This window comes from Liolophura sinensis, chromosome 6 (assembly GCF_032854445.1).
Source record: "Liolophura sinensis isolate JHLJ2023 chromosome 6, CUHK_Ljap_v2, whole genome shotgun sequence".
NCBI classification, from domain to species: domain Eukaryota; kingdom Metazoa; phylum Mollusca; class Polyplacophora; order Chitonida; family Chitonidae; genus Liolophura; species Liolophura sinensis.
Window position 1 is genome coordinate 15,242,267 of NC_088300.1, and position 144,179 is coordinate 15,386,445.

At 38.7% G+C, this 144,179-nt stretch overlaps 6 protein-coding genes across 11 annotated transcripts; 2 read left to right on the plus strand and 4 right to left on the minus strand.

Moving 5' to 3' along the window:
- Positions 1-890: 890 nt before the first annotated feature.
- LOC135468422 (serologically defined colon cancer antigen 8 homolog) lies at positions 891-20,096 on the minus strand. The gene is made up of 16 exons (XM_064746679.1): positions 20,001-20,096; positions 17,765-17,931; positions 17,338-17,466; positions 17,016-17,129; positions 16,328-16,414; positions 15,961-16,025; positions 15,286-15,453; positions 14,746-14,884; positions 11,567-11,719; positions 11,024-11,158; positions 10,426-10,542; positions 7,484-7,612; positions 6,318-6,450; positions 6,034-6,151; positions 4,340-4,514; positions 891-3,361 (listed from the first exon to the last, which is right to left on the minus strand). The coding sequence occupies exons 1-16, from the start codon at positions 20,062-20,064 to the stop codon at positions 3,104-3,106; spliced, it is 2,151 nt and encodes a 716-aa protein (XP_064602749.1). The 5' UTR covers positions 20,065-20,096; the 3' UTR covers positions 891-3,103.
- Positions 20,097-20,230: 134 nt separating this feature from the next.
- On the plus strand, positions 20,231-68,892 carry LOC135469229 (centrosomal protein of 170 kDa protein B-like). Of its 6 annotated transcripts, none has more exons than XM_064747816.1 (16): positions 20,231-20,321; positions 35,924-36,040; positions 40,920-41,009; positions 43,719-43,797; positions 44,970-45,094; positions 52,337-52,916; positions 53,353-53,475; positions 54,072-54,529; positions 55,561-55,759; positions 56,315-57,084; positions 57,499-57,631; positions 58,067-59,775; positions 62,515-62,706; positions 64,608-64,693; positions 65,695-65,843; positions 66,102-68,892. In XM_064747816.1, the coding sequence occupies exons 1-16, from the start codon at positions 20,313-20,315 to the stop codon at positions 66,341-66,343; spliced, it is 5,061 nt and encodes a 1,686-aa protein (XP_064603886.1). In that variant the 5' UTR covers positions 20,231-20,312; the 3' UTR covers positions 66,344-68,892. The 6 variants fall into 6 exon arrangements, with proteins under 6 accessions (XP_064603886.1, XP_064603882.1, XP_064603885.1 ...); XM_064747812.1 differs by lacking the exon at positions 20,231-20,321 and adding an exon at positions 26,034-26,405; XM_064747814.1 differs by lacking the exon at positions 20,231-20,321 and adding an exon at positions 31,608-31,746.
- A 3,409-nt stretch (positions 68,893-72,301) lies between these two features.
- LOC135468156 (apoptosis regulatory protein Siva-like) lies at positions 72,302-79,296 on the minus strand. The gene is made up of 4 exons (XM_064746244.1): positions 79,116-79,296; positions 77,120-77,383; positions 75,911-76,055; positions 72,302-72,961 (listed from the first exon to the last, which is right to left on the minus strand). Exons 1-4 carry the CDS (start codon positions 79,231-79,233, stop codon positions 72,913-72,915), a joined length of 576 nt encoding a protein of 191 aa, XP_064602314.1. The 5' UTR covers positions 79,234-79,296; the 3' UTR covers positions 72,302-72,912.
- A 157-nt stretch (positions 79,297-79,453) lies between these two features.
- LOC135467671 (codanin-1-like) lies at positions 79,454-94,796 on the plus strand. Its single transcript, XM_064745470.1, has 23 exons — positions 79,454-79,542; positions 80,910-81,616; positions 82,280-82,492; positions 82,814-83,013; positions 83,705-83,800; positions 84,357-84,435; positions 84,626-84,746; positions 85,201-85,313; positions 85,486-85,651; positions 86,011-86,108; positions 86,510-86,669; positions 87,068-87,139; positions 87,458-87,601; positions 88,282-88,448; positions 89,475-89,556; positions 90,168-90,257; positions 90,816-90,870; positions 91,758-91,885; positions 92,631-92,831; positions 93,192-93,274; positions 93,580-93,725; positions 93,990-94,172; positions 94,705-94,796. The coding sequence occupies exons 1-22, from the start codon at positions 79,459-79,461 to the stop codon at positions 94,127-94,129; spliced, it is 3,345 nt and encodes a 1,114-aa protein (XP_064601540.1). The 5' UTR covers positions 79,454-79,458; the 3' UTR covers positions 94,130-94,172; positions 94,705-94,796.
- Positions 94,797-101,073: 6,277 nt separating this feature from the next.
- On the minus strand, positions 101,074-116,556 carry LOC135469246 (circularly permutated Ras protein 1-like). The gene is given in 16 exon segments (XM_064747843.1): positions 101,074-103,063; positions 104,765-104,888; positions 105,550-105,641; positions 106,009-106,050; positions 106,053-106,103; positions 106,830-106,946; positions 107,223-107,468; positions 107,974-108,157; positions 109,119-109,322; positions 109,504-109,597; positions 110,160-110,359; positions 112,563-112,857; positions 113,109-113,301; positions 113,777-113,959; positions 114,580-114,765; positions 115,843-116,556. Coding segments are annotated over 16 exon segments (2,496 nt in total). The 5' UTR covers positions 115,963-116,556; the 3' UTR covers positions 101,074-102,898.
- Positions 116,557-129,170: 12,614 nt separating this feature from the next.
- Positions 129,171-134,900, minus strand: LOC135469245 (cdc42 homolog). Its single transcript, XM_064747842.1, has 3 exons — positions 134,621-134,900; positions 130,728-130,786; positions 129,171-130,462 (listed from the first exon to the last, which is right to left on the minus strand). Exons 1-3 carry the CDS (start codon positions 134,844-134,846, stop codon positions 130,070-130,072), a joined length of 678 nt encoding a protein of 225 aa, XP_064603912.1. The 5' UTR covers positions 134,847-134,900; the 3' UTR covers positions 129,171-130,069.
- Positions 134,901-144,179: the final 9,279 nt, after the last annotated feature.

Consider the following 144,179-nt stretch of genomic DNA (forward strand, 5'->3'; position numbering starts at 1 on the left):
ACGATGGTGGTCAGTGGGCCCGTAGGAAGCCGAAGTTGCCAGGGTACAAAAACGGACGTCCAGAAACAGGATCGTAATATTCCAGAGCCGATTGGACGACAGAGAGTTAAGGACTGTGGCGTAACTCAGGTCTGAAGTATTTGTACATGCGAGTAAGCTGGCGCCTTTTATTGTAACATTTATTATATATATATATATCCTGTGCATTGCTATTTTTAGTTTAAAGTATTATTTTCCTTTTTGATATATTAAATTGTTAAACCAGCCATTTGAGTGTTTGAGAGTGTTACTCTGTTTGACCCAGTTTAGGCTCGTTATCGGGAATTGAAATTGGCGTATTATACCGATACCCTAACATTGATGGATTACAAGTGGTTTTCAACATTCCAAAGCATAACTGAGCCCGCACTTCGTGCATATGCCTCTAGCAGTTAGAAGTCGCGCAACTGATTTCACCATTTCTGCCTATAGCTACTCAGCTACTGAGAGGTTAGGGCGTCCATTTTATACATGTGAAAAAAATCTCTACGTCAATCTGAAAGGGTGTCTTGTCACAATATGCCAAGGTATGATATACTTACACCGTCTCAACCAACTCTTCATTTTACAGACTAAAATTGGGTTCATCTGGAGTTATTATACAATAACTGAAGGAGGCGTTAAGTGTCCTACGATACTTTTCGCAGCACAATAATTCTGTACAATTAAAATCGGTAAACCAAAAACTGGGTTCATTTGGGGTAACCATTTTTGCAAACTAACAACAATATAAAAACAAATCTGGTTTTATACTAGTCAAATCAAGAATGGTAAGTATTTTTCATGAGTCAGATTTTCCTGTTTACAACATACCTTTCACTAAGAGAAAAAAGAGGGTCTTTTTACAGTTTTATTAGTTACTTTCATTATAGTGATTTGTAGAAAAAAGAATTTAAAATTATATAATAAATAATTTACATTCTTGTACATACAAATAATGATGACATTTCTGTACAAATCTACAAACATCATACAAAGGACATTTCTGCACTTCACTAAAGCCCCTACATGTTATGCTTTGTGTAGTAATGACAATATCAATACTTGGTACGTTACTAAGTAACCCTTTCTCATTTCCATAACATTCAGACTTACTTCACTACCTATATCTAGACTGGATTTTAGCCATGTCATCATAAGAAAAAATCAACCAATGAAATATAAAACACATGATGTATCTCATCTACTTCTTGAATCTGATGACCTTACCAAGCTACATAGATCATTTAACATATAGCTCACTTCAAACAGCAACAATATGGCCAATGGACTAAATACATGTAGCTAATGTGATTTAATCTCTCTGTACTCTTAATGTACACTACTTTTGGTCAATAACTAAAAGTACTGTCTGCCTTCAGGACATCATTCCAAACTTCCTTCCATAGTTTCTAAATATAATTCTTTTTGGGTATATGTATTATTTTGGAAATTTATGTTTCATCAGACATTGTCTTTTGAGGAGTGGTTTGAAAATTTAACCCACCAGCTAACACATTTCCCAGAAGTAGATCAGAAAAAGAAATAGATCCACTCTCACGGTAAATGAGGTCATAAACCAGCACATAGATCAACAAGGTACACAATTCTATGTTTGCCAATACACATGTATACAAAGAATATACACTGTATGTATATATATTAACTTGTGCAAATGAAGTTAAAAGTCTGTGGCAGGACTGTCAACGGCTATTCCAATATTGACAAGTGCCACTGTGTGGCTTACAAAAGTACATCTAGAATTCACCATGTAAACTTGTGTCACTAACGATGAAACAGCACTATATGGCTGCCAAATACCCATCACAGATTCGAAAAGACATTTACTAGGTAACTGTATTATCACAGACAGAATTAATGAGTTGAACACTTGCTGATGCCCATTCAACTGGTCAATACATATGCACAAAATGTTGATAGTGCTGAATTATACTGCCCATGCTATGTAAATAAACAATTTCAGCTTCACATAATTCAGATACAAGGGCTGAGTGATGTAAAATCTAGCCACAGAACTTTAGAAAAATTAATCAGTTGGGGAAGAACACACTGTGGTATGGAAGGGAAGACACTGAACACATGCATGACATCGGAGAGAGCATACATGTGTAGGGCTGTCTGGGGCAGGGAAAACCACTCGACTTGGGAAGCACAAGATAGTGTGGAACAGAAGAAACTGAGCACTACGGAGAGAACAATGGGTAGTCTGAAGAGTAGACACTGGAGATACAAGATAAACACAGGGTAGTTTAATGTGTCTGACAGAGGTGAAACCAATTGGGACAGAGGAAAGGGCTGTATGGAAGAAGAAAAACAGCTTGGGAGAAAGGATGCTTTGGTGTGGAAAAAATTGGTTGGGACAGAACACAAGGTAGGAAAAACTGTTTGGGACAGAAAAGGGTAATGTGTGGAGAAATTGCTTGGAACAAAACATACAAGAGTGTGCTGGGGCACAGACAGCTAGAGAAAAGAGCTGCCATTAAAAAAAGTACAAGTAGAAAAAATCAACAAAACAAAACCAGAAAAACAAAGAATGCATTTGTATGAGTAGATGTTAAGATCACTGTTATAAAAAGGCACCATGGCTAATGAAGCACCTGTCTTTAACAACCACTCTCTCAACGCTGTCAAACCATTCTATTGTTAACAATCTTTGACTCTAACATCAGTCCAGTGTCCCTGTGACGTATTTATTTCAATGAGATGGTAACACAACTACTGACTTTATAGAGGGTATGGAGAATCACAGATCTTGCCAGGTAAGGGTCAGGTTTTGTTACACCGATATTCATATCTGTGCTTTGGATTTGCTACCTGTAATTAATGCTCCTTTCCTAACGTCAACAGTAGGCCTATTACTGAAATGCTGATTTCATATATCTCCTCTGCTGTTTCTTCTAAGCATGTAGCTCAGTCTATAGATCCACAGTTCCCAAATCTAGCTGTTATCAGCCCACATGTAATTCTGTACATGTACCTTGGCAGTCTGTATTCAGCTCTGTTCAATTTTCTGTGTCTAAGTCAGCTGTTGTGATGTCCGTCAGTACTAGTTGCCTGTCAATGGTCAAGATATTAACAGATCCTCTTCTTCTCCTAGAGGTTTTGGGGGATTGATTAGCTGTGACCACACCCCCTCCCCATCAGCCTTCTCCTGAGAGATAGCTGACAAAACCTCATCCACTGCACCCTTTCCTGATGTGAACAGTTTCTCCAGGTCAGACTCGTTACCTGGGATCAGTTTTGACCGCAGGAATTCAAGTTCTCTGGCCAGTAGCTGTCGATCCTTCATCAAACTGCTCTGTCGGGACAACAGGTCCAACACCTGGCAAAAAAAAAAAAAAATACAAGCATGTCAACCAATCCTTCATCAGACTGCTCTACCAAGACAGCAGATCCAACGCCTGAGAAAACAAAACTACAATTATGGTAAGTGATCCTTTCGTAAGACTGCTCTGCCAAGACAGCAGATCCAACACCTGGCAAAGTAGAAACTACAATCATGGTAAGCTATCTTTCATCTCACTGCCCTGCAAGGACAGCAGGTCCGACACCTGACAAAATAGAACTACAGTCATGGTAAGCGATCCTTCATCAGACTGCTCTGCAAAGACAGCAGGTCCAACACCTGGAAAAATAAAACTACAATCATGATATAAACTGACATAGGTTTGAGAAAGAGACAGAAAGTAACAGATCGGAATGAATGCCTTCAATAAACTACAAACGACTCAGCAGCCATTCGCACTGAAACTAATCAATAAAACAAATTATTACACCTCAGGGTATTTCTTGGTTTCCATTTGTCGAGAGACGGTCACATAATACTTCACAAAACATGATGTACAATGTTCAAGTGCTCCAAGGAATGCGAGGTCACATTCACAAAGTATTATCCCATGTTCATGAGGCAATATCCAACAATCTCTTAATAATGTCAAATAATCATGTGCGTTTATTCCACAGCAGTTATCTCCCTTTGAGAGCTCTCTGGCATTTGCTTGTTTTTTTTACAACTGCATGGTGGTTATAGCTCCCTTATCGACATACAAATGGAACAACTGGAAAAGGTACTATTTTTTTCAGTATAATGAAACATGGTACACATATCTTTACAAGTTATATTCAATGAGCACCACTTCTCTCAAGCTGACAATTCATGATGTCCCACCCTACTGCATGCACTATCTGTATAATCTATTATTCCTTTATACTGTTCAGGAGACTGGAAACTGTCTCATACAAACTGAACTGTGATTTTCTATCTTTATGTTTGGATTATAAAGTTTGAAGACTGACTGACCTGTTGAGACTGATGCTGAGCATGGTCATCCATCATCTTCAGTCTCTGTCTCATCTTGTTATGTAAGCGAGCATGCTGATCAACCTGCTCCTCTAGACTGCTCACTCTAGACACTGACCGCTCCAGCCGCAGCCTCAAGTTGGCATTATCCTTCCTTAGCTGACCACTCTCTGCTCTGATGATCAACAACAACAAGGAATTTATTCATTTATTCACAGCAACAGTATAATTCACTGACTGACTGGTATTTAATCTGACGCCCAGGAATTGTTTGCTGGACGGCAGACAGGTGTATGGAAGGAGGAATGTCTGGTGTAACCCAATTACCTTCTCCAGGTACCTGACACGCTTATCGACTTGAAGCTGTAGCTAAGACAGCCACAGCTGGATTCTGATTGTGACAGCTAGCCTGCACTTTTGAATATATGAGCAAACCAGGCCACATCACCCGCTCCTCCTCCACAAAAAATATGAAACTTAAAGTGAAGACAGCGCCTGAATAATGTTTACGTCCACTGAAGGAGAGTACTATTCAAAGTATCTTAAACCAGCATTAACTGGTTTAATGAAACTTCATCTCAACACAGCTTCAGGACGTCTCCATTATCGAGTGCAAGATAACGTAACATTTACTCTAGCTCTCCATCATCGAGGGCATATTTGGTATAATAGTCTAAACAGTATCCTATGACAGATAAAAGATTTCGACTTCGGCGATTAAGATCCAAGTAAAAAATATAGTGTTCCTGGAAATTGGAAATACTGGTGGAATATTTCTTCCACTGCCTGAATTGTTGATACTACTATATCATTAACAAGGAACTCCAGCAACCCTGTTTCAATAGCCTAGCTGCAGATGGATGGATGGGGGCATTCCTGGTGCAGGTCATAGCCTGACCCTATTTTACTGTATTTTACAAAAGAAAACAGTTAAAAAATATCCACTGTATGTGAGAAAGACGAAGGAGCAAAATTTATTCTACAGTTGTAATAAATTTAGAGAAAAAAAATTACATCACAAGATTCAATTAATTTTAAGCCTTGTGCAGTAAGACGTAGCCTTCTCATTCCCTAGACGTGGCATCACTAATGAATTTTCCGAGCACTGACTCGGATATTTGTTATTTAGAAACAGCTGACAAAGCGCTAAAATGAACGACAAAAAATGTATTTGGGGATATCAATGCGGTTTGGGCCGAGAAAGTATGCTACTGCCTGACATAATTTGTGATACCATCACTGAATATTACACGGCTTGTAAATCAACTGATCAAATGATACAGACCTGCCCCCACAACACTTTGTGAAATGCTTTAGCCATATATGTAACTAAATCATATGCCAGTTTATGGAGTTAATGGATAAAGCCTGCGTCACGGCTTTGGCCACGTAATCTGATAGCAATGTGTTTGATCAGATAACATTCCCAAGAAGACTGCCTCGGCTCACATCAGCCATTTGTGCAGTACTGTCATTTTGTTTTAGATATTATTTGGTGAAATCTCATTAAAATAGTAAAGTATGACACATTTTAGAAAGCTTGAGTATACTGTCTTGTCCTTTAGACCTGAACCCATATTCAAATTTTAGGGACACTGTATAAAAATGCATCTATTTTTTCTTCCATTAAAAAGGATATGATTGTTTTGAAAGAATTCAACAACAATCCAAATAAAAATTTGTTCAAAACTCACCTGTGTTTCTTCACAAGTTTTGCCAGCTGACCAGCTTGATGCCGACACTCTCCTCTCAATCGACCAATCAGATTATTCTGTGTTTTCATCATCTCATTCATTTCAGACTCTGCATTAGCTGATGAACAGACAAATATAAAACTATATAGATATATACTAGTTGATGTTAATGCTCTATGTCAAATATATGAGCACTGAGCTTATATTTCACAGGTTCACTCACAGTGTTTATGCTCCATGTCATCTATATAGGTGCTGAGCTGACATTCTACAGGTTCACTCACAGTGTTTATGCTCCATGTCATCTATATAGGTGCTGAGTTCCTGTTCCCGTTGTTGAGCTCTCCTGGTCAGAGCCTTCAGATCTTCAGTACGGCCTCTCTCCACACTGTCACGGGCCATCTTCGCAAGATGGAGCTGTCAATCACAAATACATTTGAGGTTCGAAAAGCCCTTACATACAGATATTCGATAAGGAGAGAATCTAATGTTTTCCAGGAATACAATACCCACCGTGCGAATCATTGTGTGATTCATTTACAATGAATTTCTACACTGGGCACACCTTTCATACATATAAATAAATTAATGAAATATTTTATTTGTTTCAGTATTAAAATGGGATGCTTGCATTCATTAAAACATGTTGTAATGTTCTAATTCTTCTGATGCAACTTTGATTTCGTACAATTGTTTGGTTTGTTTATTTATTTATTTGATTGGTGCTTTATACCATATAAAAGAATATTTCACTTATATGACGGCAGCCAGGATTGTGGTGGGAGGAAACCCATGATCATCTGCAGGCTGCTGGCAAACCTTCCCATTTATGATCAGAGAGGAAGCCAGTATGAGCTGGACTTGAACTCACAGTGACCACACCTGTTTGGAATGGTCAAGACTAGAATATGCCTCTAAAGCTAAAATTTTCTTTACAGATATTGAAAAAAAAAGGAGGAAGATCTTGGATATGACATTTTTACATGCTATTCTATTGAATCGTTTTAATACGACTAATCTTTTGTCCAGAATTAATTTTTACGCACCTTCATCATCAATGGCTGTTTGCACCATCTCAGTCACGTTCTAATAGCTGTCAATATTCATTTTTACCCGAACTCCTGCCTCATGTAATGCCTTTTTTAAATATACTGGTACAGATATTTTTACCTCTATTTTTAAAGGTTCTACTTGGATTAAATTTGTTAATATTTATATTTTAATGGTTTTAGCGTTTTCGTTGTTATTTTAGTAATGTTATAACATGTCTCATTTTTTGCATCTAACATTAATCAGATCTATTACTGGACTTCACTGCTGACCTTTAAAGAAAGAAACAAATAAATAAAATAAAATAAATAAATAAATTTACTGAAGAAAGCAGCCCTTCAATCATACAAAGGTGTTCTAAAATGAGACCAAGAAAAGAGTTTCAGTTGTGATGGTTTACCTGTCCCTCTAACTCCTGAATATTTGAGGTATAGTGAATACACTCTTCCTTAGCATTGACCAGCTCTTTCTCAGCTCGACTCAGTCGCCTCTGTAACTCTTCCAACTCTGCCCTGTATTTACTACGTTCCTGAATTAAAGAAATCATACCATAATATTACTAGCTTTGCACAGCCATGATAAAATACTCCAAGTATAGATAGATAGTGCAGTTCAATTCTTATTGAACAGATATCCCTGATAATAACATAAAAATAGCAGCTGACATATACATTGATAACTAAGCTTCCATGCTCTTAATTACTTTCCATCAATTTTATGCAAAACTGATCTGTGGAGCCACAGGGCAAGAATTCTACATTTTGTTATATGATGATCAATTTATTCATTTCTATCACTGGTCTTTAAAGCTGTACTCAAGAATGTTTCATTATAAATGACAGAAGTGTAATGGCTGGAGTTAACTACAGGTCTTTGAAAGGAAACTGACGAACTCCCTCACATGTGACAAACAGATGTGCGCCATAAGGAAACTGACAAACTCCCTCACATGTGACCAAAGCATGTATGCCTTAAAGAAACTGACAAACTCCCTCACATGTGACAAACAGATGTACGCCACAAGGAAACTGACAAACTCCCTCACATGTGACAAACAGATGTATGCCATAAGGAAACTGACAAACTCCCTCACATGTGACGAACAGATGTATGCCATAAGGAAACTGACAAACTCCCCCACATGTGACAAACAGATGTACGCCATAAGGAAAATGACAAACTCCCCCACGTGTGACGAACAGATGTACGCCATAAGGAAACTGACAAACTCCCCGACATGTGACAAACAGATGTACGCCGTAAGGAAACTGACAAACTCCCTCACATGTGACAAACAGATGTACGCCGTAAGGAAACTGACAAACTCCCCCACGTGTGACGAACAGATGTATGCCATAAGGAAAATGACAAACTCCCCGACATGTGACAAACAGGTGTACGCCATAAGGAAAATGACAAACTCGCCGACATGTGACAAACAGATGTACGCCATAAGGAAACTGACAAACTCCCCCACGTGTGACGAACAGATGTACGCCATAAGGAAACTGACAAACTCCCCCACGTGTGACGAACAGATGTACGCCATAAGGAAACTGACAAACTCCCCGACATGTGACAAACGGATGTACGCCATAAGGAAAATGACAAACTCCCTCACATGTGACGAACAGATGTATGCCATAAGGAAACTGACAAACTCCCCCACATGTGACGAACAGATGTACGCCATAAGGAAAATGACAAACTCCCCCACGTGTGACGAACAGATGTATGCCATAAGGAAACTGACAAACTCCCTAACATGTGACAAACAGATGTACGCCGTAAGGAAACTGACAAACTCCCTCACATGTGACAAACAGATGTACGCCGTAAGGAAACTGACAAACTCCCCCACGTGTGACGAACAGATGTACGCCGTAAGTAAAATGACAAACTCCCCGACATGTGACAAACAGGTGTACGCCATAAGGAAACTGACAAACTCGCCGACATGTGACAAACAGATGTACGCCAAAAGGAAACTGACAAACTCCCCCACGTGTGACGAACAGATGTACGCCATAAGGAAACTGACAAACTCCCCCACGTGTGACGAACAGATGTAGGCCATAAGGAAACTGACAAACTCCCCGACATGTGACAAACGGATGTACGCCGTAAGGAAACTGACAAACTCCCCCACGTGTGACGAACAGATGTATGCCATAAGGAAACTGACAAACTCCCTCACATGTGACAAACAGATGTACGCCGTAAGGAAACTGACAAACTCCCTCACATGTGACAAACAGATGTACGCCATAAGGAAACTGACAAACTCCCTCACATGTGACGAACAGATGTACGCCATAAGGAAACTGACAACTCCCCCACATGTGAGGAACAGATGTACGCCATAAGGAAACTGACAAACTCCCTCACATGTGACAAACAGATGTACGCCATAAGGAAACTGACAAACTCCCCCACGTGTGACGAACAGATGTACGCCATAAGGAAAATGACAAACTCCCCCACGTGTGACGAACAGATGTACGCCATAAGGAAACTGACAAACTCCCTCACGTGTGACAAACAGATGTACGCCATAAGGAAAATGACAAACTCCCCCACGTGTGACGAACAGATGTACGCCATAAGGAAACTGACAAACTCCCCCACGTGTGACGAACAGATGTACGCCATAAGGAAACTGACAAACTCCCTCACATGTGACGAACAGATGTACACCATAAGGAAAATGACAAACTCCCCCACGTGTGACGAACAGATGTACGCCATAAGGAAACTGACAAACTCCCCCACGTGTGACGAACAGATGTACGCCATAAGGAAACTGACAAACTCCCTCACGTGTGACAAACAGATGTACGCCATAAGGAAAATGACAAACTCCCCCACGTGTGACGAACAGATGTACGCCATAAGGAAACTGACAAACTCCCTCACGTGTGACAAACAGATGTACGCCATAAGGAAAATGACAAACTCCCCCACGTGTGACGAACAGATGTACGCCATAAGGAAACTGACAAACTCCCCCACGTGTGACGAACAGATGTACGCCATAAGGAAACTGACAAACTCCCTCACATGTGACGAACAGATGTACACCATGCTGTTGAAGACTAGTGACCTACTTGGAATGAGGTTGGGATTGAACCAAATACTGGTATGTCTTCGCTAAATAACTAGTATCAAATACTGCATCATTCCAAAATTAACTATTCACATCTTTAAGACCAATATTACATGCAAAAAACTATCTCTCATACAAGAAGAGAAAGCTGCCTAAAACAAGCCTGTCAAGAAGAACAATAACTCATAAATACTAAGAAGTAAAAGAAATCTTTAGGAACTGGGTATTTTTCTCACTTGATCTCGTTCCTTCTCACATTGCTGAAGCTCTGTCCGTAACCGGGTCACTTCATGCAGAGCCTGTTGTCTCTGTATGGTGGCATTAGTGCTCTCTGATCTGTAGGAATCAGCAGCCTGACAAATACACACATGTATAGCCAATACATACACATATGGAGTGTAACTTTATATGGACTTATACAGCACCATTATGGGAGAACTGTTTAATACGTGAATGCAATCGTTAACAAAGTCACATCCCTTCAAACTTAAATATCCTTTGGCTTTATTATTTAGGATCACAAAATTTTTCTTAATGAGAAAGCCAAAATGGTTCTCTCGCACTCAAAGTCAACTCATGGATTTTTTTCATTGGTTTTTAATTTGGACATCAATGCCTGAGCAGGTATCAAAGAGACTGTCCAAGCACATGTCAAATGACTGAGAAACCTTGGTTGTACTGTGCAGAGGGAGAGCTCAATGAAACAACACCAGCTACACGCTTCAACAATGGAAATTGTGAACGGCAACTTGCTCTGATGACAAAACATGAATTGGATCAGGAAGACTTGAGCATGATTATTTTACTCAATGCAAATTCTCATCGTGTAGTTACCATGGTGACTTCCTTGTCATACTTGCGCAGCTGTAGTTTTATATCGTCTAGTTCATTCATCAGACCCGTCTTTTCCCTGGTGACTTTGTCTAGCAGGTTTCGAGCAGACATCTCAGATTCTACAAGCTCCTTCAGCTGCCAACAAATAATACAGGCATGTTAAATCCGGAGTATCTCCAAATAGGGATGAATTCATCACCAACCATCTCAGAATGTATTACACATATCATGTGACACACCAACAAATTTGTGATACATGTTTTTAAAGGTCTAAGGTTGGGCCACCCAGAAAACAGCTTAAGTCATTTTCCTGCAAATGAATAATTCCTCAGTAACTTTTCTCCTGACAAAACAGTGCATGTGAAAATCTACAAAAATCCTGTTGACTTCCATGTCTTCTCTTACTTGAGTGACTAATAAAATATTTAGACAGAAACCAAACTATTTAAATCATAAGAGATTTGTCATGAAGTAAACTATGAAATGAGTTCATCTAACTTTGTGAATTCATCATCGCAGATGGATTGAGTATTTATGTCTTACTTTGGTGGTGAGTTCCTTGACAATGACTTCATTCTCTTTGCGGACAATGCCTCTCTCCTCATCCATCTTTGACTGACTGTCGGCTAACAGCTGAGAAAAGCGCTCCTTCATTTTGTCTAGCTCTTCTGCTAACTGCTCCTTCTGAACAATGGCCTGCTCAGGGAAATTGCAAGTACAAGATTTTACAAAATTGTAGATTGATTGAGAATCATCATGTACACCATAAAAACTAAATGGAACACAGAAAATCGAATCGGAACAGCGTCAGATTGATGTGGATTGTGTCTCATTCACTAATTACCCACTTTTATATGTTACAGTGAGTCAAGTGATTAATAAAAGTTTAATTCTCATGACTGACTAAATTTCAATGTGTTCTATTCCAAAGAAAAAAAATTGATAGTTTTACCTTGAAAAATCAGTTAAAGCAGGAAATCACTGTAAAGTACTTACTTATTCACTGGAATTTATTTTGCGGTTTTTGTTCAAAAACTGATTCGTGAGAATTTATTTTCGCGTAATTAATCCATTGAATTAAAAAATTTCTTAAAACTTCTAACTTGACCAAGCTATTCTGTGGCAAAAATAACTAAGTCTCATCAGACAAGTACTGACAAGCAAGGGCTTTAATCCTCTTTGGTTTCTTACAAGTGTTACTAATCCTTATAATTTGGATCAGAGATTAAAACAATGGCTGGTGGATTATCACCACGACTTTCACACCTGCCGTTTTGAAACGTATAAATACACTGTTATGAGAGCAATCCATCAATACCTGATTATCATAATCAGATAACCCTAAGTCTCTTATGGATAACCACAACTCTGTGAGAGCCCTAGAGGGAGCTGAAACGACGGAAGCCATAAACGAAGTTGTGCAAACGGCCATGAAGAGAAAACGAGGGAAATGCAACTCCTTTGATGATGAAATCAGAGCCAAAATTGCAAGAACTGCTGCAGAAATTGAAGAAGCATGCACTGCTTGCAAATTTTCTACAAAGCTTGGTAGATCTGTCAATGAGAGGACTGTGCGTGCAATGAAGAAATTGTATCTTCAACAAGTGAAGTCCAGCCCCACAGCAGTTTCAGTATTCCCCACAGAACCACTTGGTCCTCCCCTTCTCCTAGGTAAGAGGTACAATAGGATGGTCAGAAGTTGGGTGGAAAAAATCCGGATCAGCAGAGGTGTCATTAACCATAGGATTGTGATGGCTGTTGCTGAAGGAGTTTTGTTATGTAACAATTACTGACTCCTGGGTGAAGTCATTCCTGCATCGATTAGGATACGTCAAGCGGAAGGGTACAAAAGATGTTAAGAGGCTTCCCGAAGATTTCAACAGTCTGCAGAAGGCTTTTGTGGAGAGAGTGGAATCTGCAGTCTGAGAGCATGATTTCCCTGACGAACTAGTCGCTAACTGGGACCAGACTGGCCTGAGCATGGTTAACCAGGGGAGAATGGACGATGGAGAAGTGTGGGACCCGGCAAAGTGACCATGAACGGCATTGACAAAAAAGCAGCAAATCAATGCTCTTTTGGCAGTCAGTAGGGCAGGTGATTTCCTTCCACCCCGGCTGATCTATGGCAGGAAGTCAGATAGTTGCTACCTCCATTTTATTTTTCCTGAGGGCTGAGATGCAACACATACCAATTCACACTGGAGTACTGAAGAATCCATGTTAAGATATGTCAATGAGGTTCCATACATCTGCCGGACCGGTAAAGCTTACTGTCCGACAGAAATCGGTCACCATTTTTGATGTTTTCAAGGCGCATCAGGGGAGTGACTTATTGGCAAAACTAAAGAGGAACAATGTTAATGTTGTCTTTGTTCCTGCCTGTTGCACGCACAAACTGCAGTCCCTTGACCTGTCTGTCAATAAAGACCTCAAAGATGAACTAAAAAGTGCTTTCCAGTCCTGGTACACCAAGGCTATTCTGTTCCAGTTGGGCTCCAGCAGGAAATCAACTCTACTCGGACTTCCATTATTAAGCCCATTCACGTCAGGTGGTTGGTGAAAGCCCACAAGTAAATCAGCAAAAGACTGTTTACAGGATTTCAGTTGCTTTTTTACATGTCGCATATTAAAGGAGAAGAAAATTTAAATATGAGTCAATTACCATTGAAAAGAGTATGCATTTCCTCGCAGGTGCATACCATAAAAAATTTCTAATATGTACCTCAAGTTGATAAATTATAAATAAAGTCAGTGCCGAAATCCGCTGTGGGCGACTCCATTTTGCCTAAGAACTAGTCCTGAAATCTTCTGTGTTAGGAGGTGAATTGCCGGTGGAAACCACTGAGAGCAGTTCGTACATTTCCAGTAGATCTTTTCTTTCCAGAAGGTAGGGAACAGTACAGTTCGTTTTCTGTTTGACGATCGGGAAACCGGAATGATGGACGTCGGTTCTGAGTTTACACCAACAAGCCAGCAGTTTTAACGACCCTCACTGGCTGAGAGGCAACACATCCCCAGCATAAATTACTGGGCGTTAAAGAAGGAAGACGCGATGGACTCGGTGATTTATGCCAGCTTCGCGGTTTTCAGGCTTTACGTGTATGGCAAGGACAAATCACAAAATTATGCAACAGGCACCACCAAATATATAAAAATGTGCTCTTTTCAGCCTATAGTGTCATGTTTTTTACGGTTTCTTCTCCTTTAAATATCCAGTGTGCTATGTCCATCATCAAGAAAAAAATCTGTGCTTATTTCATGAATAAAAGTGCTATGACTGTACCTAATCTTAGTGCAGTAATGCTACTACCATTATACATTATATTTAATTATAGTATTGGAACATTTTTATGCTGGAATTAATTTTCACGGCAAACTGGTCCCCATAAAAACAGCGAAAATTAGTACCCTGTGAAAATTAAGTACTTCATGGTATTATAGTGTATAATGGGTGTGACAATCGTTTAAACAACACTCCATGGACATGGTTGTGTTACTACTTTTTATGTTAATGTTCATGGAGCAAAAAGCAGTACCTAAATAACACTTCTTTTGGCCTACTATCTACAATATGATGTCAGTGGACAATACTGATACTACAGGAAACATGAGCACAAGACACAACACTGCTAACAAAAAACTTAATCAATTTAGAAATTTCTGAACATAGGGTTGTCTCCCTTCAATGCTGCTGACAAAGGGTAGATAACTCTGTACAGTACCTCGGTCTGTTCCAGCTGAGCCTGCTCCACTAGCTCTATGCCTTTCTTGATTTGCTGATAAGCTTCCTCCTCTCTCTGCTCCAGCTCACGGATCTTGTTCTTACACTGTCTCACAAACTCAAGCTGTTCATCTCTCTCCCTTAAAACACACAGGTAGACAACAAGGAATCAGTGAATGTTTACATAATTTCTACGGTAAATAACAGCCTAATCTTCAACAACAGATTTCTTGCAAATCAAGATACCACAAATCACTCAGGCTTCATGGCAGAACAGGGAATTTTCTTTTCCATTTAATTTCCTGTATTCATTGCCATGCTAGGCAATGACCATTTGTCTGCAAATGAGGGTAAATCTGTCCACCAACAAACATCCGTAACAATCAGAACTAGATTTATGAAGAGTGGACAATCAGATGAACCAACAACAACAACAACAAAAAAATGTTAGAAACCAAAAAAATTTGATGATTTCACCAAGACGTGAACATGACATGTCTATCTTTCAATATATCCCTGGTTTACAAAGTTTGGAGCTCACTTGGTAAGAGTGTTGATGGTACGTAGATGTATATTGGTCTGAGTGTCAGAGAAGACAAAGTTTCCAGAAGTGCCGTCCTCTCTTGTGGCCACTTGCACCTCTGTCATCTGCATCCTTAGCTGTGCCCTCAGATCCTCTACTGTCTTCTCATAGTGTGTAATCTCCGATCTGAAATGTCAACAATTCTCTTATAAAAAGTCTGATAAAACCCATCAATCCACTATAATGTCTATGTGGTTACACAGATACATGTTCTCTATACATGGATAGTGTATTTCTCTATATTCTGATCAACCTCTCAAATAATATTTACTTCACTTAGGGACATTCATTACTTTAACACTTCAATACTGTGTAATGCTTGTCACATACATGTGTATTAAAAAAATAAATCATAACAGATTGGAACACAAATATGGTGTACTCGTTTTTATTTATCACATAGCTATATTTCGGGAGCCACTGGGTACATATCACTCATCAAACACTCATTATGCAGGGGAATGTCACATGTTTATTGTAGTGGGTGTGACTGGATAGTTACTGGCTACTTGTCAGTATATTTATATATAAAAAGATATATGTTCATACACCATTCTCTATGGAAAGTACATATTTAAAACCCTTTGCAGATTAACCACCGATTTAAACACTTGATATCAAATACAAACTCACTTGGCTGATGACAGTTGTGACTCTAATCTCTTGGTTTTCCCTTCATAAAGAGAGTGAAGACGTTGCTACAATGACAACAATACAACTCTAATGAAACAGGCTATATCATGACAGTGTGACTATTCACTTTCTTCAAAATGGTGGAACTTATGGGCTCCCAAATCTTAATATGCTCTCTTTGATTCTGGGTCTTCTTCTTTTTTTTCAGGCGATCCATAACATAAGTGAAGAAATGCATGCATACCGATAATTGGCAGATATTTGAAAAAATAAAGATTTGTAAAACTGTTGATGTGCGACTGTTTATAGCACATATAAAACATTTAAAAAGCAAGGAAAACTACAAAAGCCATTGTCAAAAGCTCACCAGCTCAGCCTGCCATCTCTGTAGATGTCCACGGTTTGTTGCAGCCTCAAACACCTCACTTGACAAATCTGGTGCTATCTTCAATGGCTACAAGCATAAAACTCACACACTTAAAGATTTAAACAACACTTCCAAGGATGTTGTTGTGATGCACTCAACATGAGTCTGGCTCCAACTCAATGTGTCAACATAACTTGCTGTGTTTAAACCTGAGTACCTAGTGCTGTAGATTACAACACTAAAATCTCAAATCTATCACGTCTAAAGTGAACGAATTTAACACCTTTCAATCTAACACTAAACAGACACCTGCTTCAGTGTATTCCTTTCGCCTGACTCTTGTTTTCAAATACGAGTTAGTCAATAAATTAAGTAAGGCTAAAATTTAGAACTGCTTGTATGAAATATGTTAATGAAAATAAGGAAACAATACTGAAAGTGTGCCTAACAAAAACAGTAGAATTCCACCACTGTTGACCATAAAAATACTAATACAATAACTTCAACTTGTCTGATATGTACCCCAGTATGCCTTTGGTTTTAAGGGAAACAATATTTTTCTGTCACCTTAGTCTGGGATTTTGTTTTTGCTTGTGATTTGGAGTCCTCCTAGGGACCTTTCAATCTGGTAAACCATAAAGGGTATAAAATCAACTCTTTCTGTGACCATATAAAGACATCAACTCACACTGCTTCCTTCTTGTATGATCTCTTGCAGCACACTGGACTTGAGCTCATCATGGAGTTGCCTGTTCTCTACTATCAGCTCACTCATCTTCTGTCTGATAGCTGACAACTCTTCCTGACATACAGACACAGTCATACACTTATCTAAAAGTCATGTACCCAGTTAACATTAAGCATGCTTTAATAGTTTCACTTTCCAGAGAGATATTACAATATTTTGTGATGAAATTAAACAAACGTATAGTTTTATATGTTTAATATAATACACAATTTTGAAAATCAACTGGATATGTTTATGTGTATTCACATCAGAATAAACAAACCTTGATGTATCTGTTCTCAGCCTCCAGTTGCTGCATGTAGCCAGCCTGGGACTGTAGTATGGAGACAGTCTCCTCCAGGGTGGGGACATCTGTCTCTACTTTCTGAGAGGATTCAGGTTCTCTAGGGGTCTAGACAACAACATAGGCATATAATGAATATAACAATGGTGAGAAGATATCAATAATGATCACATCTATCTGTATTTTTTTATATAAATTTTAACTACACTTCACATACTAACTAAAAGATACATGTCAATGTATATTTGTCAGATTATTCATCATATATTGTTTATTTATCTCTGTGCTTCTGACATCAAACCTGGCTGTGAATTAAATACAGCTATATGTGAGTGGGAATGCAGCAATCACTCAGCAAGATTATGCTCTCAACTTTCCCTCAGGAGATGACATCATTAAATCTCACTTTCTGCTTCTCTAGGTGTTGTTTGAGGTTGTAGGCAGCTTCGGCATATGCCAAATGTCGGGGATTCACCACATCTGACAGTTGAGACTTGGTCTCAGGGGAAGCTCCAGATAACTTATGACCACTCAGAGACTGACGAAGTTCCTCCAAACTCTCACTGGCTCGGGCTGTCAATAAAATAAAACTAACCACATTTATAAACACAAATTTAGATATAAAACTAACACTTAAGATTGTGTATCATGGGTGTTGCATGAATAAAACTTACATTGACCAATTGTAATACTGGAGGGGCCTCCGTGGCTCAGTTGGTTAGCTTGCTAGTACAGTGTAATGACCCAGGAGCCTCTCACCAATGCGGTCACTGTGAGTTCAAGTCCAGCTCATCCTGGCTTCCTCTCTGGCTGTACGTGGGAAGGTCTGTCAGCAACTTGCGGATGGTCTTGGGTTTCCACAAGGCTCTGCCCAGTTTCCTCCCACCATAATGCTGGCTGCCGTTGTAAAAGTGAAATATTCTTGAATACGGCGTAAAACACCAATCAAATAAATAAATAAATGTAATATTGGGCAGTACACAAAAATTATAAGGAGTTTCTCATGACAGCTTTTGAACTTCAATTTAATTTATTAAACCAAATATGGCTTTTATAATCAATATATATATATGTTTCTTAATTAAACACTCCCTGCAGCCAAATATTTCTATATAACAATAAATGGTTAAAAGTAGGTGATGATTTCTTTCCCTAGTGGAATGATACCCATTAGCAGCCCTAAGAATTTTTAACTTACACATATGTAGTGTAACAACAGATTGCATGACGTATGAATAAAACTGTGCAAAACTCTGGGGAAGCAACTGTCCTTTTGTCAGTATGACATTACTGCTGAGCTAAAGACAAAGTTGACTGGTCGGATCTAAATTGAACAAGTAACCTTATGGGCAACAAGCGACATTCGCATTTCCAACAGCAAGCTTTCAAATTAACACTTTTTACTTGGCGTTTTCAGTTTCTCCATTGTTTTCACTTTAAGTTACTGCGAATGGGGACATAATTTCCAATGCAGAATTTCAATGAAACAGATATTTAATGTAGCAAGCATGCTGTCGCTAGGTTAAAACATACGGTGTTAAGTGAAATTAGCACCCAGCTCCCATGTAATGTGAGATTCCATGATATTTCTGTTGAAAAAATTGCAGCATTCTGAAATGCAAAAGTGACTCAATGAAGAGGCATTAGTCCTTTTGGCCGGGTTGGACCCTAACATTTAATTTAATAAAGCTAATCTAGTCAAAATTTACATCATTCTGAATGTAGAGACATCAGTCTGACAGGTTATAATCAGCTAATGGATGAGGTAACTTAAGAGAAGCAGATCAGACATGTACCTATATGCAATTACATGTATTTCAAGATATCTTCTCAGAAGCCGAGTTAAAGACTAGACACTGGAAAGCTGCTGAATCAACTTTTCAAAAACTTTGTGTTCGAAATACATGTATGTAATACCATTGATTACATCAACATTTGTTACTATTGCTCTTATGTCAAATAGCGCTCTAGTCTATTCTGCTGGAGTTAGCCCTGGAAGACTCCAATTCCTTTTCTTATATTAGCCTAGCGTCACTGGAGTCTTGAAGTTGACAATATTAATTTCGGACACCAACCTAAAGACATGCATTCCACACCCACTGGACCACTAATATATGTCCCTACTCACTTTACAATGGATTTATTATAGCCATGAAGGCTTCCACAGCATATGCTCCTCGGCTGAGGCGACCATGTTGGGAAGCTGCAGAAAGCAAGTCTTTAAGTTGGTGTCTTTTATTTGCACGAGACTTGTTTGATAACAAAGAGGATCGCCCTTCACTGAGTACGAAATTAATATTGTTAGCGTCGATGCTGGACCAATATAAGAAAAGGAGTCGCAGTCTTTCAGGGCTAAGAGCGTGACGGCTGCTGTGATGGAGCAAACGGGAAAGACTCGGAAATGGGGCATGGTTTGGGTACAAGAGTATGACACTTAAGGAAAGGAATACCCATCGTCTATGCATTTTTTTAATGCAAATCGTTTGCAATCTGAAATGACAATGGTACTGTACAGTAGTCTGCAGTGTCGGTCATGTAGAACAAGTTCACACATGACAACCGGTTCAGCTGTCAGCCTCACTCACAGTATTGCACATAAATAACAAAATCACAAGATTCAATTTATCATCACAATCCCTCACCCCGAACAGACTTCTGGTAGCCCACAAATGACTCGTCCACACCATCTTCTTCCCAGTAATACATCCTCGTCTTGAATTCTCAGCAAGTTTCGGATTTTTTCCGCTGCAAATTAAATACCGGAAGTTTACATCGATGATGTCTACGCGCGTGTGCTGGAATGGCTGTCGGTATTTTGACCAATCACCGTTAACCGCAGACGTGAATTCTTCGCTGACATCTTCAGTGGCTGGGAAAAGCAGACGAGTTGGGAACCTAAAGGGTTGACAGTTATTTCAATCTGTGGGGCATAATCCGCCTTCCTGTCGCTACCAATGGCGCAGGTATGTATTTTTTCACCCTGTCATCGTCTAATGGTGACTCAGTGCTGTACGTCTGTATGGTTGCCGAGAATCAGTTGTATTTTCAGGACACCCCCCTCCCTCTCGCATCCTGGTAGCTTCATCTCATTTGACACCATCATCTGATCCCGTAAAATGGTGTTACAAACTTCGCCATAGTCTGGCAACAGTTCAACTAGCTTTGCGTCATGATAGGTTATCACCGCAGATGCGAAGTACTAATTCAAACTAATGCAGTTATTTGCTGCAACAAAACATTATCTTGTGCAAAAATAGACCTAATTTTCAACTCGATTTGTTCAGTGTATGTTGTCACTCAGTCACTCTCAAGAAAGCATACTATCCATATGCCAGCAACATGGATGAATTGAATGTACAGAGTTCAGAGATTTGTTGCTTATCATGTCTCAACACACTGGTTATGAGCAATCATCAGAGTGTAATATATATAATTATGATCTGAGTAGTGTAACTTATTTTTTTTTTTTTTTGGTGCTTGCCATCAGAGCAACCTTCACCTCAAGTCAGCCTGCCTTCACTGGAAAGGGCCTGCCATCAGGGCAGGTAATACTAGCCTTAATCTAGCTGCCCACAGCCAATGTTCGACAGAGCCAAATATGACCAACTAAAATGCCTTCGATGGAATGGATGACACAATGAAGCACAAGCATAACATATATTAAATAAATTGATCATTCTCCTGTCTTGGCCATACTAGTTCATTTAAATTAATTAAATTAATTTTCAACAGTTTCTAATATTTAACTGCCTCAACGTTTAATGTTTGAGTTAAAAAGCCCTTTAGGTCCATTCCGCAAGGCACGTTGCGGAACAAAGTGGTCATTTAAATCCACTTTGAAATGGCTGAACACGCCAATTTCTGGTGTGCATTAAAGAGAATAGGACCTTTATAACCACCCCTGCTTCATCTGCTTCATTATCCATGTTTTCTGCTTGTGGCCTCAAATACAAGCCGGATTTTGGATGCACTCAATGTGTCGCGCATGTACACCACGATATTTAAAAGAAAAAAGTCAATACTGCTTTTCTGCATATAACTAGTCTTAAATTGATTGAAACTTACAGGAGTGATTGAAAAGACCCATTTCTTCTCAGTCCACACCAGATATCGGTGTATGCTGGTGTTTTGGAGTGGATTTAATGGCCAACAAAGTGCCTATATCACGAATTGAGTATCAGAAATTGTTGAAAACAGACCTCAACGTTCAATTGAATTCAACTATGGTCATACAACCTGTTGCGATCAGATGATAGAGAACTGGTACCATTGTTTGGATTTTGCTGAGCAATGTTCGTTAGAAAAGGGTGCACGCCACAAGATTGCAGCTTCTCGTTAGTATCAGATTTGACGTCAACAATGCAAACTTTCCTGTGCCCTTCTTCTTGTACTGGATGTATGCACTGTGGTTACTGTACTGCAAGGAACCGAGTCACGGAGAACACAGAAAACTTCCCCACTCATCTTGTGTGGCAGAGGCACATTTGTAGAGTTAACAACAGAACCACACAAGAGTAAAAGGGTATTGCATGACATCTATTGGACATTACGAGTTGAATTTATTAGTAAAGGAGAAAATGGGTATGGGGAAATAGTGGCTACCCTATCGGGCAGGCTACGCAAGCCTATAACATGCCCACAGGTATTTTTGCATGCATCTGGCATGAAGGCAGGTGTTAAGTTACACACCGGGATCTGTTTTTATTCACTGCTGTAAGATAATACAGGTCCTGATTTAGACACAGTGATCAAGCTGTCAACACATAACAATATTGATTATATGATCAACCACTTAGTTTCTCACCTTTTTTCTTGCAATTATATCGAATCCAATAAAAAATATGGTCGACCAACATGTAATAAAGTGATTTAATTAAATTGATTATTTAATTAAGGGCTAGGTGTCCTCCTTTAGCATTTGACCCTTCACTGAAGTTGATTAAGTTTGCTGTAAAAGTAAACAGGTGAATGCCCTAGCAGGATAATAATACCATCATTTTACCAAGTCATGCCAGTGCAGATTGTATGGATCCTCACCAGAGATTTACACATGAACCTTTGTAATGTAATTATAGTTTATCATCAAGGGAAAGCAAAGGGCTAAAAGAACCTGTTCATGTTCAATTTCATCGTATCCTGACTTCAGATTCTACAGTGAGCATTTGTAGCCAATGTTAAGTGAACTTTCCCTTTCAGATTCTATTAGAAACTTGGTTTTGCACCTGTACAGGGTTGTTATAAATCTTAATATCATGTTACTGCTGTAGTACTGTTGGATTGTCACTTTTATAACATACACGGAATGTTTTTTTCTGGTTTTTTTATTCTTTTTTTTTTTAGTTTAGGGAATTTAAGGGGAGACAACTCTTCTGAGTACATGTTAATTCTATGGTGCACTAACAGTAGTTCTGTGGCAAGTAGTTATTAAGACTGACTGCTGTAAGGATTTTGATGTGAGATATACTTCAGTAAGATGTGGTTTATTCTATAAATTTCTATGCCTTTGATCATTATGTTATAATTAAATGACCATAAAAAGTTTACCATGAAAAATATTCCCATGAAGAAATACATGTGGAATTTTTTGGGAGTTGAGGCTTTGTATCTATAAGGATTTGATCTCTTGCACTCTGACATTATGTCTGCATGCTCTGTTTGCTGAGCTCTTGTGTTTCTGTACACAAATATAATGTCACAACACAAATAACCTGGTGATGTTGGCAGGAATATACAGGGTGTTCCAGAAGTCGCGCACCATCCAGAGTGGTGTGTTGCCCCATCAAATATAAAAACCAATTCAACTCTTTCTTGTACTGTTAGTTTATTAGCCATAATTAACTCTGAAAGAGGGAAAACAAAATTTAAAATCAGAGTTAAATCTGAAACACAGAAAAAAAAGTGAAAATGTACTGGGACACCCTGTACATTATAGTATATCTATAAATCTGCACTGTATAGAGGAGATGCATTTATTCTTCCTGTCTTCCCTGTTTCAACTGGTATATTTATGCAGATGTCAGCCAAGCAAACATTAGCTTATTTACAAGGGGATGACATAAATGATAAAGTCTATTCTAGTGCTGGATAAAGCTAGCAACAAAATAGATTTTTTTTTTGCAATATTTTTGCATCACGACTCTAAAAATGTCACACTTAAGAGACTTTCCTACAACTTACGAGAGGTTGGTGGTTTATTCTGGGTACAAAAGTATCCTCCACCCATGAAAATGGCCACTGGTCATGGTAAAAGTGAAGAGTTTTAGAGTATGGTTTAAACAACAATGAAATCACGGAAGTATCATGTTGAAGACATCAGACATGACACTCCACTTGTGCATATTATACTGACATAGGGCCAACAGTCCTGTTTCCATGCTCTCACCTCTCAGTGCTGAGCACCAACGAGGCAGCAGCAAGTACCTTTTGTAGAGTCTTTAGTATGATCCGACCTGGGTTTGATCCCAGGATCTCTCGACTTCGAGGCGGCGCTGTAACCATTAGCCCACCAAAATGGTCTAAAGGGATAGATTAATTAACCTGTTTATTTAATTAAGGTGTTCATTTACATGTATTACAATTTTTAAGTAAAACACCACTGTACCCATATTATTGCTCCTTGTTCTTTTGGATTGTTACCTATTGTAGTGTTAAACGTTTTAACATTTTTTTATAGTTCAGTATAGAGCTGAAAAAAAAAAAAATCATGCTAAAAGAGTACATCACAATGATATTGGGTGTGCAAAGATATTCATCAACATGTTGTAGGTCCTGAAGTTTTGATAGTAGTCCAAGACAAATTATATTTGTACAAACTGAAAGGAACATTAGTTTTTTGTTATAGTGTCATAACATGGGACTCTTGTATTGGCTCACTTAAGTTGAAAGAACATAAGGATAGTTTTTTTTATATATGCATGTATATACAGACTATGAAACAGGATACCTCACATGAATGTCAATACCAGGTACATTCATTGGTGAATGTAAAATATTTGTGTCGATGCACAGATAGTGAGTGAAACTGTGAAAGTAATACCAGGTATTACCTGAACCAACTTCAGTTCACATGACATTGAAAGTGTATAATACTTTTTATATCTGCCTAAGCTAAATGTACAGGTGTACATGTAGCTGTATATAGGAAGCCCATAAACATACCTGTGTAACATAGCAAAAGTTCTTGAACCATTCTTACATTTGTATATGTTAATCTTTTTATACATCATGCTAAATAGGAATAATAATTCTGTTACATTGTCTGTGGTTTCATTTTGTGTATACATGTACATGTAGCATAAAACAAACATTGGAAGGAATCTTAACCATTCAGAATGAATGCCTGTGAGATCTGACCCTTTCAATGCGTGTGCTTTAATTATCATAAGAAAAGTGTTCCTTAACTCATCTGTGCTAAGAACCAGCTTGACAACTTTTAATATGTACATGTAGGTGTAATGTAGCATGTCATTCTGCTGAACACAGGACAACTTCACCTGCACATGCTGTATACATGTAGGTGCATTCTATCATGTATAACACAGTTTGAGAGATACCAAAGACGTAATATTGCATGAAGATACATGTAGTCTAGCAAGAGCCGGCAGTGTTGTATGTGTTGTTTAGAAGGGCCCTGTTCTGCTGCCTCATGCACTGGATATTGTCTTCACTTCAGACCTCAGCAATTGTTAGGTGACTGTATCATATGGGAACTGTGCCATGGGGATTACTCTACCCTTTGACCAAATATAGTGTAGTTTACATGTAGTTTTACTCGAAGTCAGACGCATGTGGAGATGAGAGATTCTGATTGGGCCTGGTCTAGACACGACCAAAACAGGTTTTTCTTGGAGAAAAAAAAGAGAAAAAAATGGAAGCTTGTTTGTGTAGATGTCAAGGAAAAGTCCTTTTCTGTCCGAGGGTTTTCGTGAGATCCTGTAGCAAGTAACTATGCTTTTGTAGCATTTATAGGCATGTTGGAGTATTGGAGGAAAACTGGCTTAGTAAACAACCTGTTGTAACTTTGCCTCAGGTGCGTGAAAAAGAAGACGCCTTGATTTGAAAGTGTCAGAGCGTTGATAGATGTATAGACTTCTGTAGCTAAGATATGTTAATTGTTGTGTTTAATTGTGATTGTTAGAGCTATAATAATGACTTCTATTAGGTGGATTTTACTCCAGTGGTAAAGACACTTGTTCCGCATGAGCTAGCATTGTTGACAAGTGAGGAGAAAACCAAAGACCCCGGTCTGTCCAAATGATCCCTGCTGTCAGCAGACTTATCTGATGTCTGAGATATTTGGTGCATGTTGAGCCAGGTCACCAGGTGGTTTACCTGGGTCTACAAACACAGGTAGCCCTTGTACCCTTCTCAGGGCCGTTTCTGCTCGCCTAACCGAGGATGCCATGGCCAGAGACGGACCCATCACTGGACTGTACCCTGGGAGCTGGGACAGGTGTAATGCCATAGGTAACTTAGCTGAGCAGTTGTGACGAGCCTTCGTTTACCCAGTTACATCAGCAGGTTCAGAGTGCACAGGTAGAGGGTGTTAGAGTCACGTCCAGTGCAGGGTCTGGCCACTGTCTTGAGGCCATGTCTCTCTCTTGTCAGCAGCAGGATCACACGTGTTGACATTTCTGTCTCCATGCTCCCCTATTGTGCCTCAGTCTTCCTCACCTGGCTTTGTTACTCCGGGAAAGAAACAAACCTATAACATGACAGGCTTTAGATTGATCAGGGAAACAGGTTCCTGGGAGCCTTAGGCTCTATGGCTCTATCTGTACACTTCCAATGGCCTCTCTGTGTATTGTGGAATATATTTCTTGGCTCTCAACATGGATTCCTCTAAAGTTTACAAGTTGATACATAAACTTCAGAAAAAGTATGGGTTGTCGTCCAAATCACCTGGTCATGTGGGTGCTTCAACGGAACCCGTGTCCAAGAAAGAGGTGTCAGATTCAAAGTTACGTGTACATGAAGGAAACAGTGAACAGATTATCTTTCCTGCATCAACAGGTGATAAGGAAACAGCTCTGTGTTGTTCTAAGAAGGTAAGATTTCGGTATCTATCGACAAAATCACCGAATATAAAAACAAATATAACATCTGGTTCATATTCTGGTTGGATTAGCTATGGTTAAGGAATTGGATATAGCACATATGAGACTAATATTTATGTAACCTGAAACACTTCTATTCCACGAAAGATGTTTATATCAGTAGCGCGTCAAAGGTGTCATGATGTGCCTATCATACACAGGTCTATTCAAGGTTTGTCTGAAGGAAGCAATATACCTGTGAACAGTTTGTCATTTCCATTGATAGGCACGCATCAAAAGAGCTGTAAGACAGCTGAGTAATGAGATACATGTACTGAAAAGATTGAAAAGAAACAGTTGTAATCTTTTATGTAGTTCTGTTCATAAATTTGTGTTTGTTTATCTGATAAGATAAAGTTTCGGTTGTTGGTGTCGTTAAGAATAGTTATAGGTTTGGTTGACAGATACAGTAGGCTGGTGTTTAAGTTTTGGGATTGGAGATGTATCTGGTCTATAGAGAGATGTGTGTGAGGAGTGTGAGCGGACAAGCACTGGGTGATTAGGGGTAGCCAAATGTTTGCCCTGGTCTATATGTCCCACTCTGGTGTGTAAACAGCAAAATATGACAAATCGTGCTTGCCTGGCATGTCTGAGATTTATACTTCAGTCAGCCTTGAGTTTTCACTTCAGGTTTTCAGTTTAATGCTAGGAACCAAATCCTGACAATATGTCATCCGTGTGTGTCATGTGCAGCAGGTTTACGGCTCTCACCTCTGTCACTGTGGAGGAAATGTGCATACATGACATGTATGTATACTTGTAGCTGTGAAGGTGTCAATCATGTATTATTGCAACTGTGTTAAATGTCAGTATAATACGTGAGCTTGTTAAACCAAGAAATTCATATGAGAGAGAACAGTGTTGGAAACAGATGTGCAAAGAATGAACACTAAGAAAGACATGCAGTAGGATAATTTTCGGACACAATTTGCATATGTGTGTCCGATCACACACTGTATATTTAAAATTTAATGATCATTTTGGGTTAAGAATTAGAAGTTTTAATTATTCCCATGGGACAGTGTAAGATGTCTTAACAGGTGTTCTAAATATTTTATATTTTAAAAAAATCTTTTGTCAAAATTTTCTCAAATTGTACATTAAGTCACTCAGTCACATGTGTAGCTTGTTGAGGAGGATAGATATTAATTGATAGACTGATACAAAAGGCAAATGTATATTGAAAGTTATAAACTCGTTCTCCTGTGATTGAAAATGTTATGAAAAGCGAAAATAATATGAAATCAGCCTTACCTAAGGCAATTGTCAATGTAGTTTAAATGTGTTTAATTTATAACATGTTTTAATAGGTACATGTGTAACGTGTCTGAGGTCACTTAAAATTACTCAAACTTTGATATCAACTATGAATATCAGTCAGATTGAGATCCAGTCACATTTCAGAGAGCTGCATCATTTGGGTGTTCTGTTGTGACATTACATATTACATGTAAGTAAGACAGAAATGGAACCAGGATTGTACATGTATGTATATGTGGTTTACATGTGTAGGATCTTCGTTATCTTGCTTGGAAACAGTAGTAGGCATTAATTCATGCTCACTTTGCAAGAAAAGACAACACAAGACCTAATGTATGTACATGAACATGCATTGATAAAGTATGCCACATGTAGTTTATATAACATAGCTTCTTATTTTTGTGATGTGGCATAACAGATATTGCAGCAAGCAATATCGCACCCTTGAGGAAATGGAAATCACCGCCATGTTATCAGTTTTAATCAAACAGGCGTAAGTTATGTAACCTGAGGATGTGCCTGTTTCGGCTGATGTCGCATGGACACAAATTTTACTTGTAGTTTAGCATGTGGTAGTAGTGATGCAACACCATGTTTCTGGTTTCCCTAACATGGCGCATCCTATGGCCTATTCAGAAATCCAGAATAAAAGTTAATTTATAGAGTTTCCAACCATGTCAGAACATAATGGCTGTGACTTTTATGTCTGTTTCCACCCCTCTTCTGAAATAACCTTAGCTACATGTATATCATTTGTTGTCTTTTCTTTTAAGGAAGTTGGATATGGCTTAATTAGTGATGTGTGCAACTCCTAACCACAAGGTATGAGGTGCGGGGTCAATCTCAGCCTGGGACAGGGAATATTTTACATGCTCCCACTGCCCATGGTAGCCTTGGGAAAAATAAGCAGTTGGCGGCTTTATATGTCTCTCAGTCCACTTATGTTTGCTGGAGAACATTTTTCCACAACTAATTTGGCATGAAAGTCTATAGCCCTACAAGTACCTGAGATGTCATTCAGTAATTTGCTAAGATGGTTTACCTGGAGCTTTGTGATTCCTTCCAGTCATAAAATTGACTGGCATCATTTAAGAAAAATTCTTAAATGTGGCGTAAACATTGATCAAATAAATAAATAAATCAGGTATAGGATATAAATTAGTGGTTTGTTTTCAGTTCAAGTAAACAATATACATTAATTATCTCAATTGTAACACTTCATCTAAGATTCATAGGCCTTTGTACATACAATGTATAAGTAAGGTTTTTGACTAAAGTCACCAAGATTCAAAGAAAAACTGTATCATACATGTTGGCTACATAATTGCTCATGTTGCGTGTAGTTCTTATATGAATTTTCCTTTAAAACTTACACAACACAAAATCACGTACACTCGTGCCTGCCCACCTTATACATTTGTGTATTGGTTCATGTACATATATTTCTAAACACTTAATAACCGAGTCAGTGACCTTAAAGAGGGAAGATAAACCTTGGGGCTCAATGTACTAGAAAATTGTCTAGCATAAGGTACATGTAAGTTGAGTGAGCACAATGTATCGTAAGTTCATAAGAGTGTTAAATTTAAGCTTTATGACTTAAACGTTCTCGTGGGTATGATAATGATGCTGATTGTCAGGCCTTGGTGAGCCCAAACACAAAATATCTAAGATAAACTTATGTTTTTTTTTATATTTTCATGCAAACTCTGTGGAGTAACGAATATAGGATCAGTCTTCACTCACCGTTCCTCTTCTGTTTATTTAACCATCTTTTAGTGGAGAAAAGCTTACTGGACTGATTTGTCTCCCTTGAATTGAAGTGTTAAAATGCTTCAAGCCACACGTCCCTCCCTTTCGTATCCACTCATGTACATACACCATATACATGCACAGATCTGTATTTTCCATTTCAGATCAGAATATCATTCATTGTTTGATCTAACAATTAATACCTATTTGTAATGTGCCCCTGTGTGACTGTTTATACCTTTATACTGAATCAGGAAAACAAGTGTTATATTTATTGGAATGTAACAAAACGTCATAAATCAGTTAGCACATGGACATGCACGTAAGGTGTCGGATTAGAGTTATATGTATGTGCAAATGCATGTGCTAATATTATTATCTTCAATATAATTGTCTTCAAGATTGTTTTACAATATGCTTGTGCAAATTAAAATATGTGTGACACCATAAGAACAAGTATCTACTATAAGGCATTAAGTGTATTTGCACATAACCTTACTATAGATTTGTGCCACTCAGCAGTGAGATCTGATTTGCAGACACCTTTTACTTCACATCGTACTGGAACCCCTGGGATGAGTTAACATCCTCAGGTAAAATGCCAATGTTATCACAAAACTACATTCAGTACACCTGAATGGTTTGTATAGTAGTATAGTTTTCTATAGCTGTTGAAGAAAACAAATGACTCTGTCAGGCTAGGTTACCTGCTCTAATCTCTCATTTGTCATCCTCTGGTCACCTGTTGAAGTGTTCACACTTGAACCTTGATGTGTTTTCTCTGCCTGACACTGGAGACGATGATGCGGTACATGCACTTAACACTGTTATTGTAGTTTGGAAAATTCCAACTGTCAACTGTTTTTCTTTTGTGGAAGGCTTTTGGACAATGGTAAAACATGGAAGTCATCATGGTAGAGAGGATTACTCTAGGGTCTTGATCATGATTCAGGAAATTTGGTCGTTACGAGAGAATGCTTGTGCCATAGGGCAATGCGCTTGAGTAACCCACAGGCACATAAGCACTAAATGAGATATCTGTGACTATTGTTAAGCTGTAATTACCTTTAGCAGCTTCCTATTGTGGTTATTTATATGTTGTTTGCAAGACATGGCTAAACTCAGTTGACTTCCCTTGTGATCTATTTTGCACCTGTCTGTTCTAATGTACACTGTTACCTGTACATGTTCATGTGAGTTGTGATTATAGTGATTTCCCAAGTTACAGGTGGACATATGCTGTATATAGTGTATTGTTTACAAGCAAGTGAAAAAAAAAATATCCCCCCCCCCCCCCAAGAAAAATAATGATAAAAAAATGGCTGTATTCAGTATTTAAAGTCAGTATTAAAGATAACTTTTATAACAAGCACATTTCTGTGTTGATGTTCATGTGTACAAAGAAAATACATATACAGTTTCAACTAATGAACTCTTAGACACTTGACAAGCATTCTGCATGATACAGATAGAGAAGACACAGAATACGTCCAATGTCAATGTCAGAAACAGATTTATACCAAATCTCTACATAAGGTTCAAGTTATCCTCTTAAATGCTTCATAGATGATCATATATAGGTGTGTCATGAATACAAATTATGCTGTAATTGCAATTACATTATAGAGTAGTTTGGCCTGTGGCCGTGGGTAACTGAAAATGATTTGAAAGACTTCATTAACAGTTATCATGCATCAGTTTAAGTAAATGTGTAATATTTCAGAAAACTGTCTGCTGATAATACTTCATAGTGACTTAAGTGGTATCATCTTCATACACCTGTACACAAGTGGATCAAGTGCACATGTATATTTTTGCAGATTATAGGACAAATCTGGGTGCACCCAAGATGTGAGGGCAAGCTGTTAACACCTGCATGTTAACATAGCTGGTACCAAACTGCACTTATGTTATCAGGGACTCGAGTTTAACTTGATCAAGTCTCTGTTACAGGTTAAGGTGCTAGAGCAGTATTTACATGTACTGTCCACGTATACTGCAGACGCCTAATCTATTTGCCAGTCTGCAGTCCGTCCAAGAAGACACGGAGGCATTGGTATGTGCTCTTACAACCATGACAACCAGCACATATATGTATGGTTGTGGTAGTTCACCTGCTGATGAAAGTCTGTACTAGCCATAGAGAAGCTGATGATGTACTGAAGTGCTTGTGATGAAGACTAGAAATAGTTCACCTTAGTCTGGTGCTGTGGAAATGTCTGCTAACCCACTGGGGAGTGTAGATTTTCACCTTATCTACCTGTATAGCTGGAACTCTGAGGTAAGGGATAGCCCCACCTGCCTAGCACAGCTACATGTACATTATCTGTGCTATTACAGTGCACTTACATGGGCAACAGATTTTTTTTACTAGGTAAACTTAAACTTAGATATCCATGCATGTAAGACGTTAAAATAAGGTTAGTGTTGATGTCAGCTTGTCCCTGGTGTGTTTATACTGGTGTAGCGATATGACCCATGTGGTATGGCTCTTTGCCTGTTTAAGACATAATCACCCATATCATACCTGCATCACAAGTTAATGGACTCATGCTTGTGATGGGTTTTTGTGACAGAACTGGTTCTCTGACTGTTCTTGTTGTTAATGTGTAGACAGCTTGTGAGCATGTAGATGTACATGTAAAAGTCTGCACGTTGTACTTCTGCTGTTCCAATTGCACCATATATCCTGTGCATAATGTTTTACTTGTCTCCATTACTTTTGTTTTCTGCCTGTCTGTGTAATGGGTTCTCGGCCACACAGACAGGATTCTGTCTCATGGCTGACTACTTAATGGGTTAAATCATCACTTCCACGCAGGCCAAACCTACACAATCATGTTCTAATGAGAGGTTTTATGTAGGCAATAAAACATACATCTGCAACTAGAAATTTCTCACAATTTCTGGACAGTGTTACATATACAAACATAAGGAAAGCACTTGTTTTAAACAGCTTAGATCTAAATATACATGTTGTATATGTACATAGATCATAATTACCACTTTGTAGTCTAACTTCAGAAATCTTTCTTATTTTCGTGGCAAAATTTTTGTGAAAGAAGCTTTGAATCCTTGCATTAAATGTTTAATAAGCTCAGGTGAGAATAAGCAGTCGATCACACTCTTGTTGTCATTGGCACAATCTAATGCTGAAGACCACTTGTTTTCCACTATTGTGGTGTGCATATCTGTATGACACACATGGGAAGGTTGCCAAAGGTCAGTGTTTTGTCCTGACTAGTGAGATTTCCTTTACCCATGAAATTGACTGTCTTCATACAAGTGAAAATTCTTTAGTATGGTGTCATTTATCTGTCACCAATGTGGAGCTCATTGTGTGTCGTGTTCAATCAAATATAGATGTATTTATAAAATGAATTTATTTCCTGTGCATGGTCGTTCATTGACTGTGTGTAGAAAATATATGGGGTAATTATCTAAACTTCAACTTGCATTTGGTTTACACCATGCCCAGTATGAAACCTACTGACACCACAGGGCCTAATATAAAGCCAGCTGATCCCGCAGGGCCCAACATGAAGCTTGCTAACCTGCCAAGTTCAGTATGAAGCCTGTAGACACAGTGAGTGACCATGCGACTAATATTGCAATGTCAGCATGCAAGCATTATGACTGGGCAATCGGCCTGTGTGATGTATTATCTGTACATGCAAATGCTAGTATGTTTTACATCACCATGCATCAGTAACTTCCATGTAACCTCACAACATGTATATATATATATATATGTATATATATATATATATATATATAGTATATACAGACCAACATACTGCTGATTTTGAAGGGGCATAGGGAGGCAGCAGTTGTCAGTATGAGTTTAAGATGTGGATGATGTCATTGTGCGCACAAACTTAAGAGAAAATGAAAAGTAATTTTTCCTCAAAATTTTAATTTTAACTTCTAACTGTGACACAGCTTCTGAAGCATAACAGATGCTTCACTGATGATTTACTGTTTGCCTTGCATTTTTACTCACTCTGTGGACAGTTATAATATACATGTAGATGTTTGCCCGTTAGTATTTTACCATCAATGATATACATATAGGCGTCAAATAGATATTATTCAGCTGGGTTTGGAAATTCCAATTAGTCAGTGAGAGATCAATAGAGATTTATCTGCTATATATAGCCATTATAAGGCAATGTATTTATATATGCCAGTATTTCTTTTAGTCTGAGCTGAGCTCTCAACATCTTAATTCTTTTATAACCTGATGATTTTGCTAGTCATCATGATTTTATTGAAAGTTGCATTCTTGAGTGAATCAGAGAATAGTACGTGTAGCAGATATCAAGTATTGTCAGAGTGTGCTCTGGCGCAGTGTGAGTCACTGCTATAGTTAACTCTGATCGCACATCTCCTCCTTTACTACAGTACAGTAGTTTGAATGCACTGTGGTGCACATACACGTACATTTACCTGTGGTAGAAGACCTTTAGAAACTGTTAAATAAGTCTCGCCTGTACATAGGCTGTGTTAAAAACAGTGATAGATGGTTTTTGGTGGATCATATAAGTGTGCTTCATGGTTAATGAAGCTGCTAGGCTGTCTGTATAACAGCTGGACGATCAATATCACCCCTCAGTTTTTTGGACCCGTTCCGAAATAGGCTTGCCTGAAGAAGCTGGAGAATGTGATGTAAATATGTGAGGTGGAATATGGCTGAGGGAATTCCACACGTGTTTAGGGCAGCAGAGCGGAGCAGCGCTGGGCAAGGCCAGGGTGCAGTTGTGTTGTAAGGTTACTGACTGAGAGATAGTGCTCAGGTGTGGTTGGGAAGCTCTCAGGAGGACTGGATGTCAGTGATGATGTCGGGACATGAAGCATCGTCTCACCTTACCTCTCCTACCTCACACTGACCCTGATGGCAGCTTCGCACAAGCAGGATTGGCCATGATATAACTCTGTCTTAGACTCTGGCCCATATGTCAGCATTAATTGTATAAGTTAACCCAGCACATGTCTGTCTGTTGGAGGGTTGATGTCATATATGTCCGTCATTGCTGGACTTAACTAATGGTTGACCCACAGGAGACAGCTGGGTGTACAGGACAGGCCAGTGAAGGGAGAGGTCATCTCACCTGTCCAACTGAGGTTAATCAACAGGTACATGTGCAATCTGTTCTCTGTTAATTGACTGAAGGTGTAAACATTATTTATGTTGTTCTTGTGGTAGGTGTGGTATCTACACTAAATGGCATGCCTTTGTTGTGGCAGGAGACTCCATGAAAAATGTTTTTTTACTTCTTTTTGTTTTTTGAATTCATGCATTGTATGTTGAAGTACATGTAGTTGTGTAATAAAAATATGCCATCTTAAAATTTTAAGGTGCTGTGCCAGTTCAGAAATTTCTGGCGTAGCTGTAGTTTATTAACTGTATGATTGACGTCTAATAGCGACATACATGTGTACTGTTAATATACATGTCGTGCGTAGTATACGAAATAATATACATTGCATGCACATATGTATAGTGTATTCTCCCAATAAGGAATCTGCAGAATAAATATTTGCTATTCAATAAACTGATACACATTTATCTACCATGCATACATGCATTTCCTGGTCTTTATTTTCTTTTTTTAAGTCACAGATAAGATTCCCAAAGGTATTACCTTGTCTCTTGTTATACAGCAGTTACAGATGTGTAGATATCATCAGAAAGACCATAGACATGATAGAGAACATGCCATGGTCATGACCATAACTTATCAGGAACACATCAGCAAAGATGGAGGACTGAACAAATTGAATGACCTTAAAACAATCAGATTAACTGATTGAGTGATATGTATGTGTGTGTGTGGTATATGCCATAGGCTACGTGTTTATTACTTTGCATGTATACATGTACCACCAAGCAATGCAAGAATGCATCAGTATATGTACATGCATAGTCAGAGTTTTGTCGTCATTGTTACTTCAGCGTAAACAAGATGCTTATGGTACCTGTATGTATTGAACAGCAGATACTTTCTCTCAAACCCATGATCACATCACATGAGACCAACAATTTTGTGTGTTCAACTCCATCTGCCACTTGTTGGATCCTGACCTGTGCTAGGAGTTTTCACAATACATGTACCTTGACACGTGTAGTGGATTTATGACGGGCTATTGAATTTGTTGATATTATATTGCCTTCCATACATGTTTCGGGATTGATGTGCCCGAACATGTTGTTTGTGATGCCAAATACAGCATCAAACATATCCTTGTCGACTATGTGGACTGTGTTTATGTTAGGCAAACGTTCTACAGGGTCAACTCCATATTTGATTTATTTGAGAGCATTGCTGCTGATGCTGTCATTAAATATTTGAGGGCCATTGGCATGTAACATTCATTCATTCATTCATTCAATCATTCATTCATTCATTCATTCATTCAATCATTCATTCGCACATGTTTCGCTGTTGTTGTTGCAGGAGGAGCCAGGCGGTCAGCCTGTGGACTGGTGTCTCACAGATCGCTATGGCCAGAGACAGAAGCTCCCCAAGACCATGATCTTTCTGGGCAGGGAGGAGTGCGATATTATCCTACAGGTCAGTCACACGCACACACACTCACCAATTTCATCAGGTTTGAAACAATGAAGTTTGAAATATATATGTAAATCCGCATCTCTGTTACGTACACGTATGTATACGTGTTGTTGATAAATTATGATAAAACAGTATTTGTTTATATTAATTTACCAGCTGTGGCACATACATTTACAGGTAACTAACGTTACCTAACTGATACACTTGTACTTGTATTACTTCTATTTGGGCCATAGAAATTTTAGACTTTCAGAAAAAAAAACAAAAAACAAAAGCATTTCACACATGTATACATGTACGTGTACATGTAATGATGTTATTTTTAATTGCACATTCACATGTAGGTTCAACTTAAGTCAGCCATGCTTGATTGTGTTCCAGTATTGTAATTATATTCTGCTTGAGTTAGAAAAAAAAAAGAGTTATAAACCTCCTGGTACCAGTAAGTGTATTCCAAATGTTGTAAGAAGTAATGATGGGCAATGTTTAACGAGGACTGGAAATAACAGCTATTAAATGTGCCAGCATTAGACATACTCATATTTCTCACATCAGTCATCTGTATATCTTATATGTGTATTAAATTCACTATGTCCAGACATAGTTCCAAGGTTAATGGAAAATAAATTATACATGTGAACTTCAGCCAAATTGACATAATCTCTGGTATACAAACATGAGCATATATATGCTGGTACCAATTTCAGAAATGTTTTTTAAGAGTGTACTGATGTATTTGAACATGTACCTCTATTATGTGCTTGTAGATTTATACGTAGTGTGCATGTACATGTGCTAGAATAGAGAAAATATATGTAATATGTTGAAATGAGAGAACTTTAACATAGTGCACAACAGTTTAAATGTACAGTTTCTGAGCTGATTTTCACACGTCTGTATTTGCCTGGATGCATACATGCATACATGTACCGTAAGGCTGATGACACTACAGTATCATATTTGCACTCATATATACGCATTTTACACTCACATTAGATTCCTTGTTCAGGTTGTAGCCTCTTGAGGGGGTTATGTTGGGGATTTTGACTCTTATGAAATGTTTACAAAATTACCGTAGAATTGTTGTACATCCAGATTTAGGCCCAGTTCTGATACAAGTGGAAATAAATATAAGCACCACTGAGGCTGATCTAGGCATTTGACTGTTGCTGGATTTTATGCTTCAGTTTTGTAGTGGAGGCTTCTAAGATGAGACCAGTGCAGACCTAGTTATGGTTGATGTCAGAGAAAGCGCTCAGCTTGAACACAGCGTTCAATAATTTTACTGTATTTTATCAAAGATATCAGAAAAAATAAGCATCGCGTGAATGTGAGAAAGACAAAGCAGCAAAATTTAAATTCCTCACGGTTCTAATAAATTTACAGAAAATAATTTATATTTATAAGATTTAATTAATTTTATCATAAGATTTAATTAATTTTAAGCGTTGTCCAGTGAGATGCCCTCTTCTCATTCCCATAAACCTTTGGCATCCATAATGAATTTTTCACTGACTGATATTTGTTATTTGAAATTGCTGACTAAATGCTAAAATGAACGACAAAAAAAGTGTATTTGTGTGATTTGAACAGATTCAGACTAAATGGGCCTGGGGTCTATTGGGAAAATGAATGCTGTTTGGGCCAAGATGGTATGCTACTGGCTACTGCCTTACATAAGTTGTGCTACCGTCGTTGAATATTACACAGCTTGTAAATCAGATGATTTTACGTCTTACTTCTATGATATCACACATACAGGAAAATAGTACGATAATAGTGACATGCAAAACATCATACGAGAAATATATGAAATGCCCTTCCAGTAACACGTAACTGAATTGTTGTCAACAAGCTCAAAACAATCTTTTAAGTGTTCCTTAGACAGGTATATTGGTGACCCCCACTTTTTATTCCATATTATTTGTTGTCACTTCAAATGCTATCACTGTCAATTTTTTAAATAAAAATTTGAGCATTACAAGTTAAATGTAGCATGCTACCTTCACTGTGTAACCGATTTCCTGGAGTGTGCTAGGCCGAGAGTTATCCCCCCTAGTGCACATGTCACACATGAATGAAAGCTGACTGTCATTGAGACCTGTTCAGGTCAGACTGTCTTAGGCTGAAGTAGGTCAGTTGAGACACATGTGTGGTGATAGGCCAAAGGGAAACAAAAAAGTCAGAAATAACTCCTATGTAGATGAAAATAAATTGAGTTTATTTCAGGTAATTAAAAGTCTGATATATACTCCCCTCATCAAAACCTCCTATAAATGTTAGTAATGCTGAGTATGATTTATCCATAGTCCTTTGTCAAGGTGTCAGAGCCTTGAGCCACCTATTTCCTGTAGTCATCCCGTAAAATACCTGGATCTGTCTTAAAAAGTAGAATATAGATGAGTGATGAGGCTGCCAGACAGGTTAATGTGAGAGGAAGTATCACCTGAGGTGAAGCGCTCTTGAAGGTAGAGTATAACAGATGACATGACGACAGTTTTACCTGACAGTGTTCCCTGTGTTATATAACCAGGTAGAAGACAAGTGCTCATTGTTAATACAACTTTTAATTGAAAATGGCTCTGTTTATTATTTAAAAGTAAAAATGTACAGAAAGTTCCAAAATTTTTGAAGTACAGGATGATTTTCACATGTTTAACATCCACATTACGAAAAAATAGAAAAAAAAAACACAGTGTATGAAAAAATATGGCTTGTTACAAGGAGATACTCAACTTTCATGAGTAATTTTTAAAGTGACGTGAAACTTTAAGCAAAGAAACACGCAAATCCAGCTGTGGCAGGACAACGATTGATCAGGCTTTATCCTCATGTTAAATGGCATGTGCCTTATACAGACTGTGCTTTGATCTTTACTCCATCAGTAGCAATGTCCTCCCACCTGGTAAAAAACTATCCATTTTGACATGACGAATGATAACATTGTTCTTATGTGTGTTTTTCCCTCCACCAGATCTAACATTAATCTGATCTCAGTTTTTTTATTCACTTGTTTTGTCTTGACAACTCAACAAGAGTATTACTTGTGTATAACTTGTATACTTTTAAAGCTAAGCTACTCGTACATGTATGTGCTTGTATTAATATGTATGGCAGTGAATTTATGTCATTTTCATATTTTACCCACATTTACACAGTTACTTTTGTAAAGTTTTATGATATAACCATGTGTAATTGTAGGAAATGCTTGGGTCTCCTGTAGGAATGACTCTGGCATTGGTTGTGCTTGTGTTATGATTCTCTTGATATCAATGTGCCGTTTTATATATAAAAGTTTTTACATGTACATGGACTTCAACTTAATATTTTACAATGATCATAAAACTTTTTTATTTATTTATTTATTTATTTATATGACTCCTTTATTTAAAAATTCAGAGCAGATGTACATGTAGATTGCATGTAAACTGAGATTCATGTTACATGTTAATATTTCATGTTCTGTCTTGAGAAGTTGTCCTTGTTCATATATTTACTCATGTTGTTGAAAGGAAGTCATAAATCGGCTTTTTACGTATGCAGACCTGAACATATCACGTGTTAATGACAACTGCAGGGATTTAATATTTATGTGTATTTAATAATATTCTTTGGTAAAACTTTTGTAGTGAGTTTTGGTGATCCTAAATTTTACCACTTGATCTGAAATTCATTTCACCAGTTAAAAGCTGATGTTAGCGAAATTAGATGTATATGCATATCATTTTTTAATATGTATGACATATGTATACCACGAGCAAAACTTTGACAAAGAAAGGATAACGACTTTATCCCAGATGCACGAGTCAGTTTGCTTCAGCGTTTGAGGTTCACAGTTTCTGAGGTTTGTACAGTTAGGAATGGCTGTCAAAAAAAAAAAAAAAAAAAAAAAAGAGATGAACTAAATGTTTTAGTAAAACTAAAATCCTGGTTTGAATGATCTCAGCACAGGGATGCTCTGATGACGTATGATCAACATTTGTGCTACTCCAGATGTCCTGAGGTAGTTTTTGAATGGTTTTTGTGGTTTTTGACAACATAACATGTGTACAATTCCTTGCATTGACTATTCACTTGTTACCAGCTTAGATGTAGTTTTCTCAAGTAGCTTCTCAATTTTGACTGTGTATGACCTGCTTGTTGAGGATTTATGAAGTAGCACTCCCCTCTCACCACTCCTGCCTCCTTCCCTCCCTCATTCCAACAGCTGTCAGTGGTATCTGATTCCACTACTGTGGGGACCAGGGAGTGATGAAGGTCACCCTGTCAACTTCCCTGTCCTGTCAAGTACCAGTTTGGTGGCCCAGGGGATGCTGGTTAACCTACCAGGCTTCAGACTGAACTAAAGCTGCAGTCATTGTCTGCTCTGACTCCTCTGAGGCTAATCTTTGGTTACATATACCCTAAATGACCTAAAATTTTGCCCACAAATGTGCATTGTAAGAGGCAAATAATTATCACATAATGTTATTTTTGCTGCTGAAACTTACAATTTTCCAGTAGAATACAATCCCATGCAAACCTCAAAACACCTTTGTAAAATCAATAGAACTCTCAGAATCAGGAAAAAAAGAGCAAGTTAGTCTTGGACGAAATTTATGGTCATTTAGGGTAAGTATAGTGTTTTATCCTTAAGACTCCCAAGCCTGCCTTCCTGCTTCTAGACCACCTTGCTGGCTGATAACACAGTGTACATTAGTATCAGTGGCTTTCCAAGGCTCTCATGAGAGCCAGTGTATGTTCTGGGATTCATCTGCAGCCTGTTTGGACAAAGTTAGACACAACAGTTCTTGTTTTGTGTTACTGTACATGATAACTTTTATACATATAGCAGACTTATAAATGTCATGAATACTGATTCTTTCCATTTTGTTTTCAGTCTGAGACAGTTGATAAGAGGCATGCTGTTGTGACCTTTGACCACTATTTGAACAAATTCAAGATAAAGGATTTAAGCACAGCAAATGGGGTAAGTCCTCTTATGCAAGTATGTGATTTTGTATACGGTGTATGTAACATTGACAATGCCTGGTGATATCATATGTCTTGAACACTATAGAGTATGTGTACCTCCATGGACATGTGGTGAAATAAATTTCATAAAATTATATGGTATCAGTAAGTCTGAATGATTTTGAACAGTTGAACATTTTGATGAGACATGCAGCCCTAAGGTGTAAAAGGTATGAGTCTTTTATGTTGAGATAATGAAGTGTTTACATGAGAAATGCAACCTGAAATCCTGCCTCCATGCTTAAGGCCCTAGACTTTCAAATTATGGTCTCCCCCCCCCCCCCCCAAAAAAAAACAGGTCTGTATGAGGTTGTTCAAGATAGGGAGGGTGATATGTTTAAAGACAGCAACCATTGAAGTGACTGGTACTATAAAAATGTATTTATAGATCTATATCTGTATATCACAAGTGTTATATTTTTGTGTTCTATAATTCATGTGTGAATCAAGGACAGGTCTAACAAATCTGATTTTATTTATATGTATTGTATATTTAAATGGGTAAGACACCCATATCACAGTCACCATCATGCATCAGTACAACTACATGTACCGTAAATCTCATTAAAATTGACCACTAAAGTATAGGCCTAACATTAGATACAGTTTGAAAACATAATGTATAGATGAAGACTAAAATGTATTATTGAGGAAGAGGCTCATACAAACTTCACAGAATTTGAATAAAAGAAAAGCCTGTTCAGACGAGCTAACATTCTTGTAATATGCCAAAACATGAGCTATGGTTGTGGTCAAATTTGAGGAGGATATAGGGTACGTGTATACAGTACGTGTGTATTTATTGATCACTCAACTTTCACGCTACAATAATTTGAGGTCATGGTTACCTTAATTTTTAAGATTAGCCTATATATACTCACCAGATAGAGGACTTCCATTGTGCAGTGATTAGGGTAGGCCTACTGTTTTGTGCAGTGTACTTTATATACTGTAATACATACATGTGTATGGTTATCTTCAAACACATCATTACATGTACAGTATAAAGCAGTTTGTGCATAAATGTGTATGTGTGAAGAAATGCACAACCAGAGGACTGGCATAAAAATCAACTTGTTACATGCATATGCTGCGACAGTTTTGGTGGCCTAATGGTTAGAGCGTCTACCTTGAATTCGGGAGACCCGGGATCAAAGCCAAGTTGGGTCATACCAAAGACTTTAAAAAGAGTACTTGTTGCTGCCTCGGTTGGCACTCAACACTGAGAGGTAAGAGCAAGAAAACATGATAGGTTGGCACGATGTCAGTATACTGGGTGAGGTGTCATGTTTGGGATCTTGACCTGATGCTTATGGGCAGCACTTCAGCAAAATGGACGCCATGCCACAAGAACACAACAGGTATATGCTCCACACATATAATGACTCGTCGTCGTCATATAACTGAAAACTTGTTAAGTATGACATTTAACCCCAAGCATTCATTGATTCATTCCATTGATTGTATATACAGGTATGTAAGATGACATGAAGTATGTTGGTTTCATACAAAAAAATAATTGTACATATATTTTTTTTTTGTTTTTTTTGTTTTTTTTTTTGTTGTTTTTTTGTTTTTTGGTAGTTATGTGAACCTCTGATTATTTTTTTAATCCAGGTTTTATGTAATAAGTTAGTATCTATCATTTACCTGGGTAATTATGTTGATGTGAGAGTGGTTGCCTTGTTGGTTAGATGAGCCCAGCACAGTGTACTCGCCTGAGACCTGTCAGCTGATTTGTACACAGGTACAGGTATTGTTCCAATCCCCCATCTTCCCCCACACTCACAACTTCTGCCCCTATCCATATCACACCTGGGCTTGGACCAGTGCCAGACACTAAACCGAGAGCAGCCTGGCTTGGCCTTTGTGGCCAGTGACTTATGAGAGCTGTAGTCAGCTAGTGCTCCAACTAAAGCATGTCAGTGGCTGTTATTTGCCGTTTGGGTCATCAACTACCTATGTGTGTGTGGAGACAGTTTGATCTCAGGTGGAATTATGAATCACAGCTAGTTGTGGAAGGTGTGCTATATTCTGATGTCAGCAGGTATTAGGCTGTCCTTCAGTCAACCCCAGTCAATTGCTTCATGTAGTATACCTCATCCAGAAAGATTAGGTTACCAGAGGTTCTGTGTACCAATACTGGACTCTGTATACACTGGTTACCTGCTAATACAGGTAAAGACAGAAACCAACAATTGCTATGGAATAAGAAGTACATTTGTTCACTGCCCAGAGTTTATTAGGTACTATACTGACATACATGTAGGCACATGTAATAAACACAAACAATGAGTACCTTTCAAAGTGTGGGTAAGTTTGTCAATCCAGTAGGTATGCATGTAGTTTTCTTTAGAGATAGTTATCTCTGTCCATTGCCACTTCTCCAGAAGACTTGTACATTTACCTGTGACTATTATTTGTGAATCAATTTTAACATATGAGAACTTACATTACAGGCTTAGTTTTTTATTCAGGTCATGCAGTTGACAAAGACTTGTTTTCCTCTATCTTATTTTGTGTAATTCATTTTTGTGTGCTAGCTAAATGAAGTTGTAGATTTGGAATGTCTACAGGTATCCTGTATACTTTGTGCCAGCATGTACGTGCTGCTCCTTGTTGCAGTGTCTGTTGTGTTATACATGTTGTTTCCTTCTGCTTGCAGACATATGTGAATGACACAAAGATAACAGAGCAGACGTATGTTACACTGGAGCACCTAGACTCATTGCGCCTCGGATTTGGTATCCTTTTCATTCTGCGAAAGTTCTGAACAATTTCGTTACCACTGGCCTCGATAGCACAGTTGGTAGAGTGTGTGCTTCGGGGGTGGTAGTTCCATGGTCAATCCTGTGTTGGGTCATGCCTAAGGCTCTAAAAAAAAAAAAACGTTCAGCATATTAAGGGGAAACAAGTGGTTGACCTGTATCAGTATAATGGCTCAGGCAGGGCGGCTTACTTGCCTTCTGTAAGTTGTCTCAGTGAATCAACACCAGATAAAAGAGCGGTGGAAATCCGTCCTGCAGCAAGGAGGCACATTATATACACTCTGAGGATTCCTTCATCGTCATATGACTGAAAAATTGTTAAACCCCAAGCAAGCACTCACTCACTTACGTGTACATGTATTTGTTAGACATCGTGATTTGTAGGTCAATGTTGCTGCTTTGGTCATGTGGAAGAGAATATCACATCAGTTTATCCAAAAAACTGTGAATAAGCTTTTCAAAAAGAAGTAGAGAGCGTTCTGTACTGTACAGATTTTTATCTTGGATGTTTAGCTCACAGTATTTCTCTAACTGTTGTTCCATGGAAAGATTAACATTAAAGGGGGGAATGTTAAGGGTAGGAGCAGAGGTTAAATCTCAGCATAATATACAAGTACATGTTAATCACTCTGATAATCATGATCTTCTTCTGGTATAAATAACTGAGCGGTAGTTGGGAACATAATGGACATTGTGTGGGACAGGTTTGAAAGTAATCCTGACACATGTTAAAAAACATAGCAGTAAAGCTAATAGACACATTCTACATTGAATTAGTTGTTCAGGACTAAACATATAATGTACAAGTCACTCAGCAGAAGTCACTGAATATATATATATATATATATATTAGATATGTTTCGAGTAGTTAGTCATAGACAAAAAACTGCTCTACAGGTAAGTGTTTTGTAACTTTATGGAACTCATTAACTTGAATGGTTATGCATATATACATTAGTTGTACCTTATTAGGAAGCTGTCATTTTTTTTTTTTTTTTTTTACAGTATATGAAAAATGCACTTTCTCAGAATATGCATGTGTCTCGTATATATGAGATATCAGAACTGCATACATGTAGTTTACTGTCAGTATCTGTGTGTACATGTAACATACAGACTTCTCATAGTTTCTTTGACAAATGTCTCAGATACAACTGTATACCATGTGGAGAGGATGGACAAGTTAGGAGGTGGCGGACTACCTGCTGTGATACCCCAGAGCAAACCCCCAGCCTGGGCATCACGGCACCTCACCCACATGGCAGAGTGTAAGGTCAGTGTCACCCACACTGTGACAAACTCTAACATAGATCTGAGGCGTTAACATCAGGGTTATTACATGTGGAATGTTTAGGAGAAAAATAGAAGTGTGCGACTGTGGATACATTATAATGTGTATAAATTGGATGATCGGAAAGGCCTTAATGCGATTGTCATTGACATGAGTCTTGGGGAAGGTGTGTCTAATCCTTAGGTCAGTCAATGCTGCCCACATACTATAGTCCCTGAGGAAGGTTTACTTATATGTCACCCCGAGGTCAGTTAGCATTACCCACGTACCAGAGTTTGGACTTGTCTCACACACCTGGTTGAGAACCAGGTGTTTTTTTTTTTTTCTGTACAATATGACTGTAACAGCCAGGATGTATATTGTTGGTACTATTGGTAATCTAGTGTGAAGGAACTTTTGGGCCAGTATATAAACGGTGCATCAAAATTAAGTTCCCCCTAGAACATTGTTTAACATTTACCAAGATATTTGTTCAGTCGCTGTGAAATTTTGCACATAGTATTTCAGTAATCAAGTCAGCACACCGATTAACCTGTAGATACAGATGTGCTCCAGTCAGCATGCGCGAATGCATTATCGGTCGGATTTTTACTTTGCTGAAGTTAAATGCTACATTTATGTGTTCTGATGGTGCTGCATACCAACGGACAGACATGTACATGTGCATGAAGACAAGGGTATTGTGCAGTATTATGCAGAGTGTTTGAAGTCTAGCTATACAAACTACTGGTATTCGGGTACAAAGAGTTGTGTGGAGGGGAAAGTTTCCATGTCTGACTGAGCTGGCCATCTGTAAAGCCTGTTTGCTGAACGTGATCAGTCTTGTTCTTCTCACATGTACATGTACACTGTAGTCTCTGTATGAGGTGTCTCCAGGCCCAACTCTCTCAGAGCTCTATGACTTGGCAGCAGAATAAACAAGGAACTGATGAACAGTTGTCAAGGCTTGGATGTCATCATTTATTCAGATTGCTGTCCTGGTCTTTCTTGTAAACATACATTGACATTTATCATTTTAATGTAGTGATGTACATGTACAGCAAATGTTAGCCTACCTGCATGTACATTGGGATACATTTTGTTTGAAGTAAAACCAAGAAAATGAAGTGTGTGTGCGATGAGTGATCTTGTATTATTTAGTGGTGTCCGTATTGAGGGAAATGGGCATTCCCAACTATGCTGTGGAAATACAGTTTTGGACCTGTAGTCAGAGAAATAACATTTGTTACTTACACTGTACACCCATGACATTTCACTCCAAGTGTAACATATTTGCATGTACATCTACATGGTATGTATAGTTTTAAATAAAATGTTGAGCAAGGACAACTAGAAAATGTTTCGGTTTGGTGAAAAATTTGAAGATAGGACAATTTGACAATGTTGGGTGAGAGATTTTTATTTTTGCTTAGATTTAAAGACTTCAAAAAGATTTCAACTGCTGGGATGATAGCAAAAAATTCAAAGTGTTCTTGAATCATTTATTGTCAATTAAAGGTCGTAGGACGTCACAGATTATCTGTTATGTATACTATGTAACTTTCGTAAGAGGCACCTCCCCTCCTGACCCTCAAACAGGCTGAAGTTTTGCTTGTTTGTTGTGGAGATGGGGAAAGAAAGTTGTCAATGAGCATAGCTCAGGTCTGACTTGTGTGTGCTGGAAGCTTGCCACACCTGGCTAGACTTCGTTAACCTGTCCACAGCCAGCATTCCAAACACCTACCAGGTACATTGTAGATCTCGTTATTACTCAGGTCGATCAGCTGATTTCCAACATTCCAAACCAGGTATTAGTAGGGCTATAGTATTACGCTGATATACAAACGGTTCCTTTCTACAACAGAGCAGTTGATGTAAAATGTTATAATCCTCTTTGTATTTTGCCAGCGGATTCAGGACAAACTATTTACTAACATTCTTCTGGACATGTGTAAACATTGGACTGTTTACTGCTACTCTGAACATGCTGATAGACACATGTAGCTAGTGCCTGCACTGGGCGTCTTACTTATTCTACACATGTAGGGGTGCCTTGAGTCCAAATGCCAGGTTAAATCTGTTCTCGTTTGGGGTGTCTGACAACTTTATTTAGCAAGTACATAAACATGGGATGCTGTGAGAAAACTGGTTGATGTGGATTTGCCCATGGACTTAAGGGGTAGCTGGAATGATTAAGTAATGAACACAGTCTAGTGAAGTCTCTTGTGGGGATACCGACAACAGTATGTGTGTTTTAGTAACCGTTGTGATGAGACGTGTTAATGTACCGACTTTCATGGAACGGTTGCAGAGTGATTTTGACACATGCGAAAGTCTTTAGTAAAAGCTCATGTAAGTGGTATAATGTTGAGACAAAGGTGTGTGATGCAGATCGTCATTGTGTAGGTTATACATGTATAAGTAGTTCTGTTTATCAGTACATGGTAAGTACTTGTGGTGTGTACGTGAAGTACTCTGGTGGACACTGGTGAAGTACTCTGGTCTAAGCATTACACTGACTTTTATCTCATCATGGTAATCTACCTGTATATATTAGCCAGCGATTAGCTGAAAACCGTAACATCACACAGGTATCACCATACTGTATCTTTCTTTTTGTAACTGTCACTCAGGTGATCCTCAGGGACAGAGTAGTAGAACCTGTTCTCTTCCAGTTAATAACAATTATTTGTCATAGGTACATCATGTTTATAATCTTATTTTTACGTTTCCCCAAGATTAATTGTTCGCATCTTGATTGAAGTTAGTTTTGTGGTCCAGTGATTACATATGGTTTTCTGTAGTCCTAGGGTCTCTTGCACAAAGTGATCGTAGGGTAAGATTATTTTAACTGCCATGGCTTGTTATGGTCGTTACAGTCAACATAGTGTATGATCACTTTGTGTAAGCTGCCCCAAATGATTACATGTAGTTTTCTGTAGTCCAAGTGATTACATGTAGTTTTCTGTAGTCCAAGTGATTACATGTAGTTTTCTGTAGTCCAAATGATGACATGTAGTTTTCTGTAGTCCAAGTGATAACATGTAGTTTTCTGTAGTCCAAATGATGACATGTAGTTTTCTGTAGTCCAAGTGATAACATGTAGTTTTCTGTAGTACTGATGTAGTTATCAGTTGTACACTAACTGTCAATATTAAGGAGCCCATTGGATATCAATAATCTTGATATACATATTATATAAATGTAGTCATAATAAAGAATTTTAGATTGTGCTGTTCCCAAGTCCTTTGCTGCCAAATTATTTAGAGTGTGACCACAGTCAGGCCCACTGTTCAAATCCTCTTTCTCTGTTACAGCTGGCAATATCTGATGCTTTCCTCCAGGAGCAGACATGTCAAATTGTTTTTTGCCTTTTTTTTCCCATTCCATCCATAATCCTGACTGCCCTCATTCAGATGATCAGCATGTATTTGTTAGGCAGATATCAAACACATTCAGATTGATATACCAATGATTTATGCTGTTCATTGATCTCCCATACAAGCAGCCTGTGTTCTGGGACCTTGGTCAGGCCTTGCAGTACTTATGTATGGTATGTCCCAGGTCTAGGAGAGTAGCTCTAGTTCGCATGATTGGGGGCATCTGCTTTTTTATTATCACTCTGTGTTGTAATGTTTTATGTGTTTGTTTTATAGTGGTGCAAACATAATGTATGTAATTTTGATTTCTATTATTTATGAGGCTCTTTTCACCTAATATAAAAAAATGGTTCACTGACAGTCTCACTTTGATGTAAGATTAATTGTCTAAGCCTTTTTAATCTGTTATAATGATAAAGACAAATGTGTCTTGCGTAATACAACAGTGCATTAGAACCGGTTTTCTACAGCTTGGCTCGAGCGTGTTCATGTACACATGTCAGAATGAAAACTCATTTACTTACAAGGATGTGTGCTCAACTCGTCCACAAGCCAGTTTGAACACATTGCACAAAATAGACAGATTCCGATTGATTCTGAAAAAATCTCTTCTGTACAAAGTAATGGACAGTCTATATGTATAATGGAATATAGGGCCTTGAAAATGGAAAGGAAAAAGCATGTTTGTGAGGACCAAGAGGTCTCTTTCACTCTGAATGTAGTTGCTGGTCGTTATGCATGTACATGTGTTAAAATCTGTAAATACCATGCAGTTTTGTCACTTGCTGGACTTTTTTTTTATTTTTCCTTTGTCCAGGTTTTCTTCACCCAAATACATGTACCTAAACACCAATAAGTGTCTGTCAGATAACAAGTGTTCTGCTTTTGAGCACAGTGACAAGGTTCGAACATAATCATCATATCTCCCAGCTCATTATGAGCATAAAATTAGCACATAAATTTTCTTAAAAAATTATCAGTTTTTATGCATAGAGCAGATATTGATGATTTTGGACCACTACATGTACATCAAGAAAATGTGAAATATACATTTTAAGTAGGCAGCTACCTTGAAGCAACCGAAGTCCTACTATCAGATGTTGTATGTGCTCATGTATGATGTATGTTGTTTACATGTTGCTGTGTGGATGCTTATTGTATTGTCAGTATTCTACATGTGATGTGTGTGAGTGTCTGTATGTAATATACGTCTCTGTCAAACCTCCCAGCTAAACAGGTTCTGGCAGCTATATACAGTAGTCAGTGATGTTCGGTTTACCCAGAACTTTAATGTGTAAGCAAAACACTTGTCTTGAGAGTGGATTTTTCATCTATACATAGTACAGATGAACCAAATACATACTTTCACGCACTACATGTACTTTATTAATCACTGATGAAACAAAGAATTGTGCAGGACCTTTCAAGATAAAGTCATATAGAGTTACGCAAGTATTTATGATATATAGATATACTGTAGCTATAGCTTATTTTGTAAGACTAGAATATCCCTTAAGTAGAGGCATGTCGGATTGGAATCAAGGCATTTTCCTTAGCCATTTTGTGGCATTAAATGTCATGGTTTCAGAACTATATATAGTTACTTTTCTTATATAGAACAAAATTTTTTGAAACAAGTGCAAATTTGCAATAGCTGCCTGATACGCTGGTTAGGATTTTTTGCCTTGCAAGCTCATTGTTAAGTGAGCAGCTCATGTTAAAAGATAGGAGGCCCATATTAGCAAATAGGATATAAAAAACCAGCCAAAAGAATAACGGACTGAGATCTGCTTAGTCACAACTAAAAAATTCAGATTTGCATTCCAAAAATTGAAGCCAGTGTTGGCATGTTAGATCTGGCAAGATTCAATGTGACTGAAGTTTTCAGATCCCACATGAATGAATGAATGAATGAATGGATGAAACCTTTATTTAAAGAGGGTAGATCTGTCAAATTTAACAATTTTCTCTTCCCAGAAGCACTCTATGACAATACGTGAACATTGAACAAGTACAAACAGTATATACAATTTCATTTTTTTCAGACATGAAAACAGCCAATAATATATCACTTCATATGTCAGCCTATATAAATTTATTGGTTGAAATAATTTTTCAAATAATGGGACTTAAAAGCAGAAAGTGATGGTGCTGTTTTGATTAGACATTCTAAACTATTTCAAGCATGACAGCCCACCATTGTAATCATTGTATCACTATATAGATTACTACAACTCAGCTGAACTCGGCTAATTAGGCTAATTTTAACTCTATTTACATGCAATTACTTGTATGTCTTACAGAGAAGTACACATTAATATGTGACCGGATACATGTACATCCTTACTTCCTAATTATATCACCTGAAGTGCTTACATGGAAAGCTATATGATATGTATTATTTTAAAATGCAACATTACCTGACACGTGTAATTGAAATGGAAAGACATTGCTGTGCCATTGATATGGAAAAAGAATTCACACATAAGATTTTCATCTTTTACATGTATAGAGCTATTTAGTGAAAAGGCCTTGAAAAAGATTCAATGAAGCATAAAAGGCACATGAGTGTACATTAGTGTAGCACAGTTGTATTGTTTATTAGGGCTTGATCCTCTGTTGACCCCAGCAGGAAGGCTAAGTGGAAACTCCTGACACTTTAGTTCATAACCTCTGCTAACAATACTGACATTTACTTATGAAGCAGGGGTGGTGAGGGGTGAAGTTAAGCCAGTGTGAGATAGCTAGATCAGGCTGGGCTGTGGGATTGAGCACTAAGCACTGGCTCTCCTCACAACCACAGGACTGAACCCGCCTGGTCAGCAATGGTTCATTGCCCCTGTTGTAAGTTCACGCTCTTAAGTATATGTTACAGGCTGTGGGGAATAGACTTATACCCAGACAGCAACGCATACCACAGCTTTAGTATTGAGAAACAGTTGATATTGAGATGTCTGTGTGAGGTAGTTGTACATATATGTATATGTTTCTTGACATGCTTGTCTGCCTCTGTATCGTATTTCTGGCACTCTGTCTGCCTTTGTACTGTAGGTATGTACTTGTATTGTTCACTGCTACATGCACATGTACAATATGTATTGTCAGTGTATGTTTTGTGCTCTCAATTCTAAAACAATACACATGCATATAAATAGTTTGCCTCACGATATGCTTACTTTCAATGGGAAATCATTTTTTATTTTGTCCATTGTTGTGACATTTTATTTTCATTGTTCATTTTTGTAGGATTATGTGTTTTTATGTTATTAATTTGTGGTTTACTGCTTGATAAATCAACTGTTTTATTGTTTAACAAATGGTTTTCATCTGTCACATACATGTATTACTTATATTTAATTATATTTGTGGATGGTGATATCAGTGTGTGGGTATAAAGGCTTTGGAGCGGACATTGTATATTTATATGCGATCTGTTCTATCCTATCTGTATGGATGTTTTAAAATAGATATTCATGCAATCTTAGAAGACAGCCAGAAATGCAAAACACATAAGTTTTTCTTCAGGTCTTCATTCATGAATGTAAATTGGGAAAATGAAATATTCTATTAAATTTGATAAAGAAGGAACTGAGGAGAGATGGGTAAGTTTGATTGTATATAGCATAAGGACTGGTTTCAGAAAGTTTTTTTGCCAAAGTGGACAGTGTTTCACTCATTACGGTACCATATTTCAGAAAAGTTTGACTTAAGATTTCCATGTAGCACTTATGCAGATAAATACCAACTTGAGCAATTTACTGAAGTAAGGAAGTTTTATGAAATCAGGCCGAACCCCTGTCCCTATGGTTTATATATGTAGTTCGCTGCATCTAACTCAAAAGTAATCCAGCTCTTGTTATTGTAGGGTTGCATAGCTGAGCAGCAGATCCACCATACCTGTGGGGTGCATGTCCACCTCGATCCAAGGCAACAGGTGGGGCCAGCACAGCTGACCTGTGGCCACCAGCACGACCTGAATGGCCTGGACGACCCATCAGGCTACCACACCTGGCCGCGGAAAGGGGAGAAACTTTGCAAGATGAGACACATCCATCAAAAAGAGGGACAGATTGCGGCTGACCAGACAAACTCCTCGCAGTGCTCAGATGGGTTACAGGACAGTTGTCATAGCGCAATGGATAGTCAATCAATCCAGAGACACTCAGTGTGCACAGCTTCTGATGCAGATCCACTGTCTCACTACCCCAGTGACCCTAAGGTCCAATACCCTGGAGAGCCTAAGGCCCAATACCCTAGTGCTCTTAGCAAACCTGTGATGTATATAGACAGTGACAATTCACGGTCTCTGGACTCGGACACTGCCAGGTCCGGCTTCAGTCAGGATCATTTGGACAATGGAGTCATGCAACCAGAGAGAGACACTAATAATGTTAGGAAGAAAGATAACTTGACAGATTTAAGGATTTCCTCAGATTCAAAATCAGGTAAACGTTTCAGGTCCAAGTTGTAAAAGTACATGGACAAAAACTGTGCTCATGATCTACTTCAGTCAATTAGCAATAAATGTAAGCAAGTGTGAAATTGCTTATGATTAAATATTAGCAGAGTTTTTCAGTGTTTTCCAGCTATGTCCATCATTATGCTAAGGAGTAAACAGCTGCATTGACAGGGTCAAATATAAGAGCATTTGATACCTTAGATGTGCCCATTTTACAGCACACTCTCAAAATGAAAAGCACTGGCTCTGGCTGTTCATATACGATTTGATGTAAAATATTCTTCTACAGCATAAAACACCAATCAAATAAATAAAAAAAACCCCTAGGATTTGATGTCATTCCATTCTGTCAAATGAGGAGATAGAGATGCATTGATGTAGGTTGGAGTCACATGTCGGATAAGCTTAACTTCTGTTTTCAGAAGTAGATCGTGCTCTGAAAGGGACACCACTGTATGGTCAGCCTGCATGGTGGGGAGAGGATGAGAAGGAAGGACAGGGTACAGAGACTGGGTCCTCGGCACCACAACCCAAATCCCACTCAGGTACTATTATGCTTCGTGAAATCAGACTGTTCATGATTTGCACTTACAGGTATTGCCATTTTGTATATCTGCTCAGGAATTCCCTGGTCCAGTGCACATAGTAACAGGCACATTCCAGGCGAGACAATGCCATTCTTTTGTTAGAGATCTGACATGTCTGAGAGTGCAAGGTACATTTCCTTTTTCGATGGATCATGGAGAGGAAAGACTTAATTACCACATTTTACATTTATAGTGAAAGAAATTTTCAAATATCAAGTATATATTTGTGAATAAATGTCAAAACAAAAGAGTTAAAGAAGAAATTCAGTCCATCTTACATGAATCATCTGTGGCTTGATAATGCTAGTTGCATACTTAGTTTTAGATGACAGCACCACATCGTTACTGACTCGGTGAGTTGAGAGTAAAATTGCATGACGATATTTCTACATGTATTTACCTGTATGATGTGAAATAGAGAATTTGTTGCATAAAGGTTGTTATCAGGTTATTTACATACCTCAAGATTAGCTAAGCTTTATGAAGAGCAAACATGAATTGACATGCTTGATGCATTTTTCCACATTAGTGCATGTGTATGATTGTACTTTCAGATGTCAAATCTGTGGAGTCCACCACAAAACCCGGGGCTGACATTGACTGGGGTTATGACCCTCAGAAGTACAAGTCTGACCCTAAGTACAGCCAGCGGTACATGGAGATCCCTGCCCGGGACACTGATCCTGACCTGGAGAGTCCAGTTCATCCCACGATGAATAATGACTCTGTCCTCTCAAAGGACAGCCTATCACCAGATGTCTCTCCTAACCAGGACAAGAGAGAAGTGTCAGTGGAGAAGAGCCTGAGTTCTCAACCAACCACCAAAACACACGACACAAGCGCCATGGCCTTTACTGTAGATTTGGGCGATGAGAAGCCCAGCAAGAAAATGAACATGTCTGGAAGCCTTAGTGAATTTGTGCCTTCTAAGATTCGTAGAAGTTTTCGGGAGAGATTAGAGAAGGCCTCCAGTAAGGCTTCTCAGCCAGTGAACAAAGAGGAGCTAAGTCAGGTAAGGATGTACACATATCAGCAGTTCAAGTCATTCGTCATTGAACTGTTTAAGTGTAATGATATTGTACCATGCTTTATATACATCTCTACTATAAATGATGTAATGGACCTCTGTGGCGTGACACCACTTGTATACATGTGTATATGGACCTGTTTTGCAAGTAGTGTGATAGACAGAGGCAGATTTAAAATGACTTTCGTTCATGCATGTTAAAATCTGCCATAGAATCGAATGGCTCCAGCTAATTAAGATCATTTGTATAAATAATCCACTTTTTGGTGCCTGAGGCATGTTTTTGTTTCTTGATTTTCTTTTTTTGTGTTTGTGTGTGTGTTTGCATTTTTGTTAATGTTGATGAAGTTTTATATTTAGGCTTGTAAAACGGCTTTAATCACATGTAATTTATAAGATTTCTTAACACATTGAAATGATGATAATGAAAATCTCAAATGTCATGCGCTTGTGTGTTATAAAAAGGGTGAATATAAAACAAAGCTTTCTGCGCCAAAATTTATGTGCAGGCTGTGTTAATTTTTACATGAACACATAGATTATCAAAACATTTGTCTGCAAAACAGAGAAACAACAGGAAATTATGTGAGAATATGCACGAACAGGTGTTCATTTATTTATATATTGTATCCATAGTTTACTCCAAGAGTAATAGCTACACTTGTTTTTACTTGAAATAGAAATAATAATGGTTTATTAAAATTTTCCGTTTTAATATCCAAAAGTCATGTTGTGTTTTAATTTTGTAACTTTTGCCATCTGTTAAACAGGGTTTATAATTTGACAAAATAACAGGTCTTTCAACTTCAGTTCAGGTCTCATTTCTCCACATCCATGGTTTGTGAAAATCAGGTTCTTATGCAGTGTAATTATGAATATGGCAGCTTTTAAAGTTGAGGAACTTGAATAATTTTAAGTCAGTACATGCCCTGATAATCTGAGCAAGGCTTAAGGCTGTAGATCTCTCATATTACGGATAATCCTGGGCTAACTTTTGCTGTGTATGTGTTAATCAGAGTGAAGAGAGAGAACACTCGCCAACACGGCAGAAGAAGTTAGAGGACTTGTGGGGTATGGCTGAGGAGAAGGTCAGTAAGAAACCCAAGACCCCTAGGCATTCGGCATCGAAGGCTGGGGGCGATGGGCGCCTCAGTGGGGAGGAGGAGGGAAGCCTGAGGGAGGAGAAACCAGCACAGAACAACGCCTTGAAGAAAGGTATGGGGTACTTACTTGACAGCCTTATCAGGATTCTTCATTGGTCAGATGTAAATTGTCTCGTGATAAGAATTTAACATAGTGACTGGACACTTGCAGAGTGCAAGATTCACAAATTTGAGAGATGATGGCAGTTGTTCAAGTGTATTAATAGTTTAACCTTGCTTAAATCTTAACACTGGTCTTTTCCTAATAGAAATACCCTGGCAATTTTCTCTGGACTGAAGTTAATAAAGAGCTTGAATTTTCATACACTTTTGAACAACATGGCCTCCAGGTTTTATTTCTTTCAGGTTTAGTATGGAAGGAGCTATTCACATGAAACTTCCTGGAGAATCAAGTTTGCATACATCAGTGTACCGCAAGTTTTCTCGACCACACAAACTTTTTTCCAAAATTACTCAAATCCACTCAATATATCATATATATGGCAGTAGGTTTGAATTGAGTAGATTTATTTTTTTTTTCCATGTACAGGTATTATATTTTGATACAAGAAACTTACTGGCAAGTTGAAAGGAAGTTTGTGTTATGTCTTCTTTTCCCGTTTTTCAGCCTCAAAACCATCAGACAGAAAGTCGCCCAAGGAAAGACAACCCTTTGATTCCTCTACCTTCACAAAAGTAAAGTCTGCATCTGGTAAGGTGAGGTCTGAGGGTGTGTCAGCTGATGTGCCTCTGTCAGACCCAGCAAGCTTCCTGATTGACAAAATGTTTGAAACCTCCACGTGTAAACAAAGCCGGACAGAACAGGAAATAATCCCTCAGGTCACTGAGCATGCTCTATATAAAGAATCCACCCTCCATGATGCTGAGTACGTCCGTAAATCATCACGACTACCAAAAGCCCAGCAGGATTTGGCATACCTCAAACCTCAGAAATCTGGACAAGAGCCTTTGGTGGCAGTGAGTAAGGTTAGAGCTCAGCGCGGCAAGGAGAATGTGATTGATGCAGAAGAGGGTGACGATGTGGGTGAGGAGGTAGAAAAAACGAGTGAGGCGGGAACATACACGATTGAGCTTGATGAAGAGGCACAGGCTGAGGAAGAGGAGCAAGAGGCTCGACAGAGCATTGACCACATCTTTGGGATCTCGCGGGATGGTCTTAACCGGCCGGTGGTGGATGAGGGAGAGACTTTCCACCGGAGTGATGTGAACCACGATGATAGTGAGGAGCGGTCGATGGAGGACCACCTGGAGCAGGTAGAAGAGGACCTGGATAAGCTGGAGTGGCAGAGGGCAGATGGTGGTCTGCTGAGCAGCATGGAGGTGGAGGTAGGCAGTGGCTATGACAGCAGGCAGCAGCAGTCTACAGACAAGGCCAAGGTAAAGGGTTGTCAATAAAATGCTGTTGCTAAGAATACGAATTAAATAAACATTACCAGGAAAAGTGATAATTTGTTCTAAAAATGTTTCCAAACAGTGCATGTTTAGGGGAAAATAAAGGTCATAAAATATTACTTTTGGTGCTAAAACTTGCAGTTTAGTTTACGATATCACCATAATTTTCAAACAAACCTTAAAACACCTTTCTATTATCAGTAGAACTCTCATACAGGCAAAATGGGTAACTTAAATGAAATTTTAGTTCAAGTCATAGATCAAGACGTCCATGGTTAACACACAGTTAGCTGTAACTAATTTGTCTTGTGTTGTCTTGTCTGTGTAACTAATGCAGGATTATTATAAACAATATATCGTGTTCTGTTGTTATCTGTATTTTGGATCCATGTATTCCAGGTGTCAGCACTTGATGTGCCTCAGACCCTGATCAAACAGAGAACGTTTCTTAAGGAGAATGGCAGTCATTCGTCACCTGATGGTAATAAGTCCTCAAGCAGTAAGGACTCCCTCAACTCCATGTCCCCATCAGGTCTGTATGACGGTGTCAGTGGCATTACCACCCATACATATTCCTGGAATTCTCACGAACTGTAGTTCTGCAGCAATGTAAAATTTTAACAGATTTTTTGTTTTAACTGCCTGCTTTTATCTTCAGATACCGAAACATTTAATTGTATGTATGTAAGTGTAATTATAAAAGTAGAGCCACACAAGCTCAGTCATCTGGGAGATTTGGCTGGTAAGTGTGGGCAGTGTGGGGCATTTAACTCTGGGCCCTCCACCCATGACCTTTTCCAACATTCCATGAGTGAAGAATCCACGTACAAAAACATCAATCAAATAAGAATGTTTTTGCCCTAAAGACAGAGGAACTTAAATGGAAAATGTGTTTTCAGTGTCCTAATAAATGTTCAGCCGAAAAGTAAGTGAAAGTTTTGTTTTTTTTTTGTTGGTCTTATTGCAGATCGTCCACCAAGTGGTCATCAGAAGAAACGCCCAGGAACAGGTAGGAAGTTACCTTCCCTACCCTCAGGTAGTCCCAGAAGTGACCCCAGCCCAAGGCTCAGTGATATCGTGCAACGGACTCGTGATTTCTCTCCCAAGGGAGAGAACTCTGCTGTCAAGAAGGAGAAATCTGTCACAATTTCTAGTCATGTGGTGACTCACAATGGAAAGATGGACTCCAGTCGAAGTGGGTCGACTAGTGATATTACTCTTACTAATGTGTCAAGTTTATCTTCATCAGATTTACCTGAGAGGACTGTAAAGACTTCAAAAAGTGAAAGTGCTCGTAGTTTAGCGTCTATAGACACAGAGATTCTTCTGCGAGACACAGAGACTGTGATGGCCGCCATGGAGGCTAGGATGGTGTCCAGACGTCAGGCCGAGGAGTGCAATCAAGACTTCTGTTCAATTTGTGATTCAGACACAGATGTGTCAAGCACTGTGGCAGTGGTAAATGAGGTGCCTGAAAGCTCTGTGGGCAGGGGGAGGCAGGGAGATAAACTGGTCAGCCACAGACTCGCCCAGGTCAAAGGTCAGAAGGTTAAACCTAAACCTGTTCAGAAACAGGACTCCACTCCTAAGCTACGCGAGTCGCCGGTCAGTGCGGCTAGTCTGAGTAGGAAGCTGAGCCTCCCGTGTGATACTGACCGCTCTCTGGTGTCTGACGTTCTTAGTGATAATGATTCTATCAGCGTGCGCTCAGATGCCAGCACGGATTACAGTGAAACCAGTTCACAGCCTTCACGTAAGGGCTCTAAAGGGAAGGGTACTATAACCATGACGAGGCCAAATCGTGCATTCCAGTTGAGGAGACTGCGGGCAGAGGGCAGTACAGAGTCTCCTGATAATACTAAGTCAGACAGCTCCTCTGTGTGTACCAGTACCCCCAAATCAACAGGCCGCCCGGTCTCTGGGCGCTCCATATCCCGACCAAACTCCACAGGGGCTTCAGATCGCAGCTTAGGGGCAGCCATTGCAAAGAAAGGCAAACAAAATGCAGGTAACAGCCAGCAGAACTTCGCACGCACTGACGGCGGCAGGTATAGCTTACGATCCACCAAAAGTACCACATCCACAACCAGCTCTAAATCATCAGCCTCGGGCAGCTCTAGCACAACCAAAACATCAACACCAGAAACGGCACGCAAAAAGGAGCTCCGAGATCTGAAATCGCACCTGAAAAACAAGCACGATTTAACAGTGACAGGTGTGAGCCACAAGAGTAGGTCTCAGCCACCAAGTCGCTCCAACTCACCCAAAACTCAGGAAAGAAATGCTTGGAAACGGCGGAAAGAGTATGATCCAAGGAAAGCAGTGGCTGAGGCCAAGGCCAGTAAAGCGAGAGCAACAAAAGCCTCCTCCAACCCCCCACCAGCTGTTACCAAAACCAAGCGTCCCACCCCTGAAAGAGGTGCCTCCAAGATGAATCGCTCAGCCTCATACACAAACAACGAGGATTTTAACAAGTTTGGGCGTGAATCGATGGGTGACTCCATGTCAAGTGATGATCTTAACAGTGCTCTGCATGAAGAGGCTGCTGATAACTTTAATCAGGCAGGTTTTCAGCGGCCATTCCGCCCGCGTGGGGCTCAGTCAATGACCAGTGTACGGGACCACTGCGGTCATAGTGGGGACGAGAATAGCAGCTCACTGTCAGAGGAGAGCACGGTAGGTTACCGCCTTACTTTACATGTTCATGTGAATTGCTGGCAAGCAGTCATTTTACAAATACATACTTGTATAGATTTAACCATTATTAATAGCCAGTGTTTCCAAAAGAGTATACCCGACAGACACAAAAAGTAGTAGTTTTCTCACATTTTTGTTAATGTTTTGTTAAACTTTAATAATTTGTTATTAATGGTACTGACCATCTTGTGTGATTAAAGTCATATAAGTTTGTGTAGGCTAGTGGAAGGACAGGTATATGTATATCACACATAAATATGCTAATACAATAATGTATATTACACTGTAATTAATGTTCCTGAATTAGTTAAAGCGTCTCTTTAACAACCACAGTGCCAGTCAGCCAGTTAGGTATTATGCTCAAGCTGGATGGTCTCTGGTTTAAAGTAAGGAAGTTTTTCAGGTACCTGATAAAAGACGGTGGTTTTCTCTGACCTCTGTGACATGCCATCATGGTAAAAGTGAAATATTCCTTAGAATGACGTCAAACCCGTACATACATTTAGTTAAAAAAAAAAAACATACACATATATTTTTCTTTTTTTTTTTAATTTAAAGAAGAAATTTTAAAAAGTAAATAAAAATTAAAGTCATTATTACGTTAAGTATTAATTTACATCTGGTATTGTATTAATTTATTCCATGTATTATTATACACTTATATCCAGCCTTTACTAACTTTAACTGTGTTTTACCTGTCTCATTTTTATTGTATACATGTATCTCCTAGTTTTGGTGTAGGTTGTACATATACTGTGTACATGTCTGTGTCATCATAACATGCATACTAACATGTATTTCTCTATGTACAAAAGTATATCACATATATGTGTATGTATATATATATATATATATATGTATATATATGCTAACTGGTGACCAGGGTGTTGATGCATGTTGCTAATCTGTATTTTACTAATGTAGGTGTGTGGGTGTAGAAAGTGGAAGTAACTAGGGCTTCAGTAGTGCTAAAGATACACAAATAACTGCCAGCTGATTTCCATCATCAGATAATAAACCGCGTAGCGGTTTCAAGTTTGCGAGAGTTTCAGATATGTCATGCACACCTCAGATTATTTATTTGTTTGATTAGTGTGTTACGCTCTACTCAAGAATATTTCACTTATACGACATCGGCCAGCATTACTGGGGGAGGAAACAAGGCTCCCGGGCAACCCACGACCATCCACAGGTTGCTGGCAGACATTCCCACTTACGGCCAGAGAGGAAGCCAACATGAGCTGGACTTAAACTCACAGCAACCTGCACACCTCAGACTGTACATGTAATTGGCTTACATGTATATTGGTAATTGTAGTATTAATTTATGTAACCTATGTGTTATAGGTACATGTGTACTTGTCATACTGGCACAGTATATACTTGTACTTGTGAGATGTGCACGATTGAACAGTATGCATGTATCACACACATTACGTGTTCCCTCATGTCTGCATGTGAGGTCTGAAGATTAAGGAATCTGGTGACAGTCACAGATGATGCTAAAGTATATCTACATGTACATGTAGGGAACCTTTAATTATATTTATTTTATTTATTTGTTTGATTGGTGTTTTACGCCGTACTCAAGAATATGTCACTTATACGACGGCTGCCAGCATTATCATGGGAGAAATCCGTGCCTAGCCCGGGGGATCTTCCCACATACGGCCAGAGAGGAAGCCGCCATTGAGCTGAACTTGAACTCACAGTGACCGCCTTGGTGAGAGGCTCCTGGGTCATAGCGCAGCATTGGCGTGCTAACCCCCTCGGCCACAGAGGCCCCCCTTGTAATTGTAAATCTGTTGATGATCCTATGTCTGGTGCCAGATTCCTAAATGATCACATCTTTGATGTTCATGCATATACTCATCCTCTTGGTATCTTAAGCTTTCGCTTGTACTTGTATCTACATGATTGTGCATGTACCTTAGCAAAGAATAGCACACATTCAGACATGTACGTGTTTACTCTTGAGACTTAGTAGCATTAATGATTTATGTAAATTTGCATGCAGAATGTATACATGTACATGCATTTGACCTTTTATAACATAACAACATGGACATGTAATGTCCATTACACCAATCATTCATGTATGTTCATATTTTTCACGCACCTGTTTCTATTACACCATAAGTTAATTCGTAAGTAAATGGACCAATAATTTGACATCCATCTGTGTGAGAAAATCTCATGCCTACAGGAATACCTAAAGTTATATACATGTACAAACAAACAAACATCAGTCTTAATAACTTTGTAATTTACAGTAGATGTAGGCACATAGACCTTTGTGTCTGATATCAGATTTAGATCCCCCCATAATGTGCACAATTCCATATTATTGCCATGTTGCCTGAAGTTTCTCCTAAGACTTGGTGGTGAAGGGTTTCTCTCTCCCCAGAGGTTTTTATGTACTTCTCAGTTCTCTCCCCTGTAAGAATTCATTGCATGTACTCTGCAGTTTACATACATGTACAGTCTATTGAATGCTACATGTACTCAAAACTGTCCACGTCTGCTCATATCCATATGTAAATATACATATAGATATTACCTGTTGTGTTAAACATAACTGGTTTGGTGAAGGAACTCTTTTTCATTTTGGTTCTTAATATCATTTAATAATCACTTTCCTTTTGTTTGTTCGGTTGTGCCCTTGAAGTTCCTTTCAGGAATTCTGTACTACTTTTTTTTGTGTTGATTATGTTCTAGGATCTCCCTCTAAGTTATGGTATGTTAAGTCTGCGTCCTTATAAGTCGGCCTTCACACCTCCACCCAAAAGCAGGTCTCCGGCCTCACCCCCTCTCTCTCCACCATTCCGTCGTGCTAACAACTCTCACGATCTTTACTCTGCCCGGTCCGTGCCGGGATTGGTCCACAGACACACTGACCTCCACACGCAGGTTTGTCTCTCTCTTTCTCCTCTTCTACTCCTGGGTAAAAGAGTACATGTGACCCAAGACGGATGTTACAGGTCCCCGTGAACCACCCTGCAAACTGCCGGTCATGCAGTCATTCTGACCATGTACATGTGCAAGAAGGCGGGTATGTACAGACTTAGGAGGCATACAAAGAACACGGTTAACCATGCTAACAAAGCAGAGGAAAACCTTGTTATTGGTGATTAGAGTTCAATAGAGCTGAAAACAGTTTAGCTTAGTTTACATTTCCATATGGGTGCTGTGCATGTACTGAGATACACACATGTACATGTAGGCGCCTACCCAAGACAGTGTCATTTTAAACTCTTTGATTTAGCAGTTCTTGAACAAGTACATGTACTGGCTACATGCAGTTAGCTATTGTATAGGTAAAAGTTGCCTAGTTTGTGAGAGGGTTCACGTGGGTATTCCTGTGTGCTGTGATAATTGATTTGTTACATGTATTCTGTGTGTGCTGTGATAATTGATTTGGTGCATGTATTCCGTGTGTGCTGTGATAATTGATTTGTTACATGTATTCCGTGTGTGCTGGGATAATCGATTTGGTATAGTTTGTTTGCTGTGGTATGGTTGTGTAATATAATCTTAATATAGGTAGTGTGTGGTAATCAACACGACAGACTAGTAACAACTTCACAATTTACACTTGCAGCATGTATTTGTTGTCAGCTATACTGTTGTATATCATTTGTATGCACCTTCCCGTAGCAACACCTGTAAGCATATAAGATTCAGAATATGTGTACATGTGGGGCAAACATTGCTAACGACTTCAGAGACCAGAGAGTCTTAATATTTAAAGAAAAAAATTGATTTTATTGTTACAATGAGAAAATGAATGAGTAAGACTTTACTCGACCTCTGCTGTATTGAAGTTGTATTATTGGGAGAACATTTTTAAAGCAGGAGATAGTAGATGGTTTTCGAAGCTGTAATGCAGACACAAATAAAGTATTATACATTTATTATTATTATATTAACATCCAAATGATTTCATCAGAGATACCCATGTTCTGAACACGTACACATTGTCATGGGGATAATTTTTGTCATGCATGTACATTCCAGTAAGTTATGTGACACATAAATAATACATACATGTACATCCATGTGTTTAAAGCTGGCTTTCAGATCCTTCTGGGCTCATGTATATTATTTGTAATCATTTTCTTATTAGTGATCACAATTTCTATCAAATATGATCTATATATGGGTATCTGGAAAGAATGGAAAGAGCCAATAATATATAAAATGGTATGTATATATGCAGAATGCGGTTAGAATGATAGTCTTAAAAATGGCATCATCAAAGGTAGTCTTAAAAACAGCATCATCAACCTTTGATGTAAATCGGAATTATAAAATGAGTATTTTTATAAATATAAATAAAGGATTTATACCTACGTTGTAGAATTTAATGTGTAATGGTATATGTAGTGCAGTGCTTGTAAATGTAGAGTACAGTGTATTAATCTTAACCTTACCTGATACATAGTTATATACATGTAATACATTTATAATCATCTCCAATATTAAGATAATGACCTACATGTACATTTGAATAGAATAGTTGTTTTGTATATGCTATGTATATAGTGATAAGGATAGCCAGTAAGAGTGCTGGAAATGTGTGCTTGTTGTGAGACCTGTTACTGCTCAGCTCACTGCCTGTGTGACACACTCTTCTATCTAGGTATATTTGTGTGATTTACAGTGTGCTGTACTCCTAGTATAAGGGATAATTTAACTTTCAAGCATGATGTTGAAATGAGTGTACATGTATTGTCACATACATAATATTATTGCTGTTTGTTAAGTCACAGGCAAATGTAACATTGATATGCCTATTTCTTTGTTTTCAGTCGTATGACAATTTGATCATTTCGTCAATCTACCAGCTGTCTCTGAAGCTGAAGACCTCAACTGATCGCACCCTGGAGAAACTCAGGTGAGTCTCATTTTTCTTGAGAAAAAGACTCATTAACTCTCAGAAAAGGAACACAAGGTTAATTTCCCACTTTTAAATACTTTTTCACTTCCTTTTGTGCTTTCTTCTTGCCAAATTATAGAAGAGAAAGATCCCCAAAAATAAATAAATAAAATAAAACCACTGAAGAAAGATATTAAATACATATATTTTACAAACCAAGCTTCCCACATTGTTTAGCTGGATGATTAAATGAGAAATCGTTCCTTTCACATTGAAAGTTTATGGACAAGAAAACACAAGTGTTCATTTGGGAAACGGGAATCACTTGTGCTCTAAGGCAAACTGTGCTGTTCAAAACACCACTGTTTACCCACTGATCATTAGATTCAGGTCAGTCTACAATGAAGGGGTCATGATGGTGAAGATGTAAAGTCAAAGACCATGTAAACACAACTTTCAAATAAAACCTAAGTATCAAACATAAAAGGTAGAGGTGCCTGAGGTGGTTAGCATGCCAGTGCGGCCCTATGACCCAGGAGCCTCTCACCGTTGAAGTCAGTGTGAGTTCAAGTCCAGCCCATGCTGGCTTCTTCTCCAGTAGTATGTGGGAAGGTCTGCCGATAGTCATGGGTTTTTTCCCCCGGGCTCTGTCTGGTTTCCTCCCATCATAATGCTGACTGCTGTCGTTTTAGGGAAATACATGTATTTTTGAGTATGGTGTTAAACGCCAATCAAATAAGTAAATAAAATAAAAGGTTGAAGGTGTGTCATACAAACAAGGTAGGATGTGTGACACATTATAGATGTGTATTGACCAGTTATTAATGTGATGTAATTTCTCTATCGATCCACAACTTATTCCTTTACAGGAGCTTGATGCAGATATAAAGATGGTGTAAAGTTTGTGTTTTCAGAAAGAGTAGTCATAATGTACATACACCTGTACATGTCTGAAGTGTACTGTCATTGCTAATGGTGGAAAGCATCATACTTAAAAAAGAAATAAATTTCTGTTTCAGGGATAATAGACGTGTCAGTGGCAGTCCCTCACCAGTATTTGAACTCAGCAACCAACCAACCAGCGGTGAAATTCCCGCATGGAATGCAGCCAATCAGGAACTGGCAGCTATTTTGAAAAATTTGAGGAAAATGGACCATCGTATGCAGGGTTTGTCTTGCCATGATTTTGAGAATGATCAAACATATCACAGATATTAAGACTTCAAATAATAAAGTATTCTTTTGGTTTCTTGAAAATCACCTTGGATCTGTTTTAAGCAATAACAAGTAAATTAACTTTTGCTATTAAATGATAGATGTATAGCCATGTTTGTCTTTTACTGTTACAACTGGACATCTGATAAATCAAGCCATATGTATGGGTGAAGTTAGTGTTTTATATAAGTGTGGTGTAATTTTATTGCAGTGATCAACAAAGCTCTGTTTCCGGGAGAGGAAGGAGGGACCGAGTCAGCACGACTAACCAGTCGAGAAAAGAAACAGTACCTTCAAGAAATCCAGAGAATCCATGAGCTGGCTGGCTTCCGACCCATTGATAACCCAGAACAAGTATGGAAGATGCCAGGAGAGGAGGAGACAGAGGACATTGACGATAACACCTCAAATGTTTCGGAAATTGAGGATTTTGTGGATGAGGAGTATTATTGACACCGATGATCACTTACAGTGGACCTTTTGACTCTTCAGATTTTTCATACTTACAGTGTACTTCCTACAGCTTGATCTAGTCTAGCAAGCTTATGTCGATATACATATATATATATCTCAGTACTCCAAATCCTCTGTCTGCAGAATGGTGTGGTTTTGCATGAAGGTGTAAGGCTGTACGACAGCAGATAAGCAGGCTTGTTATGACAGATGTCCAAGCTCATTAGGACAGATGTACAGGCTAACTGTACCAAATGTCCAGGTTCATGGTAGCCAGTATTCAGGCTAACTCCAGCAGATGTTTGCAATGATTACAACAGCTAAGATGTTAGCTGTTCAGGTGATTTCCTGACTTGGGTAGAAATATGTGCCAACAACAGGTTGTCAGTTGGATTCCCAGTCAGATTCCAGTCAGATTCAGGCATTGTGCGATTGATCACATAGTGATGATGGATCACATAGTGATGATGAATCACGTGGCCTGGATTTGATGGGAGTGAACTGACTTGTGTTTATTTAGGCAAATTGTGTATACATAACCATCATAGTTGCCGGCCAGAAACTTTTGATGCAGTCTTCACATGTATAAGCCTGGATAATGTGTGTGCGACAAAACTGCAAACATCATGTATCACAGGTCTTTGTGTTAACCTTTTGATTTGTACTCCGCTTTTATATACAATGGTCAGACCCATGTAAACACTTGTACTTGTAGGTACATTTCTAGTCTTAGTTCTTCAGTACATTGGTTTGTCTAGTTACTGCAGCTGTATCAAGTTCCTGTATCCGTCCTCTGTACAGATGTCTATCAACTCATCAGTTCAGTGCTCCAATGTTTTGTGCCTGTCTTATTTATATATTTAATATTTTTTCATTATGTCAAGACCTAGGTTATGTCGCCTTTTTCATCAGTATCTGAGCTAGATCACCAACATTACTTTTCATATTAGTATTACCAAATCTAATATTAAGGGCTCTCTGGTATGAAGATGAGAGGGTTAAATTGGGTGATCCACATGGGTGTAGGCCATATTGTCTCTGGGCTGCATTGCTCTGACTCTAGTTGGATTCCACATGCATTCTATGCATATTCATCATGTCACCTCAACACGCAAAGCATTGGTGCAGATTCTCCTTACTTGTATCATAGTTTATAAGGATAGTATGATCTGTGTTTGTAGAAATCTGGCTCAAAGAATGGTAGAACGTGAAGAAATACATATTTAATTTTGTCAAATGCCTAGATATTGTTTGTGATGTGGGGACTAGACAATAAGAACGATAGATTGATCTCATTTTGTTTTGTATATGATAAGTTGTACATCAAATAGCATTATGTAAGAAAGGCTTGTAAATTAGATGGTCGTGTTTATGAAGTGGCTTAGCTTCAGGTTGTGATATATTGCTTCACCCTGTGTATATACATGTAATGTGAAGCTAAATTTGTAGTGGGAAGCTTGTGTATAATGAACATGAAGTAAGCTTATTGCAAAGATGGGATGTACTTTTTTGCCTTTGGTGCTTTTCAGAAGCTGTTTATTGATTCGTGCCGTCACTGGGGATAGTGACTCTGATATTGTTGAATAACATTTACAACAGGGTCTGTTTAGTTTGTCTGACTTTAAATATGGAAGTGAGCCATGTTATAGAACACTCTAGCTCATAGAGCATCATGCACTATTTTGACACCACATATACATGTATGATCAACAATTAACTGTCACTTTGGATGATCTTAGGCTAGTACCTTCTTGTATCGTAGATGCCTTTTGATTCTTGTAAATCCCTCAGTGGTACTAAGTTTAACATGTAGAATGTACTGTGTACCGGTAACAAAGACCTACTTAAGTGTCAAAACCCTGCAAGCGAAACTCTCCACTAATCACAAATTCTGTTTTACAGGGTAGATTGTTTCTCTGTTGCCAGTTGCCATGTTTATCAGTGATATTCTATACCTCATTTTGTGTTTTTCTTTAAATTTCCTTACATTTCCAAATCATATCACAAAGGTCATATAAGAACTTACAGACACCTTCATAAAGCTCACAGGATTTACCGGTTTCTTTCAGCGTAGAATGGAAAATGTTATTAGATGGCATAATTTACACTTCCCGTTTGTCAACAAATTCATACATTTACCTCTTTTATTACATATTTCAGGTCGGATACAAATACTGTTATTGAATGCCTTTGAGATATTCACTGCAGTTTGCCATTTCGCAGATAAATAAATTAGAATTTTTGTGTTTATAGTGAAGCAATGTATGACACATCAGTTGTGTTTCATGTGTGGCTTTGAGCTAGATCCCTTTGACAGAGCTTTTTCTGTGAGATTCCTCCACCACTAGGACTGGTCAGCATTTCTGAGCTGTGTGAAACTTGACATTAGCCTGGCTGATATTCAGACACTGATCTACTGACATTACTTGGGTGTGCGTGGCATACCAGTATATCGTCACAACTACCCCGAACAAGACCTCTGCCGTAACAAATTATTTATTACAATCTGATGGTAATGCATCCAATAAAACCATTTGCTTTGGAAAAAATGTGTTTTCTTTCATCTATGAGAACTGTTGCCATTTCACCGGTTTAGCTGTAGCTTTAAGTCAAGAGGTTTGTTGGGTTCCTGTCAGCGGGCAGTGGTTCCTCAACCCAGAAAACATGATAGCCATGATTTGCTGAAATCATTTGTATTCAAATATATGAATACCCTAATTCTTCAATGATTTCAACAACCTTTGCAACCAATATTTTGAAAAATTTGAGGGAACTATGAGTGTAGAAAAATAAGTTGCAGTTTCATGAAGCTTGTGTACATGTATTTAGTCACACAAATCATTTTAACATAATTTTCATAATTGTATGCTTACATTTCACAGAAAAAAGTATTGTAAAGGTCGAAAATGTTGAAGACTTACAGTAAATCAGTTGTTGCTGCCTGCAGTGGTTAAGGTGATAGACATCTATTTGGTTGTAGCAACTTCAGATATGGTGAAACACAGTAAACCAGCAGTTGATTTAAGTCATGATTCTTCAGAGAGTCTTTGCTGATCAGAATCTGGCAAATCAAACTGATGGAGCAGATATCATTCATTAGGACTGTCACAACTTGTTAGACTTGTGTGAGAGAGATGATGAAGTTGCCAGGGGTCAGCTGAGTAGGTTATTTTTTTTTAAGCAATATTTTATTCAAATGTAAGAACAGAATGTATACAGCATGAAAGGTGCGAGGCAAGATTTGTGGAGCCCTTGCACGGCAGTTAGATGCTGAGAGAGTATGTCAACTTTCGGCAGTCATGATGTTGGATGGCATTTTACGTAGTACTCAAGAACATTTCACTTATTTGATGGCAGCCAGCATTATGCTGGGAGGAAACCAGGTAGTGCCAAGGGGTCTGGCAGACTTGTCCACATGACCAGAGAGGAAGCCAACAAGAGTTGAGTTCACTGCCACTGCATTGGTGAGAGGCTCGTGGGTCTCTGTGCTGTGCAAGCATGCCATGAAGGCCACTTCCATGAGCTTAAGTATCCTCAACAATCCCACTTTTTGCACCATGTACAAAACACCTACATCTGGTGTCCCTGCAGCCTTGTGTCTGGAGGTTTGTAAGATACCTGCCAAGGTGAACTGGTTTTCCTTCGACCCCTCCGCCAATAAACCTGTTTGTCATTGCTGGTGTAGAGAATAGCACCAACAAACATTTCAAAAAATCCTCACCTCCCTTTAGGAAAGCGAAATCTTGAACAACATCTATTCCAAAATTACATGTACCACTGAAATTAAACCATCAGATTACTAAGACAAAAAACAGAACTTAATAACATACACATGAACTTAAGAAGACTTTTGACACTAAAAATGGATTTCATGAGGGTTTTATTTTAAAAAGCTTAAACACGTAATGTAGAATGAAAATGACTGAGGTTAAGTGTGTGAACACACTTCTGTGCAAATGTCTCTACCTAATTCATTACAAAATGCCATGCTCTGACTGATGAAAGAGATCAAATATCTACAGAAGTGCTATTATGGCACATACAAAACATGTAAGTTACAGGACATGATACTAATGGTTGGTAACTGCAAAAATGTTCAATGTACAAGACAATGTAATAATTGCGCAACCAGTTTAATAGCAAAATATTATATTACAAATTAAATGTCGATGTGCAGTGAATATGATTTTGATTGGACATTTCTTAATAGATATAATTTTCATATTTTATATCAAAATAGTGAAGCCTTACACTGGACAATTCTGATTCTGTAATTTTTAGAAAATTACAACACTGGGACAGCTGCACATCACATTTGTAATGCTGTCTTCACACAACTAGCATGGTGAATTACACCACAGTGCTGATCACCATGGCAATAGCGTGCATGTACAGTCACAAGCCATTTATGGCGCTTTAAAGCTACCCAGTGTACTCACAATCACAGGGTCAACTGGATGTCACTCATGATATGAATATAAAATACACTATAATGACAAAATGATTGTCCACCTGGCATAAATGTTGAGCGGAAATGATGCGTGCATTACATGTAGACTACTGGGGAGATAAAAATCCTGTTTGTTTGAGTTGTACACGTTTATGTGGGGAAAACAAATCAAAATGGTCATTAGTTATGATTTGGCAATAAGTACATGTACACTGTATGTAAGCTATCTCCTTTCTCACATTGTTGATTTATTTAATTGACTTCTTTCTTTCCAAAGAACTCTCAACTGAACAACGAAAAATCAAAGCCTTTTTTTGCAGAAAATTTTTGCATTTTACACGCACGCCCAAACTGCTTCCTTCAGCTACAGACTCCAGGTTATCCACTGATTGTTGCTAAGATAATGACTGATCACCCTTATCTATGTCAACAACAACTTGAACATGTCCACCACACTAATGTAAGCACTAAATTTCCCGATGATGACATAAAACAGTCAAAAAATGAATAAATGTCAGCACTATGTCCTCAATTACTGTTCAGAATGCACAGTATAACATGTACATAAAAACCGTAATCCTCAGGAGTTAGTTCAGCAATTGACAATGACTGAACTGATTGAATGATTGGCTTATTTTACCACTTTACATTCACATACACAGAGTACTCTCTATAGACTTATCACTTAAGTATTTTGTTAAATTTCATCAATGAGATGTCAGTACTCAAATCAACATTTATGCTTTTTTAGCCATCAGGATAAACAAACAAAATGATTTTATGTTCAGTAGCAGTAAAAACACCAAAAACACAACCAACAGAACAACATGGCTGTGGACGATCACAAAGCAAGGTCAAAATGACAGCATACACCTTTAGCCAGTGATACTCCAAGGTCACAACTGTACCCCCCACACTTGTGCATCTGCACACTGCACTGTTGATGGGCAGTATCCACAGTATTACATTGATCTGTGAATGTACTTATGTATGTCTTCTGTACCCAAAATTCAGGGCAGTATTTGGCACAAATAACAAGTTTTGAAGAATTTGTCCTCATTCTTATTACAAGCTATAAAGTATATATGTACCCTCACACTAGTGAAAAATCGGGCAAAATTACATGAATATACAGGGATGAGAACTCTAATATTAGTTTTATTCCAAGGACAAGGGTGTAGTCAAACTATTTAAATATGGCATGGTTTTAGCCTGAATGAATGTTTTGATACTTATAATAATATTAAAATGGTTCTGAAAATCATTCCATTTACCTCTACTAGGATAAGAATGTCAGATCAGTGTGGTTCTTGACGTTGAATTACAATGCACATGATTTATCTGCAATTCAGTCTGGATGGTTTTCAAAAGATATGTATTTCCATACCGAGAAGGTTGCCAGGTTCACCAGGCCCACCACTTTCTGATTTAACCCTGTGTAGCTCTGGACAAGTTTGATCATAAACTTGTGTAGCTCTGGACAAGATATTGCTAGGAAAAATCCTACAACAGACAGCTTTGGCAAACTCCATCAAATATGTATATTCTATCCATGCTGAAAAGCATCAACTTCATTAAGCATGTCTCAACACCTCTGCAACTCGCAATAGCTGATGTCATGTTTTTCATAACTTACATACCGCTGACCTACACTACTTCACTAGGCTAGGTCCCACTTCATCATACCTGCTGTCATGTGACAACTGGGGTAATACAGAGAAGCTCTATTTGCTGTTTCACTCATTTACAGGCATAACAATCAGATGTCATCATACAAATGGACCATGCATGCCCACATGGCTAAGGACAAAAACACTGGACTGCACTATGGCACAAATGCATCTTCATGCAGGTATGAACTTTGGCTATGCTCACCGATAACCTTCCATGATACTTTTCTCCAGATGAGTAGCACATGAAAAGGTTTACACTTCTACTACTCAAAAACACATATCTCAGATTCGGCCATAACACTGTTGCTATCAAACATTTCTGCCTCTCTCAAAGGGTGGATCAATTGTGTATCAAGTATCGCAGTATTTTTCCCAGTTCACAAACACATAAACTTCTGCCAGGAAATCATCCAAGAGTGTAATGAGGTTACCTGTAAACCTTCACATCAGGAGCTGCAGTTCAAACAGAATGCTCTTTCAGAGCTATGATCATAGCTGTAACAGAAAAAAGTTATTTATCAAAGACGTGTTAGAGGAAAACAGGATCTGCCATGATTTATTTATTTGATTGATGTTTAATGCCATGCTCAAAATTTTTTTACTCATATGATGGCAGTCAGATTTATTGATAATGGAATAAAGCCCTCAAGTAAATACTCAAATGCTCAATTTGTTGTTCATTTCTGTCTGTGAAAAGGCAAACAGCTCATTGGGGCATATACTTACTGTAACAGCCCACCCAGGGGCCCATCATACAAAGTTTATTGATAATGGAATAAAGCCTTTAAGTTTTTTTTTTTTTTTTTTTTGATTGGTGTTTTACGCCGTACTCAAGAATATTTCACTTATACGACGGCGGCCAGCATTATGGTGGGTGGAAACCGGGCAGAGCCCGGGGGAAACCCACGACCATCCGCAGGTTGCTGGCAGACCTTCCCACGTACGGCCGGAGAGGAAGGCAGCATGAGCTAGTCTTGAACTCACAGCGACCGCATTGGTGAGAGGCTTCTGGGTCATTACGCTGCGCTAGCGCGCTAACCGACTGAGCCACGGAGGCCCCTAAGCCTTTAAGTAAATACACAGAGGCTAAATTTTTTATTCATTTCTGTCTATGAAAAAGCAAACAGCTCATTGGGGCATATACTTACTGTAACAGCCCACCCAGGGGTCCATCGTACAAAGTTTATTGATAATGGAATAAAGCCCTCAAGTAAATACACAGAGGCTAAATTTGTTATTCATTTCTGTCTGTGAAAAGGCAAACAGCTCATTGGGGCATATACTTACTGTAACAGCCCATCCAGGGGTCCATCATACAAAGTTTATTGATAATGGAATAAAGCCCTCAAGTAAATACATAGAGGCTAAATTTGTTATTCATTTCTGTCTGTGAAAAAGCAAACAGCTCATTGGGGCATATACTTACTGTAACACCCCACCCAGGGGCCCATCGTACAAAGTTTATTGATAATGGAATAAAGCCCTCAAGTAAATACAGAGGCTAAATTTGTTATTCATTTCTGTCTGTGAAAAAGCAAACAGCTCATTGGGGCATATACTTACTGTAACAGCCCACCCAGGGGTCCATCGTACAAAGTTTATTGATATTGGAATAAAGCCTATAAGTAAATACACAGAGGCTAAATTTGTTATTCATTTCTGTCTGTGAAAAGGCAAACAGCTCATTGGGGCATATACTTACTGTAACAGCCCACCCTGGGGTCCATCATACAAAGTTTATTGATAATGGAATAAAGTCCTCAAGTAAATACATAGAGGCTAAATTTGTTATTCATTTCTGTCTGTGAAAAGGCAAACAGCTCATTGGGGCATATACTTACTGTAACAGCCCATCCAGGGGTCCATCATACAAAGTTTATTGATAAAGGAATAAATAAGTAAATACACAAAAGCTAAATATTTTATTCATTTCTGTCTGTGAAATGGCAAAAAGCTCATTGGGGCATATACTTACTGTAACAGCCCACCCATGGGCCCATCATACAAAGTTTATTGATAATGGAATAAAGCCTATAAGTAAATACACAGAGGCTAAATTTGTTTTATTAATTTCTGTCTGTGAAAAAGCAAACAGCTCATTGGGGCATATACTTACTGTAACAGCCCACCCAGGGGTCCATCATACAAAGTTTATTGATAATGGAATAAAGCCCTCAAGTAAATACATAGAGGCTAAATTTGTTATTCATTTCTGTCTGTGAAAAAGCAAACAGCTCATTGGGGCATATACTTACTGTAACAGCCCACCCTGGGGTCCATCGTACAAAGATTATTGATAATGGAATAAAGCCTATAAGTAAATACACAAAAGCTAAATATTTTATTCATTTCTGTCTGTGAAAAAGCAAACAGCTCATTGGGGCATATACTTACTGTAACAGCCCACCCAGGGGCCCATCATACAAAGTTTATTGATAATGGAATAAAGCCCTCAAGTAAATACATAGAGGCTAAATATTTTATTCATTTCTGTCTATGAAAAAGCAAACAGCTCATTGGGGCATATACTTACTGTAACAGCCCACCCAGGGGTCCATCGTACAAAGTTTATTGATAATGGAATAAAGCCTATAAGTAAATACACAAAAGCTAAATATTTTGTTCATTTCTGTCTGTGAAAAAGCAAACAGCTCATTGGGGCATATACTTACTGTAACAGCCCACCCAGGGGCCCATCGTACAAAGTTTATTGATATTGGAATAAAGCCCTCAAGTAAATACATAGAGGCTAAATTTGTTATTCATTTCTGTCTGTGAAAAAGCAAACAGCTCATTGGGGCATATACTTACTGTAACAGCCCACCCAGGGGCCCATCATACAAAGTTTATTGATATTGGAATAAAGCCCCCAAGTAAATATACAGAAGCTAAAATTGTTATTTATTTCTGTCTGTGAAAAAGCAAACAGCTCATTGGGGCATATTACTGTAACAGCCCACCCAGGGGTCCATTGTACAAAGTTTATTGATAATGGCATAAAGCCCTCAAGTAAATACACAGAAGCTAAATTTGTTATTAATTTCTGTCTGTGAAAAAGCAAACAGCTCATTGAGGCATATACTTACTGTAACAGCCCACCCAGGGGCCCATCGTACAAAGTCTATTGATAATGGAATAAAGCCCACCCCGGGGCCCATCGTACAAAGCTGTCACAAAGTCATGTAAAGCAGTGTAAGCCCTCTTACCATGGTGAGGTACATGTGTCTTTTCATTATTTATTTATTGATTGGTGTTTTTACGTCGTACTCAGGAATATTTCCAGCATAATGGTGGGAGGAAACCGGGAACAACTTTGTTGCTTTGGATGCTACGCTACTTTGTTGCAAAGTTGCTTTGGATGCTACGCCAGGCAGATGCTGCAATTGTGTCTTAACACAGGCTTCACAGGGTACAGGTACAGCTAATAATATATCATATACTTACTTAAGTACAGAACAGAAGGAGCAGAAGTTTCCTGAACAGATGTCACACCGCCGTGTGCAATCCACGCAGATTGTCCCTTCACAGAAATGACATGGTCGGATCTGTATAAAAGCCCGGCTACATGACTTACAGGTGAAGTTAGAACCTAGAGGGAGAAACATCTTATTGGTGAGGAATAGACACCACTATTAGGAGTAATGTACATGGAGCAGGTTGTAAGTTAGAACCTAGAGGGAGAAACATCTTACTGGTGAGGAACAGACACCACTATTAGGAGTAATGTACATGGAGAAGGTTGTAAGTTAGAACCTAGAGGGAGAAACATCTTACTGGTGAGGAACAGACACCACTATTAGGAGTAATGTACATGGAGAAGGTTGTAAGTTAGAACCTAGAGGGAGAAACATCTTACTGGTGAGAAATAGACACCACTATTAGGAGTAATGTACATGAAACAGGTTGTAAGTTAGAACCTAGAGGGAGAAACATCTTACTGGTGAGGAACAGACACCACTATTAGGAGTAATGTACATGGAGCAGGTTGTAAGTTAGAACCTAGAGGGAGAAACAACTTACTGGTGAGAAATGGACACCACTATTAGGAGTAATGTACATGGAGCAGGTTGTAAGTTAGAACCTAGAGGGAGAAACATCTTACTGGTGAGGAACAGACACCACTATTAGGAGTAATGTACATGGCACAGGTTGTAAGTTAGAACCTAGAGGGAGAAACATCTTACTGGTGAGGAAAAGGCACATAATCAGGAGTTATGTACATGGAGCAAGTTGTAAGTTGACCAATGAAAATAGCTCATGTATCAAATATATGTAATTATTTCAGTGGAGTGCTGCACTAAGTTTCAAGAATATTTCACTTATACAATGGAATTAATTTCTATATTATTATTTGAACACCATGCTCAAGAATGTTTTGCTTGCAATGGATATAGGAAACTGGATTGCCTGGAGTCTAATCCAGCCAGTCACCTGAGAAAACCTCCAGACTTATAGCCGAAGCCACAACAACAAGGGCAGGATTTGAAATCATGACCTTATTGGTCCCTTTTTAACCCTCCAAGCCATTGATGCCATGCTTTCGTCATCCTTGTAGAGTACTGTTTCTCAGGACTGCACATTTTTCACTACACCATTAACATGCTGTGCCCAACACATCTGACATCACACCCCATCCAGTCGCCATTTACTGACCTTTATTAGATGATAATGGATTAGCAGATACGCTCAGCTGTGGATTGGCCAGCAGGGTGTTGTTATTACAGAATCCATTCACAAAACCCAGTGAGGCAGGAGCGGCCAGTTTACCAGAGTTGCTCAGACATAGTTGGCCAGGCGCCAGATGAAGGTCCTTCTGACAAACGTCTGCCATTATCTCAGAGGTGTCCATCAATCCTGAACCCTGCCCTGGTTGTTTCAGCTTACGGGCCCCAGTAAATAACAGCTGTTTGGTCTTCTCTGGAATTCACAAAAAAAACCCATCTTTGACGATAACAATGTTTTAATGTGGAAAGTTACAGTGTAGACTAATGTACTGAGTTACACTGTACAGTGTGGGCTAGTGTACTAAATTACACTCCATTGAAGTACACTTCACAATGTGGACTAATGTACTGAATTACACTTCACAGTGTAGACAAATATACTAAATTACACTATACAGTGTAGACTAGTGTACCAAATTACACTCCACTGAAGTACACTTCAGTGTGGACTAATGTACTGAATTACACTACACAGTGTAGACTAGCGTACTAAACCGCACTACAAAGTGTAGACTAGTGCACTGAATTACACCACAAGCACAAAAGAAGCTCGCTATAAGTATAAAAAGGCGTTCCATCATCCATAGCAAATACTAGTTGTAAAGATATAATTCTGATTCAAGTTATGCAGCTGACCTCCCAGAGTTACAATATGCGAAACGAGAGCATATGTTTTGCAGGATTACCTCTGCACAGAAGACATCCAATCTTAATTTGGTACCTTGCTCTCTGGCAGCTGCACCACAGAAGACAAGGTACCAGAATAAAACAACCAGACCACAACTCCTTTGTGGTACCGTAGCTGCGAGGAAATGTCTCAGAGATACATAACAAAGAGCATGCAAAAAAAGGGAGATTAGGCGGAAATGCAACTAGTCTCCCAGTAACATTTGTGGATGATGACTTCATTTTTATTTGAAGAAATTGCACAAAACAGGCGTCTAGAGGAACCATGGCACATTTGAGCTTGTTTCACACAGTAACTTTCATGGCAGTACCACTCAAATCACAGTTACACATGAGCACCTAAACAAATACATACCGCTGTCTAAATGTTAGCCTTCTTCAATATTATATTTAACTCAAGAAATCGCTTCTAAATGTTCTGGTTTAAGTACTGCATGATAATTTTCTTCTTTGTGAGTGAATCTCAAAGGCATTTTTATAAATGCTCAGTAATTAAGGATGTTAAATATGTGACCTGGGACAAAATATATACCAGTAGGTGTATTCATCCCTGGGTAGATGTGACATGCATAAAGCATGCACACAGTGCACCATATTCCCTTTCTGACACATGCCTGTGTGGAAGAGGCCACTGCCAATAATATTTGACTTTCTAATATAACAGTCGGGACCGGTAGATCCAGGATCAATCCTTGATCGAGTCACACCTAAGACTTTAAAAGAGGAAGTTGTAACTTCCTCGCTTGGCGTTCAGCATGAAGGGGATAGTGCAACGACTGGTTGACCTGTATCAGTATAATGGCTCGGGCGGGGCGGCTTACTTGCCTTCGGTAAGTCGTAAAAGAGCGGTGGAAATCCGTCCTGCAACAAGGAGGCACATTACACGTACATGCACCCTAATGATTCCTTCGTCGTCATATGACTGAAAAATTGTTGACTACGACGTTAAACCCCAAGCACTCACTCACTCTAATATAACAGACCCAAATGAATGGCAATTCAACAGTTCTAACAAAATTAATTATTGTTACCATGTCCTTTGAAATCTCTAGTGGTACCAGGCCAACATCCACATTCCGAAATTGCACATTAAGCACATGGCTGACCTTACACAGCTAAAGGTGATTGTTAGCTTTCTACTCAAAACTGCAAAATCTCAAGTCCGATGAGTTAGAAAAGTGTGAACATTTGATTTACATGTAGCCTACAACAAAAGCACATAGAAATCAAGATATTACCATAAACAGCTTTCATGTTTTCTTCCCGCAAAACACCCATGTCAACCTCCTTCTGTCGAATGTGGGATTTGAACTGAAGAGGAGAGGAATCTCCGAAAGGATTAGTTCTTTTCGGCATGATTTTCTTTGAGAAATGAGATTCGCCTTGTTCGACTGCAAACAAACCTCCACGCGCGACTACTCTTCCCACCCTGCTCTCATGCACCCGCCTGGAGAAGTACAAACCAACACCTGCCCATTGAAAGTAAACGAACACTTTCAATGCATTGGTCAACAGATTCGGGAAGAAGATCGTCTTCCGCTTCCGAAAGGGGGATGCGCATGGCAGGTGGGAGATTTAAAAATGGCCGACATACTAGAAATGGTCTTGCGGGGTGAAATTACCGTGACTACAGTACTACAGTGGCTCCAAAATAAAGATGAAGAGGTAAATATTGATATTCACAAACTAAAGCATGTAACTAGGGTACAGTTAACGTTTAGAATAAACGGACATAACACTTTCGCGAGGTATAAACAGTTGACATACTCTCCCGCCATTGACAACAACAACAACACGATGTGTTGAGATGTTAGCCTGCTTTTAGCGCTGTATTTGTGATGCTGTTTAAGGAGTTAGACGAAGATAAATTCACGGGTTGAGTGTTTGTAAAGTTGAGGCTGCTCTGACGTGGTAGATTGACGTCAATGTATTGGAGATCATGGTTTTCACAGTCAATTTCTTGGTTATGATTATGAAAGTCTCATCTGTCATATTTGTGGAGCGAGCAACATTGACAGCAACCTTGTCGTTTTAACAACCACAGACTGTTACTTCAGTCTTGAATTAGACGTTGTATGCTAATTATACAACATCTAACAGAGGTCCCCTCCCATAACGTGGGGTACTTTCCTATCCACACGCAAAACTTAGGTAGCATTTCCTACCTGATGTTTGCGAATGGTTATGACTTCCCCCTGTTTCAGCAAGTCCGGCGATCCTCAGCTATTCGTCAGCCATTCGTCAGCCATAGGTTGGCAGGGTAATGTTTGTCCACTTAAGCCTGCGAACCACATGACAGTTTCAAATAACGAAAAAAAAAAACAAACAAACCTAATTTGGTATCTGCCTCTGTGGCTGAAAGAACATTGCCTGACTTCATTTTGAAACATATGGTATTCATTTACCTGATAAATAAAGCCATTTTATCATCAGCTGTCAAGACCTGAATCCTCTGATCAGTTTAGAGATAAAATCATATAAAATCAATAACCTAAAGTGAACGCGCCTCTACATTAAAAAAAAAATAACTAAAAAAAAGGAAAGGGACTATTCTCAGAACTCGAACATGTGTTTAAATGCTGTAGAGTGATGTAAGCAATCACACAGACATAACATAATATGCGCCAGAAGCATTCAGCAGCATCAGTTGTATTTAGAGTTATAGTTACTTCATGTCATTTTTTTAATAACCCTAGAGTCAAGTTCGATATTTCCATTAACTGAGGCCAAAATAATTAGAATCAGCGCTCGACAGTTCTACTGCATTCAACAGCGACTCAAAGATGTGGCTAGGTTTCCCCCGGGCTCTGCCAGGTTTCCCCCCACCATAATGCTTGCCCCTTCGTGTAAGTGAAATATTCTTGAGTATGAAGTAGAAAGCCAGTCAAATAAATATATAGTAAATTGATTATGGCGTTGGATAACAGCCAATCTGAAACGTGGCATTATAATATGTTAAACACTTATATACAAATTAGTCATTTTTAATTCCTACATAGTAATGGTTTATAAATTGTTTTTTCTCTTTTAAGCTTGATCTGCCTCCACAATTAAAGGATGCCAGCAGACTAAGATGTGAATTTGTCCCATATTTTTTGAACTATCTGAGGGATCAGACATTACCGTTACTGCAAAACTGCAAGTCGGTAACACCTTCCCCAGTAAAGACCCCTTCTGCTCAGAAAGTACGGCTTGACAGGAAGTGTACCCCAGAGGGTCGCCACCCAGGCAGTGCTAACCGGGTACAGCTGTTCAGTCCAGTGGAAAGGCCAGATGTGAGCCCTTCGTGTTTTGTGGATGTTTTACTGGATGCTTCACCCAAAATTCCTGTCACACCCACAGAGAGGAATCAAAGAACACATTATGAATACATTCCTAGAAACAAACAGCATAAAAATTCCCCAAGAGACAGTCGCTATCATCAGAAACCAACAATAGACCCCCATAAATCAAAACATAAAATTAGCCTGGGAGATTTTTTAACATCTCCAGATGTACCATCTTCTAATAGAAAAAAGAAATCCCCTTTAGTCACTGTCAAAAGAGATAGGTACAGGGATGATGGACAGTCTCCTTCACCAGGCACATCTCGCCGATGGAATGGGAAAAAGAGGCAGCCAACGCCAGAACACCAGACAGGGAGAGGAAAAGAAAGGTGTGGCGATGAAGGAAGAGCTCAGGTGTTTAACCTTTCTAACTCTGAAGATTTCCCTAGCATTGGAGCAACTAGTCAGCCTGGGTGAGTATGGGAAGATGAGATAGAGGGACCTGGTTATACATCACCAATGTAAACAACGTGTGGGTTAATTCACTCATGTTTTATGCACATATTTTTATTTGTGTTTGGGCAGCATGCCAGTTTTAAATAAAATACAATATACATATATTGACCACCGGATGTTTTGGCCACCGGTTTTATTAGTGTAGTGGGTTCCCCTGGGCTCTGCCCAGTTTCCTCCCACCATAATGCTGGCTGCCGTAGTGTAAGTGAAATATTCTTGAGTACGGTGCAAAAGACAAATCAAATAAATAGATAGATAAATATTAGTGCACACATTCAGGATCCCTGACTGACACATTTGGCTAAAGCTTTGTTCTCGTCATAGCCATTTAACCCCTGATTAATGAATTGCAGAATGGAACCCAGCGCTCACTGGGCTGGCTATGGTCACCAGATTTGTTAGTTATCCTGCAAAGAGCAGTGGTTTTTCTCAGCAACCTGGTTCCTTCAGCAAACAAACCGGCCGCTGTTGCATGAGTGAAAACTTCCTGACTATGGCTTATAGCGCCTGTCAAGAGAATGTATTGTATGTAAATAAAGTGTGTACATTGTTTCAGGAAAACTTCCCGATATTCATGGGCCTTTTCAATTGACTTACTGTTTAATTTGTTACACCCTCAGAACCACTACCCCTGTGGTGCCTGTCAGAAGGATCAACCCCACTCCAGTGAGAGCTGACATGAAGAGGCCTCAGAACGCTGCTTTCCTAGAAACAGCCAGTGTGTGGAGCACACCCCCTAATAAAGGAAGTAGTTTGGGAGGGTCAGGGTCAATACAAATGGATAGCAGAGGAGAAGCTCCACTAGTGCTGGACATGGAGCGAGCTCTTCTCAGGTGAGAACCTCACCCATACTTCACGTACCTTTCTTCCTGTGTATTTAGAATTCAGACTCAATTCAGATGCTCCTTATGCTGCCGTCATATTTTATCATTACAGCTTTAACATCAATGGCAATGGTCTGTTATGAAGTTGTGAAACTCTGTTTGAATTGCTAACCTGTGATATGCATGTGTTTGGCTAAAGTGACTGGTTTCATATGTTGGGGATTTGAGATATTAAGCTGTTAAGGAAAACGATTTTTGTTCAGGCAGTTATTATAAAACCAATCTAGGTAAACATCTCTTGAGAAATTCTTTTCAATTTTATTTTCTCAGACGAGAGAAGGCCAAAATGCAGGAGAGAACATCGGGATCTGGTGAGTCGTGTTTTCCTGCCCTCACCTGTGTAACTCCAACCAAACAAGTCGTACAGCGAGAGAACAGTGTTAGAGAGCCAGCTGTAGCTCTGAGGTCAGAGGTCACCCACGAGGACATGATCTCACTTCTGTCTGATCTCTACACAGGTTGTATGGATGGTGAGTCCTAGAAACTAGAATAATGCAGCCTTCAGAATTATGTGCCAAGATGGCCTCAGACTTCAGAAGTGATTTAAAAAAATGATGCTAAAATATTCACTCATACTTTACTGTGTGATTGATTTTTTTTTTTAGCAAAAAGTGTATTTCAAAACAAGTGAGTTAAGATTTATGAAACTAAGACATAATGAAATGCTGAAAGAATAATATGACGTATGACATGTTGTCATTTTAATGTCGCTGAACATTCTACCGCAGCGTCAACACTGCCATGTCACATTGAGTAGACCACGTATATGTCACAGATGAAACATCAGCATGCAGCATGATTGACATCGTATAACAAAAGGCTTATGACATGAAGGTCCAAATTCAGTGCAGGGCCACCTGTTAGGAGAGGAAGAGGTGATGCTCTTCCAGTGATAAAATATTTACCCTTGAAAACTTTTAGTATTCAAATGTTGGACAGGAAGTTAACCAATGGGATCTCAGTTTCCCCCCATCATAATGCTGGTCGCCGTTTTATAAGTGAAATATTTTTGAGTATGGCGTAAAACATGAGTCAAAATAAGTAAATGAATGAGAACTGTGGTCAAGACCTTTTTTTGAATGGGGAGAGATATCGCATATGATTTTTTGGCATATTTAGCATTTGTTTAGTTCAACATGGTTTTGTTTTTCTGATTTCTAGAAAACCTTTTACCCAATCTGAATGTGGAGCTGTATTTTCTTGTCTCGCTTTTGACAACACAGGAAGTTGTCCATAATGAGGACCAGCAGAATCGAGGTAGGAAATGAAGAATTGTTTACAGTTAGAATTTCCTTACAAATCTGCTATGTGGCTGAGGGGGAGCTACTCACCAGTGCAGTTGCTTTGAGTTCAAGTTCTCTCCAGCCATACATGGGAAGGTTGACAGCATGAGCATTTCCCCCAGGCTGTGCCTGGTTTTCTCCCACTATAATGCAGGCTGTATAAATGAGATATTTTTGAGTACAACGTAAAACACCAAATAAATAAATAAAATCTTGTATGAGATATAAGATCTATCAACTTGTAGTCAACATAGAGACATGCTTTTGTATGGGTAAAGAGGATAAGATTTAAGGCATTGTAATTTTCATCTTGTGCTATTTCTCCATTCCTTGTCAGCACCTGTAGGAATTTGATGACTGTGTTGTAATACTTGCATGGTATAAAATTTCTGTTATTGACTAGATTTCTGACAATGTACAGCACTGCTTGGCCCAGTTGTTTTATGCCTGCAATGCTACCTGTATGTCCACTTTGTGAAACAGATTCCTTGTGTGTTACACATGATCAGTAAAACTTTGTTAATATTCAGATCCAGAAGATATGAACTATTTCTCCACAATCCACAACGCTGTGTTCTTCTCAGTTCTGGTTCTGGAGAAGCAGATTCGGTAAGAATTCTTCATTTTATTTATGAAGCTTTAGCGCATATAAATACATGAGAGGTCCATTCACCTGGTGAACCCCTGATTTGTTACATAACAGTTTGTCAGCCTCATGGATGAGGTAAAGGCGTGCATTCTGCACACAGTAGGTATTCAGGTGAATTTAAACTCTACCCTGTGACATTTTCTTTGGCAGGTTGTTATCGATGCTGGACAGAAGCACCATGCGGCTTTTGTCAGATAACCCCAGGGTTGTGGATTTCTCCCCAGGGCTAGCTTCTCAATTAAACACTTTACAGAAGGGTGCTCAAACCAAGGTAAGACACCTCCTGCTGCACTACAGTTAGGCTGTTATTAACCTGCTGTGAAATACATTTTCACTCAGACAAGAATAAAACTAATTTCTGCGAAATTTCAGACTGATAAACACATTTTGTTGACCAATCTGGTTATTGTGAAGGTAACCAGTTTAAATGTCGTCAAGAGAAGGAAATGCATAATGAATTAATGGAAGTTCATTAATCAAAATAATTTGGACACAAATCCTCATGTTAACTCCAGTCCTATAAAAATGTTCCACATAAATTGGAATGTCATTCCAGATTATATTTATGGCAATTCTCAAGTCATAGATTATAGACTATGGATAAGAAGCTTAACGTGGGAAATGCTTTAGGCCTTCTTGTGAAAGGTGATCACTCTGTTAGTTTTCTAGGCCACTTTTTTGTTTGCTCATTTCCTTTTTCTCACGTTAGACCTTATGTTTCCTAGACCGGTCCAGTTTTCCCAAGGTCCCCAATCGGAGGTGTCTCCTTTCAAGCTGACACAGACAACCGAGAGAACTTTCCTAGCCACCAGTCGTTCCTGCAGTTTAAAAAACAGAGGTGAAATTTTTCTTTACCATTGTAAAAGTTTTAATACAAGCTTGCAAATATGCAATTTATGAGAAACAAGTTTGAGTTGGGTGAAATATGTTACATGTATTAAAAATGACATCCACTTTTGTAAGGTATCTTCGTCACATCTTTTGATGATGTTGCTTTCATGTCTTTGCAGAGATCAGTTTTATGAGCTAATCAGAGAGTGGGAGGATTGTCACATGACACCTGGCTGGCAAATGGTGGACAGGCTTGGAATCCGAATCAAATCATTGGTTCAAAGCAGAACTGAGTTAGCCAATCACATTCATTTGGCCAGATTATTCCAATCTCAGCTGTTAAAAGTATGTACATGTATTTGTATTATGTCGATCAGGGGAGGTGTACCGTGTCCACACTCCCCTGCATCAGCTGTGACCTTTTCTGCACAATATCTCTAGACATCTTCTGTCAGATTCCAAGAATTACAATTCATTGATGTTTAAATTACACATGTAAGTAAGTTTCTGTTACAACAACCTACTCTCACCTGTTTTGGGGCACTGTTTTACTGAAATGAATTAAGCTAGCATAGTTAAGGCTTCCACTTTCTGTTGCCATAGTAGTTATATTTGACTTAGCCTTGGCCCGTTTTGTGAAATGCAGTGTCCCTGAAATAGCCTAATTAGTATTTTTCAGTATTACTTGCCATGGAATGTTACAGATGTGTAAAGGTGATCAGAGTTATAAAACAGAGGGTGATGATGAACAAGTCACATTGCTGAGCCAACTGAAAAAGTCAAACCCAGAAAAGTTCAAAAAGTGAGTGTGGAATGAGAGACTTTAAATCAGAATTTTTTCTGTATATTTCTATTTCACTTATAACACACATGTCCAGACAGAAGAGTTGCATTTGCAAGCCTTTAAAGTACACAATTATTTCTCTTTGGTTGAATTGTAGACAGAATTACTCGTCTGTCTTGACTTGACCAATAGGGTGGTGTTCCATTGTTATCTCAAAAACTGGTGTCAGTCCTGCAGATGTGATTGATGTTGACTGCATTTTGCATTTGTAACTAACATGAAATAGGAATACTGTATTCTACCTAAAGTATCAATCATGACTGACTTACTCATTTTGCCTGATTTTCCTCAAAGATTGCCTACAGTTTGCTACATTTATAAAGTAATATTTCATCTGCAATTTCCCCTCTCTTGTACAGGCTACAGGAAAGGTTTGTGACTCCTCTAACCACAGCAGGGCCCTGCCCTCCCCAATCCTTCCCTGGCTGTCAGGAGTTCTTCAGGGATTTCATTCTGGCAGCTGGCTGTCACAGTTTTAACCAGCACCTCACAGATATCTTCTCAGCTAAACTAACAGAGGTGATTATGTTTCCTCCAAGACAAAATTTGTTCCATGTTTTCCACCTGTATGTATATGGATTAGCCCCTCAGGGAGTATAAACATGGACGGCATATGCATGTGTTATTGTGGAGAAAAACTTCCACACCTGATTTTCTTGAAGTATAATTATACAGTAAATGGAAAGACAAGGATTATATCATAAAACAAAACAGCCAGCACTACATAACCCATAACACAGTTCATAATGTGAACAGTATTAGTTTTATTGGTGCGGTTTACCTTTTTTCAATAAAATCAGGGTCGTTGTGTTCCATACGCAATTTTTATCAGTTTATAGAAATTATTATAGGAGGAAAAGGCTACAACCTTTTCATGTAGACATATATGTTATTAAATATGTTATGATATGTTTCAGTTGGACAGTGCAGAGTTATCAGAGACAGATGTGGAGACAGAAGAGGGACACACGCATTCTGTTATAGATGAGGTGAACTCACAGTTGTTTATCTTTATTTTTTTTATATTTCCTGATGACAACACCAAGAAGAGAGCAATGTGCAGAGCATAAATGTATTTGTTAGTGCGCAAAATGTCCTTTTTTCTCAACACTGAATAAGTTACTGCTACTGGGAAGTTTACCTTGCTGTTTGTGGATAGGTGCATATTTATTTATGAAACTCTGTTTGTTTCTTAATAGTCTTTAAACTCTGCTGTTGTCATTGTTATGACTGATGGAATGTGCTCTCACCAAAGACTGTTAACTGTAAAGTTTATTTTATGTGTCAACTCTGTTGTGGGTTTTTAGGAAGAGAAGGAACAGTTTGTGAACTCTTTGCTCTCAGCCCGCCTTGTAGGAAAGTTTATGGGTTTTGTATCATTCCTACCTTACCAGACACTGGAGAGACTGCCAGACTCCTTACTCCCCTCATACCTGGAGATCAGAGCTAAGGTATCACTCAGTACATCAACTGTTTTCTTTCTGACAACATGCAGCTTACTTGCGGCAGTTAATTCCGTGTTTCATACAGCAGTGTTGAGCTTCAGGTATTTCTAGAACACATCTTGATTTTGCACTCAGATGTATGGCAAGATGAAATTGGGAAGAACCCTTTAGAAAGCACCACTCTTTGGCTCCAGATATAGTTCCAGGTTTCTTTGATATTTCAGAGTTCATGAAACTTGACATATATTATCTCTACTCTACGGTTGCAAACTTAATCACTTTTGATGAATATTGGTCTGGTTTTATCTTTTCACTCAAACATGTGACATAGACCTGGCAAATCTGTTTTGTGCAGGTCATATTGAGATTAAAGGTCACGGTCACTGAAACATCATTCATGTGATAAAGGTCTTGTGACCAGGTTTCCTAGGAACCTTATTTCAAATTTCATGAAATTTCTAAATTGTGATTGAGAGCTGGATGACTTTTCATCAGCAGTGGTTCAAAGGCCAAGGTCATGCAGAAGTTGAAAACAGCATGCCATTTCACAGAGTTATGGGAAACTGGCTGCTGTAGTGTTTATCATTTATAAGCATGTTTTCCAGTTGTGTCTGAAAGAAAAAGCATGTAATGCATAATATACACCTGTTCACCATTATTATATTTATGCAACGTCCCCCTTGCAGGGTTGTCTGCCCCTAAATGTGCTGGAGCATGTGGAGAGAGCCTGCTGTACTGGACGACTGATTATGACATTACCCTGGGTGGTGGAGTTCCTGAGTATGATGGACCCCCTGTCTCCTCTACTACTGTACTTCCAGACTTTGATAGCTCGCCTACTCCAGATTTATAGGTAAACCCTTAACAAGTCAAGTCTTCAATGCAAAAACTAATCTCTTGGAAAAAGGTGAATTACTTTAGTGAATGGTTTCATATTTCCTGTTTGATTGCTTTGTGTTCATATGACCACAAATCATCATCATTTTGTGTAAGTTTGTTTTTAGCTCGCTTTATGAAGTAAGGAGAGGTGTTGTGAGAAGGAGATCAGATGGGGTCGGCATCCAGTTTGGTAAAAGTTTTTTGCCAATCATAGGGTTGCAATGGCCAGCCATAGTACACAGATAACCAAGCGTCGGTAGTGATTTGCATATGGAAGTGTTTTACGTCATAGCTCAGCATTTTGCTCAGCTGTTCTCAGGGTTGCAATTGTCTCTCACAGTACATGGATTCCTCAAAGCAGTTTGTGATTTGCATATCATAGACCTCTGTGGTAAAACTGTTCACTAATTCCCCAGAGGGCCTTTACCACCAGAATGATTTACTACTCAATAACATAATTTTTACGCATAAACAGTCATAGAGTTGTGACAGTATAATATTTTGGTCTTGTTGATTTAATGGTTTTTGGTTTAGAAGTGAATATTTGAATGTATCACATGACATGAACATAACACAGTTTTACAACTGCTCAACCAGGCAAGGTACTGGTACTCTCTGAATGCCTTGTTACATTTAACACTTAGAAGAAGCATAGGTTTCCCATTTCATTCATATCTCAAACTTGCAGTTTAAAAGAGTTGTGATAAACGTATCATTTGCATGCATTTAGTGGTTTAAGTCAAAGTAATGACCAGCTTGTACAAATTAATTGATTTGATCAGTGTAGTAACCTGCATGTAATATTGACTCCGTGATGTTAGGCTAAGGTGGTCACATAAATAATGTTTCCTTTTTGTGCACATTTTTTGTGAACAGTGTTTATCCTAGATTCTGGGCAATGCTCTAATGATTTACCTGAACACTGCTTTTGTAGTCACATGGTTGAAATGTGGATATGTATGTGAGGATACATGTGTAAGTTTGTGTTCTGGTGTTTTAGGCGAGCTGTACGGAAATTTCAACAAGGAGAAGCTAAATATAATAACCTGCTGTTGATTTTCACTCTTGGGTGGTTCTTTGAGGTGAGAAAAATAAAAAAATATATATATATGTATAAGTATATATTTTTTCTTCTCAAAGATTGCGACATGAATGACTTCTGACAAAAATTGGTCTGAAAGGCAAGGTCACACAGAAGTTGAAACTTCTTGGGAAAATTGCTTTGTTAAAATTTTCCCAATTTTTTATCTTTTCAATTAGATAGTATATATGTATGCCTGGTTTATTTCTTTATTTCATATAGGCCTGTGTAATTTTTTTCAAGCATGTCATATTGAGGTTGAAGGCCAAAGTCACTCAAGTGCCAAAAATCCTGTTACCAAGTTTATTAAGTAGTTATTTCAAATTTCAAGAAACTGAGTATATAAAGACTTTTCATTAAAATGACATACTTTTGATGAAATTTGGTCTGAAGGTCAAGGTCATGCAGATGTATTCCATCGTGAGGCTGCTTTAGTGTTTGTCATTCACAAGTGCATTTTCTTGTTTTAAAGGTTGCATATTCCACCTGTGTGTCGTATACAGTACTACCACGCTCTAATATACTCATTCATTGAAGACGAAACGGCATTTTGGATATAGTGAAATACATGTACATACCAAATAACAGACTATGCCTTGTTTCTTTTGTTAGCTGCCAGCCTTGCCAGATGGGATTTTCTTCCAAGGCTTCTCAGAGATCCAGAATGCTTATCCCCAGCCATCAAAAGACACTAAAGAATTGGTAATTAAAATAAGATGAAATTTAATAATTTTAACAGTAAGACTTCGATAGTATTTTGAATTTTGTACAGCTTTCTGGTGATATAAGCCTTATAAGGGATATAAGTTGTACCGGTGCATGTAGCTAGTAAGTCCGGTCCTGGACTTCAGTGTTTCACAAATCCAGTGCAGACCATTGGTGAGTGTCATGCTGTATTAGATACAGGTATACTAAACCTCAGGCTGTTGACATAGCCTTGTTTATTATCAGTTGATCGAGGGCCTCTATAGCTGAGGTGGTTAGCGTGACAGCGCAGCGCAATGATCAAGGAACCTCTCACCAATACGGTCGCTGTGAGTTCAAGGCTTCCACTCTGGCCAAATGTGGGAACGTCTCTCAGTGGATTTCCACCGGGCTCTGCCCGATTTCCTCCCACAATAATGCTGGATGCAGTAACATAAGTGAAATATTCTCCAGTACGGCGTGAAACTCGAACCACGTAAATAAATAATTAGTTACATGTTTGATGTATAATATCATTGTCAGACTTGTGTTATTTTCATTTTGTGTATTTTTCAGGACTCCATGGACTTGATTGATCAACAGGTTCTCTACACTTGCTGCCCTTATTTAGGTAACCAGCGAATAGTATGCTGAGTGTGTGATTGATCTGTAACTTGTGCGAGTAACGATATTATTAATTGAGAAGTACATGTACAACCAAGGCGAATGCTACATGCACAGGACAGATAGAAACACACTGAGATTGTATCAGGGCCTATAGACGTGTGAAAGAGATTCACACAAAACACAAGGCATCGTCCATCGCTGATATGTAGCCAGTGACACTACTTTCAAAGGCTTTAGACATCATTCCAGGATAACTGCCATATTTGATGTCATATTTGAGGGATCTTTAGTTATGGGAGTGAAAGTGTGCTATTCATCGTAAGCCCTTTTGAACCATGGTGTTGGCCCTGTTCCTAAGGATTTCACTTCAAGAGAACTTCAGTGGGAAACTTGAGGACGAACTACACAGACGGTCTAAATGACAGTAGAAGGCATCGTTTTCTTCTGTGACGTTGCAGTGCATGTGTATTTTATGTATGTTTTATCAGCACACATACACTGATAATTGTGATGTAATAAGGAAAGAACAATTGAGTTTAATGCTTTGGACTGTCTTGTTACAGACGGGAAGGAGTTTTACATGTTCCCCATAGCGTCTAGGTTTGTCTAGGTGAATGGTGGCAGTGTAAATGGTTTACACTGGGCACTTTGGTTTCCTTCACTCACCAACCAAACTGCCACTGTATAATTGAAAAAAAAACCCTGATTATGGCATTAAACATCAATTACATGAATATATAAATGGTACATTTCCTTTGGACTGTTTAAATTTGAGTTATACCATGGAAATAGATCTCTGTCAGGACATGATGAGAATTGCATAGTTTGTATAATTGTCATAATTATCTGTGTATATATTGAAGTGCTATGCTCACCGGTGTACTGTTTCAGTTGAGGTGCGCTCCTTGTTGCTGGAGTTTGTTGTGGGAAGAAGCAACCGCAGCAGCACGATTCGGAAAATCACGCCTGTGGCGGCTGATGACACACCAGCTCCCACAGCCACAGAGAAACAACTACAGGTAACGTAACACCAGTTTTAATTATTTTCATACCCTCCTCCAACATTGGCAATAAAACAATCCTGCCAATAAAACAACCGTTTAAGTTGGTGCGGCCTAATTCTCACATGCAGCTGTTTATAGGTTTGTCCTTAACTCTCACAAACTAAGTTAGTAAGCTGTTGGATTTTGATAGCATGAAGATATCAAATGTAGGTAAATGTTAATAATTTCAGTGTAAGGCACTTTCTTATAGTATTGCTGAGAAGTTTGGTTCATAATGTTAAGCCATAAACTATTAAATGTGTCCGGTGTTTATTGAAATGTTCACCTGGTACGTGTGAAATTTAATTTTTACAACACTGTTGCCAAGATGTTGGGATATTTGCATTGAACATGTCGTCATTAGACCCTGGTTCAGTACCAGTTCTTTCCATTTCAAAGACTGGAAAAGCCCAGCTAATGCATGGCAGGCGTGGAGAAAATTTACTGAGGAGTGTATTGTGTGGCTAGGAGTTTCAGTTAGGCAGCACCTTAAATGTTAAATTATTGATATCAACCTTTTACAAGGAGACACATTAGTATCATCAGCAAAATATTGTCAGAAATGGTGCAAAAAGCCACACAACAAAGAAATAAAGTAATTTTTTTAGCAAAAGATATAATTCATAGGGGTCCAAACATGAGTCATTGTTTCACATGTATTACAAATATGGTTTAAAGTTTAAAATAATGAATTCAGAACAATTTACCTTTTTCATTTTAGTTGCAAATGGAAGAGAATTTCTTCCACAACCACCCGGCATCACTAAAAAGGGTGGTGGAGTTTGTGGCAGAAAGAATAGCGTCCAACTACATTAAAAAGTTGCGATCCTCAACCCTGACACAAGCGTTCTCGGCGGCCAAGGAATGTGTCAGTAAACTAGTGATCAACCTGTCTGGTGTATCTCCTAACAGCAGGATACGGGTATGTTTGTGTGTGGGACAGGATTATTGGATTATTGCCAGTCAAAACATTTGACGACTCTCAGATTGATTCAATGGTAAATTTACATTTAATAATTTAATTTACAAATGTAAATGAACAGAAAATGATTTGATAATTTGAGTTTCAAAAACTGTTCAAGTTTTTGAAAAACATTGGTTCCTCAAAACTAACTTGTAAACTAGTTTAATTTTAATTTTCCCAGCTGTGCATTTTAAAGACAAAAGTTGCCATATCAGCTGGATTCTGCTTACCCTACTATGGTTTGGTGGAATGGAGTTCTGGTGTAATTACTTGTCTATGAGTCATGCATCAGTCCGTGTATGTATATGTGTATTACAGGAGAAGCTGTCCCAGGATGTAATGAAGGATGCGGGGCTTCTCTGCGAGAAGGTCAGGTCAGAGGTCAACCAGTCAAGACACACGTAAGTAAGGAAATCTGCCTGCACCACTGGTAATCAGGACTGTGCTTTCATGTACATGAATAAGTATATTGAGTGTGAATTGTTTGGTTTGTAGGGATATATGTTGCATATTTGATAATTTCAAATTACAATATGGGTTAACTGCTTTAATTATTTCAATAATGAATAACGTTTTGACATTTTTTTTAACATTCCTTTCATAGTGGATTTAATCATTTTTTAGCGTTCTTGTAACATACAGCTGTATATAGTAAGGTGATATTGTAATCCTGGACACTTCGAGTGTGATGCTTTCACATTTGTAGATACTGCCGTGGTAAGATCCTGGAAATTCTCCCGTTACTCCTGCCAGAAGAACAGGTATCAGCTGTAGTGTCTGTGGCAGTGTCCATTTCCTGTCGTCAGGCTGAAGAGCGGGTTAACCAGTGGGTAGGAAATCACATCACAACGCGTGAGTAATATCCAAACACAAAACTACCCACTGATTAATGACATCAAAAACTAAGTTTTATGTCTATTTCTGGCTGTGATTGAAGTACAAATGAATTTATAGCTAAATGTTATCAGGGAGGTTGAAGTCATGGGAGTTACATGTATTTATACAATTTTGTGCAACAAGCACAACTATGATAGTCTAGTACAATATGTAATGCATACGTGTCTGTGTAAGCTTATTATTGCACTTTTTGATTGGCCCATTGTTGTTGTTGTACAGGTATTTTCCAGAGAGAAATGTCTGATGAGCTGGAGAAGATGTGCCGACCTGTGAACCTGCAGAAGATGATACAGACATTGCCAGGACTGGAAAGATACCACAGGTGGTACTCAGGAGGCTGTACGCTGTGTTATCCATGACGATAACAGCCTGGGACCAACAGACAGCCTAACAGAGACCAAGGTGTGAAGTGTGATAAACATTAAAAAATAGTTCCAGTCAAGATAGACTAAAGTGTGATAAGATTATAGAGATTCACTTTGGTTGCAATTAAACTTTGAAAAGGGATATGGAATTGTGTATTTGTTAGGATTCAGGCAAAAATCTGAAGGCATTTGACAGCAGTTTCGCCCAGAATGTAAGAATTAAAGTGAACATAAAGTCTGCCATTAAATATACATAGAAAAAAGGATACAGTGCACAGTTATCACAGCAAAATAAGTAAAAAAATTCTATGAAGTTTTGAAAGCCGAGAAAGTTCAGCCTTGGGGATATGGCTCTGATGTACAACTCACTCCATGTAGCCATGTTGTAGAAGCCCTTATGAACTTGGCCAATCACTAGAGCTGAAAGCTTCACATGATAATGGATGACTTTATGTTCACTTTAAAAGGGATGTTAGATGATAACATCGCGAAGAAATAAGCTGTATTGCTACGATATCATTTACTTTGTTGTTTATGTGATTGCATTGTATACCTTCTGTGTGTTTTAGGTGTTTGTCAGGGATGTTATGATATATGGGAAGATTCCTACTGCTGATGAAATCTCAGCCTGTATACAGGGGGTCACTAACACACTCACCTCTAGACAGGTAAGTCATCAAAACTGAGAAGGTGACGCTAACACCCTCACACACAGGTAAACACAACTGAGGTATCACTCATTCACCCCTAGACAGGTAAGTCTTCACAACTGAGGTGCCACTAACTCACCTCTAGACAGGTAAGTCATCAAAACTCAGGAGGTGCCACTAACACACTCACCTCTAGACAGGTTATTATCACAACTGAGAGGTGTCATTAACACACTTACCTCTAAACAGGTTATTATCACAACTGAGGAGGTGTCACTAACACACTCACCTCTAGACAAGTTATCACAACTGAGAAGGTGTCACTAACACACTTATTTCTAGACAGGCAAGTCATCACAACTGAGAAAATGCTACTAACACACTCACCTCTAGACAGGTAAGTCATGACAACTGCAGACATGCCACTAACACACTCACCTCTAGACAGGCAAGTCATCACACTTGAGAACATGCTACGAACACACCCACCTCTAGACAGCTGTTCCACAACTGAGAACATGCTACTAACACACTCACCTGTAGACAGGCAAGTCATCACATCTGAGAACATGCTACTATCACACTCACCTCCAGACAGACATGTCATCACAAAGGAGGACATGCCACTAACACACCCACCTCTAGACAGACATGTCATCACAAAGGAGGACATGCCACTAACACACCCACCTCTAGACAGACACATCGTCACAAAGGAGGACATCTCACTAACACACTCCCCTCTAAACATGCAAGGTCATCACAACCGAGAACATACTACTAACACACCCACCTCTAGACAGACACATCATCACAAAGGAGGGCATCTCACTAACACGCTCACCTCTAGACAGTAAGTCATCACAACTGACAAGGTGCCACTAACTCACCTCTGGACAGGTATAATCACGTCTGAGGAGGTGCCACTAGACAGGTAAATCATCATAATTGCAAAGTTTGTTTACTCGTCCAGGGGATCATCACAAGCTTAACGTATGTGCCTTCACTGTGAATGGTGAATAACGTAGATCGTATGTTCATAATTGTGGGGAAATTATGAACAAAAAGGATGCAGGCCTAACTCTTTAGTCCTGATGGTAACTGTCATCCATGCTCTCCCTTGTAGGACTTGCTTCCAGAAGCTTATAGAAGTTTCTCACAGATGTTACAAGACCTAGCTTTGTTCTTAAGTAAGTATTGCTGTGATCATTGATGCACATAGATGAGAAAGGGTGAGAAATATTCTCAACCATTGGAATAAATACAAATAAGACAATCTGAATGTCTGCATGTTTACCTCGTGTCACCATTCAGTATGATATGTCATTCAGTTAAAGGACAAAAATAATGTAACCTTTGTTATTTTGAACAAGAGGTGGACTTAAGGCCATAGCCATTTATTTTCTGATTTGACTCTATAAATCAACTTGGAATTCTTAACATGCCATAGGATATGCCACATTAAAGAAATTGGAAACATAATGTTCTGTGAAGCCACAGTGGAAACATTGGCATTTTGGGGGTATACAATGTAGGTTGACTACCTATGTAAACATTGTACCTGTAGTCTGTGAGTCAGTGTTGTTGTTTTGTTGCCAGTATGCTGTGAGCCCCAGCTGTGGTCCAGTAACCTCTGCTCTAGATGCCTTTCCCTGTGGACTGGAGAACTCAAGGAGTATGTACAGCTTACATCTCTCTTCTCACCACGGTTGCTTCTCTGGAGCACAAAGTCCTCTGATCCTCAGGTAGATATGCTGTCATGTTTAGTTTTCTGTATGTTTTGGTATCACATAGTGTAAGCAGTTACTATAGCAGGGAAATATTGTGGCAGCTTTCCAGAAAAGAAAGCAGATCTGTCACTCTTGGAATAGATTTATTCTCAGTCATTTACAGTTGAACTGCACAAATCCTTATGGATTTATCAAATCTAATAAGAGATTTTCAGTATGATTGAGAACTGTACCTGTGCGGAACTGTGGAGGCTTGTTTGCTGTATTCCCCTGTAGTGAACATACATGTAATTCATTGCGACACCAAATCTTATATTTCAGTTTGACTTAAATCAGATTTATTTAGTATCTGCTGCATGACCTTCCTTTGTTTGGGGTTGTCAAACTTTGATTAGAGCTGTCAGACTTTGATTAGAGCTGTCAGACTTTGACACCAATCAGAAATTGTCTTTTAGATGAATGAAAGAGTGGACTTCAGGCTCCAAAATATTGTAGCAAGAGTGTGATTGGATGAAAATTGGGTGGGTAGAGAGTAGTTGTTTGTTCAGATCTCTAGTGTAAAGCCACAGGCCAGGGGCCACTTTCAAAACACATGCAGGTCATATTTCTCTGTTTTTCATAAAAGACATTGTCTGGGTTATAGTGCCATGTGGTGTTGTCAGTTATGAGAAAAGTTATGAAACATTGATTTAGGAAGTTTTATGAAAGTGCCATGTGGTGACGTCAGTTATGAGAAAAGTTATGAAACATTGATGTAGGAAGTTTTATGAAAGTGCCATGTGGTGACGTCAGTTATGAGAAAAGTTATGAAACATTGATTTAGGAAGTTTTATGAAAGTGCCATGTGGTGACGTCAGTTATGAGAAAAGTTATGAAACATTGATGTAGGAAGTTTTATGAAAGTGCCATGTGGTGATGTCAGTTATGAGAAAAGTTATGAAACATTGATGTAGGAAGTTTTATGAAAGTGCCATGTGGTGATGTCAGTTATGAGAAAAGTTATGAAACATTGATGTAGGAAGTTTTATGAAAGTGCCATGTGGTGATGTCAGTTATGAGAAAAGTTATGAAACATTGATGTAGGAAGTTTTATGAAAGTGCCATGTGGTGACGTCAGTTATGAGAAAAGTTATGAAACATTGATTTAGGAAGTTTTATGAAAGTGGCCTGAGTTGTGGGAGCAGCTACATGCGCTAGATTCCTGTTACATATCATGTACATGTAAATAAATCTCAGTCCATGTAAATCTGCCTGTCTACAGGGTAGCTGGAAAGAGCTGACGGCCTTTGTAATCAAACTCCAGGAGGCCGGTGTGGTGAAATCTGCTCAGGTTCACAAGTCTGCCCTTAGTGTTCTTCATCTGTCTGTACAGCTGGTAAGTGGACACTTTCTGCCATGTGTCGCAGTATGCTGTCCCTGAAAGGATTGGGGCATTTATATGCTTTTGGCAGTCGCTAGGTCAACAAACCTGGCGTTAACATGATATGTGTGTATTTACCCTCCCGCAATGCATCAAGACAGTGGTGACAATTAGTGGTCGATAGAGCAAGTGTGTGGTCGAGTGCTTAGTTTTATGTCCATTGAAGACCACTTGTCTTCCAGCAATTAGGTGTGCATATCTGTATGTCGCATGTGGGAAATTTTATTAGTAACTTGCCAAAGGTTGGTAGTCTGCAGTCTCCACCAATAACACTGAATACCATTGCATAAGGGAAACTTCCTTGAGTAGGGCATTGAACAGTCAAATATACTTTTGGGTTGTGAGTACTACATGTATGTCTAACCATTCCGAAAAAGCCATGATCAGAAGCCAACAATGTTGACAAGAGCATCAGGTGGAAAAGCCAAGATCTGACCACATTTAATCAGATGTTTACAGGTTTTTGCAAGATCACATTTCACCTACCAGGTTGAATCTACTTTCTCAGTTACAGTTAATCTAGTCTTGATGCAAAAGTACAGGTTTCCAACAGCTGTGATGCTTTTCTTTCAATCACACAAACATGTAACATTTCAGTCTTAGGCTTGAACCGGGAATTTTCTTAGATTTGCCTCAGTGTCAATAACCAATCAACAGTTCTGTTGACATTTGATGGAGATCATTTGCTTTCCACCATCTGACATATATATTGAACTTGCTCTTTGTGTGAAAGTCAGTGCATCGCATGCGAGGATAAATTATATTTCCTCAACCTATTATAAAAGCTCTACATGGTGTTCCATTGCTTTTCGTTTCCAAACATTTGGCTTACTTTCTTCTGGGATATGTCCACTGAAGATTTCAATGTTTCCACTATGTGTATAAAATCATGGTACGTGTAGTAGATCAGAAAAACTTCACATAAACACAATAGTTTTGTTGGATGTTAATTATGTAGGAGTATGATGTGAGATAATATTTACCATTATGTAGTGTGAAGTATAGATTAGGTTTTGTGGAAACGCATAGGTGATCCAGCTTTACATGCATGTGATTTGGTGCTCTGTATAAACAGGTATGTATATCTGATGTTGTAGGGTGTGTTTGATCAGCTGGGATGTTTATTGATGACATTGCTGAGGCATTTAAGCAAGGACAGTGAGGGGAACTGTAAAGAGGTTGAAGAGTGGAGTGAGTTGATCGACACCTTACACGTTCTCTCCCAAGATCACAGTTCTGTCAGACAGCAGCTGGAGGAGTGGTCAGGCAGTGTGGGCGTGGCACCTGTTGAGCTGGCTGGGCCGGAACATCATCTGGCAATCACAACCATGCAGAGCGTGATACGCACCAACGCAGATATCTTACAGTCTCCATGTGCAGGGAGTCAGTGTGAGTGTTCGGAGCATATGGAACCAGCCCATGTTCATGACTTAGTCACAGGTGACATCAACCCTAAAGTGGACTTTGTGCCAGATCAGGGTCTTCCGAAGACAGACCCAGTCGCAGAGAATAATCAGGCTGTTGATCCGGCTCAACTCTTAGCAGGACAAACCCCTTTGGATCCAGACACTACTGTGGTACGTGAACTTAGTGGACTGAGTTCCCTCACCTTGCAATCTCTCACAGTGACTTCTCAAACAATTAAATCTTCCGCAAAGACATGACATGTATGATGACATTTGTGGATAAACTTTAAAATCTACTTTGTCTTTCATGCAGGTGTACTTTTGACAGTTCATACAGAGATTAATAAGCTTTCACTTTAAATTGACACTCAAAAGACAGCAGAATAGCCTGATGGTATTTGAATTTGGAACATGCAGTTTACGAGAATGCAAAGTTTTGTAATGTTAAAAATGTATACACAAAATATATTATAAAATGCTGCAATTTATCCCTTGATGATATACATATTCAGATGGGGGTTTCTGGCATCTCCTATAATCTGGAATTACGAATATTTATGTGAAATGTACTTTGAGTATGGTACATGGATAGCACCAAACACACAAGAAAATTAAATGTATTATTTACATGTCCATGCATGTCTGAAGATAAGTGCTATTCAAGACTTATTGTTTTAATATTATTGGTTTCTATTATGTATTAAGGAATTTTTTAGTTCAGTACTTTTATAGTAATGGTTCTTTGGTTCTGTTACATGCAGTTAATTGTATTGAATGCATATTTCTATTTGAAACCATTTTTTTTTTTAATACCTATACATATTTTTGTTCTATAAAAAGCAGATGTAGGGAAAAATACTAAAATGGTCTGTGATTTTCCCTTCTGTATATTCAAAAGGCTCACATTTTAGGAAGACAGCTTTTAGATAACCTTGATCGCAAACAAAGGAGCCAGAAGGTGTTTGTGATGTTAGCACAAAGTTATTTTATTGCACGTCCTGGATGACTTTACGCATAAACTTGAGATATAAATTATGTGTTGTGAGAAACGAAAAGAGATGAGACTAAGTTTATCTATATGAATAAAAAAAAAAAATTAAATTTAAATTGACCAGATAACCTGCAAAGTGCTTTTATATCCACGCAAAATACTATTATGTTCAGTGCTTTTAAGTGAAAGTGCCATATTTTAAATGAAAATAAATGTACTTTTTTTCCCTACTAAGCGATGCAATATTTGAGTAAAAAATAAATGGACTGATACTTTATTTTACTGACTTTCATTTTTGTTTGCAGATATAGTTTATTTGTACTGAGTGGTGTATGACCAGCTGTTGTGTCCAGTAGACATCAAGTCTGTCTGTCTTAACAGGCGGCGTTTTATTTTGTAGTTAGATACGAAAACCTAAATGAATTTTATCCCAGATTGTATCGATTTATCGACCAATAAAAAAAGATAACATTATAGAGTAAAACCAGAGCAGCCAGGACAGTGACAGTTGGCAAAATGAAGGGCCTCCGTGGCTCAGTTGGTTATCGCGCTAGCGCAGCGTAATAACTCAGGAGCCTCTCACCAATGCGGTCGCTGTGAGTTCAAGCCCAGCTCATGCTAGCTTCCTCTCCAGCGGTAAATGGGTAGGTCTGCCAGCAACTTTCAGATGGTCGTGGGTTTCCGCCGGTTTCCTGCCACCATAATGCTGGCCACCATTGTAGAAGTGAAATATTCTAGAGTACGGCATAAAACACCAGTCAAATATATAAATAAATGAAGTTTGCAAAATGGTGACATGTAAGCAAGGAGATCCAGCCTCTTGTCAGTTCAGTCATGGTTTTATTCAGTTTAGGTTAATGCTACTTCAGTCCCCAGAGAAATCAAGAGGAAATATTAAAATGATATGAAGTACTTCTATACCCTATGGAACAGAGGTAGCAGAACGATTTATGATGAATAACACTGTTTACCCTGTTTAACCAAATCTTGAGCAGTTTCCGTAAATTCTGAGTGAATGAAATAGTCATTATTAAGATGCAGGGAAAAAAGCAAAAACATTTTGTTGTAAACAAAGTATTATTTACGATCAGCAGATATAAATGTAAAATGTTACATGCAAAGAAGTACAAATACTATTAAAAATAGTACATCTCCTACATTGTAGATGTAGCTGCAAGAAAAGGCGAAAATTTCCACAATCGTCTGCAAATAACGAAAAGCTCTGGCTGGCATTCATTTTATCTCAGATTCTGGGGGAAAGATGAGAAGAGCCTCAAAGTACCATACACAACATACAAATTGCACATACATGTAGCCACGAAGGTATCCTTGGCAGTTCTATTTCACATCACAACTGAGTAAAGATGTATCTTTGCTTACTGAAGTTGATGGGCGCTTAACACCAAAAGGTGCTTCCAATCTAATAAAACTTTAAACTAAATTTCATTAGACCTGGCCCAGGAATTCTTGAAATATCACATGGACAAGATTATTATCTGCCACAATGTTGAATAAGTAAATGTAGGTCTGAATGTCTATATCACTGCAAAAGCAGACAAACCAATAGACACCAAAATCCTTTCAGTTATTAAAGGTCCTCATCAGAAATCTTGAACCAAATTTCATCACTTCAGCCTTAAAGCAAATGAATTAAATGCACCTTTGGCTCCTAAACAGTTGTTGTGGTTGTGATTGTTTCTTATTAGATTATATCTGTGAGTGGTCAACTTCATACCCCTTCCCTCAACCGGTCAAACATAAAATAAATAAACTGTCCCGATAATGCCTTTATAAGCAGTAATACACCACTACAGCATAGCCCACAATAAGCGTTTAACTAAACAACAATTAATCTTCATCTTTTGTGCATAAGTGTGTGCCTAATTCATAGAGTGCCACTTAAAACAGCTGTCTTATTTATCAGCTACACAAGGCTATAACTGCACAGCCAGGTATCTGCTCGGTTTTTTACACTGACTACATGTATTCTCACTGCAGTTAAAAAGGCCTTGTGTGTACATAAAACATACCAGTCTTAAAAATAATGAGCTTATTCAAAAAAAAAAATAAATAAATACATTTTATTTGATGAAGAACAGTGCTATCCTCATTGTGGGACTTTCATGTACATAAATGTAATATCAGGCTTAAAACATAAACAATGACCTTGTTCAAATTAAAAAAATAAATATCAAAATATACAGATATAAAACATCAGCCATACTGTCTTTTTGACATATTTTCAAAATGTCAACCACATTTGTAACTTTACACACATCAGAAAAATAAGATTTCCAGTAATGTTCAGTCAGATTAAGGGAATTCTAAAAGATAACAAAGTGCACGTACATGTAATTTGTTCTATTCATATTTTATGAATGAAATCAGATTAATATGTGACCATCATATAAACTAATTTACATGTATACTCAGGAGTATATACCATTTACCTGTACCACTGACAACAATTACAGAAAATTTCCCAGCTAACGCTAAAGTATACATGTCCATGTACCTGATAAGAGCTAGGCTAAGCTTGCAAGTTTCCTCCATGCACTTACTGAGTCTAACACTGGTAGCCATAATAATTCTCCCTCAGATTCTCATCAAAGTCCATTCTCTGAAGAACAGCGTGTTTCTTACTGGAACCCCCCATGAACTGTTTAAGGTTACTGGTAGCATTTCTCTGGCATATGTTACTAGCCAGGTCATTCTGTCTGGCATTCAGCTCCTGCAAGTAGGCATAATCCATATGGTAAGATAAATAAACAAAACTTTACCATTGCTGTAATGTTGAAATATTTGTTTGCATGCTTCAGTTAGACATTAACTGTACTTGCCCCTAAAAGTTTCATTTTCCCACTATTATATCATGCCAACAAACAAATTCCTAAGAAAACTTTTAACACCTTTCTACAGTAATCAGAACCATAAGAATCAGGCAAAATGATTAACTTAATCATGGACAAAATTTTAGGTAAAATATTACATTACTACACACTTGTATCAAGAGTGTTATTGTTTTCCTGAAAACCAAAATTTACAGGTACAATGAACAAACAAGCTTTCTTGAGAATTTGCAATGTATGTCCCTAGCCAATTTGAGCTTAATAATTTGAATAATACATGTACCTATGTGAAAGTCCACAACAAAAAATAGTGTATATTTTGTTTTATTGAAAATGGAATAAACGCCGTCAAACTCGAGCCATTTAGCAATTTAGTTTCCAATCAATACAATGAGCCGTTCTGAAAAATATGGAAACTGATTCATGACAACAAATGAGACGTAAACCTACATAGTCTTCTCAGTTACCGCTAAGGGGCTAATAACTTTTCATCTCGTCTTTATTGTTCATTTTTAATGACAACAACTTGAAATGGTGTAGCCCGTCACGTTCGATGATGCAGATTGTGATATCGATGTTAATGTATTTCAATGCAAAACTGAAATCATGAATTTGGTAATTAACGGTAATTAAGATGCTCACAGAGCATCAGCGATGAAACATCCCCCTTGTATTAGTGTGCTTTATATGCATGTAAAACTCCAAGAATTCAGTAATTTATGGTACTTGGTAAGCATAAACCCAATCAATGATGGAATATCTCCCCCCCTCTCCCCCCATGCTATTGTGCTCTTCATGTGTGCATACCCTGAGCTCAATACATGCAGTACTTTTTGAGAAACCATTTCTAACATTTTATTTAACTTTGATTCTTTTACACATTACACTATGTCAGGAATTCAGTAATTTCCGATACTTGATATGTACACATCCACTCAACAATGGAATTTTCCTCTTATGCTATTCTGCTTTACATGTGTGCAAACCCTGAGCTCAAAACCTGCCGTACTTTTTAAGATACCACCCCTAACATTTTGTTTAACATTGCTTTCTCTATCTTTGGACGCTGTTGTTCAGGGTATGACATAAGCTATGCCTGTACTTTATACAGGCTAGCTAATAAAGTGAGATTGAACACTATACTGGCAGGGCCGGTCATGGTGTCCGTAACTTACCTTAAATGACACAAAATTTTGTCCATGACTAAGTTTTTTATTTTTCCTGACTCTGGGAGTTCTATTGATTTCAGAAAGGTGCTTTGAGAGGTGTTTGGAAGATAGGATGATATTCTACTGGGAAAATGTATGTTTTGGCACCAGAAGTAATATCTCATGACATTTATTTGCATCCAAAAATCTTTTGTGGTTAAATTTTTTGGTCATTTAGGGTATGGGTTATCTTCAGCACAGTGTTTAAGTGAAGCAGCATTAGTTGGGATTCGCTGACAAGTTGTATATAGAGATTCCATTGAATTTAAATATTACAGAAATAATCCCATTTTTTTTTATAAAAGAGAGAAAATACTTCCGATTTTGTTCAGATTCACAGCCATAAGTGCCCCTACATGTAGACTGTATACCAACCTGTGTATCCCCCAGTTCCTTGAGCTGTTTATCCAGGACTTCTGCCTCAGATACAAAAGAGAAATGTTCCTCTTGCTGAGCTGGTGTCTTTGCTCCACGCTTCATCAACCTCTCCACAGAGTGCCTGTATTAACGCATACATTTGCTAACCGTTATCTTAAGATTAAATCCAGAACAACCGATTAATACCCAGTTTCCTCCCACCATAATGCTGGCCAGGGTTGTATATGTGAAATATTCATGAGTATGGTGTAGAACTCCAATCAAATAAACATACCGACTCACGCTACAGCATTTTGTATATGTGTATTTCATATTTAAATCAGACATTCAATTTTGTCCAGATCTGAAAGGTTATTTAAGTCAGTGGAGGAAACTGTGTTCATGAAAATAAGTATTGCAGAATTAACTAAGCACTGATTGGTTGAACTGAAATATTTCAATTCAGATTTTATTTTTCACAAATGTTTTTTTAAAATACAAAATCTTAAAAACTTTACAAATAGTCTTTGAAAGTGTTTCTTCACTATAGCAGTTGTGCAGAGCCCCCATTATCCGTACAGTTTCCAACACGGATTCACAAGTACTTTCATCATATCAGTTCTGAATCACATGAATGAGTGAGGAAATGAATCATCTCATTACTTAATGCTTTAAGGCTAAAAAGTTCACTTTTTGAAATGAAATCTATGAAATCTAACAACATGCACGTAACTTGAAAGATGTGAAAAATTGAATTCCTGGTAGTATAAAGTACAGTAGGAAAAAGGAGCTGTATTACTTACAGAAATCCTCTAGCTTCAGCGATGTTGCCTTTATCTGCTATAACAGCTGACCTCTGCACTGCTCCAAGTCCCAGCACAGCCACATTCACACCCTGAGACAAATCAACTTATTTGTATCGTTTATTGGTGGTTTAAATAGTGAACACTAAATACTGTATTTCTGGGAAAGGTTCTAGTTGATGAGTAAAGAAAAAGAACCAGAGCCCTGGAGAAACTATACAAACAAGCCCAGCACTGTATTTGAACAAAAGTACAACTTCATGTAGTGACCCAGAGTTTGTGGTCTTCAGACAGAGCCCTTATACACAGCTCACCAATACAGGCCCCTGAAACACATCAACATGTCAAGGCATCAATCTGCACCTTATCCACGAAAGCCAGTTTGTAGTTTCAGGTAAGTTCAACAATTCCTACTTGCATGTAATGTTGTCTATTCATAAAGACGAGCTCAATACTTACCTGTTCACTTTTCTCTCTCTCTTGGTAACTTCCAGGTGTTGTGTCATTACTCTTAAACATCTCATGCCATCCAGCATAGTGTAAGTAATCTGAACCTTGAAAACACAGGAGAAAAATAACCATCATGCTGAGCTGAATCCATGACCAGAAATACATGTATATGAGTTCAAGTGCAAAACAGATAAGTTTTCACATTTCAAATTTTCATTTTGAATCAAATTAAATTTTGTAGTTTCTCCAGTTTTTATGAATGCAGGCATATGAATGTACATGTACATGTAGGTGTAAAAAGATAACTATCACAAAGTTGGGGAAGCAAATACAAATTTATTAAAAATAAATTAAAAATGCCATGAATTCAATTATTCAAACATCTTGAAAAATGTCATGAATGGTATTTAAATGCCTTTGCACCTGAACTCTTCATATATTTCACCTCTCTTTCCAACATCAGTAACTGTAAAAGCAAATCTGGAAAGTGCTGAATGATGCCTTATTGCTGTGGGCAGTCTTCTTGTACAGGTAAAGTCATCCCAATATAGTCAGTGTTTGGTGAAAAAAACTAGGATGATAAATTCAGTATGTTTTGGTCTGCTAACTTCTATGTTACAAGGGAAAATATTCCCTATATCACCTCAAATGGCTTTAAAGTTCAATTCACTAATTACACTTATTGATTTCAAAAATGATGCCCATAACTTTTTTAGTAGTAGTAGTGCTTGTCTTATTCACCACATTTAGCCAAGAATGGCTTGGAGTGATGCTTTTTTTTTTACCTTATATAGCATGATTTTACCTGGGATTTGCTTCACTTTTGTTACCTGGAATGGCAATGATCCTTGTTTTTCAAGCCTGTTTCTGTCCTTTGGTCCATATTTGAATGTGAGATCTGTGTCTTGACAAGCAGTTCCTACTTCTTTGATAATAGTACTGTTTCCCTGAAAGCAACAACCATCTCAGGAAACCACACAGAGACTAATTATTTACACAATATCTAGATCATCAAGTTAAAATCAATACAAAATCTGATGTAAATATTTTTCTGTAAAGAAGATTAACTGCATATTTATTTATTAAACCTACAAACACTGTATGTAACATGTACATATACATGCACAAAGTTACAGATACTTCAGAAACCATATTTTGTATGACCACTATTATCAATCAGTACAGTGTTTAATGGAATGAAGATTGTCTATCAATAATCTCACCTTTGGACTGTCTTTTTCCTCAAATACCAATGATGGGTGAAGTAACACTCTGACATCAACAGCAGTAGCCACAACAGGATTCTGAGAGATTTGACGAATCTGCCTAGTCATCTCCAGAGGGGACACAATGTTAATGGTACCTTTTGTAATGACTGTCACCTTGCCCACATACTCAAGGCCTACAGGTTCCCCCTCCACAGCCAGCAGTGACACCACTGTCTTGTTCTCAAATGCTACCTTTCCCACCTGTAAATAAAAGAGATAAAAGTCTCTTACAACACAGACATCTGTAATCAGGCCAAATAGTTTAACTGTCAGAATAAAATGTTACTGTTACGGTACTGGATTGAACCGCAATTTAATGGCATATTATTTCTGTAGTAGTAATTGCATTATTTCACCTGAAGATTTGTTTCAAGTCACATATTTTATTTGATTCTGATTCATTCATCCATTTTTTACAGACACTTTAGAGTTTTTTTTAGTAACAGAAAAACTAAGGTGATTTATGTGCTTCTTAAGGTGCATTTTTACATATCAAACTTAAGGTGAAATACACAGAGCTACAGGTCCTGGTAAGATTTAATAGTCAAGTGGATCAAACTGAGCCTTCAGTTGGAAAAAGAGTTTAATATAACTGAACATCCATTCATTTCAGAATTCAATCAATTTCTTACCGTGAGGCAAGCCTGAAAAAAAAAGATATAACATCAGTGAATGATGTATAATTTCCGTTTGATAAATAGCATACCTGAGCATAGAAGTTGTCTCTGGCACTAGTGTCACCCCCTACTCCAACATTTGGCGCTCCGTCAGTACACAGAATGATTTCTGAGACGGGAACCTTTGATGTTATACCGATACAGACCGTTAAGGCTGGGCCTAAAGCAGTACAACCTGAGGTCCTAAGGCTCTCCACTCTGGAGGTTAGGTCACTGGCAACATTAAACAGGAGCAGTTCATTTACGCAGAATTACTCGTATACATATATCCAATTATTCATCATAATAATGATAAAACGGAGTAATAATACTAAAAGCAGTTATAATCATTTTCTCCACAATATTGTACAGCCATATATGGTGACTCCTAATTACTTACAAAGTTTCAGATTTACATCAATATGACCACCAAGGTTTTCTGTCATAAACTTACGCAGTTATATTCAACCACATGCAACCAAGTTATAATAGCTTCTGGATAAGCTACTATTTAAGTCTTTTTACACTAAATCCGATATTGAGGGTAACATACATCACACTATAAAACCCAACATTAGGACATCACAGAGCTCTGGTGGTCATTGATATCTTTCACCAATGGCAACCAGAGAAACCAATAGATCATACCCAAGAATATTAGAATATAGGCTACTGTAAGATATGTACATTTTCATGTAAAAACAATGAAAGTTGGCCTGAAAAGTTCCTGGTATCAGAAAGTGTAGACATGTGCATGTATGTATGTTTGGATTTTTACATCGTACTTAACAATTTTTCACTCATATCATGACTAGGAGGTGTGTGCACACCTACTACATGTATGTCTTCTTGTAGTAGGGAATGCCACCACTGAAGCACCACGAAGAGGACACCTGCAGTAACATTATACTCATACCGGGCCAACTAGTCCTGTTTCCTTGCTCTAAACACTCAATGCTGAGCGTGAAGCAAGGCAGCAATAATGGTATGACCTGACACAGGCTTGATCTCATGTATCCTGACTCTAACCATCAGGCCACCCAAGCAGCCTCAAGTGTATTATTAACCACACAGGACTAAATAATGCACAAGTACTGTAAACAAATAATCCAATTAATGAAGTGAAAAAAAAAAAGACTTCAATCTTTTAATCCTTAGGTCTATTATAATGAAATTGTCAGTACCATTTTCATACCTTAATGACTGTGAAAGAGGTCTGAGATTCAGTTTCTCATACAAGGCCTTCCCTTCATCCATAAGAGTGTTGTACGGGATTTCTCCCAGTATTACTTTCTCCTGATACTCTGATGATCCGTCGCCATGAACGTGAACTTCTGAGCCAAAGGTCACCAGTACTACCCTCTTCTTAGGGTTTTCAACTTGAAGAGATTCCAGTTGTCTACAATTAAAGTTGAATATTAGGTACTTTTATGATGTCTGCAGGTTGTGAACGGAACACATTCACGATACTGGTAAAATATGTATGTCTATGTGAGCATTTGTCAACATTGGCAGGACAGGTGTACATGACACTGAATTAAAGCAGCTTGGACTCAATCAAGGAGAATTTAGTTATTTACCTGGTGACAGCTTCCTTGATGCATTCCAGTCTGGTTTTAGTCCAATCTTTGTCTGCATCTGGAGAGAAGCCATCTCTCATTTTCCTCCACATTGCTGCAAATTTAAGTCCAATTGCATAAGGTATGGGTATGGGTATATCATGCAGCAATGCCAACATAAAGAGGGTAGAACAGAGAGACAAACACTAGAATAATAGTTGCAGCAAACAGACACACAGTAATGCAAATACACAGACAAGCATAACGTTACAGATACACAAATAGTGCTACAGACAGTATACTATTAAACAAGAACACTTTCTTGTACATACTTTTAAATAATGAACACCTTCAATTATTGCAGGTGATGTTTCTATGTAGCTTAGAAGAAATATTGTTTTCAAACCAATATAGATGAACAAACTTGCGAACAGAAAGACAGACAGACTACTACACAAAGTAGTGCAGACACACAGGCATTTGAACAGATGCAGAGAGCAGAGAAAGAGTTGGACAGCACTGCGGTGAGCCATGTTCAAGGACAGTTTTTACATTAAAATGTGTAATATTGCCCTATTTTGTAGTCTTGGATGTCTGTTCAAACAATAACACAACACATAAATATACATGTAGTCCTCTTTTTTTAGTGCACCAAATAATTTGACTGTTACATGTACCTTGAAATTTGGGGATTTGTGCATTTGTGTCCATCGAGCCACTGATGTCTATACAGAACACCACAATGCCGTCCGAGGACTGGAGGTCCTTAATGGTATTTTCTACTGGGGCAGGGGACAACATGAAGTCAAAGGAGGGGCCTTCTGGGATTTCTCCTTCTGTCAGACTCAGATCTTTATTGTGGTGATTGCAAAAGTCACTGCATAAAAAAAAAGAAAAAAAATGAATCATATAGAGTTCACGCCCCGGGATCACGAAGCAATCTTAGACTTAAGTCAAAATTTTAAATCACTTTAAAATAGTTATTTCTTATGCAACAAGGTCAAAATATTTCTTGACAGCATAAATATGAGTACAGTTATTGCACAACAAATTGCAGCTAAAAGAGTAGAAAGGAACATACCAAAATTTAATAACTGAAATTTTTCCATAAGCTTAACATCGCTGGCTTCGTGATTCCAAGGCCCTTAATCCCCCAATCATCTTACCTTATGGTGCTATATTCTAGGCAATGTTTACGCAAGAAAAGTTCTGTGTAATTATGGTGCTATATGCTAGGTCACAAGTTCGATAACTTTGATATAATCGGTCGCGAACAGTATATCCTATTTATCCCATAATATATTTTGAATGGTTTCAGTTTGTTAATAGTGTAGATATCTTCTGTTTGTTTTGAAAAGTATATGAGATGCGTACTGATTTCGATATATGTGAAACGGCTGAAACACAACTGCACATTTCACTTAAGATAGTTCTAGAAAACATGGGGGAAATCTGTGATTTCTGTGATCAGAAAACATGTCACAGTCCATTAGTTTACGATACGATGACAGGCTTTTTTCAAACATGTCAGCATTTGTAACAGCTCATTTATCGTAACATTTCCCTCCAAAATTGTGACCTAAATCTAGCTCAGGGGTCTATGTCAACTGACTTCGCTCGATGACTCTCAGCGTGCGAGGAGCGGTGATTTCGAAAATCATACTAAACAAAATAATCATTTAGGCTTTTAATGCGAACACTTCACCTCAAAACATATTTGCTGGTCTTGCTAACCATCTTGGAACTTGGAGAATGCAACAAAACAATGTCTACGATGTTTCAAAGAGCTTGACTTTGGTTTTGTTTTGGACTTTCTGTGTGATGGTACATGCGATGTTGAATCTAACAGTCACACTGGGACCAATTATTGTGTTCGATGTGGCAAACAGAATGGTCCAGATCAAAGAATAATCTTGAGGTACATCAGTTGCAGACTAGTGCACACACAAACACAAGACAGCTCTTTGGTGATCTACAAAGTAGTAAGGTAAGTTTGCTGGTGTTTAATTTTGTGAAAATCTGATACCGAGGCATGCTGCTGTCGTTGACGGTTGAACTCGTGTTTGCGAGTATCTTGTTTTAGGCGTACAGTGTCAAGAGCTTCATTTCCTTTCACCAACTTTTTCTATTTTTTACATTTCATGAACATAAATTTTTATGCCTATTCAGTTTTCAAAAAAGTGAACCGTTTGGTACCAAGAAACTGGGGGAAACTGGTGTCACGGTGTAGTAAGTGATTGCACAAGTCTGCCTTTTTATTTTTTCACGGTAACAAACAATAGAAGCAGTCGTGTATGCAGTGGTACTTTTTCATTGGATAAACTTGTCAATGAAAGTTCAGGAGACCAATCAAAGCTGTGGTTTATTTATATAATGCATGGTTTATTTATATAACGCATGGAATATTAAAAATTTATTTCACTGTTGTTATATCACTTACATGAGCAAACTATGGGATAAATGTATTTCTCCCTATCAATCAGGAAAGCAGTAATTATTATGAACAGGCTAAAACATATATACCCTTCTAACGAAAACTTTGCAGGTAACCTAAATATATGCGGATGATAAACACATGTAGGCCTATGCCAATGTTTTTCTTACCTGTACATTTTATCCTCACCTACACAAAGTCCTAATTAGGTATATGCCAGTTCTTCTAATTAATATAATTATTATATAACTTTTTCCGTAAAACTGCTGACACACAAACAGACAAATAAATGCTGGCAGAAATGTAACCTCTTGGCAGAGGAAAAAAGGCTAAATCATAGACTACATGGCCCAGTTGTTCAAAACTGTCTTAAGGCTTAATACCAGATTTAACTTTTAGCCAGGTCTTCAGTTTTGACCCCAAAATAATTGTGTAACAGTATATTAAATATGAACTTAATCTGTTCCTGTTCCATTTGATGTCTGTGCAGCTGTATTGGTTGCTGGGTTTTGTTAAAATTGTAAATATAAAATATGATTTAATATTGATAGTAACTAATACACTTTTGAACAGGCAGTCCCGTACATGAAGATAATTCTCAGCTGGTGTTTAGGCTGACACTGTATGGTGACCATACTACACTTACCAGACCCACAGGGTTTTCCCTCCAACCCTGCTGAAATTCTCCCTGTTGTGGCTGGCCTGCCTGGTCAGAACTGCAGGACATTTCTCACAGTACACTGGATCACCAGTCACCAGCTGAGGGCTTTGGGACAACTTCCCCAAGGATACCATGATAAAGTTGGTGTCTGCTTTAGGCACCTTCTCTTGCCTTACTGACTGCAGTCTGTGCTTTTTTGAGCTGGCTTTTACAGATGTGGCCTTTCGTTTTTTAAAGCTTAGACGCTTTTTTAAACTATTGAAAAACCCATCTTTCTTTCCTTTTGTTTATGAGAGAAAAAGAAAGGAATTTGTAATGTTATCAAAATAATTAAATAAATGTCATGTATCTCTATAAATCTGTAAAACACATGCATTGGCCAAAATATTGCACTGCTTTTTTTGTTATTAAATACAGATTGATGTATACCTACTGCATTAAGTTTTTTTTATTAATTATGATCATTTAATAGCTTTAAAGAGAAAAGATGAAAATAATTTTCGCAATAAACATTTTTTATTGTAAAATCACCTGGTCGGTGAGATGATGATGATGTTGATGATGAAAGTGAAGATCCTGATGCCACTGGCTGTAATCCAGAGACAGTTATCATTTTTCGATATGAGTCTTCAATGGTAGGGTCATAGGATTGCACAAAGGTGTCCTGAACAAAGCGAATGGTAATGGCAGACTTGCCCACTCCTCCTGTTCCCAATACCACAATCTAAATTGTAAACATAGATAATGTGATATATATGTGAATGGCTTGGTCTTGTAAAACAGAGATCCAATTGATTAAGATGGCATCCATTGGAAGCCTGACTGAAAACAAAAGTACAATGCAGATAGTTCATGTAAATGTATACGTCATACACTATGTATAATACATATTATTTACAGCATTTTGCTAAAAATATCCAAAATGATGATTTGTTTTCTGAGCCTTATAATAATGCACAAGTGCATGATTAAAGTAAAAGTTAAATAAGTTTTTATAATTGGATCAGCTGCATTATTATATAAAAATGATAAATTTTCTCATTTTTGTGCATGATGCTATGTAGGATTTCATAGTATTTTTCTTAGCAGCAGAAATAATCAATGACTAACTATGTTATTAAGTATGTGTAATAATCATCTTTTAAAATTTGCTTCATAAATACATATTGAAGTCAAATTTGTACCTGAGCTTTATTTACCTTATATGACACTCCATTTCTTGGAATCTTTCTTACAAGAGCTACAAATGCCTCCTGTATGTTGTACCCACTCTTGGCCGATGTCTCTATTACCTCAACACCCAAGGCTTTGGCTGCTTTCTCACCCTCTTGTCTGGTAATTTCTCTCTTATCTTCTAAATCTGTCTTGTTGGCGCATAAAATCTATGATAAAAAATATGTACTTACCTATTGTAAAACATGCAAGGCTTAAACTGTATGGTCAAAATCAATAGACTGTCGAGTGCTGTTATTAAAATATGAAAATTACAAACTTGATGTGCATTTGCCAGATGGAAAAGAGTCTCTTACTTGTACACAAAATTGGAAGTACATTTACATTTATACTGAGAGGATGTTCCCCAACACACCTTTCTGATAGACACTAACTTCATTGGAATGTACATGAATACAAAAAGTGCTGATCTACATCTACCATACAGGTGTCTCGGGGCAAAACCAGGCTTCGTATTAATTTAAACTGAATTAGTTTTTCAGTTTGGCACATCAGTTATATTTTTGTCAAACCATGTACAAGGCAAAATTTCACACTAAGGTTAGTTTCATTTTAAGTTTATTCTTTTATACCTCAGCAACAAGTTTAAGATATTTTTTTTTTATTTGTTTTCTTTTTATATAAAAAGGGTTTTCTAGAGGTGAAAATGCCATTTAAAGCAATCTTTTATGTATTAAAGAGTGACAACTGAAGCTTACTTTGAATTTTTTTGTTAAGGACACCTGCAATATAATTTTGATTTATTCTGAACTATGGATTGTGCACTTACAGCTGGCACAGTTTCTTCATCACGCACAGCCTTTGTCCATTCACAGATTGTCATAGCCTCATGGAGAGAGCTAGAGTTGGTGATGTCATACACGATCAAGAAGCCGTCCCCTGCCATGGTGTACTGCTCCCTGAAGGCAGAGTACTCCTCCTGACCTGCCGTGTCACAGATGTCCAGCATACATGTCTGACAGAAAAAACACACACACACACACATACATGGTGACAGTGAAGTATTTTATTACATGTAAGATTTGGTTATTCTTTTGGGCTCAGCATTAAAACTATTTATTTTCCTTTACGAACCATGATGAATGAACTGACATGCTACTTACTCATCACTGGCACACTTTTAGCCAAATACAAGCATTCCACTACCATTCCAGCCCAAGGGTTGAAGTATTCAATTTTTTCTATTGGTCACATGTGGCAGGAAAATTGTCTTTCTTAACTGTAAAAGAATTTCTCCATCAGTACATATCTGTCTCAGGGGCCAATAAAAGATCGTCATCCTTTTTAACAAATACAAAACTGCAGACAAAAATGTTATCTAACTTCACACATTTGTAGGGATCAGCCATACATAATGTTACAATCTACAGCCAAGGAGGACTTAGGAAAACTTTTATTTCATTTATGAAGGAATGGAAACCCAGTCAGTCTGAGAGAAAAATACCCTGTGACAGACCTTCTTCATATTTCTAATTTTGTTCTGAAAGACCCAACATTCTGCAGCATCCTGATGTCAGCAATGTCGAATGTGTTGTGTCACAATCCTTACACAATGATGATATACTCTTCGTGATCTAGCTGATGTCCATCATTTCAACGTAACGTGTCCACACCGCAGGCATGCTATTATTTGCATAGATAAATGACGTCACATGTCAAGTGCACAAAATATGATGCAGGCCTACTGCTTCCTGGTATAATGACAGCACAGCACAGCCAGACTGAAACACACCTGGATTCAAACAAGTACCACTACAAATCAGGCCCTCGCAGCCTTGTAATCAGAACACCTGGTACTACTAAGAGCAAGATATACCAAAGAATAATCCACTATGTTTCACAATATGCTAAGGTGTATTCATCTGTATAGTTCAGCATGAGGAATGAATTGTCAAATGTCTGATTTCCTATATTTGAAGGTGTTCCATTCACTTAACAGGGGGCCTAAGTGCAAGACTATATGAAACCCTACATGGTTGACAATGTGATGAGTGTCAAGAATTACTGGAAATTTGTGAATGTTCCTACTCACCTTGCCGTCGTCCTGCTCCTGGGTTCGGAAGCGACTGGCCAGGCTGCTGACCTGCTCCGTTATCTCCACCTCTTCCTCCTCCACCGGCCCTATATATACAAACTGACCAGCAAACTCCATCTCCCTGTTCTACCACTTTCTGATGTTCTTAGTGTCTCACACTGTTACACTTGTCTTCTTCCTATGATTTCAATAAACAGTGTTGAACAAAAGACAAACAAGATTGACAATAAAAAAACACCCAGTAAACTGCTATTTGTTTACATCTATACACATGCACTTTGCATACTATAAACAAATTACCTCGCACAGGGAATTTGTAGATTCCCCCCCCCCCCCCAAAAAAAAACCCATCCATTTTCTTCTGAGGGTGGGGCGCACCGGTGACAATAAGCAGTCGTTGACCCTTGTGTGACCATTTGCGTAATCTAACATTCCATGAAGATCACTTCCCTTCCACCCATGTGGTGTGCATATCTGTTTGTAATATGTGGGAATGTTTGTCCGTGACATGCCAAAGGTTGGTGGTTGTCCCCTCGCTATCCAGTTCCCTTCCTCCGTTAAACACACAAACAGTGAATAAATAAAGAAAAATATATATATATATAAAATTTAAAAAAGAAGTAAATATAAAGAAATGAATGCCGAGATCTGGTATTGATCTCACGACCTCCGTCGTTGACACTGATAGGGCCTACATATACATGCACCTAGGCTATGTATCTAACTATTCATAGTTTTGCAGAGTGAGCCTCCTGTGGATATTAACCAAACTGAACATTTCTACTTCTGACAGACATGGATCTGGACATTCTGGACATTATTCTGCCTTCGATCGCTGGATTAATAGCATCCGTATCCAAGGCAGCTCAGCTAACCGACCTCATTTACGTACCAAGTACAGCACACTGACCAACCAGGTTATGAGACCAGGTTAACACGTTGAGCTCTTAACATAATATAACACGAAGGGCCTACGTTTGAAGCAATCTGCGATCCTTCTAAATATGACATACCGGTACGCAAAAACATACATGTATAGCAACTAAATCCCATACCCACCTGTATTAACCGCTGTCCAGCTGTAGAAGGAAGTGGCTGCCGCGATGTAAACACTAGCGATTTCACATCGATTCAAGAGCAGACGATATTATATACTCCGAGTTAACAGCTAAAAATAGCACACCACGCTGATTGGCTAAAACTGTGCTACGTCGATTAAAGAATGTGCCGGGATTGCAGACCTCCACAGTCGCTGATTTAAATCGTTTTTTAATTGTCTATATTTGCTTTTATCTAGTCTTGAGTAATGTTTCTCTGCACAACGGACATGAAATCTGTTGCACGGCATGACATGACCCAGATTCTTCGTCAATATGTAAATTGAAGGCGCACATGGGTTCGAATCCAGCCGGGGGCCATGGCTTATGCAAGGTATATTTCGACTTTTAGGCCCAAATTCCCTGATGGCACTATACGTCTACAAGTGCCACTAGAAATCAACCAAAATAGCAAGAAGACTCCGTATGGCTATACATAGTATGGGACTTTTATTAGTCGCACTACTCTGTTGGAGGAGGAATATTTTGATACGCGCAAAGTGCTGTAAAAGAGCGAGGGCGAGAGAAATTGAGCAGGCGTATGTAGTGGGAGCAAAACCAGCAGATAACCACAAAGATGTGGTTTGGAATAGTGAAACGTGTTTATATACGGCGTATATATATGCGGAAACTTAATTGGTTGTAATTGTTCCACTGCTTTTCATACATGTTTTATTAATTTTTTTTTTTTCATACAAATTCTAGGGTTTATACCACGCACCACGGTTTTGTACACCCATAAAACTGACCATAGCAGACTACACTCATTTAACTTAAACATCCTGATGGTGTTAAACGACAGTTAATAAATAAATAAACATATGGGCATGCATAATTCTTAGATAAACTTGACAGCCATCATGGAACAGGTTTTAATTTCTTGAGCCATAATAAACAAACGCAAACACATAAATTATCATTAATTCATTATGGAAAATACGATTTTTACATTTACACAGGAGAAATATATCGGGGTTTTGTAGGCCTTTATTAGCTTTCAATATGCCGCTGAGGATTGCAACTAACCATCGTCTGTTGTATTCACTTGTCATTTTTAGGTTTGTTTAATTGATTACTGGGCGTGAACGTCGTTTGCAATTCTGTCAAAGCATGAAGCTGTCACCTTTCAGACACATATACATGCCATTATGGTGCCTCGCCGCATGGAACGCCAAGCCAAAGACCATGTATGTATCCAGTAAGTATATAGACCTGATATTGAGATAGACGTCTATAGCAACCCAGCATAGACCTATATGCAAAAGGAGCACATGCTGAGTACAAGCTGTAGCAACTGATTTTGTTTGGATGTATGGAGGTGTATAGCCGCCCTAACACCCTAACCCATACTGTCTGCCGAATATCAACACAGAATAAAGTATAGCCTTATTCCTCATGTGCTGTATGTAGGCCTAATATAAGAACAACTTCGTTATCACTCTTCATTATATAAATCTTGGCTTAATACTTTACTTACCTCCTTTCCACTACAGAAATCGAACACATCTGTTAGACACTTTTTCAGCAACATACATGTATCATTTACAGAGCGATGCATGCCTTATTTTGTATTTATTTGTTTGTTTATCTGATTGTTGTTTTACGCTGTACTCAAGAATATTTCACTTATACGACGGTGGCCAGCATTATGGTGGGAGAAAACCGGGCACAGTCCCGGGGAAACCCACGACCATCCGAAGCGATTTATTATTTTTTGTACTCTACAAGTTTAACAGTACACATGCAAATGGAACATTCAGTTTGGTCCACACCTAAGGAAATTCTTCATATCCGTCTACCATTTCTTGCATGCATGGTCTTGTATTTATATATCCATGAAACTATAACAAAAACAAAAAACGTTATCAGCTTAACAAACAATGCTCATCCCTCAACATTGCAGGCATATACTTGTTCCTGACAGATCTGTATTGTGCATTTTTTCTGCATTTAAAGATCTCCGAGCTAGCATAATTTACAAGATTCCTTGTGGTGAATGTACATGTTACATTTATATACACTTATTGGATTTGTATAATTTGGCGCTCTCACTGTTCCTGTAATTGATGACAATGAGCTGTCCATGCGCAACGCTCGTAGCGCCATTTGTACCTCGTGTCTTCCACCAATATGGTTTCTATATCTGTACGTAACACGTGGAAAAGTTGTTCAGCAACTTGCCAAATTACGTTGGTAATGTACCCTGTGTTAATGTTATATAGTGCATCATTTGACGAAAATGGATTAAACACTGAGCCAATTTATCCGCGTCTGTTTACTGGATACTCTACTTATTACTAAGCTGAATGCCATATATGTATTAGTTAAGTGTGAATAAATAAATAATATAAACAACAAAAAATATATATAAAATAAATAAACAAGAAATGATTGCTGGAGAAAGTGCATGCCCCTATATATATATATATATATATATATATATATATATATATATATATATATATATATATATATATATATATATATATATATATATATATATATATATATATATATATATATATATTGTAATGTCTCCCATAATATTCAGCAAGGGTTCTCCCGGGTTTTGCCCGGTTTCCTCGTACCATAATGCTGGCCGCCGTCGTAAGTGAAATAAGTGAAATATTCTTGAATACTGGTACGGCGTAAACCACCAATCAAATAAAATAAAGAAAGAAATATTCATTCAAACCTTTGTTGACCGTAACCATATACTTTATTATGATGAGAATTCTCTTGTGGACAAAGACTACATCATCTGTCCTCCCTTTCATATTTTTTATCACTAGAGGTTTACACCTTGTCTTATGTCTCCCACACCTTGTGTTTGTTGCTTGTGCATGGATCAGTGAGTGCTATGCAGTGAAAAAATCGTGGGGAAAATGCCAATAAGGAATTTTACTTCACCGCGTCAATTATTTTTAATACTTAATAAAAATTACGACGTTTGTGAAAACTGTCTTTACTGACAGGTATAGTATAAAATCAGTTGTAGTCAACCGGAGGCGGATAAGGGGTGACAACTCTGACGGGAACATGGTGATAAACCTCGGAGGTGCTTCGAGATGATCAGAAAAGATATCTGTCCAAACATATCTGTATATACGTATAAATGTATGATAACCGTGAGAATCCATTCTGTTGCCATAAATTCATGAAATCATTTTTCACAGTTTACTTTTAAACACATTTCTGATCTACTGTTTTCACGGTTCTGGGTGGCAAGGACTGCCAAACGACACAGACGGTAAGTTCCTTCGACACCATTTGAAGTAGCGTGTTATTGGTACGCAGTCTTTTAAACAGATGGGAAGAGGCCCGATCCATTCCAAATGTTTCGTGAGTTCTGTATGTCTTGGTTTCAGTTCTAGGATGAAGTAAACTTACATGAAGAGAAGTACTGATGGTGCAAAAACAAGACCCGGCCAAAAGTAAGATCGAGCAATCGCCGACATACAAGTGGTTACAAGCAAATTAACCATCATGTATACTTTTCATCTTGTGGACACTGCTGTGCATTGGAACAGAGCTTTAATGTCGGCAGCTGAAATACTGTATTCATGTGTAAACAACTAAATCTCAACGCAAAATTCTTCTTCCATACTTCCAGCTGAATTGCCTGGACTCGGTATACTTCCAGTTGAATTGCCTGAGCCTGGTATACATCCAGTTGAATTGCATGGACCTGGTATACTTCCATTTGAATTGCTGGACCTGGTATAGCCTACTTCCAGTTGAATTGCCTGGACCTGGTATACTTCCAGCCGAATTGCTGGGCCTGGTATACTTCCAGTTGAATTGCCTGGACCTGGTATACTTCCAGCTGAATTGCCTGGACCTGGTATACTTCCAGCTGAATTGCCTGGGACTGGTATACATCTAGTTGAACAGCCTGGACCTGGTATACTTCCAGTTGAATTGCCTGGTCTCGGTAAACTAAAAAGCTGTCATCTGTGGTACTGTATTTCACCTAAAGTTTAGCATTTTTCATGTGCTGCCTTTTGCTTGTTCCTGATTTATTGATCCACCTTAACCGGCTTCTTAAGACTTTTTTCTCAAGTTTTGCTTTAGCGTCCTGATTTATTGATCCACCTTACTCGGCCTCTTAAGACTTTTTTCTCAAGTTTTGCTTTAGCGTGTGCATCCAAATATCACTTTGCAAAGACCTTTGTGTGCTTCCGAAAATGCATTTTCAAGCAAATTTCACGAGTGAAATGGGATATAGAAGCTGTATGTATCTTTAATGTATATATGCTGCTGTATTCTGAAAAGTAAGGGGATATTGCAAGCTACAGTATTTGAAGTTCATTGTCATTATTCAGATAAACAGTTTATCAGTAATTCTTAGAAATCTGATTTAATACATCAAATGAACGGAAACTGACAAACAAAAATTGATGCAAATTTCAAAATGCAGCCTATAGCCATATACGCTGATTCCTTGTCCATTCATTAGTTACAAGGAATTCAGTCAATGGTAGCTTTGTGGAGCTCCCTGTTTAAGTTCAAGGGCTCACAAAGCCATTTTACGTAAATCTCCAAAACCTTCATCTTCTTAACTAAACAAAATGTAGTTACACACAGCTTTACCTTTGGCAGCTTTGTGGAGTCACAAACGCCTAAATGCTATAAGACACCGTAGTTACACACAACTTTACCGTTGGCAGCTTTGTGGAGCGGCAAAGGCCTATACAATATGCTATGAGACACCGTAGTTACACACAACTTTACCTTCGGCAGCTTTGTGAAGCCGCAAACGCCTATATGCTGAGACACCTTGCAGTTACAGACAACTTTACCTATGGCAGCCTTGAGGACCCGCAAAGGCCTATATACTATCGGACATGGTAGTTACACACAACTTTACCTATAGTTTGAGGAGCTGCGGAACCATGTGGGGCTTAGCAAACCACAAATGATAATGCCGTTACAAGGACAACATATGCAGTGGTTATTACCCACACTTATCGTCCCGTAGTTTCTCAGAATACAGAGCCTGCAAAGGTTGAATTCTTTCCAGTTCTGATTATGGCTCGAATTAACACGGAGCTGTTGGCCGGTGGCCTTGAACGTCTTGTTTGGATGTGATTCCACGCTTTATAGTTCTTAAAGTGCAGACATGCGCGACGTGTGGACACAACTCGACGGACTTAGCTCATGTGATTGTGAGATGCATTGACATTAAAGGTGCAACATTGATATGAACTATTAGAATGTATGTCTAACTCTATATAGTCAGTTTTTTGAAGAATTAAACCCAAATATCACGTGTCTTGACGAAGTGTGTATGGGGGAATGTACCACCAGGGTTAAATGTCTGATTGCATATACACTGCATATACTGGCTTGGTTGACATTTCGGCATCTGGTCATGCTACACATTGACGATCTTCGCCGAATTATGAATGAATGATTATGGATTAACGCCACTTTGGCAATGGTGGCAGCATATAGTGGCGAGAACATATTTGAAAGATGTGACCATAAGTGGTTTTCTGTTATCTTGACTAACGCAAAGGTATTTTGAATGAAAATAGAAGATCCCACAAGGATTTTTGACTCTTTCAAATAGTTACCTGTTTCACAGACTGACATCGCTAACTCGATGTACTTTAAAGAATACCTTTCGAGCGTCAACAGAAATAGGGATTTTCAACTTGCAAAAAAAGACGAATTTATCACATAAAGTTTATATTTTTATATGAAGACAAAAGTTAACCATGACAACAGAGTGTCTTTTTCATATGGTAAACTAAACACAGCCCTTTTTGTTCGGCCAAAAATATCATTTTTGATCCAGAGCGCAAACATCACTTCTATACATATGTTAATGGAACTTTTATTGCCCGTTTCGACCAAGTCAATACTTTTGCTTTGAAAATTTACAGAAATATGGTGGGATTTTTTAAAAATTTGGAGTTTTTCTCTAGCCGATTCTTCAACTTACTATGAAAAACCAAATTCTTTGATCAGTGGCATTTGCCAAGGATTTAACTTTGTCATGAGCTCCCACCAGATACGGTCGTGTATTTTTCTCATCATCTTGTCATGACCTAGATCAGGAACAGTGCTATTTGATTGGCAGATACCGAGATTCAGTCGAGATAAAGTCGAGATAACGAGTTTCAAAAAAGATTCGATCGAGAAACCTCACGTTGTCAAGTGAATCTTTGCGTTTCTATTTGGAATATCAAATCATTATCAATTCTATACCGAATTCCGAATGAATGGCTTGATTTACATTTAGATGTATATCAGTGTTCATTTAATAAAGCTCGCACCCTTTCTACTTCGCAGTCGCTGTCTACATGACGCGTTAATCTCGTCAGAATCTCGAGTTTTCTGGGAATCACGCATGAATGCTGTTTCCTTTGGGAAGGGTCTTAGAATTTAAGTTAGGTAGTTTTTTTAGGTTGGGTACTTGAAAATTCACAGTTTTGATCCTGAAAAGACTTAGAACGCATGCGGTATCTGTACTTCAGTGTATTTTACCGAATTATTAAACCATGAAGATGTGCAATACCGAGACCAAAAATTCTGCTTTCATTTTCACCAATTCTGCTTTCACCAGTTCTGTTTCACCAATATTATTCCAAAGCATGAACTGATAATTTAAACTACGCAGGTCTCACGCCGGGGAACAATGAGCGCGTTTAATCAATACAAGGCATAGACTCTATATACAAATGATCGATATATTTGTATTAAGTCTTATCTAGCATGGGTAATACAGAACACTTCGTGAGTTCTTCCGCCAATGATATGCCCCACCACGTGGGATAGGTATGCCTGCCACTCTGTTCCGTCAAAAACTTCAGTTATAATTTGAAAATTCCATAAAGGGACTTCTATCGCTGTGCCCCAGTGCGATGCTGGGTGTCTCTATCAGATCAGTCATTGTGCCTGCATGGGTCGTCGCTGTACCCAGGGCAGCAGCCCTCAGCGCGTGACAGGCCATGTGAGCCATACACTAACCCCGGCCACTGGATGGATATCTTGTCGACAAGACGAGGTCCTTGTGTAGAAGACAAGGCCCGTGTTCATCAGAACAGAGCCTGTTGTTTCCGATAATGCGCTGCACTCTGGCGCCGTCCTTCCCTCGGTTTGCCGCAGTACATCAGATACAAAAGTACTACCCGACCCCGCTCTTGACTATAAGCTTATACTCCGTAAACAGGAAATATACCGTCATTCCAGAATAGTTTGCTTTCTATAACTCCTGAACTTTTGTCATTTTCTCGCTGGTTATTGGAAAGCATAGCATAAAAATACAAAGCTAACAGTGTTCTTTTGTTTTACTTTGTTTTGGGCTTTTTCTTTACTATTTCTTTTTTTTTTCGCAGTATTTCCGCACAAACTAATAAATGCCCTTCCAAAGTATATTTCATGTAGGACTAAAGGACTGAATAGTGTAAATTTTTAAATGATCAGATTATTCAAATCAGTTGACATTTTGCTGTTTTACAAACACAATCTATTGTATAATAAACTGGTGCACATATAGGTATAGCGTTGGCTAAATTTATGTTTGCTAAAAAAAAAGTAAGAAAATGACGCATCTTAAAATTTCTATATATACTGATTGGGTGATTAAACGAATATACTCGTATCCGCCGTGTAGTGTCTTTACGTAAGTCTTTGTGGATTATTCTATGAGTTACAAATATTACAGCCATCAGTAACTCTATGCTTTATCAGTACAACGTTGTACGTTCACTGGAATATTCTGACCAGGCAGGACAAATCGTGCAAGAATATAGTCATAATCACATATACCTTTCCTGTATGACAAGGCATGTGTATACATGCTTACGTTCACGAATATGCAATTATATACTCTATCTACAGCATTTTACAACTGCATTTAGAGTAATACTTCATACTGTATTTTGTTCGCCATAAATACGTGGGTATTTTAACATAACCGTACTTCACTGGTATAAAAGTGTTTTCAGTAGGCCCCTGTTTACAAGGAAGTCACGGAAGTGCGCCCCTGGCGATTACCATTCCCAGTGATAATTTCCTTCTAATTAGCATATAGCTGGATATACTTCCTTCTGTTTTAAAACTTAACAAAGGCATTGTATTAGGATTACAAACTGTAGAATCTCAATAGGCATATACAGCATAGAAAACACCAAATTTGTTTCTGCTGTACCGACTAAAAAAGCCTTTTGGCTAAATGGCATTTTAACCATTTTCTCACTGAATGCAAATATTTATCTTTCTAAACTCCCTGACTGTCCGTCCAGGGTGCATTTTGTCTGCCAGTTGATGTAAACATATTTAAACTACGCACCAACTTTTCAACGGAAAATAATGTCATATGTAAATTATTGTCCTAAGTGCTAAGTACAGCATAATGTTAGCCACATATATAGAGAGATAGGAAATTAGCAGTGAGAAAAAAAAACTACCATCTCGATGAATGGTTTCATGCAAAACAATTTCATTTGCAACCTTAGGGCATAAATATATCACCTACATATTTGCTTATTCACGCAATAGCCACTCTTGGTGACACAACACACATCCTGGTCATGCAATCGGCATGTTTATTTGGTTGTCTGTCTGTCTATTTGTCGGTATGTCTATTGCATGAGGTTAATCGTTCTGTGCAAAGTGCTGCTGCCAGGTTTCACCCAAGTATTGGAGACGCCGGCTTTGTACACGGCCTGGGCCTTTCAGTGTGTGGAGGCTCTCTGCCTTTCTGGGCAGGTTGTTTAGCTGAAGTATTCCAGATATCCCAGGCTGTGTTTGATGAGGCTCGGGTTTGTGTCCCCAACACTGTGACTTCCGTGTTAGATGGCGTGTTGAGGAGCCATTGATCGATATTCCGGCCAGACTGCTCCGTTAGCCTCCTTGCTATATGCAACACACAGCACATGCAATCTATACCTTACGTCTTATACATGCAAATCGATGACAATTAAAGTCTAGTGGCTCCATGATCTGACACGTCTTTCCGTCTCATCACACTGTATCTGTTTCTAAATACATGTAGGTACCCATTGTTAAATAAATGCATTTTTAGCAGCATTCACCTTTTTGATAAATGAGAAACTCCCGGTAACTTTGTTGGTGCTCACGATGAACTGCATCCTTACCTTAACCGCCGCCTGAACATGTTGCAGTAAATACAGCTTGAACAACTCTACCACTTTCGACTTGGTGTGAAACCAGACTGGCCGCTCTGACATAAGCACCTAAGCACCTTATATACTCTTATCACCTCAGGCAACACCAGTTTAAATTTTTGATTCACGGGAAGAATGACTTCATTTTCATTGTTGGAAGAGGGTATATAATAAAAAGGAAAAATCATCTAATTTGTGCACAGTCAGAGCAATTGTTCATGTTAAAGGCGTATTTATATGATCTGAAAGCCTTGAAAAACAGGAAAATCATAAAAATATTGATCGGACAAAATAAAGGTGGACTTTCAGTTTTCGTAATTTTCCATTTTTGGATTTTTAGTGACTAACACAAAATAAAACTGGTGTCGCCTTACGAAAGCCGGGTGGGGTTCGCGCGCAAGTATATACAATCTGATCTTGCATCGTTGTGTTAACTATTGATAGAAAATATACGTGTTCCTCGTAAACTATAACCGATACGACCCATACATTAAGCTGTCACCCAGCTCCACTGATTATGCGCTGCATGCCGCTGAAGGTCAAAAGGTTTGTCATGTACGTGGCGAAGGGCAGAGGTTTTCTCCGCACGGTATACCTGTTGATCACACCCATGCATAAATCACTGTCGTTTGAGTGAAATATCATTGAGTACCGCGTGATATTTACCACACTGAAATATATTAATAAAGATTGCCATACGCAAATTATGTGTATACGTCATTCTTACCATACATCTAACAGTGAACACGGCTGATGCTCGACTGTAACGTTCATGATATTCCACATTTCGGCAAAACTTTATCTATAACAGATGCAACAACGCTTGAGGTGAATGCTATACCTCTGCAGGTAGCATGCCTTGAGAAGCATACCTATTAAGTGCACGCCCTGTACCTGTCAAAAGTTCTATATATGATATACCGATGTTTCCATATGCAACATTCATGGTGCATTGCACTGTAGTAATCTTATGGACACATGGAAGTTCTTAGAGCCTCATCAAATGTACGTACGTCTTTTGTTTCTAACAGATTAAATACACCGATTTGTCATTTTCACTTCAAAATTCTTAAATGTTTCCCGTTTAAAAATCCGCTCTCTTGCACTTTTTGTTTATTTATTGAATTTGATGGCTCTGTAGGTGGTTTCTATTGTAATCTGTCGTTCGTCCACCAAATAGGTCGCCTTTTTCTGATTTACTGTAGTCGAGATACGCACCTGACGTAACGTCCATGACAACATATAGTGATATGTCACCATGGTATATGTGATTCACGCGCATGGAATTGCGACTACTTTGCCTGTATGAAGAGCTCTAGATGAACTGTGGAGTACATACAGTTTTAATGTAGTTTTTATATATTTTCTGAATTCGTTTCAATAAAGAATTTCAAACTTTCATGTACAATATGTGCGCACCTTATACACGCGCGGTTACCTAAATACACACAAGTGGTGTACATGTATATATATGTTTACGTCGCATTATAGCGCTTTACTGTAATAAACCTGTATTGCGCAATTGGTTTGAATCATTAAATACCTCGGCATGAGATATATCAATATATACTGACCATCTGGTGATTTCTCGGTATTAAAAGTGCATAAAGTGCCAGCTGTGTGTAAATTGTAACTGATTATAAAATGTCGAGAACCTGTATCAAGAGGTGTAAAAATGCCGAGGAGGATGCCTGAACCTCTGTTCACGGAAGTGGGCAGCAGAAATGATTCTAATTTAGGACAATACTTGACCGTGGGAGAGTGAACTCTGTCGACTGTTTTACCTAGATACAAGCATGCTTTTACAGAATGAACTTCACGGGGGTACTGGGATGTAGATAGGTGCATGATGACTAGACCAGCTGTTGGGCACACGAACACCCATGCAAACAAAGAGGAGCAATAAGGGATAGAGCCCGGGGTCTATAATGGGATGCAGAGAAACTGTGTTGCTGTGCCGTCTGCATTGCCTGTTTCACTATCTTCACTCGCACAGCCGCTTAAGTGAAATATGGGCTGACGCTATAAAGGCAGATAGAAAATAACTCGGAAGTGAGTAAAATGTAAAGGTCCCATCTGTCTGGAGAACATATCCGGAGTGCGGGCTGTTGTAATCATAACACCAATGTGCCGAGTGCCACAGTGTACGAGTGCGTGCCGCTTTGCTGGACTCGTTCACCGCTACCTGACTTCCGGACAGGGTTGTGGTCCGGGGAATATGTAGAGAATTAGGGAATACCTACACGTACACATTAACCTGTACACATATTCACGCATTATACGAGAATAATTACAAAGTAAATGAGAAATATTTTCTTAGCAGCATGCAGTACACTAAAGTGTTGTCCATGTACCTATTTTCATATGCATGGTATTCCGTGTCTAAAAGAGAACCTCCGGTCGTCAGATAAAGATTTATAAAGTGAGTTTTGTTCACTAGATGATTGGGGGCGATTAACTTGGATATTAACAGATTTGCCATGGTCATTATATACAGACGTGTTCATCTTAGGCATGGGTTGTAGACAAGCATCCAGGCTGTTACCTGCATAAGCAGCATAAGCTTGTGTCGAATATGCAATATTGATCGTGCATCGTATTCAAACATATAACACATGTTACTAGCCTTATAAAGCATGCATGCGGGGCTGTTGGTATTGATGATTAGATATATACAACTAAGTACAAAGCATCGGTCTTCACGTAAGATAAACAGACAGTTTATTGTTGTATGTCCAGTATGAGGCACTGCCATCAGTCTTACAACAGGACCTCTGAGGCACGATCACCCACCCTGGTACAGGAACCACAAAGCCGGGGGTAGGTGTGGTTCAAGATCCTGGACAATACAATCAGTGGTTTCCCTTCACCTCGGGAATCCCTCACATTACACACACGGACACCCAAAATTCTTCCGTTTTAAGTAAATTGCACTAAATGAATCAGTATGGACAAATTTACAAGTTCTTGGCAATCGCCCAAGCTCAATTTTAAAAAGTATGCATTCACCAGTGGTGATTCAGCACGCCACCTGCTTTCATTGTTTCAACGCGACTGACATCAACAACATAAATAAAAAACCCAGTCATGATGTTTTAATATTTATTACAAAATTATAACAAATCATTTAAATATAAAATATTTTTCCAGCGATAAAACGCTGATGAGTTTGCATAGTGTCTGATTGGAATGTGACGCTGAACCGCTGTGACTTGGAACGGCCTTGACATATGAATTCCAGCGAACCCCATAGACTGATGGGTAATACAGGACATGTTAGTTATATCATCACTTGGTCTATCCCTCACCGATCGTATAAAAATGTTTCACCTATAGGCAATTCCTGAATCCTTTTCGCCGTGGCCTACCCATGCACATATGACAAGGCTCTGGGCAAGAGTAGACGTTAAAACAGCCCCGCTAACTGCGGATTTTAGGGGCTTTTTCAGGAAAACATCCCCGTTAGCTTTTAAACCTTTCACAAACCGCAGTGAGTCCACCTCATCCCGTTCTGCTTAAAGTGGTGTTGTCTCTACCCTGGAGGAAATTGCTTCTCCAGTCGGGTCTTGCGAGAAATGATCGGTGGGTTCCTGACCTGGCCTGGATCGTCATCTTCAATACATATCAGCAATATATTAATCATTTCCTCCATAAATATAAACATGTACAGTATAGAAATCACAGTGCATGTGTGATGATGACTCAGATACACAGGTCCATCAAATCTGGATCATGACAGCCTTATACTTATGTGAAAGACACTGGCATTTTAAGACCATTTCTGCATGTTCCGATTCAGAGCGGAACTGTGAACTAGATTCGCTGATCGCCTTCATCAGCACCAAATTCGGCCTGTCCTGAAAATATTCCCTGTAAGACTCTTCACGGGTTTTCTTTCCACGTTTGCCTTTAGGGAGTTTTGGGCCCCAAAAACCTCTGACTAGAAATCTGTGTGCACCTGCAAATTCAGGTAGATTTGGTGATAAGTCACACAATGCTGCATCGGCAACCACACGTCGAGTCTTCATCCGAAATGTCCGATGTCGACTTCAGTGCCACTTCCATGGCGTTCACGAACACGTCTCGTAGCCCTTCTCCGGAAAGTGCCGAACACTCTACATAACATTCCGCCCCAATCCGGTCGGCCAATTGAAATCCTTGTTCCTTAGAGACCACAGCAGCGCCTCTCTGTCGGACGGCCCTCCGTAAGTCCGAGCGAGTGCCCACCAAAATGAAAGGTGTCCTTGGCATGTAATGGTTAATTTCTTCTATCCAGTTCGCTTCAACACTTTTAAAAGATTTTGGCGAGACGACAGAAAAACACACAATAAAAACTTTACATCCAACGTAGGATAAAACACGGAGGCGGTCGAAAGATTCCTAAAAATAAAACAAAGAGAGACGGCTTGGTTAGAAAAAAAAATATTGCCGTTTTGAAATATTTTTTCTTCTATATTTGAGAAGTCAAGAAAATCGTTAACGTTAATAAAAATTTACCGACATTCCGTTGCATGCGAGATATTGGTAAACATTTTCGCCGTTGACTAGCGGGAAAAATAACGGAGATTTGGTCTTTTGTCTGAGAAAGCAGGTGGAGAGTTCGATCTCTATTGAACTGGGTGAAACACCTGAGCTATACACTCACCTGTCCGGCTGTGTCGAAGATGCTAAGCACATAACTGGAGGAGGGGCCCGGTAACGTCACTGAAAGAATAAGAAAACGACAGATGAATTAATAATGCCTTATAAAGAGTTACAATATCGTTCTCGCTCTAAGTGTGCGAACGTACTGCTAATCTTGACTGCACACATGTCATACATATCTTATACAATTAACACCATAATTAATATCATGTATATAATGACATGGAGACCAGCTAAACGATATTATCCATGTACCGGATGTGTTCATTACTGGAAAGGAGAAGACCATTAACAAAAGGGTTAAACAGGAGATGACAACATCTGATCATGGCGTACCATTTTCAGATTGTTCAGAACAGAACACAAAATTACTGTAGCATACAGGCTTAGAACACCGTCAAAGGTGTCTGGGACCGTCAGGTTCTTCAACAGTGTGGAATGCATGCTTAATTGAACATTGGATACAGACGGACGTCTATTTTAATCCCAGATTAAATGCCATAATGTTTGGCAAAATAATCAACACGATAATGTCAGAATGACCAAATACACGTATCGTATTGGTATTAACCATGTCGAAAACAACCATGCATGCATCTGAAAATCTTACACAGTAATTGTCAACGTGGCATATGTAAACGACCATAGTTAACATGCAGGCGTGGTTAAGAACGGCTGTGTTATTATATTTTAACCTCCATGGTTAACTTATTAACACTTAACACGCAATGTTAAGATGGAGTTAACATGCAGGTACCATCGGTTTAATGGTATTGTCCAGAAGAGTTGAAGTTGAAACATTTATACAAACTACAGTTTATGTTTACCGAAGAAAATATCCACTGGCGTTTATATATCAGCGGGATATAAAATCTATACCGTAACAGGATTTCAAGCTTTTATCACCACACCAAAACCTACAGAACTGTTAAAAATATTCTTGGATTTTTCAAGTTTGTCTGATATCGCCTTGTTTTGTCCAAAGATTTGTCGAACTATATCTTCAGTACAGAAAGGTACTGGTACGAAGTCAAAACCATTATGTAGTTTACTAAACAAATCAATCCAAATGATTTCATCCAGCAAGTCAGTTCTTGGTTTTCTGTTGGGCTAATCCTGAATGCTGTGCTGGAAGCTTTCCGTGGTGTTGCCAGTTGTTTTTGCCAGCCTTTCATGGCCCGCGTTACACGGCACGTTTTCACAGCCTGTGTAACTGTGCAAAGTTCATGTTTGAAAATCACCCTGTCAGTTGACTTTGTCAAGGCTGTTCAGTTTCTCTTTTTCAATCTATAGAGTTAGGCCCTCGTGTCTCTACAAAAACGCTTGGACGTGATTCATTTGTGATTTGTTCAGAGCTGAGAGAGTGTCGGGGCTATATGACCCGCAGAACAGGCTCAAGGTGAGCCCGGCACCCTGAGCCCCATACCGACACGGACAGTCGGCCCGGGCAATGTGCTCTCTCCTCCGCACGATATTACTGATCCCAGCAATCTTATGCTTATTGTCTGAGGCAACAGGCGTTAGCTGTTGCCGCAAATGGGAGACCGGAAGACCTGCCCTTCGCCTTGATTTATCCACTTTATGACTTTGCTTCTGCATGTCATTTTTCTGCCTATTTGTTGTACTTAGAGCTTGGATTGTGAGCCATATACTGGACTTCCCCTTGATTACCCATGTTAATCTGGGTGGGCACGTCTACAAAGGCCTAGTCGGGCCGAGTCTGTACATGACGCTGTAGTAAGCTTATTGCATGCTAATATGAGCTGCTTAAAAACCCTTTTAGGGGATAATAGGGGCCTACGCCCCACTGATATAGACAGGGCGAAAGGAAAAAGTGTACCCACTCCTAGAATGCGAAAGGACAGCCTAATACAATCATGACACACAACAATATTTGCAAATCCCACCCCACAGGGAGCCATCAGAGGTCAGTCCAATACCATTACAAATAACATTATGTTAATTCATGCCATAACCCCCGGGGGGAAGGAAAAAAAAGAAGTAAAGAATTCCTTAGTGAGCGTATTCAGACTGTCTGTAAAGGGTTTTGGTTTTGCAAATGACAGGACGCTCCCATGCGATTGTCTAACACTTTCTCAATCATGTCCTCCACAAGTCATGAGGAGCGACATTACCCACAATTGGTACCACTAACGACCTAACAAAGTGTAACCTCTCACTCAGAGGCCTTGGAATCAATAGCTGTCTACAACAATGAATTCACTTTTATTGATAGCTATAGACAGCAGGTTTGAGCGACTGGATTTTTGTGCGTTGTTGTCGGTGAGTGGGGGTTACGACTAGGTTGTACATAAACAGACATGTGTAATGTAGTCACTATTCTGGCCTGGCAGATCCACACCATCATAATGGAAAGGGGAACTATCTGAATACGGGTTAACACAATTGTACCATTGTATACAGGTTAACAGAACTGAGTACTTCGTAACAATGCAGGGTAGACAGGTGAATGTCATCCATGTGTTCTTTATACTAAACATGGTAACATAAGGTGGGTAACAGGGGGTTGGGGGGGGGGGTCTGGGCTGGGCGTAAGTATGCCTTCAAAAGTATATCCTTGCTGATACTGTCACAGGTAAATCGGATAAGAGGAGTGTTCGTTCGTCAGCGCGAGCGTTCTATTGTCAACCTACATCCGACTGTCAAACTGGTTCACCCGGAACCTCCCCGCTATCCGTCCGCCTTGCTCGCGAGTGAACTCGCCACTCAATCCACGTTAGCCTTGTACTATTATCATCACACTAACTTATATGGGGCTAAGGCCACACGCTGGAATGCGACCCAATGTCTTAACAGTTTCTGGAAGGTTTTCCCTCATGTGACATCATGCGATTTTATGCATATGGTTTATATATATATTTTTTTACCAAAAGTCAAACTTCAACGGGCCTGCATGATATATTTTATTTGGTGTATGATTTGACAATGAATTAAAATATCACAAGTCCTATTTCCCATCATAAATACATCGGACGGTTGTTGTCAAAAGCCCCCAGAAGAGTATAGTGCAGCTTTAGTCAGTGATTGATATTTAGGGCTATAAACTATATAGGTGTGAGTGGAAATCAGTCATGTATGACGAATGACTTCCTCACATACTAGTTATAAGGCTAGTTAAAATGAATTGGCTTATAGAACCACATGCCCTGTCTTTGTCTATATAGACTATATTTAACACACCATGCTATATTAAAGTCACGCCATTTACATAAGTACCTATCTTGCGGCACATATGGGCGCTGCGTATATTAAGGTGCATGTATATATTCATAAGCAAGATATAAGAAAAAAATTTACTGAATTCTGTACCACATGGTAGAGCAAGAGCTAGTGTAAGTACCGGTACATCACAAGTCTGAAAAACCTGTGAAGTAAGATAAATCTTCCTCATATGTATAATATATGTCTAAGGTCAATTTCCGCTCTGCCCATGCTACAGAGACAGAATGAGTCTTCATTGGGGTTGAGTGTCAGGACTTGCCTGAGGATAGTTAGTTAACAGAGGATGAGGGTAGAGAAAATTACAGGAAGTTTGCTCACTGAAACTGCACGTTAAAGGACCATCACGCATGATAAATGCGTATGTCAAATACCTATATAGAGCATAGACGTATACGCTGAACAGCACACAGGCATCTGGAAATGTGAAGCTACAGAAACAGCTTTAAAGCAGGGGACTACAGTCAACAGAGAACTGTATAACTACTCAATTCATGTGGTGTATAATTAACTCTCCGCGTAACTCCACTCTTCAGAGCTGCTAAGCTGTTAGCCTCTTAATATAATAACATGCATGCCTGTATGGTAAATCAGTACGCACCATGCGCTGTAAGTATAACCCTTCACAATCCACAGAAACTAAGAAGAGCTTACCGACGAAATTGTCGAACGTTGTAGGGTTATATTCACTGTGGTATTTTCCCGTAGCGAACTTCGACGACAGGCATGTTTTTCCGATGGCTGCATCGCCGACGATGACACATTTGATACTGCTGGGCTCTGCACATTTGCTAGATCGGCTCCTTAGGCTCGAGGTATCACTTCTGCTTTTCAAACTCATACTGCTGCTATCCCTTCGTGACTTCAAACTCAAACTCATGCTATATGCACCATTAAAAACTCCCTACACGTTCAACGCGTGCTCCACACAACCCAACTCTTACACACTGTGGGCTGTGAATGGAAGGGAGACTTTAAAAGGCAACCACGTGAGCAATAGCCTCAAGCCCCTCCCATTAACCAATGGAATGTGGACTAGATGCGTCAGCCAATGACAAGCAGGCTGACGACAGTTTGGGGGTGTGGCGCGGCCTACTTATGGCTGGGATGGCTTTTTAGAGTAAATGTCAACCGTATTACCTATACAATGCACGACCCTTTCCGCAGTACCCACTCACGGTGATTAACGCTTTAAAAAGGCGATTGCGTCTGGTTTCACGGGGTGCCAGATAACTTCATTTAGGTTATGCATTAGCTCCAGCTATGTTTACAAATTCAGATGTCCATTATCTGTGACATCAATAATATTACATGAATATCATATTCGATGACATATGCTTGCTATTTTATGACTAGTTGATGTTTCCTTCGTTTGTTTTCACTTTTAGGTTGTGATGGGTGAAAAGATAACGGATAGAGATCAAAAGAAATCTCCACTGAACGCCAGGTAACAGATAAATCGTTTGAGGGCTAGATTCGAACTGGCGACCTCACCGATCAAACGCGATTTGGAACTATTGCCCTAAGGAAGCCTTTATGGCACTCAAGACATCGGTAATATTGTGCTTTTCACGTTCACTTCATCTTTCCCTGTGGATAATGGTTCGTTTTCATTTATTTATTATTTTTCTGAAATACTGGAAAATATACTGTTGTTTTTCAAGAATTCGTTTTACCGTTCAAAAATATATGTTTACCAGTTTTGCTTTTACCCTAAAACTCATTTTAATATTCATAAACTCAGTTTCCAACAATAGTCTGGCATGTTCTGGTCTGTTTGTTTCGTCACTTAATTAATGCTTGTTCACTGGGTGATTCACTGATTGCTCTACTTGTGCAGGTCAGAAGTAGTCGTGTATATCTTGGCCGTGAAATAGTGGTTCTAGACTAGACCCACAGCTGGTTAGTTTACCGCAGTCCCCGTCCCTCACACGTGCCCCCCAGGGCTGTCCACACACCTCTGACCTGCTGACTCTGTAGGTCAAACCCTGTGGAGATCCGACCTCACGATCTGTCTATACGTGACCACTATTGATCGGCCCAAAGAACGCTGCTTTTTGTACATTCAAAGACAAAACGAAAACAAAACAGGGCTGTTTAGGTAGCTTGCCCGTGACACGACCACTTGTTGAGGCAATCACAGGTATATGGAAATGCCCACTTATTCACTTACATATCGGTAAATATAGATGTCCACACCAGCTGATGTTTGACCCAGGTCAGTTGTTGTATGGGCATATATACCTACAGTTTTTTGAGCTCAGCTGTTGGAGTGAGTCTGCTATAACTGGTATTTGTCAAGCTAACCCAGAGCCGCACGTGTTTACGTGACCCTTTGACTATGGCCAGGTTGTTCTAACTCACAAAATGTCACTGGTACTTCGCGTATGTCACATGCCAAAATACGCACTTACCACAGCTCTGTATCTCCGTGGGTGAGAAATGCTCCAAGTTTTTAAATTGCGAAAGCGAGATATGTTATAATATACATGTACTTAAAAGGCTGTCGTCAAAATTTGGTTACCATAACAATTCCACTACAAAACGTGACATCTTTGTTTACCAGCCCAGGAGTGAGTGAATGCAACCTTAGAAAAAACTTACCTGTACAGAAAATCAATTCAAAGATTTGACGAAGTTTTGTTTAGTGATTGCTCATGTATGAAGACGAAGTATGTACAGCTCACACATACATACTGAAGCCATGTTTGGCCAAAGCTTCATTAGTTATTTTTTGGAATTGGTTTTCTATAAACAGTGCAACAGTGATAAGATGTGCTGAGTTATAGCTATAGCTTTTTGGCCACAAGAGCCATGTACTCTCAATGTTCAACCGTCCTGTACAGTCAGAATGGTTTACTCAGGGAAACAAAAGGCAATTGGGTTTCCCCTCTTTCTGGGCAATGTTTCTTTCTCAAAAGTCTGTTTAACCATCGGAAGTACTTTTAGTTTAAGACTTCACATGTCCGATACAGGTACAGAAGCACCACACAGTTCATGGGTTTGAAATGTGCTTAAATATATGTGGATGTACTGGTGAAGTATTGCATCCGTGTTACATAGTAGTCTACACACAATTATCATGCATACATTTGCATATTTAATGTAAAGCTGTATGCTGCACTGTTGTGATTAATCTGTATTTCACGTGAGTGGTTTTGTCACTGCATATGTATAACTTTAATTTTTCCAATTTGCCACGTGAATTTGATTTTATGCATAGCTAGTGCACAGTTCTATCGCATTCATTTGCCAGACTGTAACGAAATAGCTTCCTCATCGCAAAAACTTCACATCAATAAGACAGAAAGCAATACAATAAACGGAAACGCCCTCAATACACCGTTAAACCAACCGGTCAAATCAAAGTTAGATTTAGAAACAGATGTGAACTTAAAACATAACTTTGGAATGCTGTAAAAAGGTAACAACTCATCGACTTTTGTTAGGGAACCAGAGGAGCATCCCTAGGAAATGCTTATGATATACATGATATTTCATATAAATCACTGCAGAACAGTTTGTTTGTTTGTTTGGGGGCTCAAGGTGCTTACTGCACCCGCAGGCTAACTGGAAAGTCATGCCGAATACCCAAGGCATGGCTTCACACCCAGTCACAGTGTACTGATACCATCTCCTTATTCGGAACCCGAATTTGTTATGGGATCGATTGATTGGTTTTTAACGCCATGCTCAGGAATATTTCAGGCAAGACAAAAGTCAAGTCTGTCAGAAAAACACAGCCGTTTGGTTGGTACCTGACAAATTTCTGGTTGAAACAGCAAGATCTGGATTAGAGCAAGCGATCTCATTGGTCAGTTGGGTCTGATTGTATCATCGAGCCAGCGCATTACCCACCTAGGCTGGCACGAGGTCCCCTTAATATCCTGTAGGCATGTGTATATGTACATGCATGATATGTACATGCATGGGTTGTTAACAATCTTTCAGTCATATCGGCGACGAGGGGTAATTAGGTGTGTGTACATATATACTGTGCCTTCTTGTGGTATGCAGGGCGAGCCCATGCCACCAAAGTGACACCCCATCCAGTCATATTATACTGACACTGAGCCAACCAGCCCTGTTTTCTAGCTCTACCTTCTTAGTGCTAAGCATCAAGCGAGGCAACAACAATTACCATTTTTAAAGACCCGGATTTGATCCCAAGTCTCCCGACTACTAGGCGCACGCTCTTTCCACCAAAGCTGCCCCAACATGCTATAGGAAACTATCATTACTAAGCATAATGAAAGCACATTGCTAGGAAACTAAAGCATTATCTCTGTTGGTTGCAGTAGTGATTAGTTAAGATTTTTTGTGATTGTCAATCAAAACCAACCAGTCCGGTTCCCCCGCTCATGCATAAAATTGACCACCATCCTATTAATAAGTCGAAAATGCTTGAGTATATGAATGACTGTATAAACAGCCGTCAAATGAATATAAATTCGGACGGGAATGAAAAGTGGACATAAAAACAGTGATACTAACCATTTTTTTTTGTTATTAAAATCGTCTGTGATACTCAATCCTGGGATGAAGTAATTGTATCTGTATATTATTTCGAAGGTGCTTTTAATGATGAACCGGAAATATCACAGACATTCCGTTCCCTGGTCATTAAAATGCAACCTCATTTTAGAGCTGTAAACAAAGTATTTAAACCCATTTTAATGTTCAAATTCCTCTTATAATTGCTTACTATCCCTGGGAATTAATGGAAATATAATTATTGGAAAACAATCCTTCTTCCCTGTTAGCAGGGAAAGCGCGTTAACTTGCAGATTTGAAACGAAATCCAGCATTTTAAATTTACAACACTGCAGCAGTTGTCTTTTAATTAATCTGGAAATAAGAGTAGTAACTGAATAATTTTTCGCTGTGCAGAAATGCTGTCGCGTCTCCTCACTTTTGCTCGTTTTATAAATTTATTTATTTGGCTATATTTTCTGGGTGATCTCGTTGGCTCACCTAGGTAAAGCGTTATTTTCACTACAACCGTTGTGTTCCCGGCTGCAGCCATCAGGTCGCATGCTGGGAATCAACTCGCAATATTGTAGTTATGCGCCTTTATGTCAGGAGGTTTTTAAGACGTAGAACTGTGGTTAATTCCGAGCACTGCTGCCCCCCCCCCCACCCCCCATTTACATATCACCGCCGTATAATTGAACATTATAGAGTGTATACGGACCTACATAAGCGTATAGGACAAGAAGCCAATAAATAAATAAACTAAAATGAATTGCTTAACCTGTATTGAAATATTTTATAAATCTGTATGGGTGTATAAAACAGGAGAGGAAAATTATTTATTTATTTTATCTAAATTTTTGGCCGTATTCAAGAATATTGCACTTATACGATGGCGGCCATGCAGCATTACGGTGGGAGAAAACCGGAAGGGCGCGGGGGACACCTGTGTCGGAGAGGATCGAAAATTGCCACTCCTCTCCATAGATACCTGGTACATGTATACCTCATGTCGTACCCTCTTTAGAACACTGGAGTATTTTACATGCAAGTTAGACATGTATGTGCAATAATTGTCTACGTCATTGATGATGCATAGTGTACAGAGCTAAAATGAACACAAGGGTGGGTCATTCCACCTGTTGCAAAAGTACTATACCGTGCGAACTGCTGGTTGTCTATTTATAGAATCACCACAGTGTGATTGTAGAATATTGCAGACGTCATGTTGTCTTAAGAAATTTCTTCTTTCATTCTATTTATAGCACCGGTACTGTATTTCCCCAATCCAATCGGTGTTTGAGTGTAGGTACTAAACAGAATTTTAATATTTAATAACCAGCCGTGGTATAAGGGAGAAAATAACTTTGTACGACATCTTTGTTACTTAACGGTACAGTGAAAATATAGGGTTACAAGGAAGGCTTTTTAATCATTAATTTTTAATACATTTAGATGGCCTGGCCCCGGGACCACGAAACGATCCTAGACTTTAGCTTTAGTCATGAAACTTGGTAAGTTATACAATATCCTACCCAGAATTTACGTTGTCCAGAAATATTTTGACACTGATACACAAGAAATAACAATTTTAGAATGATTTAAAATTTTGACGTAAGTCTAACTTCGCTTCGTCATCCTGGGGCCCGATATTACTCTTATTATAGTCTTAAGGTTTATCTGATAATTTAACATGTGAATATATGAACCTATGAGGCATTTTTGCCTCGTAGACACAAATTCTCTGGTACAAATCATGTACACTATGCATGAGCAGACCTTTGTTCAACATATTCTAAGCCAAGATATATAGGCCGTCGTTATAATGTGTCTACAGTGTATATCAAGCCATCACTTCAGTCTAAGTTACGCCACCGTATACTGTAAAGGTAAAAGGTGACTTTAAACCTGCAGTAAGTTAACGGGCTCCAAGCCAACTTTGTATCCAGCGCTTAAACTTTTCTCGTTTCAAAGGAAACCACGTATGTCCTAAGAAAAAAAGCTTGATGACTGAGTGTGAGAACTGGCGGACGTTGCAGGCATCCACTGATTACAGGGTAACTATTCGCAGAAATGACTTAACGAGTCACGCAATCACTTGTTTAACTCCCACATATATATAATAGGTAACATATCGAGGTACAGCTGTGGTTCTCGTATATTATGAAATAGGGGTCATTGAGTACAAGTATCTAGGATATTCTGTATTGTGAATGCATATGTATACACTCTAAGCATATAGACTGTCACCAGTGAATGACAGACAATGAAAAAATACACACAATACGTACGATAAGCATTATTTTTGTATGCAAGTATCTATACATGAAGGGTACTCCCCCTGTCTCTCCGTGTGTGTGTGTGTGTGTGTGTGTGTGTGTGTGTGTGTGTGTGTGTGTGTGTGTGTGTGTGTGTGTGTGTGTGTGTATATATATATATCAGTATAATGTATATGTGTCAGTATAATGTGACCGGGTGGGGTGTCATGTCTGGTGTCTTCGGCATGATACTTCAGAGGCGGTAGCACTTTCGCGGCATGGACTCGTCGTGCCACAAGAAGAAACGGTTTATGCACACACTCCTAATGACTCCTCGCTTTCATATGACTGAAAAATTGTTAAGTGCGGCGTTAAACCCCAAGCATATATACATACACACAAATCTACATACTATAGCAACCCATACTCTACCAGCTATAGAGCTGTCATTGTACTGCATATATGTATGGTTGCATAGCCAAGAAATAAGGGCGTAAGCTGGACGCCCGGGGCTTGAACTGAATTCTGCAATTCTTGTGTTTTCCAGATTAACCACTGACTGAGGTCTAGCACAAGAAAGCATTTACATGCAATTCACTAATATACCATTTTATTTCTTCGTGTGCACATAAATGACTTACACTTGAATGAAATGATATGACGTGCATGAATATCCGTTCGCCATATGCGTGGCAAAGTTCGTCAGTGACTTGTTAAAAGTTTGTGGTTTACTCCCAGTTACCTCCACCCATAAATTTGGCTGCCATCATTTAATATGTAAGTAAACAATTCTTGGTTATGGCGTTAACATGAATCAAGTAAATGAAGGCTCTGGCTACTGAATGGCGCTTTTTTTTTGTGAAACATATCATTCAAGACCATTATAAACTTCCAACTTTTGGACGGGATTACCAGATTCAAATCTGAGACGGATTTTTGTTCATGAAAAACGGTATATTGGGGTGTGTATGTTTTTATGTTTTTTTCTGATCATGGGGTCGGCTTAATCCTATAATGAGACACCACGAAGATACTATCTATATGTATTACTAAACTCGACCAAATCGTACTGTTTGCTTTGAAATAAGATGGTTGGTGATATTGTGTGAGTCATTACAAAAAACACCATGCGAGAGCGTTCAAAAACATTACGCGAGAAAGCACAAAACACCATAACACTAAAAAAAAAAATAAAAAAAAAGAACCAACAAAAATGACATACAAAAACACCTTGGCGCATTCCCTTTAACGTAAGACATAACAAAATGACCAATAACATAACTCGTGGAAGGCTTGGAAAATCATTGTAAAATGATAGCAAAACGTCGTTTGGATTTGCGCTGATCGATTTTTTTTTTCAAAAAAATCTCCAGATTTCCTTTAAGCCAACAGTGATTTAATTATCAGCACTATGTGGCTATGCGAAACCCTTCATGTTGATTGCACAGCTTTAACGGTTGATGATAACGTCCCCGTGTAAATACAATATATGCGCCGTGTTTTTGACAAGTTGGAATGCAAAACAGCTAGAGGAGTTCTTATATACCATTCAGGATATAGAGTGTACCGGTACGCTGCATTACGCAGTTGCTCTGTTAATGCACTGGTGAAATTCTGCCCTTCGTAGAAGGCAGCATCATATATGTTCTGTTACTTAATGTAGGTAGTTGTGTTCTTATGTCTCCACCGTCAGATGGTTTTTGATAAAAATTAATTGTGAAAGTAAACGTGGGCTAATTTATAGTCTGGTAAAATGTGAATTGGGTGAAATGATGATGTTCATATATTTTATTATCACTGGCGGTTGACAGATTATGTAAATGGAAGAAGTTTGTCAGTGTTGTTCTTTGCCAACTGTTTGCCATTTACGACCCAGGAAGACCGTCTTTAACGGGCTGTTTTAACACGGGTTGAGAGATAAAGCATGTGTTATGAAGGTATGGCGAGTGAGAGAAAAACATGCCAGTCATAGCCGTGTGCTGTTAATCAGAAGGAAATACACCAGAATTTGTATCATCATGGCCTGCCTGTAGTAATGTGCTAATGCCAGAGGAAGTTCTTCACATCTCATATATATGTATAAAGTCCACAGATCCGACTTGAAATGTAAACACATACACTCATATACAAAGAACGGGTTAATTTTCTGGCTGACACCTTTTATGTACAGAGCATACAGTTGGGAATGCCGGGAATTCCCATGGCTTTCTAAACTCCCGTTTTTTCACGCCTAGTCTCGCCGAATCTGCCACAACAACTGCAAGCTTTAAACCACAATATAGACCACGCGGTCGTAACACTTGGAATGTCACCGGTAACAGCATCTTCCGGGGAGATTTTTTCTATTCTCCTTAACAGATTTCCGGATTCAAAGTCGACAAAAAACTAAACTTTTTCTTCCAGCAAAACAACTCTTCTGGGTGCATTATTTTCGTGCGATACCAGTATTGTAATGTTGCTAAGTCAGCGGTTTCAGCACTGGCAGTGTACTCTTCCACCATGAATCATCCTCTGTAACCTATACATTAGTCCTCTGTTTTAACGGATGATGAAAATTGTTTTTATTATAAGTCTACTTTCTTGATTTAATGCTAAAACGAGTAAAAGCTCGCTTAATTTATTCCTATAAACTTTGTGAATACATTGTATTCCTATGTAATGTCAAATGAATTATTTTAGTTGTAATACATAATACCTTAATCCCTTTGGGTTGAGGCTAAAATCATACATTTACAACTCATACATTTGCAAGCAAACATTCACTATGTTTAGTATAAAAAAAAACCCATATACATCAATATTGTAGTGAACAGCTTGCCTGCGGGTCCTGATTCCTGTAATTAAGTGGTATTACATGTATACGAAAATAACACCTTCTGTTTGGACAATCAACCACCTTATACTCTCAATTAGAAAGGCTCCAGTAAACCCTGTTTGGACAATCAACCACCTTATACTCTCAGTTAGAAAAGCTCCAGTAAACCCTGTTTGGACAATCAACCACCTTATACTCTCAATTAGAAAGGCTCCAGTAATCCCTGTTTGGACAATCAACCACCTTATACTCTCAATTAGAAAGGCTCCAGTAAACCCTGTTTGGACGATCAACCACCTTATACTCTCAGTTAGAAAGGCTACCGTAAACCCTGTTTGGACAATCAACCACCTTATACTCTCAATTAGAAAAGCTCCAGTAAACCCTGTTTGGACAATCAACCACCTTATACTCTCAATTAGAAAGGCTCCAGTAAACCCTGCTTGGACGACCAACAGCCTTATACAGCAACTTAGAAAGGCTCCCGTAAACCCTGTTTGGACAATCAACCACCTTATACTGTCACTTATAAAGGTTCCAGTAAACTCTGTTTAGACGATCAACAACCTTACAGTGTCACTTAGTGAGGCTCCAGTAAACCCTGTTTTGACGATCAACAACCTTATACAGTCACTTAGACAGGCTCACGTAAACCTTGTTTGGACGA

Coding starts and splice junctions, on each gene's coding strand:
- LOC135468156 (XM_064746244.1), bottom strand. CDS start 79,233: ATGCCGAAAAGAACTAATCCTTTCGGAGATTCCTCTCCTCTTCAGTTC. Junction 77,384..79,115: donor AAACATGAAAGCTGTTTATG/GTAATATCTTGA, acceptor TGTGAATTCCAG/AGAAGACCAAACAGCTGTTA. Junction 72,962..75,910: donor TCCTTCTGTTCTGTACTTAA/GTAAGTATATGA, acceptor TTTCTGTTACAG/CTATGATCATAGCTCTGAAA.
- LOC135469229 (XM_064747812.1), top strand. CDS start 26,190: ATGGATTCCTCTAAAGTTTACAAGTTGATACATAAACTTCAGAAAAAG. Junction 54,530..55,560: donor ACAAAGAGGAGCTAAGTCAG/GTAAGGATGTAC, acceptor TGTGTTAATCAG/AGTGAAGAGAGAGAACACTC. Junction 59,776..62,514: donor CACTGTCAGAGGAGAGCACG/GTAGGTTACCGC, acceptor ATTATGTTCTAG/GATCTCCCTCTAAGTTATGG.
- LOC135467671 (XM_064745470.1), top strand. CDS start 79,459: ATGGCCGACATACTAGAAATGGTCTTGCGGGGTGAAATTACCGTGACT. Junction 83,801..84,356: donor TGAGGACCAGCAGAATCGAG/GTAGGAAATGAA, acceptor GTTAATATTCAG/ATCCAGAAGATATGAACTAT. Junction 90,871..91,757: donor CACTTGCTGCCCTTATTTAG/GTAACCAGCGAA, acceptor GTACTGTTTCAG/TTGAGGTGCGCTCCTTGTTG.
- LOC135469245 (XM_064747842.1), bottom strand. CDS start 134,846: ATGAGTTTGAGTTTGAAGTCACGAAGGGATAGCAGCAGTATGAGTTTG. Junction 130,787..134,620: donor AACGTTCGACAATTTCGTCG/GTAAGCTCTTCT, acceptor TTATTCTTTCAG/TGACGTTACCGGGCCCCTCC. Junction 130,463..130,727: donor TCTTCGACACAGCCGGACAG/GTGAGTGTATAG, acceptor TTTTATTTTTAG/GAATCTTTCGACCGCCTCCG.
- LOC135468422 (XM_064746679.1), bottom strand. CDS start 20,064: ATGTATTACTGGGAAGAAGATGGTGTGGACGAGTCATTTGTGGGCTAC. Junction 11,159..11,566: donor TCAAGGAACTCACCACCAAA/GTAAGACATAAA, acceptor ATTTGTTGGCAG/CTGAAGGAGCTTGTAGAATC. Junction 7,613..10,425: donor GTGAGAAGGAACGAGATCAA/GTGAGAAAAATA, acceptor TCTTTAATTCAG/GAACGTAGTAAATACAGGGC.